This window comes from Motacilla alba, chromosome 5, assembly GCF_015832195.1.
Source record: "Motacilla alba alba isolate MOTALB_02 chromosome 5, Motacilla_alba_V1.0_pri, whole genome shotgun sequence".
Taxonomy (NCBI): Eukaryota; Metazoa; Chordata; class Aves; order Passeriformes; family Motacillidae; genus Motacilla; species Motacilla alba.
The window spans coordinates 40,499,264-40,635,341 of NC_052020.1; the positions used below are offsets into that span (position 1 = coordinate 40,499,264).

At 40.6% G+C, this 136,078-nt stretch overlaps 4 protein-coding genes across 5 annotated transcripts; 1 reads left to right on the forward strand and 3 right to left on the reverse strand.

Moving 5' to 3' along the window:
- Positions 1-629: 629 nt before the first annotated feature.
- On the reverse strand, positions 630-78,575 carry SPTLC2 (serine palmitoyltransferase long chain base subunit 2). The gene is made up of 12 exons (XM_038137540.1): positions 78,406-78,575; positions 68,219-68,413; positions 60,725-60,879; positions 59,532-59,680; positions 59,076-59,200; positions 54,355-54,448; positions 51,647-51,752; positions 50,596-50,815; positions 48,620-48,746; positions 13,866-14,001; positions 11,726-11,855; positions 630-6,707 (listed from the first exon to the last, which is right to left on the reverse strand). Exons 1-12 carry the CDS (start codon positions 78,493-78,495, stop codon positions 6,588-6,590), a joined length of 1,647 nt encoding a protein of 548 aa, XP_037993468.1. The 5' UTR covers positions 78,496-78,575; the 3' UTR covers positions 630-6,587.
- Positions 78,576-96,353: 17,778 nt separating this feature from the next.
- Positions 96,354-110,661, reverse strand: ALKBH1 (alkB homolog 1, histone H2A dioxygenase). 2 transcript variants are annotated; one of them, XM_038136837.1, is made up of 6 exons: positions 110,512-110,661; positions 107,707-107,815; positions 103,304-103,466; positions 99,703-99,793; positions 98,418-98,611; positions 96,354-97,888 (listed from the first exon to the last, which is right to left on the reverse strand). In XM_038136837.1, exons 1-6 carry the CDS (start codon positions 110,635-110,637, stop codon positions 97,468-97,470), a joined length of 1,104 nt encoding a protein of 367 aa, XP_037992765.1. In that variant the 5' UTR covers positions 110,638-110,661; the 3' UTR covers positions 96,354-97,467. The 2 variants fall into 2 exon arrangements, with proteins under 2 accessions (XP_037992765.1, XP_037992766.1); XM_038136838.1 differs by having other exon boundaries at positions 103,304-103,425; positions 110,512-110,648.
- LOC119701014 (SRA stem-loop interacting RNA binding protein) lies at positions 110,229-114,697 on the forward strand. The gene is made up of 4 exons (XM_038136839.1): positions 110,229-110,790; positions 110,946-111,004; positions 112,700-112,807; positions 114,573-114,697. Exons 1-4 carry the CDS (start codon positions 110,700-110,702, stop codon positions 114,630-114,632), a joined length of 318 nt encoding a protein of 105 aa, XP_037992767.1. The 5' UTR covers positions 110,229-110,699; the 3' UTR covers positions 114,633-114,697.
- On the reverse strand, positions 114,626-132,961 carry SNW1 (SNW domain containing 1). The gene is made up of 14 exons (XM_038136832.1): positions 132,858-132,961; positions 131,691-131,844; positions 129,120-129,281; positions 123,402-123,497; positions 123,206-123,312; positions 122,249-122,353; positions 122,080-122,149; positions 121,231-121,296; positions 119,849-119,965; positions 119,355-119,496; positions 117,568-117,664; positions 116,631-116,748; positions 115,469-115,632; positions 114,626-115,392 (listed from the first exon to the last, which is right to left on the reverse strand). Exons 1-14 carry the CDS (start codon positions 132,938-132,940, stop codon positions 115,188-115,190), a joined length of 1,686 nt encoding a protein of 561 aa, XP_037992760.1. The 5' UTR covers positions 132,941-132,961; the 3' UTR covers positions 114,626-115,187.
- Between the last annotated feature and the right edge of the window lie 3,117 nt (positions 132,962-136,078).

The following is a 136,078-nucleotide window of genomic DNA, read 5'->3' on the forward strand; positions in this document are numbered from 1 at the left end:
AACACCAACATCTGGTTTATGCAGACTTAGGGCTGAGATGAATGGAAGGAAATGTTTAAAACAAGACACAAACTGCAAGACAGATGTGAGGTCAAGAATCCCATGCGAGATGGATCAAGAAGCCCCTTCAAACTTCTCATTAGCAGCACAGCAGCGGAGAGCAGCCTGACACTCTTAACAGCACCCAAGGGTAGCAGCCTAGCTTTCAAGCACAGCAGCTTTTTGGGGCCAGCACCGAGCTAGAGCAGGCGCTCATAGTGGGAGTGCTGCACATCAGGAACAGCAGCTACGACTGCAGGCGTCTTTCCACAACAGAAGTGGCTTTTCTAGACTGCACATCAAAGCTCTTGCTGTACCATGGCCCAGAGACTGCCAAAAACCAGCTAAGCATCCATCTCTCATGCAAGGTTTCCTGGCTCTAGAGTACAAGGCTAGTGGGGAACAATGATCTGTCTGAGCTCTCAAACAGGCTCTGGTGTTACCCAGTCATTCCAATATAAAACTCATGTGTTGAATTCTTTTGAGGTTTTTATTGTGGGGGTGGGTGGGAAAGGGACTGGGAAAGAAGAGAGAGTTCAGACTCCTTAATAGGGAAAAGCCTCACTAAGAAAAATGTGCCAAACTCATGATATAGTGTTTTTTTAAAGTCTTTATTATGCAGAACATAGAATATATTTGAATGATTTTTTTTCCCCAAGCATTTTTTTTCTCCAGTGTTTTTTTTTAAACATGCATTGTTACCTTTTTAAAGCCAATGTACCATCCATGTATCTTTTTCCCTGCCCACAGAGCATCCATATTCATGTTAATCACAAGTGTAAAAAAAATTAGACATCTGGCATAAAATATTTGGGGGGGGGCCCATTTAAAAATTTTATCTAAAATGTCTTATCTACAAAAAAATCCAATATATATGTACATTATAGCAACACAGAGGCATAAGAATACAGTGCAATTAAAGATGAAGTGCTGTGACTTGGTAATTCTGCCCAGGGCTTGTGGAAATGTGGGCCACCATTGGCTTTGGGGCTGCTCGCCTAAAGCCTCAGGCTCCAGCATTTCTCAGTTCTCTCTCAAGTGGGTCTGAAGTTAATATTGGGAGGCTAGAGATGCATTAAGCTTAATAAACCATTAGGGGGTAGCAGAAATACTGTCTGAATAGGATAAGCTTTGGCAAAAAAAAAATAAGAAAGAATGTTCACAAAGGTCAAATGGCTTGGTGCATGTTTCACCTCACTGTGGGTATTTTTGGAACGGCACCAAGCCTTGGCATATTCACGTGAGACCTGTTCTCCTACCGTGAGGAAATGAATTTGCTAGCTGCCACTGGTTCTGAAGTCCCTGACTGTCTCAGTAAGTCTCCCACTTTCAGCAGCCCAGGAACAAGTTACCGATGGAAGTACACAGGAACTACCTAAGCTGCACAGGAACACTGGTGCAGAGAACTGCACTACTTTTGGCTCCCATGTACAGACATCTCCTTGTACAGCTGCTAGCCAGGATCACACACAAATCGAGTTTTGAACCTCTCCCTCCCGAGAGAACAGCAGTACATACTGCTTAACTAAGAGCACCGAGTATTCTTCTGTGGGTTAAAATCCACTGCATTCTTCAAGGTCAGTCTTAATTTTAATTCTTCATACCAAGAATCACAGTTTAAGGCCTTCAACACACACCAGTCATCATCTGCTTCACCCAGCCCCATTTGGGGATATAAGCTCAACAGCTCCAATGTCTGCAACAAATGCTTCTCTTTTCAGTGAAAGGTAAAGCACAGTACTTCACATAAACACTTTACGTTTGTGCTCTAGTATTACACCTGAATCCTTGAACAGGTGAACGACTGCAAGGTTGGGAATGTTTACAGGAATACAAAGCCATCAGAACGGCATTGGAGATTTTTTTTTCTTTTATGACCGCGTTCAGGTTATGCAGGTCAAATGACTCGTGCTTTTCCCAAATAGTGGTCCAATGCCACTTGGGTGTCAGGTCCAGCACCAAAGCCAACAATGCACCTGATGAGGGGTGATACTAAGTATTCCTGAACAGCTCAGCACTTCGCTAGTGCTAAAACAGAACAGACTGCAGGTGCCTCAAATCTCCATGCAGAAGGTGCCATCCACACAGATCCCAGCATGCTTGACACTTTCATAGGCTGAATATAAACTGTAAAAATAATATATTTAAACTGTATACATTCTGACTGAGCATTGTATATTGGGATACATTTCCACAAGTTTCCTTCTCTGTGATGCAGCAAGGGGGCGTGGGCATAGTGCTCCAGATCCAGTGCTGCAAGGTGTTCTCTTAGATGAAATGAAGAGTCATGCTCACACTTTCTTCCAACCTCTCCTATGATCTCCCTGAATACATAACATGGCTTCTGAACAAGCAAAAAGCTGTAGGCCAAATGCTTTTCAGAGGAAAACAAATCAAAATTTGCAAAGAAGGAGAAGTAGTACCTACTTGGTGTGGAAAAGTTTTAGAGGAGCGTCCATTCAGGCACTGAAAACTGCACTCCTGATTTAGGGATACTTGTTCAAGAACACATGAAAGATCCCTGCACAGCTGAAAATAAGCAATGATCGACTACCCCTTTTCTCCATCTCTGCAGTATCAGTCTTTCATCCACACAGCACAGAACTGCTGATTTTATGGGCACACTTGCCTGTTCTTTGTGAAGGTGCAGCTCTGATAGCGAGTACCATATCTGCACTCTTAGAGGAAACAGCAAGAGGAGGATGGGTAATGCAATTCATTCAGATGTTTGGTCAACTCACCTCTGAGTCTTTGCCTAAAGCAGAAGCATACTACACCCATAACTCAAGAACCAGAACTGTTCATTAAGGATGCTACTTAGAAGGGAAAAGATAGAGCAACTAGAGAGTTAAGTAAACCATATACATACTATACAAAACTTTGAGTCGTGTAAAAAACAAAAATGAAGGCCCTGAATATTCTGACACAAAAAAAATTGGTTTCTTCTCTGCCAAAGAACTAAAGGAACACTATGAATCAAGTTCCTTAAGACAAAGATCTACTTGGGAAAGCCAGTTTCTAACAAGAAGCAGATCTCCCACTCTTTGCTGATGCTCGGTAATAGGAGCTTCTCAATTTTCTTACGAGTGAAAGAATATGGCCATTAGCCTTGAAAACAGTAATGGTTCTAAACTCTTCACTCCGCTCAACAGAGGCAAAATCTTGCTTGCTTAGTTCTTCAGAGAGGTACTGGGAAGGTAACTATTGTATATTTATGAGTAAGTTTAGCCAATATACAGTACTGAGCAAAATGCTTTGTTCAAAAGCAGCCTTCATTTTCTTTTCAATTTTGCATCTCTTAAGAAATACCAGGAGTCATTTTCAATTAGAATGTCTCTGAAAAGTTGGCAGGGACTGAAGTTTTATTTCTTAAGCAGCTTTTCTTCCTTTGTGATCTCTCAAGATTGGTTCTTTCATTCATTTCTACTGCCAGGAGAAAAAGGAGACAGATTTCTGGTCAGTACATAAATATCAAAGCAGCAATCCATCCTACACATACTGTGACAGCATACATGCTGTAGGTTTGCCTAGCACAAACCTTTACTGGAGTTTTTTTAGTAGATGCAAAAAGGTTTTCTTGGCTTTCAAGCTCAGTGAATTACTGAATTAAAAGTGTGAAATCTTGGGCTTGTAACTCTTACTTTTTCAGAAGCAGTTTCAACAGGTTTCATAATTTTTACCAAACTTTGGCAAAACAGCTTCTCTTGAACAAAAGGCCTCAGAGAGGAGTGGGGGGATTTGCTTTCTGAAAAGGATATGGCAAAGCTGAAATGTAACCAAGTACTTTGCAAATGCTAAGTGCCAGAATTATTTCTGAAGTGCCTTTGCAACTCAAAATTCAAAGTTATATGAAGACAGCATGACACAGCAGACAGATACTAAAAGGCAGAAGCTTGAACACAATTTCCTCAACAAGTGCAACTAGAAACCAAATGGACACTAGTAATTTTTGAACACTATTTCAGAAGTATTACACAGTATTTATCTATACTATGAAGATTTTTCCAGATGCTTTTCTTCCTTCCAAAGACAAGCTGCTCTAAAACTGGTTCCCACAGACAAGGTTAGGATTCAACACTTGTAGAATCTATGATAACCCACTTCTAACTTAATACATCACAGTTTCCAAACTGAGTTGGCTAGGCAGCAGACAAACACACTGTGCATTACTGAATGCTTAAAAACAGCTGCCTACTGATCCAAGCCTTTAAATTGATCCCTTTTGTCTGCTCTTAAACCATTTCAAGATCAACTTAATAGGATCAGGGCTGATGACAGGGCTTCCTGCACTAACCTCCTCTTGTTCCCTAGTACAATCCAGAGAGAAAAAAAAATCAGTAAAGCTTCTTGAAGTCAGAAAGCAGGTAATCTGCTGGAATGTTAGAGCTAGTCCTGGGCAGAACATGGGTGAGAAAGTAAGCTCAGCTAACTGCTGTTTATTAACTCTGTCTGAACACATGAGACTATTTCATAGCTATCCAAGCTGCACACACAGACTTCTCAGACTCTGCACTCACTCAGCTTCAGAGGAAGAGCCAACCAACATTAATGGACTAAGACAGAAACAGTTAACTGGACCTATTTTCAAACAGTCAATTTCAGTTCTTCTCATATAATTAAATTTCTGAAATTCAATGGTAAAAAAATGAACCAGTGTTTTGAAGTTCCATTACATTAAAATGTAACAAGATCTATAAATGCATGAAGTTAGATAGTCTATAAAATAGAAGCCAATTCTGCTTTAACTCACCACATGTATTTGCAGAACTGCTTGGTTCTAGTGGCCAAAACACTCCCTCCCTGTTAGTTGCAGAGTGAACATTAAAGAACTGTAAATGAATTATTTTTTTTCAGCACCACACAAAGAGCTTTGAGTTGCTCTCTGCTTTAGTATTATGATGATCAGTTTGTTTCTAAAACCCCAGTAACCTGCAAAAAGTATTTTGCTAACCCAAACTGAAGAGCTGGCCCAACCCAATTGACACAATGTTAACATTTTACTATCTTTGCAGAAATTGTGTATGTCTAAATATAAAATACAGAAACAAAATAAACTGCAATTGACTGATATTTAAAACTTTTGGTACCTTTTTGTTGATCCATTCTGTTCACTGAAAGAATTCAAGATGTAAAGACTAAGTAGCAGACCAGTTCTAAGGTGTGTTAGAGCAAAGACATCTATTTGAAACAGAGGGACAGTGTGAAACTTGCAAATAAAGACTCGAAACAGCAACTGGCTCAGAGAACACTCATTTGAGCAGTGTTGATCAGTAAGTATCAGAAGTACAAAAGAATAAAAATATTAAACTAAATGCAATTGTGAGGAAATTCTTTCTCTTCAGGGAAGATCTACAGACATGTAGCTGCCAATGGGGACTTTGCTGGCCAGCCAAAATGTAATGTATGACTACAAGATTCAGGCTATCCATATGCATAACAGGGCCAGTGAAGAACACCTCACAGGTGACAAGAAACAGTGAGTTAGCACAGCAAAGGGCAGCAGTCTTTCACAGATCTGCATGAAGTAGATGGTTCTCCTAATTGTCACTCCTTGTATAGGCCTGCTTATTGAGGATGCTTAGTCTTAAGACTAAGCACGAGACTTGCTCTGGTTTGTTTAAACCCAAGGGCTCCCTTCTAGGACTTAGCGACTTGTTCATGACTTTATGATAATTCTAAAGCAAGAGAAAGTAACAAGAAAATGAGAAAGCAACACATATTCAACCCATATTTTTTCTTTTTTTTTAAACAGAAGTATTAAAAACAAAACAAAACAAACCCCTCTCCATCACTTACCCTCTATCAAAAGGACAATTAGTGTCAAAACCAGGACACAATCTGGTATCCATACTGGGAAGGGAAAGAGGCTACAGTTCCAGAAGTCCTTCTGCCTGTGGCTTACAAAACTAAATAATGTTTGGGAACAATGGTCCTGTCAGCGACATGTCAACAACACATTTATTTTAAAAAGGCTAAATTCAAGTTTTAAACATAAGTAACTGCAAATGAAAAAAAAAAAAAAACAACTTTGGTTGATTATCCATCTTGTTAAATATGTCAAAGTTAGCAATCAACAGTTTCTCTAGGAAGTCTCCAGAAACAGACAGGTCAGCTCATTCCTAATTGGGAAGATCAGACACCTAGCAGTGACACTGAAAATGCTGCCATGCCAGCGTCACACATGCTCACAACATCTCAGCCAGCATTTGGGAGGCTAATGGTGCACACAAAGTCTGAACTAATCAGCCACAGCCAACTTAGGTTGCTGTGAACTCACTGAGACAAATAAATAAAAAAAAAAGCAACAAGAAAAAAATAAAGCCAAGCACCTCTAGGGCCAGACCCTGAAGACACAGAAATCAAAGAATTTTTTTCTCCTCTCCCTATTTACAAAATGCCATTTAGAGCTGACGTGGCCACTTCAGTATTGTGAGGAAATGTCTCTTATACTAAGCAGTCATAAGTGTGTTGTTCACGGATGCTGTGGCCTGCGTGCCACGGAGTGTCCCATGGGGTGTGTCCCTCCCACTGAGGCACATGGAGGAAGTTCAGTCTTCTGTTTCTTCATATGTTGTCTCGTCAAACGGCCGGTCCAAGAGAGGTACCAAACGGCGACGGGAATATTTCAGTTGCAAAAGGTCCCCAACTTCATTGATTTCTTTTAAAGCCTGACAAAGAGACCACAGTAGATCAGCAGAGGAGATAGGTGCAAGTTATCCATACATCTTCCTTTATGCATGCCTGCAGACTACTCTGACAGCCATTTTACTTGAGATTTTACTGGGCTAGAAGCTGGCACCTTCAGAAGTGCATAGGATTTTTTTTTTTCATTTTAGTGTTCAGAAACTTTGAGACCACATAAACAGCACTGGTCACTTAACTGAGAGTGCCTATGCATCCACCTGACTACTCCAGTTCCAGAACAGGATTATAATATTCAGCAAACCCCATGACTATTCATAGACAGAAAAACAGAATAATGTTCTTCCCTTCCTGGAGGTAATGAAGCTGAAATAGAAAAAAAAATGTACATTTTGTTTGAGGTTTAACTCCTCCTTATGTATCATTCAGTTTGAAAACAACCTGTGTTACTAAACGTGATCTATTGTATTTTTTAAATTGCAAAATAGCAAAGACAAACTATAATAGTGAGCTAAAAGTTCTATAGATGCATTTGTTATATGTGCATTTGATTAATTTGCATTGTCTGTATACAACTACAGATGAAAGCTTTGTGTCATAAACAACATGGCACAGGAGATTTTTGCCAGACAATCCAAGGAAAGAAAAATAAAAAGTTATTCTGGGTAGGACCCTAAGCATTTTCTCCTTAGTAAGAAAGTCCCACTGAGGTTGCCACAAAGGCTGCACTCAAGCAACTGATGACCCAGAACATTCTACTGAATTAACACAGCCTTTCACCATTTTGACCTGAACTCAAATATTATGAAGTTTACCAGAGATCAAACATCTGCTTGCGTAAGAAATGAGGGAAGTCCCAGCTCAGTTAATCATACTTCCATTATGTTGCAATCTCTGATAAGACATTGGTCCACACACAATAGGGTCTGTTAAAAGCCAAATCCTAAACTTCATTTCTCTACAGAACACTCCTAGAGCAAAGTACAAAATAAATCAGTTGCTGCAGACAAATCTATGATAGCACACGATGCTAGTTACTTTATACAGGAAAGTGACAAAAATTAATTCAGAAGATAACTTTCAAGTCCAGTATGATTTTTTTTGAATTCAAACACTGGCATTCTTCGCTGCCCTGAATTGTAAATTTATTGAGATAGGTACATTCAGCATTGCTTCAGAATGTCACTAATTCAACACTGATGCTCCAATCTGCGTCAAATGCTTGTCTCTTGAGGACAGTTGGAAGATGGGGCTTAATAGCTCTATGTGTTTTTTCTTCCTAGATGGATAGTTTGAGTTTTTGTTTCTTTAAACAATGGCCCTTCACGCTTGTTGTATCTGGCAGCTAAAACCTCTGCACTCTAAAATCTGGGGGAATGACAAACCCAGAAGTTGGACCTCGGTAAAAACAAAACAAAACGAAAGTGTGGGCACAGTCTGCCAGAGCCTTAAGTAAAGACCCCATATGGAAGCAATTTAAAGTTGAATTTCTGTTGAAAGAGTATGTTAACTGTTATTCTTGAATGCAGATTTAGGATTTTATTAATTTAAAACAAAAAGGACCATGTGACCAGCAAAGACTACAAAGGAAATGGCATTGGTGTACTCTGACTTTAGGAGAGTGTAATATATTTTTCATCACTGAAAATAAAGCACAGCCCACAGCGATGCAGGTTATAAGGGACTTCACTCTGATCCTAAGCCAAATATTTTTAGGCAAGGAACTGTTTTATTTACATAAACCAGTTAAAATTTTAACTAAGAACTGTTCCTCATCATGTGGGTGTATTTAATAAGAACAAGGAAGCATTACAAATACAATTATTTGCAAGAGATTCCTCTCTTCCCTATGCTTCAAACCTGGTTACGTTTTGTTTAAAAAAATACCACAAGAGCCCTAGTTAGCATCCATGAATACACAGATGGGATACCAAGTTGTCTCCTCTGTCAGTGACTTGAAGAAGCTGTCTGCCAGCTCTCCCCAAGTCCATTCATTTTAGTTCCTCCTCCTCCTGGATATTGCTGCCACAGTTAGCAAGAGGGATTAGACCTGAGGTCTGCCTTAATGATTAGCTGCCTGAAATCAATCCCTTTTCACTGCATCACAAGAAAACACTGCAGAAAGTCACTGACACAAAGACTTGCTCCTTATTAACTCCTTTTGCCAATGTTCTGGGTTCTGAGCATGCAGCTATTTTGAACCATAAAGAGGGTTATGCTAACTTGGAAAAAAGCCTCCACATACTGAGCTAAATCAGGATTTCTTCATTCACTTCAAAATTCACACCTCATTTTGCCCTGGATTAATTTTCTTAGCAGACAAGCTCTAATATATTGAACAAGCATTTCCTCAATTTAGTACATTTAACACTTACAGAGGTACTCCAGCAATGAGTCTTATGTTAACTGCACAAAATTTGAAACATTTTTTGGAAAGTGCAGAAAGAATTGACAGGAAAAGAGGTTTTTAAAGCAGAGTAATAAAAGTTACAGATAGATTTTGGAAGAGCGCAAATGTGGTATTTATACAGACCCTACAAAAGCAGCTTATTATGGCAAAGGCCCTAGCTACTCACTAAAAGAGAAGACCAAGAAACTAACCAACTGTAAAATTGCACAATTGCTCAGGTAATGCCTGCACATCAAGTTTGTACAGTTTCAGTTTTAGCTCAATTTGCAGCAATATTCTTTCAGAGACTTCAGTTTTTCTGATTTTCCTTCCTCCCATCTTTAATCCATTCATCCCCACTCCATGCCCACCTGTCCCAGAAGTTACTGCTCCCTCATTTGTGTCAATGAACTCAGGTCTATTACCACACTCTGAGCCCAGTCTGATACTATTTATTCTATACAGGGTGAAAGGAAGCACAGGAGAGGGTCTTCTCTGAAAGTACTGCTTCCAAACCTTTATTTGGAACAGAAACAAGTAAATTGAGATATTTAAGGGAAGAGGAGCAGGAAAAGTAGCTGGGAAGGAATTCCTTAAGCAGTCTGTTGTTGGAGTGTTAGGGAATCTCTCACAGGCAGAAACAACTCAGGAGCAGCAAGTACAGCACTGCAGATACACGGCAGGGTGATACTGCTCACACCACACACTACCTTACTAATTTTTTAAACAGATATTAAATTTAAAAAGCTTGTCATTTTAAGCTCTGTAAGTTCTGTAGCAGTCAAGTATGAAAAGGTTGATTCTATTTTTTTGTAAGACATTAGATAAATATCTGTTAGGCATCCTATTTGCTGTTCACATATTGAAATGTTACCACTTGATCATATTTGGACATTGGGAATGATTTCCCCTTCCTAACTCTGTGACTACTCCCAATCACCTTGTCCACAAAATGTTCAAAAATAGTTTCAAGATTTTTTTTTCTCCACAATCTTCTCAAGATAAAGGCAAGGCTTTTCAACCTGCAGTTCCTTACACTTTTTTGCCCTTCTTCAACAAGAAGGTGACATTGGCTGTCTTTCAGTCCTCAGGAACCTCCCTCAACCACCATGAACTCTTCCTCCAAAGATGATAATCAAGAGCAGCCTTGAAGTGACAGCCAACTCCCTCTACGCTTGTGGATGCAGCTCATCAGGTGCCACGGACTTGTGCATGTTGATTTTGTTTAAATGTTCCCTTATTGGAGCCTCCTTCACACCAAAGGTAAGTCTTTACTGCTCCACGTTACTATACCGTTCCACTAATCTCATGGTCTCAGGATTCCTAAGTCTCACCAGTAGACTGAGACAACAAAGGCACTGAGTACCCTTGCCTCTTGCATTTCTCACCTAATTTCCCTGTGCCATTCAGCAGCAGTCCTCCACATTTTCTCTACTCTTTCTCTTCCTACTAGTACCCCATAAAAGCTCTGCCTGCTACATTTTATGTCCTTTGACAGACTGAGATCCAGATAGGCTTTGGTTTTCCTGACCCCATCCCTGCACGCTCTGGACTGTCTCTCTATTCTTCCTTGGTCACCTGTCTGTGCCTGGACCTCTTATACACTTTCATGATATATTTTTGTTGGTTTGTTCATCTATGCAGGCTTCCCACCACATTTCCTCTCCTTTAAGTCAGGACAGATTATTCTTCAGGGAAGGAGTGGGGAGGAAAAATCAATTAACTGTCCTGGACATCTCTGCTCTTTGAGACTGTGTCCTATGGGATTCTTTCAAGTAGGTCTCTGAATAGGACAGAGTCTACTCTCATGAAGTCCTAATTCATGACTCAACCTAATTTAAATTCTGAGTCACAGACCCTCAAAGTGGGGAAAAAAGTGCAATGCAGAACTTTGGCAGTGCCTAAGACAGCCCACGTACACATGCCCATCAAAAAAGATTATTCAGAAGACTCAAAATTGAATATAGCTACCACTAAGACATACTAAGAATAGTCAGACCTATTCATATAATCCTCTTTCGACTCTGTTAGTCAGAGAGTAATCACCACCCTTACTTTTTGAAGGCAGTATCTCCTAACTGTGATGCAGGCCTCCTTCGAGGGGACCTCCATTCCCCCTGCAAGTGCCAGTAGGAGTAAGGCATTGCATGTGGTACAGACTCATGAGGACAGAGTATTTTAAGATTCGGTGCTCTTTAAACAAGAACAGGAATAGTAATCTCCAGAATAAAAATTCTCACTAGTAATCATGTGCATCCTTTTGAGAGGAATATCAATGTTTTGGAGGTTCTCAGGCTTTTTTATTTTTTTTTCTTACCATTAACATCTAGGGTCAGAAGATGCAGGATGTTTCCTTCTAACCAGTTCAATGCAAGATATAGCCTTTAAAGAGGGTAAAAAGCATTGTCTCACAGGAATAAGACTATCTCCTTTTAAAATAGGACAAGAAAAGTCCTGAGATTTACTCTAAGCAGCCATTCCACAGTTAAGCACGGAAAGAGATGGAGTCATTGCCAGCTGTATTGCAAAGGGCTTTGAAGATTAGGTTCAACCATGCTGTGTATCAAACACTGAACCAATGTACAAAACCCAGACAACTGCTGTATCTGTTTATTAGCAGGCACGAGCAGAAGGAAGACAAGAGGAGACACTTACTGTATCAAGCATCTCTTTGGTATGAGCTGCAGACAAACAGAATCTGGCTCTGGACTCGATGATGGGGGTGGCAGGGAAGCCCACGACCACAACACCGATGTTCCGCTTCAGCATCTCACGCCCAAACGCGCTGCCAGAGAGGAGGAGACAGTCGCAGTTATTCCAGTGGTGGCAAAGCAGGAGAATAAGGACTCGGTAACCATACAAGCCTTTGTTGTGGCAAGGCTGTCACACCCCAGTTTGGAGTTTCCAGTGCTTTCTTTTTAGAGGCAGAAATGCCTGCTCACAAAAGCCTTTTTTAAATTCAATCCCAAGGTGGTCCTTCTCAAAAGGTTTCAGTGTATTAAGTTCTAACAAAGATGAAAGATTATATGTGGCAGAGACTGGTCTTTTAGCAGGCTGTTTCTAAATGGATTTGTAATGTAAGCTTGGAAATCTTTCCAAAAGGAAAGAGTGATTTTGGCTCAGCAGTTTGACTACACAAGGAACCCCTCATGCTGCAATGCCCCAAAGCGGATGTTTCTGCCATTTCAAGATATTTTGTTTTCATGAATTTAATTTTATTAAAGTACATTATTGCATCACAGAATTTACCACTTTTTAAGTATCACAGGAACCACTGAATCACCACAGTAAATTGAGATCATCTTATATTTTTAGGGAAGGTGCAAAAATATCATGCAAATGTCACTTACTCTCTTCAACAAAACAAATTCTTAAGGAGACTAAAAAAAGTAGTGGCCGTGTCGTATACAAAGATCTTGATCAGATCTGTAGTGGCAGTGCAGTTGGGGGTGTTTCTACATGCCACAGCAAATGGTTAATCCTTTTTGAACAGACCTTGTTGTGAGAAGTAGCAATGAACTTAAGAGGTTTATAAGGACATATAAAATAATATTCTTTCACTAGGTCTTTATATTTTCTGCCACAACTGTTTTCCTTACAAATAGGTGCATCCCGATACACTTCATTTTGTATCCATTTACTACTCTCAAATTGTTTTAAAAACAGGCTACAAGGGACAAAGAAAAGATCAAGTAAATCCAATGCAGATCCTAAGGGCCAACTCTCATGACAGCTCTCTGTTCTTGCTCATTTTAAGTAAGATACTGGCCCAACTGCTTAGCTAATAAATATTTCCATTAACATTTCCAAGGAAAAGATTGTATTGACTGGTAGAGAAGCTGGGCAGTGGAAACAGCTGCCTCTGTGTGCTGGACATGTAGTCTGCAGCACCCATAAAGGTAACATGCCTTTTAAAACTCTCTTACACCGAGAAGGGTGGAGAACGAGGGTATCTAGCTTCATAAAAAGTGCCAGACTGAAGCCTGAGCTAGTCAAGCACTAGAGATGTTCAGTGCAGTGTAAAATGAAATTATGTTTTCCAAATATGAAAGTGTTGATTGAGCACTGCATCATACAGACCCTGAAAAGCAGCAATCAAAGCCAAGCCATCCTTGAAATCAGATTTTTGTTTACATATACTTTATGTATCCTTCTTGCAGAATATATACTTTATGTATACAATATATACTTTATGTATCCTTCTTGCAGAATTTTAGCCTTAATTATCCACGCGGCACCCCACAAATCAGCAAGAATTTATAAACCTATGTGCTACAGTTGTTTTAGTATTTACCATACCAATGCCTGAGAGATTAGATCTAGATCTCTTAAAAACATGGAATTCATGAAATACATTTTGTCGTGTCCCATCATGTTCCATCCCCACTGTTTTTCCTTTTCTAATTTTCAAAGTTCATAAATGAAAATGTTGGCTCCTTCTGATCCAGGAGCTAGTTGAAAGACTTCCTCTAGTGACTTTTAATGTTCATTTCCATTCAGTTTCAGCTCCTCTTTAGCACATTTATACACTTTACATACAAATATAATGGAAACACAAAACCCAACCTTTAAAAGGTGACACATAGAGGCAAAATTGTTTCCCCGAAGTGCTTTCTTGATGCCCCAAGCTACAAGCCTCAATTTTCTCAAGATCACCTATAGAAGTTTCCATATTTTATAGGATTCAGTAATGATCATGAAAGCAAAAAATAAAACAAATATTTTCTTATATTTAGAAAACTCTTCATATTCTTATAGCAACCTGGCTTTAAAGAAGTTATGCTGTCAAACGTACCCAATTTTTGCGGGCATGTACAGCATCAGAGGCACTACAGGGGAATCTTCATTTCCATAGATGATAAAGCCCATCTCTTTCAGTCGTCTCCTGAAATATCTCGTGTTCTCTGCCAGCTGCTGCACACGTGCTCTCCCTAGAAAAGAATTGAAGGTGGGATTGAACTCAATTGTCATGTCACATCCATAATTGAGACCTCAAACTAAAGTACAAGACATTCATGTCCTGCTTGTGCTTACGGAAGCGTTAAAAATAAATGTAAATTGGGATTTGTACTTTCTTCTCCTTCATGTAACCAAGATTAATCATGCATTTTCTGACAAGTCTGAATGGACCAGGAAAGGCACAACTATTAAGTCCAAGCACTGCCTAGTTTTCCCATATCAGACTTTCTTTCAATCAAGAGGTACCCGGCAAAAAAAAAGGCAGTTACCCACTTTTAAATAAGATTCAAAGTTTTCTCAGAATTCACAAGTTAGTGCATCTTGAAGAAGACTTTGCTTACACTATGAATAATTAATGGAAAATCTATTGAATCAGCTGGTGTTGTTCACCATGTTTTATCCCGCTTGCCTGCATAATTGTAAATTACTACTTTCCTCTTTAGATCTCTTTGCTGAACTATGACGTGGCTGCTCCCTAACCTTTTTCAGTTAAAATGAGCTGGGTTTAAATTAAACTGATTACTTCTGATAATCCAGCTCACTTCAGTTAAGTGGCAGCAGCCAATTTATCATGTGTTCAGCCATTCCTGTAAGGATTCTTTGATATTTGTCAAAATTAGTGCACAGGACATTAGACAGCTAGTACAATTTAAATATTTTAAATGTTCAGAATATATGCATAGAACAACCTATTTATCAGTTAATTAAATTCTAGCCTAGCACACTATACTATGTTCCTGTATTGCCCAGAAAAAGGTTCACATCATCTCCCTTAAGCCGATCATAATACATTTCTGATCAACTCTAATGTGCTTATGAGATTAAGCACTATGCCTTTGATGAGGCTATAATAAGAAACACTTAACTTACTTGTCTCTGGTCCACAAAGTATATTTCTGGATAATTGATTACCCAAACACTGCCTTGCCCAGGCGGGTGATTGAAAAACTGACCCATTAAATGCACAGCATGCAGATCTATGCCACATAGTGAAGGTGGCTGCTAGACATTCATCATCTTCCTTTAAAGTTGTAGATAACATAAGGTGAGTAACTAACAGGAACATCAGGTCTCAAAGAAACATCCAACACCCACACAGCTCTGCTCCAGGCCAGAACAAATGTAATTTTAAGAACCTATATAGTATTTGTTGCCAAGAGCATCAGACATTCCACCCACAACCAGGCAATCAAAAGCAAAACCCCATCAAAGGCATAGCATAAGAAAAAAAGGTGAAACCTGTTAAGTTTGCAAAACTTGGCCTATCATTAGTGGGTAGAAGCTGATATTTTTAATAGCACTGACTGCGACTTAAGACATCTCTTCTTCTCCATTAACAGTATTATTTCTTAATCTTTTCTCTCCCAGAGTTTCTCTGGAAGCTTAGTTCCTCTTCCCCAAAAAGCAGTAAGATTTCAGTAAAACACAAAGGCTTCTTGAACTTATGAAACTACATTTTTAATTTATTCACATCAGATCAGATCCTCTGCTGCAAACCCAGCTTTCTCTTATGTTTTCAGACCAATTATTTGGTCATTTTAAATAACCCAGACTGCAAAACGAAGTTTAGAAGAAGAAACAAACTCAATAAAATTAAAAGAACCAAGCAAGATACTAAAAACAGTGAGCCAAAAGCCACTACTTGCATTTCTAATATTGAGGCAATCAATAAATACACAAGTGTCCACAGCAAACTACATGCAGAAAAAAGCTATTTTGGCATCTTCTGAGAAAGCTGCATCTGCACATCTCTACACAGAAGTGCAACAATTTCTGGTATGTCAGGTAAGTGACATACAATTGCATCAAAATACAAATCAGATTTCATGAGTAGTAAGGTAACATACACAGCTGCTGTGATCAGCCCCTCTCCCAGGACAAGGAATGCAGCTTTTACCATACATACATCTTCTCTGTGTTCCCATAAATCATGGAGTTTACAGAATTGAAGCAGAAGGAATTTCATCACCTGTATGGTTTTCCCCTCCAAACATTCACACCCTTATCCATGTTGTTGGGAGCCTTCCAGACTAAAGATTAAAGAGCAATCTTAATTTGTAGCTGGCAACTGCTTCACAGTCTTCCCTAAACTCCTACCAACAGAACCAGGTTATGATTCTAGATTTGTCCTTATAGATTGAAGAATGCTTTGCGATGTAAACAAGTCTCAAGAACAAGTCTTTCAGTCTCTACAGAGATGTAATCACCTATTAAAAGCAACTGAGATTTGGAAGATGCTGCCTTCTTTAGGTTTGTGGGTCTCAAAAGTCTATCAGCTTTTACTTCACTCTAGAGCCATCAAGTAATTTAATGAAATTATTACTCATTTAAAAACTTGTAGCTACAATATTACAAAGAACTTGAGAATATATTCAGTGGCATCTCTACTCAATGGCTCACTACCCATCACATGTCACTACCATTTGAAGAGAACTGTAGCTGTGGTGAAGCAAAGAACCAGGAATCAAACAAAAATTGAGCACAGGTTCCTTGTCCTCTGCTTGCCTTTCTCCTTGCATTCTGTGCAAGTACTCTTCTCTGTACTTCAACTTCTTTAGTCTCCTACTCCACTATAAAATCCTACACTTGGAAGAGTGATTCCACATGCTAATTGAATAGGGGTTGCTATAATATGCAACAAGCATTTATCCAGTATTCAGCTCTACCAACACTTACTGGTTCTGCTCCATTGGTATCCACAGGTGTAGCAGGCTGTTAACTGCTAGTACAGTTCCACCATGTTTTCTGGGACACAAAGACAAAGCAAGTGGTGCTGCAAACAGCAATGAGTAGGTATCATTGCTAATCCCACTTGCAACCCAAACAGTGCTTGAACACTCAAACAGGATCTCTAAATCCTTTCCCAGCCCAAGCATCTCCTGAAGGTTAGAGCTTTGTCCACAACTGCACAACTGTAGGCCTAGAAAAATTGTCAGGACTGCATAAACTCTCCAGTAACCAGGTTTTTTGGCAGTATGCAGCTGCATTTTTAAGACCACGCAAAAAAGGCCAGACCAGACACCACCCTGCCAATTGTTCTTGCATAGAAGTTGTGCAATGATTCTGGTAACGTCCTTTCATCTAGGAAACTGGAATGTGATGACCTTCAGCAAAGGAAGGAAAGGGGGGAAAAGGGGATGATTACTGGAACTGAGTTCTTCAAAAGGTTAAAAAACTAGAACTGTTTATCAGATCAACTCATCTCAAGTCCCTCTTGGGTCCTGTAGCTTCTGACAGAACACCACTGAAATTAGAGGATAACTAATAACTTTTCCTGTACTTCTATACCCTTTTGCAAATTAACTACAGTCATATCAAGATTGCTCTTACAATTTAGTAAAACACTTCCTTGCTTGTAGTAGCCCGGGCATCGTTTAGTCTCAAGTGCACATATATCTCCTACTAAAGAACATGCTGCCATTGTACCAGAAGTAAAGGTCACATGCCATCTAAAGGGGAGAAACACTCTCCTGTCACAAATAAACAACGTAAGAAGTATTCTTTAAAAAATGCAGCTAGCATGCACCTTAAGAAAAAAATAAATTCCAACACCCTAGAGAAAGTACTCCATTATGAATCTGAAAGCACATGAGATGCTTATTCCTTGCAACCATTGGAAGTAAATGAGTGTCTGCCAGAACAGGTTCCCACAGGCTAAAACAATGACCCTGAGATTAGCTCAGATGATTAGAGCATGGTGCCAATAACACCATGGTTGTGGGTCCATCCAATATCTGTACGGGCCATTCATGTAAGAGTTGGACTTCACAATCCTTGTGGGTCCCTTCCAACTTAGGATATACAGTGGTTCTGTGAATAATTCTTCATCACACACAGAGGGTGTCCACTTTAGAGGTCATAATGCTCAGAAAGTTTTCATTCTAACAGGAAGCAGAGAAGGCAGAGTTACTGAATGCCTTCTTCGCATCAGTCTTCACTGACAAGACCATTCCTCAGGAACTTCTGACCCTGGTCTGAAGACCAGGAATGGTGAAGGAGTATTGTAAAGATGACTCTTCCCCTGGTGAAGGAGGATTGGGTTCGAAAAAACCTAAGGAGACTTGACATCCACAAGTCCATGGGCCCTGACAGGATGCATCCACAACTGTTGAGAGAGCTGGTGGACACCACAGCAAGGCAGCTCATAATCATCTTTGAAAGGTCCTGGTGATCAGGAGAGGTGCCTGAAGACTGGAAGAAAGCAAATGCCACCTGGTCTTCAAAAAGGCAAGAAGGAGAGCCCAGGAAACTACCAGCTAGTCAGCCTCACCTCAATCCCAGGAAAGGTGAGGGAGCACCTCATTCTGGAGACCATCTCCATGTACACGGATGACAAGAAGGTGATCAGGAATAGTCAGCATGGATTCACTAAAGGTAAACCACGTTTGACGAACCTGATTGACTTCTGAGATGAATCAATCTCCTGGATGGATGTGGGGAGAGAAAGGATATTGTCTACCTAGACTTCAGCAAGACTGTTGACACCATCTCTCACAACATCCTCACAGGCAAATTCAGGAAGTGTGAAATGGATGAGTAGACAGTGGGGTGGATTGAGAACCGGCTGAATGGCAGACCCCAGAAGGCTGTAATAAGTGGCAGAAGTCTGGTTGGATATTTGTCACTAGTGGTGTCCTCCAAGGTCCAATAATGGGCACAGCATTGTTTAACTCATTCATCAATGATCTGGATGGAAGACACAAGACAGCTCCTCAGCAAGTTCACTGATGACATGAAAGAGTGGCCAATACCACAGAGGGCTGTGGAGCCCTTCAGAAGGACCTCAACATGTTGGAGAGATGGGCAGAGAAGAACTGTCTGAAAGGCAAATGCAGGGTCCTGCATCTGAGGAAGAATAACCCCAAGCACTGGTACAGACTGGGGCTGACCTGCTGGGCAGCAGCTCTGTGCAGAAGGACCTGGGGGTCCTGGTGGACAACAAGTTGTCCAGGAGCCAGCAGTGTGCCCTGGGAGCCAGGAGGGCCAGTGGTGTCCTGGGGTGCATTGGGAAGAGCATTGCCAGCAGGTCAAGGGAGGTGATCCTGCCCCTCTCCTCAGCCCTGGTGAGGCCACAGCTGGAATGCTGTGTCCAGCTCTGGGCTCCTCAGTCCAAGAGAGACTTGGAGCTCCTGACACAGGTCCCGTGGAGAGCAACAAAGATGATTAAGGGACTGGAGCATCTCTCTCATGAGGAAAGGCTGAAGGAGCTGGGTCTGTTCAGCCCTGAGAAGAGACAATTGAGAGGGGACCTTGTCAATGTACACAGGTATCTGAAGGGAGAGTGCCCAGAGGAAGGATCCAGGCTTTTCTTGGTGGTGCCAAGGAACAGGGAAAGGGGCAATGGGCAGAGACTGACGCACAGGAAGTTCCACCTGAATATGAGAAGAAATTCTTTATTGTGCAGATGTCTGAGCACTGTAACAGATTGCCCAGAGAGGTTGTAATGTCTCCCTCACTGGTATCACAGAAGGAACTAGGTTGGAAAAGACCTTTGAGACCTGACACCTCCCCATCAACTAAACTATGGCACTGAGTGCCATGTCCAGTCATATTTTGAACACATCCAGGGATGGTGGCTCCACCACCTCCCTGGGCAGATGATTCCAGTGCCTAATCACTCTTCCAGTGAAGATTTTTTTTTCTGACTTCTAACCTGAACTTCCTGTGGCGCAGCTCAAGACTGTATCCTTTTGCTCTGTCAGTGGTTGCCTGAGAGAAAAGACCAACCCCCATCTGCCTACAGCCACCCTTCAGGTAGTTGTAGAGAATGACAAGGTCTCACCTGAGCCTCCTTTTTTCCAGGCTAAACAACCCCAGCTCCCTCCGCTGCTCTTCACAGGGCTTATGTTCCAGACCCTTCACCAGCCTTGTTGCCCTCCTCTGGATGCATTTGAGCATCTCAACATTCTTCCTAAACTGAGGGGCCCAGATATTAAAGAAATGTCTGGATACAATCCTGTGCAAAGTGTTCAAGGGTAACCCTGATTGAGCAGGATGGTTGGACCGAATGACTCATGGTGGACCCTTCCAACCTTACCCAGTGTGTGATTCTGTTAGTACATAAGAGATATTTAAGCACGCTTCTTCTTGAAGTAGTGAGTTGATATTGGCTATAATTACCAGCAGGATAAAAAGGGAGCTGCACATTCCACCACAGTACATCTAAACTCCTTTGCAACAAGTTTACTAATAACACACATCAACAGAGAAAGTCACCTGCGTTTAACCTCACTCTCTCATAAAAGCTCATGCTTAAACAAACAGTCCAGATACTTAAAGATTCTCATACAACCCATATTTGCAAAATTATGTTTATTAATAAATAAACAACAATTCTTCAGCAATTAAAATTTTTTGCAAGGCCAGGGTGAACTTAGCCTTTGGAAAAAAAAAAAAGAAGACAGTTCTTAAAGCTAATGTCCATGTAACTTCTCAAGTCCATGTTTTAAAAAAATCATCTCTACTGAGAACCTCAAGAATTTGTGGAAGTTACTCTCTCACAAAAATCTAGTATTTATAACATTTCTGTCATCTATTAAGGTTGATAAATGAGCTATCAGAGATGGTATTGGACACAAAAGAAAATTCAGTTTAATCAGGATGTACTTGTTTCCATCCCACCCGCCTTGATCTCTATGCAGTAGTTGGAGAGCAATCACAAATCTGTTCTGAACAGTGCAACACTTCATCAGCATGGCTTCTTGAGAAATAAAAAGCATGTTGTATTATACACAGACAGACTGCCCTCTGACACTGAACTCAGAGGGGCAAACCAGCTTCAGACAGGCAAAACCACACACAGGCAGGATATTATCTGCTTGTCATCACACTAGGGATCACTGCCTCCTGGATCTAAAACAAAGACACTTACTGCAATATGAAGGAAGCTTTACATTTTTAATTAGTTCTTACAAACACTTCAAGGCAAAATTGTATGACACATCTTGAAAAATGACTCCTCATCAGTGAAACTGTAAGTTGTATGCAGAAACTGTTGTTTGGTCAACAAATACCAGTTCACATTAAGCAGCTATGATGAAGTTACTCTATATTCTTTCATTAACCAATCTTGTAGATGCTCAACACTAATATTAGAGTTTTATTATTGCAGTCTTAATTTAACTTATTTACTTTGTTGTCAACATGGAAAGAGAGGCTAAACTAAGCAATTTCATGCCTTTGTCTTACGTACTGATTGAAAACTAATATATTTGTTTTTAATGATGAAATGAAAAATGTAGAATTAAAAAACCACCCCTTGATACAAATAGATTGGAATTCAGTGCAGAATCATTCTACTTGTGATACATATTTACTGGCCCAATTACCGAGTCCCTCAATAACAGCTCATGCTGTAATGCAATCAAACACCTTCAGATTCAGTTTCCATTATGTGATCAAGGAAATTAAAATATTTATTTGCAGAGATTTGTAAGAATTCTGTAAGAACTTGTCAAGATGTAGTCTGACAGTAGCACACAGCCTCTGGTAAGACTCAGTATGTGTCTAAAAAGAAATAGGTTTTGTTAACAAGATTGTCAGGAGCATAATTAAGATGTTTTAAATCACTGTAAGCAAATTATAGCAAGTTAATATCAGATCCATAAGGCACCTTTAAGATGAAAATACTCTATTAATTCTTTGTGGAAAAGCTGCTTTCAGTCTCTATGGTAATTCACTTCACACTGTTTTTCAAGCTGGTTCCATCTTAAGAATTCTTGCCAGGTGTTGGAGGTGAGAAGCCTTATATTAACTACTGATAGATGTGCCATCCTTAATTTGTGGCAGAATCATTTACCTTAGTAAAGCTTATTTAAGTCAAGGAAGGGATGTATCTGGCAATCAGTCTACCCTGCCAAATACCACAACTCTACTGATGCTAGCATGACCCCTGCTAACATCAGTAGCTGATGCACTTTGCTAGGAGGGCTATGAATTTTATAGGACTGCTTATCTCAGCAGGTTTCTTGTCTTCTCCTCTCCTGATAGCCACAATCCAGGGAATATAATAAAACTTTTTCCTCCTTTGCACAAATGCTTTCCCGGAACTAAACAAGTTTTGGTCTTTCTTAGAACTAAAAATAAAAATCAAGCTAACTAAAAGAAGGTACTTGGCCAGCTAAATGCTTATGAGGATTACGGCAGCTCTGAGTGCATGTATACACAGAATGGGGAAGGAAGGGACCAAGGTGGGTCATTCTGTCAAACCATCCCTGCTCAAACAAGGTGAGCCTAGAGCACTCTGCACAGGAGTGTATTCAGACATTTCTGTATATCTCCAGTGAGGGAGATATTACAACCTCTCTGGGCAATCTGTTACAGTGCTCAGACATCTGCACAATAAAGAATTTCTTCTCATATTCAGGTGGAACTTCCTGTGCATCAGTCTCTGCCCATTGCCCCTTTCCCTGTTCCTTGGCACCCCCAAGAAAAGCCTGGATCCTTCCTCTGGGCACTCTCCCTTCAGATACCTGTGTACATTGACAAGGTCCCCTCTCAATTGTCTCTTCTCAGGGCTGAACAGACCCAGCTCCTTCAGCCTTTCCTCATGAGAGAGATGCTCCAGTCCCTTAATCATCTTTGTTGCTCTCCACGGGACCTGTGTCAGGAGCTCCAAGTCTCTCTTGGACTGAGGAGCCCAGAGATGGACACAGCATTCCAGCTGTGGCCTCACCAGGGCTGAGGAGAGGGGCAGGATCACCTCCCTTGACCTGCTGGCAATGCTCTTCCCAGTGCACCCCAGGACACCACTGGCTTTCCTGGCCCCCAGGGCACACTGCTGGCTCATGGACAACTTGTTGTCCACCAGGACCCCCAGGTCCTTCTGCACAGAGCTGCTGCCCAGCAGGTCAGCCCTGATGGAAAGCAGCATGCATATGGTGTGAAAGCAGATCAAAGCAGCAGATCTCAAACAACTTTTTCAGGAAATAATGCTGAAAGGCATTTTATAACCTAAGCATTAATGTTTACTGACTGTTGTGTGGAATAAGAAGAGCTTGTATAAAGGGTAGGTTCTCTAGCATCCACCATTGTTCCCAAACTAAATGACCAACCTATAACCCAATTTCTCAGAAATCCTGGACCATGTAAGCTTACTACAATTTTTAGCAGACATGTATACAATTAAAAATCCTCCATCACAGAAAACAAACAAACAAAGGAAAGAAAAGGAACATCACAATGCACTTCAATGGCACAGAGAACAATGTGATGCCATTGTGTCCTGGTTCCCCAAACAGACAATGGCTACATACAACCTGCACAGCAAGAATATGGACCTGGCTGCAATACTCTGTGGTTTCCCTTCTGAGAGCACCAGCATCAATGACAGAGAAGATAAAGCACAATTTCATTAACATGGATAGTGCTTTTTCTCCATATACTTTGCTATCTATGGGCCAAACAAAATAAAATAAAATAAAATTTCTTCTTCAAAAAGTCTGTATTTTCAGACATTGGGAAGTGCTTAAATCAAAGTAAACTGGCAAGGAAAACTTAGTTACATATATCATTCTCTACAAGCTTGTTTCTTCAAGTCAGAGCGATGCTATTATACAATCAAGCTTGTAAATTTTTCCACATTAAAACCCCCTTGTTTTTGCAAAGGCTTATGCTTTCATTCTGTTTATTATTCCTACATTTCCATCTTTTGGTTGGCTGTTTCAGTGAAAGACATAATTCAGCATATTCTGTTTTGGAAACAAGCATTTTTCAAATCTCAACCAGGAGTTCAATCTTCTTCTGCTGATTTAACAGATTCTCCACTAAGCTTTCAGAAGCTAAGTTGCCTCCCAAGGGCTTATGAAGATCTTTTGCAATGTTAACCTAATAAGACAAGCTGTTTTCTGGACATTATACTTGTAAATACCTCAATATTAAAAAAACCAACACAACAGTCAATGTCTTTTTTTTTTTTTGAGAAGACATAATAGCACTACTACTCTTTTACTGCCATAAACATGTTTTTCATAGAAGATATAGAAAACTCTCCTCTTGAAGGCTTCACCTGAAAAGCACAAGTCAAGCATTACTTCTAATAATATATGCATGATAAAAAAAAATAGGCAAAATGCTTTTGGATTTGCCAACTACCTGAAAGGACAAGCACAACTTATGAATATCTGACTGGAAGCAAGGGTCAGATTAGAAACAAAGTAGTACCTATTAGGGGCTACAACGAGTAACTTAAAACCAGAGAAAATAGAGTGAGATTTTAAACCAAGAAAGAACACTAAACAACATTCCACTTCAACAGTAATTAAATACCAAAACTTTTACCTTTTAAGGAAAAGTTGCACTAAGAGACAGGAAGAGCACAATGTTGTTAAAAATGCTGTAATGGATGTTTAAGGACCAAGCATGTGCAGATTTCAAGCTGATTTTAAGACACTTATCATCTGTCAGAAAGCAGACTTATGACACAAACTCACACCCCAAGGCAGAAAGAGGGATCAACAGTGATTCACCTGCACAACCCACCCAAAGGTATCACTCACTCACACAGTATGGGAGAGCTGACCTACAGCAGGTTCTTTAGGAGGTCAGCCAGCCTGAAAAAATTCTGCCAGCCTGAAAAAATTAATTTACAACAGCTCATAAACAAGATGGAGATATAAAGAAAAGTTTTGCTGGTTTCTTCTGAAAGATCCCTCTATAAAAGATAATAAATAAAATTTTATAATACATTACCTACAGATTTCTTATCTTTCAGAATACTTTTCCTATCTCATTGTTTAAGTTCCAGCAACAAGGTAACTCCACATGTTTTAGTTTGCTTCCTCCAAGCTTGCTTATGTGAACATTGCATCATTGCCAATATTTGCAGTAAGAATTTTACATCCTCCCTTTCTGACGCTGTCTGCAGATTTTCTTTATAGATCTTCAGAAAAGTATTATATACAACTACACAACGTAACCTGAGATTGCACAGAGAGATATTAAAATGTATGGGCCAGAATGCTGTATTCCCCCAGTTTTATATTAGAAAGAACCAGCTCACATCAGCAAATGCCAAGAGAACCTCCAAGCACAATGGGAAACCTTAAGAAAGTAATTAGAATAATTCCTTAACTCAGTGCTGTTATATTACTGTTTAATAGCTCTAACTGTATTATTCAGCAAACCAGGCTGAAGACAGAATCAACTGACTGGGATTTTTCACAGGGCTGACGGGGAACCAAGGTTTAAAGCAGATTTGGGAATGGGAAGAGCTTTTGGGCTGCATGTCTCAAGGCCGAGGTCACCAGAGGAAGCGGGCACATTCCACTAGAGGCTAGAGGCCAGCGCAGCATGCCAGCAGTCCCAGCTGTGGTACCTGCCCCCAGCTCCCCACAAAAGGCAGCACTGCAGCACGGGAAGGCTGTGCTTAATTCACCCAAGAGACCTAAGAGGACAGCTGAGTCAAGTTATTCATTCTTCTGACATACTTGCATGCTTCCTGAGCTCACCACTCAGGAGAGAAGCTACAAATAACATGGGGGGAGAAGACTGGTTTACGAGTCAGCGCACTTGAAAGCGTGGATGAGGAAATCAAAAGATGGCTGTGAGCTCATGTTCATTGGCCATACAGCAGCAGCACAAGCAACAATTTATTTTAGGAGAAGTGGTGAAGGGCTAGGCTCAAGACCATTCTGATTCAACTCTGGCTTTTAACAACACTGTATACAGGGAATTTGCCTGGATTATGTGGGTACTCAGTATGGAGCCACTGTAGAGGTGATGGTAAAAATACTCAGTGTTTTAAAGGAGAGAGGAAAACAGCTAAATCTGATTTTAAAAATTGGCAATGGTAAAGCCAAAAAAATCAGAAATGAAAAAAGGAGGAAAGAAAAATTATGGCTGAAATTTCTGGCATTAAAGCATCTCAGAGAAACAAAATTTATGCTAATATTAAGTATCCGTCATTGCATTTGCTATCAAATTAAATAGTTCCAGTGGACTCTAAAGGCATGCCAAAAAACAGCTGGGTGCATGTACTGTGTATTCTCTGAGTTTATATATACTGGTGAGATTGAAGTCTTTGGCATATTCCAGAGCCCAGAGGAGTATTTTTATATTTGCACTTTCTGATTTTGTTTGCAACTACCAGCTGCATTTAGAGAACTCCAAGGCAGCCTGCTCTCCCCATGAATTTCATAATAAAAAGATACAGCTCTCATCAAGAAGAGATCATGTTTCTTGATGTGACTGGAAAGATGCAATCTGTTAGAATCACAGAACAGTTTGGGTTGGAAGGGATCTTAAAGATCATCTAGTTCCACACACCTAGTTCCACAAGCAGGTACACCTAACACTAGACCAGGTTGCTCAGAGCCCCATTCAGCCTGGTCTGGAATGATTCCAGGGATGAGGCATCCACAACTTCTCTGGGGAACCTGAGCCTGTGTTCTACCACCCTTACAAAAAAAATTCTTTCTTATATCTAGTCAGAATTTACCTTCTTTTAATTTAAAAGCAGCTCTTGTCCTACTGCAACAGGCTCTACCAAAATGTTTGTCCCCATCTATCACATAAGCTCCCTTTAACTATAGAAAGACCACAATAGAGGCACTTTGCCAGAGGATCCTACTAATTGTTCAAAATAGCATGCAGTTTATTATTCTATTAACAGAATATCTGTGTTGGTGACCATGAAAGAACTTGAAGGATCTGGCTGCATATGCACTTCAAATATTACAGTAGTAGCATTGCCCAACCTTGCTGTAGCCAATGAAGGAGTATCTGCAATCCTGATTTCTTCATACTGCCCTGCTCTCTGTATCATTTAAACTTCTCTAGAGCAGTGACAATATGTGTACAGCAGTGAGAACAACCATCTTAGCTCATGTCAAAAGGTTTCTGCAGTATGGGGATTAAAGATGTAACAAAATGACATTGTAATAAAATCAGTTAAAATGGCCGATCTTCTGTGCACAGCCATGACAGTATTATAATTATTTGATTAGTCATAATTTGCCTCAAACAGCAGGCTTCATCAAGTGAGCAGAAAGACTTTGAAATAGGATACATGTGCTAAGGAGACCAGCATGAATAAACATCAAGGAGTTAGTAAAGGCAGTATTAAAACCAATTGATTTAAACTGAGCCAATGTTTATCGAACTGCAGGAGTCAGCTTTTCTGCAACAAAAACACTTTAAGATCCTGAAATTCAAGCTTTAAAGAGAAAGAGATTAAACCAGTAGAATTCTACTTATCCTACAGAAAAAAACCCACAAATGGGTAAACAGCTCATCCTGCCTCAAATCTGGCCAACCTTGGTTCCTAAAATGAACACACACCAAACATTTAGTAATAGCTGCAAATACATAAAATGAGTAAATTCCATTGGAAATACTGATAGCTGAAACTTAGAAATTATTAATCCATAGTCATTAAAGTAGAAAGAAAATTACGTCTTCAACATCCAATTCTTTAATTATCTTGTATGCAGGTAGGTTTAATCTTCCAGGTGCACATACACCATTAGTAATCACCTTCTATACTTTTTGCTTTTGCAGTTGGCACAATTGTATAGCAACCTGCATCTTCCCCCATGTGATTGAGACAAGGCTAATGCTCAGCCTTACATGTGTCTTTTGGAGTCTCTCAACTACAGAATTCAGTAACCTACTGAGGACTCAGAGGAAGGTTATTATGCATGAAAATAACATACCAAGTGTTAAGAAAGGTAAATCTAAAACTCAGGATAGAAGACTCCAATCAGTCCCTATCACTACAACAAGCCAACAATGGGTCCAAGTCTTTAAAACATATATGAATAGAGGGCTACTTTATCAAATGTAGCATCGCTATCACCGACTGTACCAGTGGCAGGAATTCTGATGAAGCCATGACTGAAATGTAAGATTGATGGATCTGCAAGTGTCTGAAAGACATTTTTATGTTATAATGGGCTATGTTAGAATATTTTAGCAGAGCATGTTTCCACTACTAGAGAAGATTTCTGTAACCAGTCCTAAGAGTTTGTGGAGTGACTGCAGCCACTGATAAACCGAAGCCTTTAACAAGACTCGATTGCTCTCTATAATTGAAAGTTTCAGTCCTGAAGTACAAAGCTTAAATAAATTGAAAATGCAAGAAGATTTGGATGAAAGTCAATTATTAGGAAGAAAGACAAAAACAACCCTAAAAGCTGTCAGTCATTCCTTCACAGCAAGATCACCAAAACAGTAATCCTCAGAGAAGAAAGAGAAACTGACTGTGACCCTCAACAGAAACTGACTGTGAGGTGTGTAAGTATAGTAGGAATGAAAATTGGCATTTGCCTTAGAGAAGTTTTTTATTGAAGGAAACACCTTTATTGGACTGCTTTAGTACTTCAGGACTACAGGGTGACTAAATAGAGAAAACGGCATCTCAAAGATGTATGTGGCCAACGCAGATGCAAGAAACCTATCTAAACAATGGGTAAATTTGAAAGACAGTAATCTAACAGCTACTCCAGAACTGCTGAGAAAGGGACATGTAACAGCTCATACATGATACAGAACAGCCTACTTGGCATGGTAAGAATGTCCCTTTGGGTCTTGACTGCTTACCAATTACCACATCCTTTCTCTAACTGTGACAGTGTTCTACACATGGGCATCATTCAACTCCAGACAGAGGTTCCAAATGCTTTGATGATTTCCTGATGTGATTCTGCTCAATCAGATCTAAAAGTATGTAATATACCTAGGGTCTGTCCAAGAAATGAGATGCTAGAATTATCCTCACCTGGCCAAGTCTAGTAGGACGGGCTAATTGACATGTTGAACTGGCTTGTCAAAGACCATCAGAAGGAATCCCACCAGAGGACAAGTCAGCTTCTCTGACCATAGGCTGGAACTGGCCATAAGCAAACAAACATAAATAACCTATGAAGCATCAGGAACTGATATAATTACAAGTGTCAATACAATGAGGTAATTTTAGGATGCATCTTGCACAGACAATGATTCTGAAAGGTGCACAGACAATGACTCTGAAAGGTACTCTACACCTTTCCTAAGGCCCTGAAAAAGGCTTTGGTGAAATGTAAAAGAAGCTCTGCAGATTTATTATTCTCTGGGTAAAAATATAAAATGTCCCAAGTGGTGAAAAAAGCAGTTACTGACATGGATAGTACCACTTTCACTTTTCACAAATTCTTTAGGCTGGAATAGATGTCTTGAAATCGGTCAATCCAATCTGTCTGCTAAAGAACAACCACCTAGAGCAGGATGTAGGTGTACAGGTTGTAGGAGGCAGGTTGAGAGAGCAGGGTGCCCAGAACTGTGTCTAGTTGGGGCTCTGACTGTCTTCACAGATGGACACTCTACAACCTCCATGAGCAGTGTGTTCCAATGCTTGAGCACCCTCATAGTTTGAATTTTCAGGACCTCTTTCCCTCTTTGGTAAATCCTAAAATTATCAAAGACTCACAATTTACCAGGTGCAGAAAACATTACACACATTAATTAATACAAACTACAGTTACATAGATTTAGTTCTACCTTGTACTTTAAACTGTCTTCCACAATAGAGGATAAAATTTCAAGTCTATTGGTTTGAGAGACTAATAATAATGAGCTCTTTGTAACTTTTGCTCATCCACAGACTGTGCATATTATATATGAGGCATTAGCCTAAATAGCTTGAAGCTGCTGAGGCATTTTGCCCACAAAAGGTGAAGGTCTAAGCTGCCAAACCCCAGAATAATACACATCCGCTTCTTATGTACCCTGGCAGCCAAACAGGGATTTAAACTTGCCAGGGCACTTTGCTCATTATACATAGAATTCTTGACTGAATTTTAGTAACAACCCAACGTGGCTTTAGAGTTATTTTAACCTGTAGCCAATCCCCGCATGCATGTCCAAACTGCCTAGCCACAGAAATAACAAGCATAGCAATGTCAGATTCAAAGTGTTTCCTCTTTATATCTAAATCTAAGATAAATGTTATTCATGCCATATTGTGGCAAATATAACTGCAAGAATCCAACTCCAAAACCAGCAGTAGTAGGAAAGGAAGAACTTGCAATGAGTGGTATTACTGCTACCTCAGCCCAAAAAAAAGAGACTGAAATGCTTTGCAGAGTAAGTTGATGACATTTTCCTCTGCAGCAAGTAGCCTCACAAAAGATACTAGAAGAACTTGTCAAGAATAAGCTTCATCATAGTGTGCTGTGATTATGTTTTCAAAACAAATAAAAACAACAAATTGTAGACATTTCTAAACCCTAAACAGTAATGTGTGGCAGGAGAATTTGAAATTCTGAAAATAAAGTCTGGAAGTAGGTACCAGCCAACATTCTCAACAAATCAGACACTATAGGAAGTCACATGCAGTACGTTTTACTCACAAACATTTAAACCTGTCTTACAGCTCTAATTCAGGCATTATGAGAATGAAAACTGCCTCTATCCTCCAAGATTCTTGCAGACATTTTTGTTTAATAATAGCCATTGGCTCAGATGTTTATTTTTGACAGGGCACAAGAACTGAGCCTAAATGTATCATATCATTAAATGGTCTCATAAAATTAAACATGTTAAAAGAAGAAAAAATACTTTGGCTAGGACAGCAAGAAAAGGAAGTAGCTGCCAGGAGAACAAATTCGCTAGCAAACTACCTAACAGCACTCTGAACTATTACTTATAGATGTGAACTGACTACTTGGCAAGCTTTCAAAAAAGAACCTACCTCCCTGAAGCTACAACAACAAACAAGTTTAAGTACAACCAGTTCTTGAGAAAAACCCTTTAATAATCTGCTCTGTTCTTACTGCTAGGTGAGAACTACACTAACAGTCCTTGGGTGGTAAAGTAAAATAAATGGTGCCAATTGCGTGTGAAATATTCAAGATTTCCATCATCATTTTTTCAAGTTCTCCCTCAAGAGATTAGTGGAATTTACCTTGCAGCAAGAATTAGTTCCTAAAAAATCCTATATACCACCTTGCTTTCTGAAACCTTCTTTAGAGATACATCTAAAAGACATTAAAAAACCCCTAAAACTTAGTGACTTATTGAAGGTTAAACCATGACACCAAACACAGAGAAGTGTGTCATCTATATAAACAATCTTTATTTCTTATTTTCTGCCATCTGGACATAAAGCTTTTACGTCACCCATTGGTGCCAAAAAGCTGCAGCCTTGCCAGGGCCATGTAATTTATCACAACCAGATGGTGTGCTGTCAATAAAGGAGGGGCTGCTATCATTCCAGGGCAGAATAATTACCTTTCCTTTGAACCAAGGACAATGTTTTCAATAAAAACCCAAAGCTGTTTAATGCAACTTCCAGTCTGTCAAGACTCCCACTGTGCAGCTCCAGGATTCATTAGACTCACAGAAGTGAAGGAGACCATTTGTTAAAAACACAGCACAAGTGTCTCAGAGGACATGGATGACACACAATTTAAAAATCCCCCAAACAGTAAAGATATTTTGAATCATCTTTAAAAGCTTTTTGCATAGACTCTTTCCATCACAAATTTTACAGCAAAAGTAGCTGTATTGCATTAAAATGCCACCTCTGTGCCAGGCCTTTTAGGTAAACTATGGAAGATATTCATTGCTCTGCTATGCACCTCTTCTGCTTTGCATTTTTGCATCTCAAAAGTTGGAGAAGCACCATTTATTCTGGGAGGAAAGGTTGTAAAACACAGGGAATTAAAATTAACTGGCAAGCAATGCTAAAGAACGGCTGTGTCTCACACACCAAAACACTACTAGGTTGACACTCCTCTGACATCTGGAAACACGTGGCAATCACACTGGAGTAATTCAGAAGACTGGACCTTGCAGGATAATTAAATAAGTTACAATGCAACCAAATGGTACCTTCACTTTGAGCAATGCAAGAAACTGTATGAATTTCACTGCACACTAAATCTCCCCTTAAGTTTCAATCCTCGCCAAATAAAAAGCAGTAATTATTTGAACACTCAAAGCATTTTCTGAGCCTACTTCCACGCCAAAAACTGACTTTGAACTGGTCCTTCTTTCAACAGTACATATTTAATGAAGTGGTTAAGAAACACATCCTTTTTTCATGACACCAGAACATTTTGTTCACCTCGAAAAAGTAGAATAACTGTCTAGCTTGGGAAATTAAACATGAGCTGGAAGCCCAAGTGTGACCATTTCCAGGAATTACATCTAACAGAATAGAACAGAAATATTCCTGCAGTTTCAGTTCCACAGTGGTAACAAATGTATTAAAAGATGTCTTAGCTCAGTATACTTTTGATTGACCCTCTCTCTAGCTAAGATAAAATCAGTATGTTCTTCTCTTCATGTAGCAGTTGCCTAAACAGTGCTATTATAGATTCTAATATATTTTACATGTGATTTACAGCCTTATAAGCAAAATACATTGAAGCAAAACATGATAGGAAACAAACTCAACAAACTACCACAAACTTTGAACACCTTTTAAGACCTTACAAAAATTTAAGCTGACAAATTTCTGCTCATCACCTCCAGAAGCTGCTGTAAGTAGCTGATGACTTGACATCCAGGAGACCACAACTCATTAAAAAAAGGTATAAGATAAAGCATGATTCTTTGGTTCTCCCAAGAAGCCCAGTTATATGCATCAACAAAAAGCTTCGCAGAGAAAGAATAAGTTGTCTGAATGAGCAAGGGTGGCTCTTACCTTAGGATACCAGGGTCCAGTCCCACCAGAACTTCAAGTATCACTGGAAAATCTCTTTGTTATTCACACTAAATAAGCACATATCGTGGGGGCATAACACAGTGGAGACAGCAACTGATAAACTTCCACAGACACGCAGATACAGATCTATTTTTACTAAGCATTTCTTGAACCTATGCAGGAGCCTTAAAGGAGATTTTGCAGGCTCTTCCAAAGCCCAGACACAGGTGTGCAGCAACTCATAGTCAGTGTGCAAAGACACACACACACAAAAAAAGCTCCATGTTCTTTCCAAGTTGGAGGCTTTTGTTTGTTTTTCAACACACAACAATTAGTTTCACCTTGAAAACAAAACATTTTTACAGTTGTTTTGTACAATACTGTTGTCTCCAACTCTGCCATATTACACAGAGAGTATAATACAAAATCATCTTTTTTGAGGTTCTCTGACAGCTATAAAACATTGATGTTGCCACTACTATTAAAGCAATATTAATGAAAAAGTAGAGCAAACAGAAACCAGTCAATCACAAATCAAGCTAAAGGCAACTGAAGGCATTCATCTTTATATGAAGAAAATACATTCAGAACCACCAATATCAACTGATGCACAGTACTTGGAAAAATAAAGCCAAAAAACAAAGGCTACCCCACAGCACAGATGATCAGCTGCTAACTATGTCAGCACTTACACCAAGGCAGAACCAGACTGCAGCATGTTCAGAATCTTGCTCTTTATCAACCTCCTGCTCCAGTAAGTGACTGAAGAAGTGATATCACCTTCTAATTAATACCATATTAAAAAAATGTAAAACAACTCTAAGGACAAACATGTCTGAACAGTTTTCAGGTAGGTTTTATTACAACTCTTCCTTCTAGTTTACAATTTAGATTTACTAATTAATCCACATTTTCTAGAGCCAGGAACAGAATTAACCTATTTTATTAACTGAAACACCTTAGTCCCTCTTGACACCCAGAATGAACTGATGAACTGGCATCTGCACTGAGACGTAATTAAATGAAACAGGGGGACACACCCTAGAAAACCCCACAAATAACAAAAAACACAGGGCACCAATGATCAATTTTGCTGAACTTTATGTGAGCTGTAATGAAGTGAATTTCAGTACAGTTCTGGGGAATACAGATTTTTAAAGGCTCCACTGGTATGCAACATCATGGCTTGCATACTGACGAGCATTTTTTAAAATACCAGATATTTTTAGCATTCTGATAAAAATGCAGCCAACAGAATACACCAACTATTTCAATGGATGGACTTTCAAATCCCTCTGTTTAAAATATTGCTCCACAACAGGAACAACACACAACTCTTGGGTACATCCAAAAGACAGGATTATTTGTAATTTAATATGGAAACATTTCAGCTGTCTTAATACCAGCATAATTCCTACGCAAGTCTGGCATTTGAAACATGCTACATATTTGTCACTGAAGTGTGTGAGGTTTTGTGCTGTTATGTGAAGTTCATCAGTTGATGCCTTGGCCATAAGAGTACCTTCTCCCACACATTCAGGTTGCTGAAATCAGCCCTGTGAACCTGGAGCTTTTTCATCTGATCATTTATTTGTTCTGTAAGGCACATCCAGCCCTTAATTCACAGCTAAAGGGATACCAACAGCCTCATCTGGCTGTAATTCAACAAAACGCATGTGTTTACATTTGTCAACCTTTAAAAGAGATCTTAAGAGCTACTGAGCTTGTAGCAGCAACCTTCACATGGTTTAACACTTGAGCTGCAGTGCTTTTTACCCCAATTTTAAAAACTGCCCTTTCCCTCTGTACAGATAAGAAAATGACACACAACAGGGATATGGAGTCATTACCATTTCAGACTCCCTGTGTGATAATCAGAGGAAATGATCTACTGACCTCAAGCAGTCTTTGAAGTCTGCACAAACACTACCTAAAGAAGAGGGAAGGACTATTGAGCAGGACATACATCCCCCTAGGCCTGCCTCTCCAAAAGCTCTACTGGACTAGTGGTTCTCTCTAAACCTAAAAAAAAAACCCCTGGGCTGTCAGAAAACTTGTGGTTATAGAGCATGTTCAAAGACTCCTGTGAAACAGACTTTGTATATCAGTGTTTTATTTAAGCCTAACATGCAAAAACTGTCGTGCAGCAGGAAGTGATTTCTTTAAGTCTCAATTACTAATAAGTTAGCATCAGGGAAAAAACAAAACAAACCAACCATAAAAAATCCAATCTCCTCCAAAAATAGGCCCCAAATACAACCACAGTTCCGATTTGCATTTATGCAGGCTTTTATCTTATGCAAGACAGCATACAAAGTAAAATGGAATTGCTCTCATTGTTTAGCTTCAGCAGTCCCTTGATTTTAAAGATACAGAAATTATAAAATAGTAGATCCACACAGTATAAATTATCTACTGGACTTATCCATGCAAAAGACAACCACGTCCTCAAACGTAATGCCAACTTGTAATTAATCATAATAACTCAGTTTCAAGAGATGGGAAGTCATAATACCATCTCTCTTGCCACTTCTCTTCAGTCAAAATACATTTTCAATTACAGAAACCTGCTTTTTTAACGCTTAAGGAAGTCTGAAAAACTGCTGGTTGCTGGTACCATTGGATTCCTTTATGACTAGTAGAATCACATGTATCTGGTAATTTGCTTTGAATTTTTTTCCCTCAGTACTAACCCAATGGTATACCAGACACTGCAGAAACAGCAACTGTTTCTACTTTAAAGTTCACACCACACAGAACAAAAGATCCCATGTTCTCCTTTTGTGTTCAGTGTGACTCTTCATAGAAAATCCACCCAGACAGAAGTAGGATTTGACATCTTTGATGAAGAGTGGATCTTGTCCAAGGCAACAACAACAAACAAAACCAAACCAAAACACTGCCTCCTGTCAGAAGGCTGTCAGAAACACACAAGCCGTTTCCACTTAAAGGAGAATTCAAGATAATGCCTGGTTGATTAAGTTGATAAAATTATCCATTACCTCTATTTTACTATTTAAAAAAAAAAAAGAACAAGAAAGCAATAGCATGTGCCTGTGTATCCAAATATTAGTAAGCCTGGCTGAACAGAAAATTATTTAATATGCAAAGAATTGCATAGGAACAACAGTTAAATTTCATGGTCAAATTTCACTCATCTCCTCTGATATGTTTCAAGCCCTGCTGCAGTGAGAGACTAAGCTCATGAGACTCAAAAGGCTTCCCTAACTCCAACGCTACATGTACCACTGTATTTTTTCACACAGAACTTTTCTAGAGGCTGAATTTCTACTGAAAGCAGTTTAAGTTCTCTCGAGTGTTATCACAGCTAAACAGGTTAGCCATACAAACAAAATCTACTGCGATACAAAGTGAGAACAAAAGCACCAATTACCAGCCAACTTCACTCTGACACTAGCTGAAGGATCTGCTGAAGAATAACAGTACTGCCTGCAAGAAATCCCCTCGTGTCCCCCCTGGGGAATCCAGAAAGCAATTTCTGAAATGTAACTCACAATAGCTGTTCCTGTTTGTTTATACCTTGCTCACTGTATCTGGTTGCACTGTTGTCATGTGACAATGACATGTCATTTAAAATGCCCTGCAGCCTAACAATTATTATTCACAGTCATTGAACTCATAAAGCATTGGTTCAGATCAACAGGTAATTTTAAAGAATGTGATTAGGGCTATCCCTCCAGAACAAAGACATTAAGTTTGTGTTGCCTGGGTAAATGTATTATCTAACTGTACATATTAATCACTGGGAGGATTTGTGGGATTGTATTAACACTACTTACACATTAGCTCATACAGATTTTGTAATATCACAAATGCAGTCATCATAATAGCATTCATAATCATCAAAAAGACAGCTGTACATATCCTGTTTGACAGCTATTCTTGTGTCTTGCTGAGAAGAAAGAAATGTGAGCTCGTCAAGCCATTCTTCTGAACTAGTTATGGCACCTTCACTATCAAGTCAGAACCATGAAAAAATTATACAGCTTCAATGAAACTTACCTTGCCAAGTTAATTGAATTGTTGAAAAAAGCAAGCATTTAAAACCGATGTTTTCTTTTTATTATGATACCACGGGCACTGAAATTTAAAAATCACATCTTGGCTCTTAAAAATCTCAAGAGAAAGCATCAGTGAAGAAGAGACAGAACAAAAAAAAAGATTCTAACCTTTGCATAGTACAGAAAAGTTGGCAGGCCTTTATGACAGATTGAAGCCACAGAGAGCAAAAACATCAGGAACATATACAAACACCACATTTCTTTAGAGGCTAAGGAATGTGCAAGCTTTGACAAAGCATATTATATTAAGGATGTTTATAATCTACTTCCATGGAGACAGTTCAGTAGCTTTACAACATAGCAACCAAGAGTGTGAACTATATTTTCCATCTGTTTTGTGCAGACTGGTTTTTTACAATGGAAGTCAATACCAAAGCTAATTGTTCCTAGGGATTCTAAACAGCAACACAAAGGGGTAAAGGAATCTTTCCCTAAGCAGTACAAGAGAAGATACAGGATATGAATGGCTATTAAATATATATACAAAAATATGTGATGAAGATCTCTTGTTTCAAGCAGGAAGTGTTACACATAGTGTAGCAGCCACCTAGTTTCAGCTAATATTACTGTATTTATTAATTTTAAAATATCATACAGATGTGAAAAACCTTACAGAACCAGACAGATTATCACCTCCAGCTGAACATGTGCAATAAGAACAACAAAGCAGCCCCTTTCCACATTTTAAGATAACTATAATCAAAAATGGAAAGATACGGTCACTATAAAAACATGAAATCAGCTTTAGGTCAAGCATGAGGAGAACAAAAAGGACAACACTGTAAGTACTTCTTCCAGAGGAAAACAAAAATACCAGCATTGGAAGTACTCCTTCCATTTCCAAACTTCATTTACAGTGATAACACAAAATTTCTTCTGAATCTATCCACATTAAAACAGATAAAACAAATAACAAAAAGCATCTATTGTACTCATACATTATTAGCTTTGCCAAGTTCTGCCATTCTGCCACTTTTAGTCTGTTGTTCATCTTATGTTACATGGCATAGCTGTTCTCTCCATGCACAGACCACAGAAAATAGTGCAGAAAACTGTATTTATTTTACCAGGACACAAAAAAGCTGCAGTGCACACCACCTTTTCCAAGAAAAAGCACAATGCTTAAGTTTAATAGGTGTGATCTATACAGACAACACTTTAAAAGAAAAGACACTCAAAACACTCCATGGTACATTATTACAATTGTGTTAGAAAAACAAATGTATGGTGTATGGAATATACAGCCCTTGTGGCCACATGACAGACTACCCTCAAATCTGAAGGGAAGTCATTGAACATTTATACCCTGCGTTAGAAAAAATCCTGCTGTGAAAAACATTCCTAAAGTCCCTCATGTGAGCCTTCAATCCCGCTGAATATATAAACCCCAAAACTTAAGGCATTTTATGAAGACCACCACATGGATCCAAGACCATGCCTGAGCAGCAGCAGTGTCTCCCACCACTCCAATAAATGCCATTACAACAGAACTATCAAAATCCCTTCCACATCTGCTTCCAGGAGCCCAGTGTAACTCCCCTTGGTTACCAGGTATCTACAGAGCTTGCATGAAGACACTGCTATGCAGATTCTTCACTTCATGATGAATTGTCAAAAGAACTAATCTCTACACAAGACAAGCACCTGTAGGGGATTTTTTTAAATGTACATAACACTTTCCAAAGGCTTCCCTTGGTACTGAATTTTCCAAGTTAATTAAATACCAAAATCTATGGACTCAACGAGGACATTAGGGTGCCATATCCAGAATCAGCAGGCTACAAGCTACTAACTCCTTCTTCCTAATGGAGAAAATCCCACCAAAAAAAACCCAACCAACCCCAAAAAAACCAACCAACCAAAAAAAAAAAAACCACCCCACACCAAGAGAAAAAATTCACCCCAAAATCAAACAAAAAAAAAAAAAAACCCCAACAAAAAAAATCCATTAAAACCACAAAACCAAGACAAACAACAAAAAAAAACCAAAACGACCTAATCAAAACCCCAAAAAGAGCCCAAAAAACACACCAAAAAAGCAAAAAAGACACCAACCAAATGCCCCAAAGTGGCTATGTAGCCTTCTTCTACCCCAAACTGTTCTTGTTTCTCTCAACATATAATGAAGAAAGAAGGTACAAGTATGAAGTACTATAAAAATGAAAAGTATTAAAATCCTAATAAAATGACTGCATAAAACACAGGTTTATAGCCAAAGCTATAGGGTTAGAAAAGATGAAGAGTCTGACAACCACACCTAATGTCACTGAATGACCTGTGTTTACAGGAAACTCTTCCCAAAACCAAACTTGGAAAAGAATTAGCTCTGCTGTGCTCAGGAAAAAAAGCAGAACAATTTTCCTCTAAAATTCTCAAATACAAGAATAGTGTTCAGGGAACTGTAGTGAAGTGTAGTCTGTGCAGTTTTATGGTAAAGTCATTATTCATTAACAGTACTAACATTTAGTTTGTCAGTATATTTGTCCTGCCATTAGGCACATCTCTAAGGAGTTCACAATAGAATCCGTAGACTGGACAAGATAACCAAGTACTCAGCTTTAGAGGAGTGATTCAGTAGCTCTTCTGACTGAGTTTTAATACACTAGCTTCCCTATTGAACTCTTGCTAGCTGGTCATAAAAATTGGAATTCTTTTTCCTGCATTGTTTTTTGAATTTTACATTAAACCAGTATAAAAGCACAAGGTTTTATAATATCCATAGGTCTTAATCTATTCTTCTAAAACTCAAAGCCAGTTCAGCGAAAGAGAGGGATTTGTATGTCACATAAATCACAGGCAATAAGGTAGACTAAGAAACAGTGCAAATTAACTGCAGATGACTAGCAACAGTCTTCTCCCTCATTCCCTGCAGCTGTGCAGGCATTAGCCACACACTGAAGTGTTGCTCTTAAATTTAAAATCAGATTGGAATGCTCAAAGTGCAAGAAACTGTATTCAGCAAAAGTCAGCTGATTGGTCACACTCCATGTCAACACCTTAAAAGCTTTTAACAGCATTGCTGCCAAAGCAGTCGGACTAATGCTCAAGTTCTAGCACAGCAAGGCTTGTCATCCACTGGAAAAGACACACCAGCCACCTATAAAGTGTCCCCCTTCATCTAGAAATAGCCAGCTTTGGTTAGAAATAATCAGCTTCCTCTAGAAAGCAACAAATAGAGCTAGGGCATCCATCCTCACCTGGATAGTGAGGTACCCCTGAGGGGTTACCACCTGAGGGATGGGATGTGTTTGACTACTGTACTCTTTGGCAAACTCCTTTGGGAGGTGGCAGCCATAAACACTGGGGTACCATCTTCTGGCCAAACTGAACACAAGCCAGCTCTATAAAGAAATGACGCCAATGAAACAGGCTCCATGAGCTCTAGATAATAATGAGATCCTACACAGAAGCATGCTTTGACCAGTAACTGATACTGTAAGGTACTATGAGAAGTATTTATCTCTGTGTTAGTCTGAAAATCCAGAAAAGCAGCCTGGCAGACAGACTACCTTCTACTATGTCTTTTCGTAGAAGAATCCTTTAAGGGCTAAAGAAAGTGAACTGAATAGTCCTCAATACTTACTTTCATCAGTGGTACTAATGGGACCTTATGGAATGGAGCACATTAAGTTCTGAAGTGCTTTCTGTCCTTCAACAGGACCTCCCAATATAATATTCCTACAGATTTCACCTAACACAAGGCACAATGGGAGAGACAGGATACTGCAAGTGTGTATGTGCTCTTTACTAATGTGTCCTAAAATTGAGAACTTTCACCAAATGAGTCGGTTTGGTTAATTTGGTTTTTTTTTTTTCAAAAGGAAGCTTTTGTATGAAATCATTGGGAAGGCAGCACCTGAATCTTTCACAGAACACATCTTCATACATCTTTCTGTGAAGACTTTGATCCATTCAATAAGAGGTCCTTTACAACATTTCAAGTTTCTCCTTTGACATCAAAGATGTTTCTAGCCAAGTTTAGCTTATGATAAAAACTATAGCCTGCATATTTCGCACCAAGTCAGAGCTGCCCACATCTGTCTGTATATCTGTTATATACCCATACTTGTCCTAAAGTGTGCTCTCAGATTTACCCTAAAACTCTGCAATAATTTCAACAGCAAGGGTATTGAGCTTTCCCAAGTCAGTAAGTTGTACTTGGCAAGAAGCTTCTGGTATCCTGCCACCTGGAACTGCAGTGAGGTGGAAGAGCAGGCTTTGTGCCTGAAAAGGCCCAAACCCTGGGGACCTTGTCTCTCCTTTGACATTTACAGACTTGTTTTTCCTGAATAGCTCTGTTTTCCAAGGATCCTGGAAAGATCAAAGCTGTGCATATAAAACCCACAATTGCTAAAAAACCCTCTATGCTGCCATGCTTTGAACAAAAAGATACTTGTCAGGAATACAGCTACAATCCTACAAAAGACAAGCTGTTTTCAAGATTAGAGGTACTAAACATTTTGCTTCCAGCTCCTGGTACAGTTACTCTATAGGAGTGACACATCTGTTTGTACAGAGTACTTAGTTCTAGAGATGCTAGTTGCAGGACAAATGAGTTCTCCACCGCCCATTTAGAGCCTCAGTTTGCCAACACACTTATATGATACAACATTAAGCTGACCAGCTGGAAGGCATGCTTGAAAGTCTTAAAAAGCTTCAGAAGTATTGTACTGGCGCCTTTTTTGTTCTTTTTTTTTTTTTTCTTTGCAATCCCAGTGTCCATGGACAAACAGTTAAGAAATCTTAGGAGCTGCTAGCCAACATGAATTTGAGAAGCATGCATACTCTGTAACACATTTTCCCCCATGTAGGCAGTATTGTAACCACAACTTTTCCACTATGCAACAATTAGGCAATAACCTGAGCATTAACAGAAGCTTAGCTTCTTGTGGCAGAAAGAAGCCCTACAGGTTGGTTTATCCTGTCCTTGACAAGTCAATTTGTCTTGAACTAAACCCCAATTCCAAAATTGAGAATCCGCTCCATCTTATTTAAAGTAATCTCAAATTTCTCCTCTGGCCATATGCTCTTAAAACACATTAATTGGCATGCAGGTTTTTCAGACAGCTTCTTCCTTTTAAAATTTGAATCTGTACTATCTAAGAAAGTTTATTAATTCTGAAACATTAACAAACATCTGCACTCTAGCAGGACAAAAGTACACACTGTAGATTGTCAAGATTGTCTGTGTTTGGGAATTTGTGGTAGGTCAACTGCATTGATGTGAAATAGCAGGAGCTGACCTTGTGCCAAACATATTTTCCATCAGAACCACTAAAGTAGGCATGGACAGTAGGTCAGCTGGCCTGCAAATCCCACATAGCCTAACACAGCCCACAGAAAGGCTTCATTACTGACTACTGCTCCCAAAGAAGATAGAAACAATTATACTATATAGTCTTCCTAGAAGTCTCTGTACTGCAGACACCATTGCAGTACTAGTATTATTTTTTCTATGCAGAAAATTGGTGCAGCTCCCAGGACTGATGACAGGAGGTAGTGCTTCTGTGGGTCATTCAGGTATTTTCCAGAAACTCTGCTCTAGTAAATCATGTACCACATCAGGAACCATGAACTCTATTTCACACCAATCCAGAGAAAGAGTGCACATCACCTCATGTGCGACTACTGCTGTTGAAATGCTTAACCTTAATGTTACTCATTTAGAAGCATTTTAGTTAAACTGTTGCTAACAGTATTTACTATATACTATATATGCTAGTAATCTGCTACCAGTATTTTCTCCTTTGGCTGTATGAGCAGCACTTCAGCATTCTGTAGAAACCTGGCATCTCATGCTATTGAGAATAAAAAGTGAGACACACATTTTAAATCAAATACAGCATAAGAAATTAAGAAAAATTACTTAAACAAAACAACATTTCTAGTATTCTAGAATTCTACATTTCTTGTATTTCTGCTATGACAGAACAGTGTTTAGTTGATGAAGACACTGGATGACAGCTCCTACCATAACAGAAAGAAGCAGAATGCTACAAGAACAAAGCAGGTGTACACTTATAAAGGTTTATAAGCTCTATACAAACACTACAATGTTGAATAAAGCCTAAAAGAAGAGGCACTGAAGAATTCTCATATTTCAATGTACAACACAAAGGGTACAACTCTGCTAATGTCTGTAAACACTCTTCAAAGCATCAAAGGCTGAAAGATTTCTCCTGAGCAGTCCAGGTTAAAGCAGTTTTTCTGGAAGCTTGCCATGCTCTGTGGGAGTGAGATAGGGGTGCAGCAACAAGCTGGATTTAAAAGATCCTCAGCTGGAAGTACAAATACAGAGAATGATGTTTAAAACTGTTAGACCCCTGGAGAGAAGCAGGAAACTCTCTTTATGACCCCCAGAGTATTTGTTTTTCCAACCGTTTCCCAGCTCAGCTTGAGATTCTCAAGGGCAGCAACAAAAAAAAAAATTCACTTTGCTCAAATTAGTTTTGACTGGTCCCCAGGTTCCCAAGGTGATAATTTAACACCTCATTAACAAGTGCATTATTGGAAGAAATTCAAATGAACAGATTTTAATGATAATTGAATGTTTTCAGCCTCAGCCTGCAGAAGGAGCGTTTCCCCCTTGGAGTTACAACAGCAGTCACTGCTTCCATTTGTGGATTGGCAATGAATGGCAAAGTATTGACTTTATTTACAAATATACCATAAGCTACTTAAAATTCAATTCCAGGTGCTGAAACATGGGCTATTCCTTCATTACTGCTTATTTTGTACTTGCATATAATTCTGGTTTGTCTTTGCAAAGAAAAAGGTAATGTTACAAAATGTCCAACTTCAAGAAACCTACTGATTAGCCAGATGATTGAACTACTGAGGTCCTATCTTCACTTGAGGGCCTGATTAACCACATGGAAGTTAAAATATTAATTGCAGTCTTTTCCCCTCCAGAATTTAAGCAGACCATCTAAGCTTAGTTTGGGTTTTTTTGTTGTTGTTGTTTTTTCCCCAAGCATGCTTCTCCCTGGGCATATTAACAGTATAACAATGGTCTCCTGAATTCTGAACAGCTCAGTTATGCTCAATTCTCTGCCAAGACAGCTGTACATTCTTATTATTCTGGTTATAATTGGTTTAACTGCCTTCTCTGATTTAACTCACTCAATATTGTTGCACATAGCAATGGCAAAAGTAGAAATTTGTAAAAAAATTTTAAAAATGTTTTCACTGACGAGATGGAATCAATGGAATCAATTACTGGCTCTTCACAACTGAGGTGCTGAGACAAATACCAATCTGACTCTGTGCTGCTAACTGACTGAGCAGCCTTCAAAAAGCAGTTATTCGTTTCCAATAGTTTAGCAGCTGGGATGGTCAATGCAATTGCTACCTCCACTGAACTAGGCTGGATAAAAATCCTTTATTTCTACACAGTGCTCAAGACAACATTCAGTCAAATTTAAGAGCCAACTTGGACAAGATTGATCCATGACTTATTCTATACATGCTATTTTTGGCTCTGTGATTAGGTGTGGGATATTTGCCTCCTACAACTCACATGGAAGTCAATCAAACTTGCTACAAATGTCAAGTTATAATTACTGTTACTGAGTTAAGGTTTATGGAAAGAAATAGCTCATCTCTTTTACAAGCCATTAGTACTGCCAGCTTTAGTTGAAACTTAAAACACACCTGGATTTGAGGCTCATCTTCAGTTTTCAATACATAGGAGAGCAAAATAAGTTTCACCTCTGAAGGTGGCTCACAGACCCTAGACTGATTTCACTTTGCACGTTTTGATTTGTCTGTATCTCACTTAGGTTACTTATGATTTTCTTCCACTTGCCCCCAGCAATGTTATGAGGGCAAGAAACAGGCTGGGTCCTGAACAGCTACAAGGCTAACAGAACTCCAATTGTACAGGATGCATCACTGGCTCTAACGTAAATAACAGAAAGGAGCCAGCTGGATTCCCAGTCCTAGTGAAATTGTAGCGGCAAAAAATCTAGCTTTCAACTCAAACCAAATCATTGATGCTGAAAAATTCACCAAGACAGGTCAAGTACTTAACATCATAAATCATAACAATGTCTCATTTACCATGACAAGAACCAAGCTGTCTCATTTTCCCTACAGTCAATTTAAATAAAAGCAAGAATCAAGTGGCTGTATGCTACAGCTTTCCAGAACTCCATTCCAAGAATCCATTTGTCATCTTTGTATGTATACTATGACCTTGAAAAGTCTGCTTATTGTGTCTTCTTATTATCACTGTTTTGAAAGCCCCTTTATCTACAAAAGTATCTGACATTCATTCATTTTGTGGCTGAATACAACAAGAGCAACATTCACCAAACTGCTGACAAGCATCTGCAACACTTTCTCATTGAAGTTTTCAACCATAGAGACTTTGAATTGGAAAACAGTTCCAAAAGTTTGTTTTTGTAGAAAGAAGACTTCTCCATCTCTCCTGCTCACCTTGCTCTACTATATATATTAAAGCAAAATGTGATGATATGCAAGATTTTCATGTACATTGTCACCTGAGTTCTCTGAAGTGAGTCTACATGCTCAAGGGGCTCAACACATTTGAGGATGACTGTTCCTTTGAAGCAATTCTCAAAGGGATCACGGATCAAGTATGTTTTGTTTAAGACCCCATGATGGTCTTCTACTCAATTACAGTACAAGACAAGTAATGCAAAGTAAATAGGACAGAGTATTGATCTGGTAATGTAGAGGAGCTGCAGTACTGGAAAAACCCATAGAAGAACCTACCACTACCAAGAACCCACAAGGTGGCTCTGCCACCTTATTGCTTTAGCTGTTAGCATAGTTTTTGCAATCTGGCTGAGGGAACAAGTAAAATATTAATATATAATTATACTGCTGTAACTGTCTTCAGGGTGACTGAAGTCTGCTAGCCACTTACATGCATACACCTTACAAAGAATTTGAGTAGAAATTAAGACACAAGAAAACTACTGTGCCAACTAAGGCAGCACATTTGCACATAAGCACATCTTACATTCTCTGTAGAGAAGCTTTTCATAGCATCTGTGTTTTGTCTCTGCTGCCTCTTACCAATAACCTAGTCACTAGCAACTTGCTGGAAAAATCTGAAAGGAGACATTCAAGTTTTTTAGTTATGCCAAGTTTTACTAATTACAACACCTTATATTGTAAGTTTGGAGTCTTCTGATGCTTCTTTAGATTTAGAAATAATCTAGACAATTAACATATTCTTGCAAAATTATTTACAAAAACCCTTTCATCTTCAAAAACTACTTAGTGCATAGCTGAGGAATAAGTAATAGGAACAATCTCAATCTGACATGACAATTTCCACAAGATTTGATGACACGGAGGACAGCAGGTTTTACAAATAGCATGTGGTAAACAGAAGCAGGCAGACAAAGAAGCCACAAAGGCTCTTTTCAAGAAAGCACTCTTGAAGCTATTAAAAGATTTAGCTGTGGTCCAAAGCAAAGCTGGGAGCTAGCCATCTACTGTTCGGATTCCAGCTCCAACTCCTGTGCTGTTGTAAAACCATTGCCCTATCTCAGTTTCCTTTACTGATTCATTCAGCTTGACTAACTTAAAAGCAATGAAATTTTTTAGTATACAGTCAATTCAGAGGTGCTTGCCAGTGACCCCGTTCAACACTATTTCTCCACTTGTCTTTCACAGTTAACAACTATTAGCAGCACCCATCTACTCCTTATTTATTCATAGTCAAACCAGCTGCAGGCAGTGGTCCTCCAGAGCCCCACTTGTAATTCCACAGAATTCAAACAAGTTTTTCAGCCAAAACCCTTAAACAAAGAAAAAATTTTGTCATGCTATCACTAATCGGCTGCTTAGTTCACCCAACTGAACTTTTGCCAACTTCATCCACAGAAAATGTCTACAAAGTAGTATTATCTCTTAAGCCTTAAGGCAATTTTAAAAATGCATGACTGGGAAACAGCACCCAGCAGAAAATAAATAGAAAAGCACTTTCATGCAGAAATCATCCTGTGAGGTGAGTATCTTAACTCAAAGTTGACTTAGATGCTTAAAAAGCCAGTAACACTTTCCTGAGACCTGCAGCTGAGAAATGCTTTGAGATTTGACAGGATTGGCTATCCAGCTGTTATACCCATCACTTACAAAAAGTGCTAAAGTGTACATAGAAAGTGGACATACAGAAACTTCTTGGAAATGAGACACCTATCAAACACCAAAACTACTCATTTTCTTGTTAGAATGCCTAGCAATTCTGGTACTTCTTGGCCAAATTAGCAGGATGTAGCTCAACATGCATTTTAAGCAACATGAGAACAGAAACAATCTTTTATTTTTTGGCCATATTGGTTCCTAATCTGGTTTGCCTTTCAGCTCGGATGGATCTTGCTGGCATAACGGCAGGAGAACAGTGTGGAATGGAAGTTACTTTCATTCCCCTGGCTTGAACAAATACCAACAGTAGCCTCAAAAAGAGACAAAAATGCCTGAGTTTAAATACTGCAAACAGAAATCAGTTACACATTCCTTGCTTCCTGCTTCATTAAGCAAAACAGATACTGGAAGAAACCCAAAACAAGCAATGCCTAAGCAGACCACAGATTGTTGGCAAATCATCAGCTATAAAAACCTCAAACAATTACTTTTAAGACTACAGCAAGACAACTTTTTGTGTAGTGTGAAGCTTGCTTAATACCTGTACTGGAGAGCAGGGAGTCAACTGCTCTATCTTGGTCCAGGTCTCTCCCATGGACCGCTCGGAAGCACTCAAAGCTAGCACAGACACAGGCTGCTGCCAGCTGTATGTGCCTCACTGATGATGTCTCTACTGAGCAACCACCTGCACCAACTGCTGGCATTTAACTCTCTTCTCAGATAATATAAGCAAACCAAATGAAAACTGTTATAACAGGAAAATTCTCAAGTCATATCTCCAGTGAGGTTTTCCACTGTAAGTTATCAAAGCAGGTTGGCTGGTCAGATGACACATGTTCAAAAGCCAATTCACTTCATCAGCATACACCACCACCACCACCTCGTGGCCAGATGCCTCAAGCTCCAAAAATTCAATACACACCGCAGTTAGAATTCTAAGAACCTCCAAACTAAATGCCACCAACAGATCCTCAATAAACTACATCAGCATCTTGTGTGAGCTGCTCACAACTTTTTAATTACCTGTGAAGAGGGGGGAGTAACCTACATGCAAACTGTACCATTTCAGCTTCAAGGCAGCTTAAAGGGCTACTTCATGCTGTAACTGAAGGGGGCTGCTACCCATAGGCAAATGAGACACAAGAATCTGTCATTATGACTTTGAATGCCCAGAGAGTAGTAAAAATTTTCCCTTTTTTACTTCTATAATGAAACAGGAAAACTAAGACAATATATTAAGACAAATATGCTGAATTTCTTCTCCTAGACCATTAAGTTCACTGATTTTGAAAAATGCCTCCAGCTCCCCAAGTTAAAAGGGATTTCAGAAACATTTCCACATTCACTTTGAGATGAAAATTGAAAGCACTGTCCCTGCAATAAACCAGCACACAACTATAAAAGACACAACAGCAAAATACTCTGAAAGCAATGTTTAAAGTGGGGCAAATAACAAAGGACAGACAATGGAAAGCAAAAGAAGGTAGCTAGAATAGCTTGACAGAAAACAAAAACCAGTACAAGAAAATAGTGTGTCTTAGACAAGACTAAGATGACTTACCTCTAGCTGAAAACTCTTTATGCTGTTAGTAGGCTGATCTGCCAAGCAGAACTGTAAACTGGTTTATTGACCCACAAATTTCAATTGCAGAAGTACTAATGGATAATTATGAAAGTGTCCACTGAATGTGCTATCTGTCAAAATGACAGAGGCTCTTTTTGGCTTCCCTTTTCTACCTGCTTACTGCTAGAAAGACTCACCAATGGTTGTACCATCTTCACCCATAATGCACTTCACGGAGGTGATGATTTGCTCCACGACAGGAGGCGACATTGATGTTGCATACGCAGCACTGTGAGAGTATGTCCTGAGGTAATCGATCAGTTCCTGGCAAAACACAAGAGGCATCAGATATAGCCCTCCCAGCACTCAGAGAAATGCTTCTTTCATACCTTCAATCACAATAAAACAGGGCACCACTAAAAACCTCTTTCAGAGAGAGGTTTGTTTCCCATAAGAGAACAAGTATCTCAAGGATTAATTTTACAGTACAAGAAACAGCAGGGACATGACAACTCATACTAATGTCACAGTGCAAGAATGTGTGTTGATCAGAGACAAATGTCTATGACAGACTTATTTAGCTAACACCATCAACAGTGGATTGCAACAAAGATTTGCATTATGCTTACATTACTTGAGCTGTGCCCAGGGCAAGTTTCCAAAGTGTTTATTATTACAGTGCGAATATAAAGAAAATGAAATAGTGGGGAGCAGGATCCACAGGTGTTTAAGGGTCATGCTCAATGTACTTTTTTCCCCACAAAAACCACCAAACAAGGGAACAGGTCCCAAAATCTCTCTCGTTCATCAGCACAATATAAATAAAGCAGTAGGTGTCATTTGAGAATGCACAAACCTCAGCCCAATCCTTCTGCATTTCCCACTTAAACACATCCTATTTCTCTCAGAGGGCAAAAGCAGCTTATATAGGAACAAAGGACCAACACACCTTACATCCAGGCTGCTTGTTAAGTGTAACAAAACCATGTTTAAAATATAAACATCAGTATGAATGCCAGGAGAGATTCTGTCTTTTGCTACCATAAAATGAACAATGACAGCTCTGTAGCTATCACAAGCTGCAAATGCATTATAAAAACCTCTGGAAGTGTTCTGCTGCTATCTGCCTAGGGTCAGAGTTGAAGGGAAGGAAGTCGTAAAGGGACTTTGAAATAAACTAGGTAAGAAGATTTAAGGCCTCTTACCTATGAAGCAATCCCTCAATCAGTAGCTAAAACAGTTACAAAGGCGTCTTAGCTGCTTTACCTTATGCCATGGAGTCAATCCCACTAGCTTGCTACCTTTGGAAAAAGATTTATATGATTTTTTTTTCTGGGGAAGTTGTTGAAGTAATTTTAATCTAACTGTAGTAAACACCCTACAAGGAATATCTCCAAGTTCCATCTCCATTTATGGGTGGAAGTAATTATCACAATTAATACATAAAAATTATTGTCCTGGTAGGAAAATGGTAGAATTTTACCCTCCAATACAGCTTAGAAGCCTGACCTGTGAGATCAAACATTTTATGATATGAGAAAGGTGATACAGAGAATTGTCTACACCACCCCTCTGAGAATTAGAGGTCTGGCAAGTACAACACTTTCTAGCTGTGCTTTACAATAGAAAGAGACAGTAGCCAAAAAAATACCCCCCAAAACCCTAAAAAAATAAAATGCCAAAACAAACAAACAAAACCCAAAACAATCAACCATCCAAAAAAGAAAAAGGGAAAAAGTGTCATTTCAGAAAGCAAACTGCTTGTGCCAAGGGGAGATCAATTCTACCAGACTAACCTAAGAGGATTTTCCTCCTTACGGGTTGAAAAACTTAAGCTTTTTGCATTTTTCCTTCAAGTCTCATTAAAAGTAACGTCAAGAAATCCCTGCTTCCTGGCTCCTAGCCCTTCCTAGAAAGGTATTGCATCACTACTGTACATTCTGCAAACTCAGATCATCACTGACCATGTGAGAAATACACAATTATGAGGTATTACCAGACTAGACTCTTCTGCACTGTAGTGTTCCACAGTATTAGACAGCATGTAAAATTATGAAACAGATGGACAGTAGGGTACTTGAGGAATAGATTAAATTTGAAATGCTTAATGAAGAATTCCACCACCTGCCTGAAATGGACTTTACCACCAGCCAGGAGATTCCCAACTTTTTACCTTCTTGCCCCCAATGTATCCTCCTGCAGCTCCAAAGCTTTTCGTGAATGTCCCCATCATAACATCCACATCTTCAGGATTGAGTCCAAAATAATCCACTACACCCCGGCCACTGGGACCCAGGGCACCTATACTATGAGCTTCATCAAGGTACAGATAGGATTTGTACTTCTTCTTAAGGGCAATCACTTCAGGCAAACGGACTATGGATCCCTCCATACTGTTGAGAAACAAAAATTCAGTATAAGTTGATTTAATTGTTGGGACCACCTCATAGAGACTAAAGTCACTAAGCCTTCATTTCTTCACTCTTTCAGTAATTACAAACACTTAAAATTTGCTAGACCCATCACAGTCTGCAGAGATGCATGTCTCCTCCTTGCACCTGGGGCCCAGATCTCTCCTCTCTACCTGTTCAGCATCTCTGGGATGCTGACACACAGAATAAACAGTAGCAGCAACAGGAAGTTAGGGCACAGGAATGTGTTCAGTGATAATTCATTTATAAAATTACCTCAGTTTTACTTCCACTCTAATGTCAGTATTCTGACTTGACATCTACTTACCTGATGTTTCTAAGAACTGAGTAGGCTTTCATTAGTAACACTCCAAAACACCACATTTTATACTGAAAGTCACTAGGATTTAAATGCCTAACACAGCTATGCCTACTGCTCCTACTCACTCTTAACAAAAACATTAAATTTGTGCAATTCCGTTCACACTAGCATAATCTAGTAAGCACAGAAAGAATGAAATGGACAAGCAACTTAAGACCTCAGCTCTGCTATAAGTAATCAGTTTTGATTAATTAATTTCTACAATATAATCAGGATGTGGGAAACATTGTGATAACACCAGGTGCAGCTACAGTTCTAGCAACAGAAAGCCCAGGATGTGAGACATACACAGTGGAATGTAATTAACAGATGAGACTAATGAAATAACTATGAAGTGACAATATTCATCGTCTGATTTGGCAAAGAAACCCAAACACTAAGCATTTAGATCTCACGTGGAGGGTCTTAGGAATATAAAGAATAGTTTGTACCTGTATATTCCTTCCACCAAGATAAGAATTTTTTTCCAGGGCCTCCGTGTACGAGGTTGCCCATGCACAATAGCATCTTTGAGCAGCTTCTCCAGGCTTTGCATATCTGCACCAGAAATTACTGTTAAATGGTACCAAAACAGCTACTAGCTTGAATTTTGACATGACTAAAGACAGCAATATTCCAAAAAGGCACAAATTGCTCCAGCATGGAGGACAGACCATATACAAGTCAATAAGCACAGGCTTCATCTACCTACAGGCCCATGGATGAGACTGAAGGTGACTGTATGAACTCCAAGGAAGAATTTCATCATTCTAAACTAAAAGCACAAGCTAGAGCATTAGGCACAAAGAAAGTGGGGGTGGAGGGGAATAAAAAGGAAGGTATCTCATTCTGATGAAAAGAGAAGGCAATTTAGTTAGCAAGAATGTCCTTACAGATAGAAATAATTCAGAATAGAACAAGTTCAAGGATAATGAATTAAAGATAAGTAGAAGATAGACCAAAGTGCAGGACAATAAGCAGGGCAAGTGTACTTTTTTATTTCTTTGTTTAAAATTGAAAGGATTGAAAGTGGAAACAGGAAGCCTCTAAACCAAAGGAGAAAAGGAAAAAAAAAAGAGAACCACCAGTGTAGGAAAAAGGACAATGTTCAACATATCAGAAACTAGACAGATGAAACTGTTAGTAGAAATGTATTCTGAAGTCTCACAAGCTTTGATTACAAACATTTGATGTGATCCTTAGAGACCCAACTAATGTGAACATATACATACATATGGAATCAGTCCTGAAAAAAAAAATTCAAGGAAAGGAGTGAAGATGGGATTAATCAAAGCATAAAAGCCAAGTGCTGAGCAAGAGATAGATATAAACACTAGGGCATGAAAAAGAGCACAAATTAATCATGGAAAGAGAACTGGCAGACTAGTGCAGTTGTAGCAGCAAGAGGAGCTTGTGAACTAGATCTAGACTAAAAACTAAACAGCACAATAGGTCACTTAATGTACTGCTAAAAGACAGCTAACTTTCAGAGAGACAGTGATGAAGAAATCAGCAGTGTAGTCCCTGACTCCAACAGGTCTCTCAATGAAGGAAAGACAAGGTTAGTGCAATTAGAGAGAACAGTGGAAAGTAAACTTCTACTCTAGTTTTTCAAGAAGGAGGAGAAGATGAGTCTGAGCTTAATGAAAAGGATAAACTACAGAATAAGGCAGAAAAAAATAAAAACATTGAACAAGGAATTTTAGGGGAAGCTTCCATTCCCCCCGCCAATTTCTAAAAATCTGATTATGAATGAAGCCATTAACATCTTAAGAAAATCACATTAAAAAGGCAGCATAGAGTATAACAAGAGTAGGACTGAGAACACATACAGAAATGTGAACTGAACATCATCTTGACAGGCCAAGACCATTGTTTGCATAATGCCTTGATTCTAATAGGCCACTACCTTCTCTTCCACAAAAACCCACCATCTAAAATGTTTCTAGAATATCCCACAATTTCACCAGGGGAAAGCACATTCCCACAAATCATCAATTTTTCATCACAGCAGCTTCTAAGTCCTTTTCCCTCATAATCAGAACTATGTTTGTCACCAATGTTATTTGAAATTCTGCAACTGATGCAATGTTCAGAAGTGTGTCCATACAAATGCAAGAAATTTAATGCGAAGCTTTTGTGGTCTTGCCCAGCAACCAAAATTTATGAAGACTTAAAAAGAAAAAATGCATGTTACCAAATGCTCTACTTTTTTTGTAAAACAAATTATTCAAATGACAGAAAACAAGAAAGAGCGAACACAAAAGAAACAGTAAGCAGAGCAGAGAGAATCCACACTATCAAGTAGGATAAAGAAAGAAAAATAATTGCAGTTACCCAAGTTTTGCTGTTACCACTACACACTTCAAAGAGAGCAAGAGTCATCATGATCTCAGATGACACTATAAAGAGTATTAGGAGTACCTGAAGAACGAAGGTAGTTCTTACTAATCAAGAACAACCACATGCCTCTTTCATCAAGACTAAGAGAAGGAAATCCTAGGTAGTTTTAACCTGAAAGTTATTATAAATACCTCCTTTGGAAGAAGATGAAACTAGGAAATTTAAAAATCTGTGTATTTTGGAAACATACTTAAAGCAAATAATTCATTGAACTTAATCTATGCTTCATGGCCCAAAAATTCTTTTAGTACTACATTGTGCCAATTCATGACTGTCTAGTTTAGCTAGGACATCTGCAATCATAAGCTTTTGTTACTGTAGGAGCATGTTAGCATCTAGTCCTAAAATTAAACTTTCTTATCCCCCAAACTGTAACCTAGACCACTACAAGATTGCATCATTACGTGACACACTGTTAGAATAGTCTAACCATGCTGAGCTACCCAAGCATGATAGAAACCATGTTAAAACACCGGTGTCCCTAGACTTGCCAAAGGGTAACATGTGCTCCTCCATATGCAGAAGATGTAGGCCACAACAGCTTCAGGATAAAAGTGTTATTAGTTGGGACTGAACACATTAAAAAAATCTGAGTCAGGATGATTCAACTTCCAGTAGCAGCAGTCTTCTGATCTTTTACATTACTAGCAATTGATTTCCTTGCATGAAATTGGATTTTCAGCTATTAGATGATAGAAAGTATTGCATCTCATCTATAGCATCTGCAGAAAAGCAGACTCCACCATCTGATACTTACTGTTGTGCTTAAAGATTCGAATAGTTGCTCCTGACAGTCTTGCTCCAAGCACTAGTGATGCATGATTCAGTTCATCACTCAGAATCAGACAGCCCTGAATTAGAAGAGGAAAGAGGAAGATATTGAAAAGGTTATGTTCCACAGCCAAGCATGTAACACCTTTCAGCTCTGAGGTGCTTCAAGATCATTTAAGAAAAAAAGTAACATAAACGCAAGTAGTCCAGGCTAGACTTGCTAAGATCCAATCTGCAGCCTTAGCATGGCAAATAAAAATACACAACTGCTCTTAACTGAAAGAAACACTCAAGTTTCACTTTTCCTGAAAGTCCTGCAGCTGAATCTGCCTGAATATCTCATGCTATTGATGAGTACTCATCCTCCTATGCAGTCAGGTAAAACAGGGAGCAGAGCAGCTTGCCACAGTTCACTCAGCAAGTGACAGTGCTGCTAAGAAACGGGACACCAAAGACCTAGGTTAAATGCCTTCTCAACATTGCACTATTACTTTCATTAGGAGGCAACCACTGACTAAACCCACATGTAGATGGAGGTAGTATACAAGAGACAGAAAGTGGAAAACAGAATTGCATACTGAACTGGAGAAGTTTTCTGAAGACATTAAACATGATACTGAATTAATTTGCTTTTTCAAAAAAAGCCCAGAAGATAAATCCTTGGACAAACATTAAGACAGGGTATGTATGTTTTGAGAGCAGTGATGATTACAGATCAATAACTGATATGCTGAACATTCAGTCAGAGCATTATCACTGTAGACTACAGAAATGTATGTATATTGGGGGATTAATATATAAGGAAGCAACAATATTTCTAAATAACCTTGGCCCACTCCAATTACTATGCAAACATGCTGCAACTTTAGAAGAGACTTTGCTCAGTTAAAAATCTAGAAAGGGTGTCAAGATGCTGAAGATCTAACATTGAAACATGCTCATTCCATGCTTCTCTATTAGCAGCTGATGGAGGGAGGAATCAAGAGGATTTCTCTGCAATGGGAATTACTAGAAAGGACTGTGAAAAGCATTGCCTATAGTTAGACCAGGAGTGTCACAGACAACAGGAGTACTTTGTTCTGGACAAAGGAGACTCTGCACTAGACTGCAATGCACCTAGAAACATTCTACATTCTGAGAAAGCTAGAGACTGGTTTTCCCCAGAAAACTGTGCCAGAAACTGCCACAAATGCCACGTGTTCATACTGCTGCTATAAAACATTCACATTACATGTTTCACAGAATTTTGCATATGAAGTATGGAAATCTCCAACTACACTGTTTGCTCTTCGGAACTATTATATCAGACAGAGTATGTATACATCAGAGGACATTGCTGTTAAACACTACTGTATCAAAAAAAGTGAATATAATAATCCAGTACTAGTATCCTTCTTGAACGGCAGAAAGCAGGAAAAGTGATAGTTTAAAAAATAAAAAATAAGAAGAAGAAGAAAAGAAGAGATTCATTGCCTAGTGCCTAGAAAAAGCTTTTCCATAAAAACAAGGACAAGTTTTTGGTGGAGAAAGTAGATTTAACAAATTGATGAGCAGCATCCTCTTTTCACCCTCTGCTAGCAGGACATTCAATTAAAAACAAATTAATTTGAAACGGAAGAAGTAGTAACTAGTCTAGTACTGTCTGCCACTAGAAAGAGGGCAATGGATCACATAAGGCACTGGCACAGAATAGCAATCACTGATGATTATATGTAAAACTGAGTGATGCTACTACAATGATAAGACTTCAGTTGCATTTATCGGCAAATTTACATTTGAGAAAGCATCCAGGACAAGGCTAACAGGAACTGGAGATAACACTACTTGGGCTCTAGAAAAATATGTCAGTGAAGATCAGGCTTACCATCACATCCTGCAAGGCCCACTGAAGTGAATGCCACATTTTCCTACAGAGTGCTATGTACATAAATTGTGTAATTCAGTCCTGAGCACTTAATTTTACAACTCATCTACATGTGGAAATTAATGTGATTTCTTACAACCAAAAAAATATCCTTCAAGCGTCATTGCTCTAACTCAATTGTGTAGTCTCTCTCCATCCAGAGCTATGATGAAAAGCTCTGTGCTAAAGGCAGTACAGAACAGTGTCGTTACCTAGTTATACTGACTATACTAATGATACTTAATCCAAAACAGGCAAGTTTGAGAGTCTAGCTTAGCCTCAAATGGTCTAACAACTTCTGACTAAGTCACCCTCAAATGTCCCATGATCTGTGGTCTAGACTCAGCATACTTGGCAGGGAGTGTATCAGGCACATGACAACCTGGCTGTGAACAGAGGGCCTCTACTGCTGAAAACCACAGATGCAGAAACACCTGATTTCAGTGATGCTTTAACAGTGCTGAAATACAGCTTTCAGTCTACACCAACTACACTTATTTTCAGCATCTGCTTAGTAGAGGCTGCTGTTAACAAGGCATAGTGAATAAAGATCAACTCAATAATGATGAAGCTTTTGAATTCCTTTTGCTGACTAACACTGATCAAATTACGGCATAGAGATGGATCTAGTCAGACTGTATATGTTGATATTAAAAGAGGATTCAGTAGGAACATAAACTAAGTGCTTCAGGATTCCACAGAGCAGAAAAAGAACAGGTGGTCCAGTATATGTGAGCAACTACACTCAGTAGCTTGTTTTCAGCTAATTAAGTAGTAATACAGGAGCCCAGATACCATTAGCTTGGAAGATATGTTGTGTTCCAAGCAGCTTTACAGTTGAAAATGTAAATAGGACATGCAAAAAGACACAGTCATTAAAAAAAGCCCAAGAGTTTAATCAAGCATGAGAATCTCTGAGCTTTACTGAGGACTATCAAAGCATTGCCAAACAGGTAGTGCACACGCAATTAATTGTGTACTGGGTGGTGCCAAAATTCAGGATTTATGTGTCCTTATTTGCAGACAATGAAGAAATCAAATATGCAGTGAGAAGCAACTTCAGGCAGCCAAAAAAAATATTTAGTGAACATCCTGAACTGCAAAATGGTTCATCTGACAAGAACTCTCTTCTTTACCAAAGCACAATTTCTGTTTGGAGTATTCACTTGAGTATAAGGGCACTTACATTGTTATGAGGCAAAAGCTTCTTACTACTTTATTTCAAGTGTACAAGAAACTAAGTATCCTCATGACTAACCCAGTAGGGATTGCTGTACCATTTATGACAAGAGTTGGTTTACTAAAGTGAGCTGCACAAAAAAAAAGCTATGTTACGTGCCTTGAAATTTACTGTTCAGATTCTCTCAATGGTTGTAACACCTGCTGAAGTTCAAAGGTGAAAACTGAGGATCTGAGTAAGGTGTCTCAAGGGTATTCTCCTAAGGTATTGAAGATATACAGTGGGCTCCACATAGAAAAAAAGATTGAGTAAGTTTGCAGGAATGACTAATTTGCAGTGACAACAACGAGCAATCTACTTAAATGTACCTGACAGTGTGTACTGAATCTGAAAGGTCTCACAGAAATCATGAATCATTTCGCTGTTGAACATAAAACTGGAGAGATGTGGAAAGACCAAGAGCCAAAAAATGCAGGTAAAAGATATTTCAGAAGTAACATATGTTGCTCAGATTCATAGCAATGCAGAAGTATTTGACCCAAAAAAGATTAGATTTGAAGCACTGAATTTCTCTCTAGCATCAGACTCAAAAAAGGTTTTTTTTTTTAATATGCAAAGCATTTGATATTTGAAAGAGACCAAAAGAAAAGGCACATTATGTAGACAGCTCTACTTCCTTGTTGAAAAAAAAAAAAGAAAGAAAAAAATAGCATGCAGGAAGACACTGCAGCTAATGTGAAAGAGAATCAATCACCAGGAGGACAAGTTGCCAGGAAGAACAAGGCAGTAAATTTATGATCTGTAGATATCACACATGGAAGATTTAGGACGTAATCTTAGGAAGTGAAAAAATAAATTAATTAGATAAAAGGAAAATAATTCACTACACAGGGGCAAAGAATTCCAATAGACTAGCAGTATTAGGCTGACAGTGAATCATTTGCCAAAAAAAACCAAAAAAAACCTGTTCCACTACTTGCACTATTTTACTCTAAGGAGGAGCTAAGAGAACATATATTTTGCATCAGAAGAGGCAAAGAAAAATTTCACTTTTATTTCATTTTCCAATGACTAAAATAGCACTGTTGGAGACACTGGACACTCAGACTAATTGTCTACTGTTTTATGGGGCACACAGTGAACATTACGAGTCTTTACAGTTAACCTTATTTCCCTCAAACAACCTTTCTACTTATTCCAAGGAAGGATTTTTAGCTGTCACACAAAGATAATAAATTCTCCATGTAACAATATGCAATTCAGCTTATCTGTGTAGTTGACACAGTCAGTTCTTAGTGTTTCAAAAGCACCAAACTACTTTCAGCCAATCAGTCTGTTAATCAGCCACCATTTCACACACCAAGGAGTAGCGTGAGGAAGCAAGCCTTAACACGCCAGGCTTTCTCCCAGAGAGAAAGTTCTAGGCTGCTACTGGTCCCATGGATGCTGTTCCCCAAAGAGATTTTTGCAATGGTTAGAGATACATTCTCTGACCTACAGTTTCCATAGAGAATATCTGCAGGGGCTGCCACTGAGGAAAAACAAAAGCAAACAAGTAGCTTTTAGAAAAATCATCCACTAGAATCTTTGCTAGGTGAGCTTTTGTCCATGACTTAAGCCATACCTTGCCAACTAAAGCAGGAATGTTCATAGAGTTGGTTGCAAATCCCATTCCATATGCCATTGCAGATTCCACACCCAGGAACCTGGCAACTAGCTTTTCCAGCTCCTCATGCTTGTCCAAGTTTCCTGCACATAAAACAAATGGGAAATTCAGAGTAAGGAGAAGCTTTTACTATTGCTAAATTCTACAAAGACAATTTCCACCAACCAAGCTGTGCTTTATTTAAAGGCCCATAAGGGAACACTGAAAAAAACCCATATATGAAAACATAAGTAAGACTACTGCTGTGCAACATTACCTAAATCCAGGAAGTCAATTTGTCTTCATTGAAGTAAAAGCCGCTTTATCAGTTAGACTAAAGTTCAGTGCTGAAACAATTAATGTTTTAAAGACCTGCAGTCAGATACAGACTTGGAAATAAACATTCAGGGAACATACTATCATCCTCCAACTTACCCATCTCCTGCCGAGTGCTGCACACCCCAGCTCCATACTGGGACAGAACTTTAGCAGCTGCTTCTTGGCAAGCCCCAGTCTTCTGTGCAAACCCAAGGTAGTTGTAGGAACCCATATTTATGATGTCTTTTATCACTCTCCCTGTGTATCTGTGTTTTAAAAACAGCACAAGTTAGAGTGCCCAAAATTTTAAAAATTATCTACACCAGAAGATTATTATTTCACTTTCCTAGACTATACACTGAAACGTTAAAATCAACACAACCAACCATTAAATTATTTCAGTACTGCCTCTCATTATCAAACTACAACAATCAGTTAAAATGAATCTCTCCCTATCTTACAATCTCAAATTAATTCCCAGAAGAGTTTACATTTACAGATGAATTTGCTATCACACATGAAATTGCTTGAGGCTTCTCAAACCATCTGTTGCTCTGACATGTTTCTCCCTCCATCCCAGAAACATACAACTTTTCTTTCAATTACAAAATAACATCTCTAGATCAATTAACTTGGCAGCCTCTCAAGCGGGATATCCTCTAACCACAGACAGGAAACACATCTGGCACTTCTGTGCTAACAATACGTGACAAGAGAATAAGGAAGAAGTTCAGCAGAAAAAAATCAATTTTGATTGTGTTACCCTTGAAAGCCAAGAAGAGACGTAACTAGTTTCACCAAGTACTGTGCTGCAAATCTCTTCACATCAAACCTGTGATATGTCACTTCCAATTTGTAAAAATCCTTTATTATATTTCTCATTTTGTTCCTACAGACTACTTCAGTTCTGACTCAAAACAATCATGTTAAATTCAGTTCAGACAGCAGCATTTACTTAAAGTGGCAGAACTTCTTCTCAGTCCACATAAAGTCACAAGCAGCAGTGCAATCCAATGTATCCACACCAGGCTCTTGTACCTTTGTATTGTTAATACCATACAAAGGTATTAATTTTATTACAGGTGTATGCCCAGGAAACCTTAATACAGTAAAGTAGCCAAAAGATTATGTATAAATAATCACCTTGGTGGCTAAATCTAATTCAAAAGACCAAAATTCATTTATTATTCAAACTTTCATAATAAAGATCATAATCCTTTGCTCCTTTAACCTCACAGCCTACAACTTGCTCTTAGAGACCCTACATTTTAAGACAGCTCTCGCAAGTGTTTTCTTCAATTTTGACTCACGTGAATGTCCAGTTATAGTCATGGGAAACTCTCTCCATCATGTCCACTTTGGCCCCTGGCACACTGCAGATCGGACGGTTCCAGCTGTCCCGAATGCGCATGTAGAGGTTTCTGTTGTAGAAATTTTCAAAGTCCTGGTACAATGGGACAAAGTCCTGAAACACATCAAAAGCACTCAAAGTAAAAGGAAAATATATATTACAGTAAGATAATAGTAGCAGGAATAATTCTTATCTGTCATTCTGACGTAATGAAAAAACTCAAGAAAACACAAAACATAAAATAACCCTCTTCATTAAATCGTGGGCATATAATCTTTGCAGGAGAGGTACAGTCAGCCTCTGAGTTAAGCAGAGCAAGGGAACATGCATTGGCTTTTTGGCACCAAACATTACTGTACTGAACACACAAAGACTTTGAAAACTAAGGTGCTCTACCATATTTTATTCTGTGGATAAGGAATGCCTTTGATATAGCACCACTAGCATTATTTTACACATTACCATTAGAACCTTCCACAATTTTTTGTTTTCAATAGAAGCTAATAAGCTGCATTATGGTACCTCTCTTCTGCACAGCTTATCAACACTGAAGTCCCACATGATTTTTATGAATGAGCCTTTCCTGAATTTTAGCTTCCTTTCCAATGTTTTCCAGGAAAAGTAAGTGATTGCCTTGAATGGATAACACAAGAATGTCAAACTAACTGTGGCAGCAAGGACATCTGAGCACTCAAGAACATTTTTTTCTTGCCCGAAAGTCACAAGATTTCCTTTTTACTATTTAATGAAAGAAAGTTTGACATTTAGTAGAGATAAGAATGCATAATTCATTTGCTTCTGTTGGGGGAAAAAAATCACCACCTTTTTAACCATCTACAGAAGGAAAAAGTAGAATTAATTACAAAGGTATGAGCCAGCTGAGCATTTCTTCCTGTTTTTCACAAGAAAAATGCAAACATTGTGATGGGAATTTTATTTTTGGTGATAGTATGAGATAGGCAGAGTATCTCACCAAGTACTATAGTGTCAGACATTTGTACCACTGAAGCTAAACTGAGAGCATTTATGGCAGATTTTTAATAAAAACACAAACGGGCACTTACAAGCTCTTACTTACAATGCTTGCCTGCAGGAGGAGTACTTTTTTCATTACCTTCCTATTTTAATGATTTAACAACTTTGTCCTTGCAGTTTGGAGTAAAGGAACATTTAGGTCTGCACTCTGCATCCTCCTACCAGCAGTTGCACAGAAAAGACCAAGCCCAAAAGTGCCAACTTCTAAGCAGATACAGCTGCACCTAAACCCATTTCTGATCTGCCTGTGTCAAAAAGGCACAAAGATATTAATTTCCATCATTTCGACTATGGAAAAACAACCCAAATTTAGCTACCAATCACTCTTTCAGAGGATCCCAAGTATGTCCTTTCTCAAAGACAGACAGTGGGAATAAAATTTCTAGGTCCTAAGATTCATAGAAGGGCAATTGTTTCTTCCATGTTCCTGTCCCATTTCATGGCACAAAATCAAAGTAATTACCTGCAATTGTTTCAAACCCTCTGCTACGTTACTTGTAGAGGGGTGGGGGAAGTGAGATCAAAAAGAAACGCTGGCACATTAGAAGATAAATACTTGAGAGATTAGTTAAATCTAATTATAACCTATTGAGATGCTTCTAAGTATTTTCAACTCCTCTTAACCATCCACGCACAAGAGTTCAGCTCTGCCACAGTTATCCAAGCACAGCAACTACATGAGCCAAGAAACAACTGGTATTTTAGCTAAGGTTCTTGGTTGGAAGGGGGAGGCTGGAAATGAGTCATCATACCAACTCAGGCAGGTATGCCTGGGTCGATACAGCCCAATCCCACTCCAGATTACTCATCAGATGAGCTTTCTTTTGAAACCCAAGCTGACAAAGCCAGAACAGTAACAAGCTCAACTGGTGACATAAGGACAATCATCCACAACAGGCTGGCACTACCAGTATATGTAACACAAGCATGATCTTAAAAGCCAGCATTAGAACTAAGTTTAAAGTTACTGTGAGGTAGAGAAGTTCTCTGAACCTACTGGATTATGATAAAGAAAAAATATGTTTTAAAAGTCAGCAAGAATTCAAGTAATAAATTATGGGTAAGGGAATTAAGGTTTAATATGGGACACTAGCTTTAATTTTTTTGAGTATCAAGTTGTAGGATTTAAGTGTAGGTATCAGCACACTGTCAACTCCTTTGTTATCTATACATGTACTGCTCCCTCCAACAAACCATCCTCAGATAGGCCCCATGAGCAAGTTCCTTGGAACAGGGCAAGCAGGAAGTGTTATTTTGGCATAATGCAAAAACGGATAGTCTATTTCCTCAGGGATCCTAACCCCACTGAGGGGTTCTCACAACCCACACATCTGAGAATGTAAAAAACCAAAGGGTAAGGATACGGTGCCTTTATAAACTGATACTAACTTTTGGAGTTTCAGAGACCTCTTTTGGAGCTGGCATACAGGAGCAGACGGTCTGCTGGTTGGTTTGGGGGTTGGTTTGTTTGTTTGTTTACCTCCTCCATCCTTCTACAGAGTGGCATTCCAGATGAAGAGTAGATAGTACAACAAAAAGACCACTTGAATTCCTCATGCTAATTTAATGTTTTCAATCTTTGAACCAAAAAAAAATAAACACCTGGGGAGGAAAGGAGGGATGAACTCTATCAATCTATACTTTTCATCCAGAGGGCGCTGGAAGAGGCTACCAAGGGGAAGTGGTCACAGCACCAAGCCTGACAGAGATCCAGAAGTTTGGAAACCCTCTCAGGCACATGGTGTGACTCTTTGGGATGTCCTGTGCGGGCCTAAGAGCTGGACTTCAGTGTCCTTGTGGGTGCCTTCCAACTTAGCATATTCCGTGATTTCAAATTTTTGACACATGCAACCACAGTGCTCTGCTGCAACAGCATCCTAGAGCTGGAAGCAACCACTATCACCTTTAAATCTTGTTATCTTCAGATCTTGTTATTTTTCTATCAGGTTCTCATCTTATTTCAGATTCAACACCCTTCCTAGCTGTAAGGGCCCCTAAGAATATCAGTCTGAGATTAAACAGCTCCATTCAGAGGAAAAATATTCTAGAAATTGCTTCTTTGAGCAATCTTCTGAGTAAACAGAGTGAAACTGCAACACTGGACCCAAAAGAGGGAGCAAAAGCAGAAAGTTCCTTCATTTATGGAGCTAAAAAAATCCTAAAGAGCTCTATTCCTGTCAATTTCAGCCTAGAACATGTCCCCTACTGAGGGGATGCCTGATGAAGAAACTGAAGTACTAGTGGTCTCCCAGAAGCCTGAAAAGCATAGCAATTTTAATGAAAAGCACAGCCAGTCAAGGGAAGAATAAAATTCTCCCTCGGGGTGCAACACCTCAGCATAGGTGATTTGGGAATCCATTATTTCATCACACTCTAAATGAATATTGCAACAAGTGAAGGTCATAATGAGAGCTTTGTAGCCTTTAGCTCAGGGCACAGGGACATGCAAAGGCAGTCATTATGCCACTTTCAGAGCCAAGTTTTCACAGCATTGCACCTAAGCTAACAAATGGTGCCATGAGCAACAGCAGGGCTTATCTGCAATTCACATAATGTGCTCTCTGATAATGCATAACTGACTCTGAACAGAAATCCAGCAGACAATTGCAACAAATTCCAGGCCTCTAAAAGGAAGCAGAAAGACTAGTTTCATCTCACTGTTACCGTGAGTCAAGAGAAGTGGAGCAATAACTGTGGGTAGCCTTTGTATCATCAGGAGGCCCCTGATGAGCTACACAGATGCTAAGACAACATTGAACAAACAACTCCAGTTACTGCCCCTGAAATATCCCTACAGCTGGACTCCTGTGAACATGTATTTGAAAACCCCAAATGCTAGAAACATGTTCTAGCTGGGCAAGCTACAGAGCATGAAGCCTTGTATTAGAGAGTTACCAGTCCCATTTAGAGTCACTCCCAAACACAAAACATGGAAGGTAATCAACAGGCAAATCAAGCTGGAGGAAAGGTTAAAGTGATTTTCATCCTGCCTGAAAAATTCTGGAAGCATTTTGCAGATTTAACTATATTTTATGACCAGATAGCACATTAAATTGGGTATGCATAAATGGATTCCAGGGTAATTGAGAATTGTTAATCTTGCCATTTACCCATGCCTAAAACAGACCAGTAATGCTTCAGAGAGGATGTGCTACACAACACTGGTTTCCAGGAAAAGCTCAGCTGGATGTATTTTCAACAAAGCCAAAACCCATGAAACTATTTCCTGGAAATCAGTACTAGTAAAGTCTGCCCCTTTTCACCCTTTTGTGTTTCAACAGTGAGTGAATATTCGGTTTTCTTGGAATCATTCATATCAATGCATGGCTCTAATAAATTCCAAGGAATTTACCTGCCATCAGAAACAGTTGTAATTCAAGCCTGTTCAAAATTCTGCCCTGCTCTTTAAATTTGTTTGGTTACTTGGCGTTTCCTAGTTATGATGCAGAGTAAGATTATATTATTAAGTGACAATTTAAGGAAGAACTTGCTCTGCTGAAATAAACTGCCCTCCATAACATAGAAAAACTGAGTCTTTTCCTTGTGTTTGGTTTTAATACTATTTTGGATCTAAGTTTATGTTATGCTTTTAAATGTAAGCACCTTCAGAAACACACCACAGAAAATACACATACTTCAATTCTGTGATTTTCAGAACAGGTTCATTCAGCCCTTTACAAAACTTCCTCACACTACATAACTTTGTAATTTTTCACCTGTGCAATTATGAATCATTCTAAAAAGGTAAGGCTAATCCTTTTGCTTGATACTTAAGAAAAACATAATGACCTAGCTGGCTCTTGAGAATTTCAGTAATAAAAAATGTTACTTTCCACACAGAGGAAAGATTCCCACAAATCTGCCAGAAAGTACCCCAGTGTAATCACAGGGGTTCTCTGATTTGCATATATTAATAACAACAAAAAGGTGAATTTTGAGCCTTTTCTACACACTAGTATCTCCATTGCCTTACCAAAAGGTGACTGGGCTGTCATCCAGCAGAGAGACTCAAATATTGGAGAAAATAATTTCAAAACAAGTAACTGAGCACACAGCTCCCCTTCCACCTCCTGCACCAAAATAACCCCTGGCTCCCACACTAGACGTGCTGCAACGTGCTCTCATCAATTCATTTGCAAGCAAACAAAGCTTAAAGCAGCAGGGGTGAGGATGAGTACTGTATGTTCTAGACCTCACGTGATCACTTTTCTATTTGTCTGATATCAGAAGCAGCTATTACAATCTAAGTGCTAAAGACATGATTTGGGGAAGTACACTAGGCTGAGATTTCTCCAACACCAAAACTTCTTTAAACAGGATTTCCTATTTTTCATTCTTACGCAATATTCACTGGCACTTCTTATTAGCTCCATCCCCAGACATCCTATGTACAAAACAAAACCAGAATACACGCATCTCCTCACGGAAGCCATAACCAACACAGAAACTGAAAGAGTTTCAATTCAGCTGTCCAGAACGTATACTTGTTAAGCAAACGTCTTTTGGGGTAAGATGCAACACTGAGTTAATTTATAAAAAAATTCAAGGCTACATTTCTTTTAGGACTAGGATAACCTGTTGCTAACAACCTCCATGCTTCAAGGTCCTCTGTGGTAATCTACTGAGAGCCTAATATCAATAATGTGTTTCTGAATTAGACCTACTGCCCCCTTTTTTCACTCACTCATGTAAGAGCAAGGACTGCTCCCACAGAAAAGGGCTGCTGTAAGCAGTTCTTACACAGTGATAACAGGACAAGCCTTTCACAACAACCGTGCAACAGAAATGTAATGATTACAGTACAGAGTAACTGTAATGATTACAGTACAGAGTAACCAACACTTCAGCTACTCCTTTATAATCCTCAACACCATGAATACATACCAATATTTAAACTTTTATTCTAATGTCTTAGTAGTTTTCTGAACTGTTTTGACTGTTCTCTGATGTATCAACTTCTGCTTTGTGTACAGAAAAATATAAGGGTGTCAAGTTCTCAAGTGTCATAAACCAAAGTAGCTCAAAAGGCATTAATGAATACATCAAATTTCAAGTTGAGATTTAACCAGCATTTTTAATCAGATATTTTAACTGTTAAAAGGGACCCAAGATTTTTACTTTCATATTCCAGAAGTCAGTTTTGGCAATAGTGTAAATTGAAACTCCTGTACTTTGAACCAATATGAAATGTGTTTCATTAAACTCCCATAAGAATGCTTCTGTTTTGGAATTTAGTGCCCTACTATGAATCTGCTTAATCCTACCTCACCATGTTCACAGAAAGAACCTACTGTGAGGTAATTTTAGGCACTGGTCCTTAGCTAATCTACTGTAAAAAGACATGCACTTTACTCCAGTGGTGTCTCCAAAAAAAGGCTCCAAAGGAGCCTTCCCTTTTCAGTTCCTCCCTGCCACCCTTGATTATTTGTTTGCCTTACTGAGATGTCCTTTCTGCCCCCTGCTATTTTCTGCTAGCCAACTGCTTGTGTGGCTGCACAGAGAACCAGAAACCAGCAACTGGAAAAGGAATTCCCTTAACATTTTATAAGCCACATTGGCTCTCCAAAGCAGTTGAGAAAAACAGTTTGAGAGAACCCAAATCAGCAAGAGTAAGACCTTTGGAGACAGCTCACTGGTAGTCACACTCTTCTAAGAGGGGTCACATTAAGAGTTAACAAGAAAATAACTTGTGAACTTCATGTTTCAGCAGTAGCTTCATAAAAGCAAATAACTCCTGTAGGGAATAAAGAGCTCTAAAAGTAATTTACAAGTACTGAAAATCAGAATTATCCATTCCAGGCTAACTGCTGAAGCAGGCAAGACCTTTCACCTGGTAACAGAAGCTTTTGTGAATAGGTCATAACATGAATTAATTCTTTCTAATCACTATCAGTGAGCCACAAGTCAGTACTTCAAATTACTCATCACCTAACCTGCTTGTGTTCTGGACTCCAAAAGAATTTATATAGCTTGTGCTCTGGATCTGACCCACAAGCTTCTCTTTGCAATTGCTTCAGATAAAGAGAATTAAGAACATTCCTAAATCAAAACTCAGCCACCAGATCAGCGTCAGAAAGCCTCCCATTGGTATGAAACCAAAACCAGAGCCTTTCTTTAAGTACTGAAGCTGGAATATGCAGTCTGTCTTCCCCAAACTTCTTTCTGCAGCTGGGGGATCTTTCAGTACATTGATGTAACTGTTGATGCAGCTTTGCACTGCACAGATGAGGAAACTACTCTGAGGAAAAATAACTCAAAAGAAATATTATTTTTTTATGACACAGCACTACTTGTATAGTAATTGGGGCATCCAGAAGACAAGTAAAACAGCAGAAAACTTTGAACACCACTTTTCCCCAAAGAAACACTCAAGCCTCAGCCACATCATTTCCCATGAACATCATTTCCAAATGGTTACCTTCTGCTCTTCTCTTTCTGTTGCATTTTGACACTTCTCAATCTTCCACTGCCGCATGAAATCTCGCAGATATCCAAAGAGAGTGAGAACACCATAGCCTACATAGGTCAGCACAGCAACCAGCATTGGTGTTTCTTCAAAAGCTTCATTGAAAGGCCTTTTGTATAATCCTCCATTGTGCACAATGTGATTTATCTATAGGAAAAATTTAAAGAGAGGCAGTTGAGGTATTAATTGAAAAAAAAAAGGCAGATAGACATTTCAGAAGAGTCCCCAGCCCCGTGGTCAGCTATAGGCTCTGCATCCCCCATCACTCAGCAAAAACTGCATCCAGCTAAGTTCATTACTGATAAACAATGCCAGCCTCCATATATGAAGTTGCCAAATTGCTGATACAACCCAAGTCACACTTACCAATCTAGGGTAGTTTAATTTAACATCTCATTAAAACTGTTTCATTTGCAAAGCTACATACAGAGCATTGCTTACATCTAGGCACACCAAAATGAAAAAGTGCCTTCACCAAGAGGGCACAAGTAACAGAACAGCAATGCATCCCAGGGTTACTACAGAGAAAAACAAAATAGAAAGTAATAGTTTTATTAATCTAAATAATATATTCTCAGATTTGGAAGCCTATATTAGTGTAACAAAACAATCATAATCCACACATCTCTGTAGCTGTTAGCCTAAAGATGCTGACATAAACATTGTACTCATCCATGAGGCGGACATGACACCACAGACAAAAAAGTCATTGTATACACAGTCTCAACAGGGCATATATGTCAGCATACAGAACAAAGAATGGCCTTCTGCATAAAATCCACAGTAAAAGCCATCTAGCTACTTACATGTCATCTGAAGGTAGGAGATTTACTAGCTGCCTAGTGCATACAGCAGGTCTGTCTCAAGTACAATTAGTAGAATGTGCAATATTTGCGACTGTTACAGAAAAGCTTCACAGCTACAGGGCAAATGCTAACCCAATATTAACACTGGGGGGAAAGATCATGGTTTTAACTAGACTACTTTTTCAAATTGTTCAGTTAAAGACCAGATCTCATAAGTTAATGAACAAAAACATAGAAATCTAGCCACTAGATGCAAATGGATATCTTGGCTAAGTTATAGAATGGCTGCACGATAATAGTATAGCTACATATGAAAGAACACTCTATAAGACATAAATGTCCTTTGTGTAGGATCAAATATTTATAAAAATAAGAAATGTATCCCTTAAAATGTACTAATCAAAAACCCCTCAACACCTAGGAAAGAGACTGAACCTAAATTAATCAAAAAAAGACAATGGCAAATAATTCCTATGGGGTGTGGGCCAGCAGACAGAAAAAAAACAGTTATTCACTTATGTCACTCATATTACCACATGGGAAAGTAAGGTAGAATTGTACTAACCTCTACAACAGTTGATGAATCAATAAGGCACACATACTTGCTGGTATCACCAGACACTGAATTATCTAGAAAGTGATACCTGCTCATCTCAGGTGCTGGAGCAAGTCTGTATTTTAAGTCTGTCATTAATATCGTGAAAGCAGTTTTTCAGAAGCAAGGGGCTGTTTTTAGCATAGCTATGCGTAGCTATGCAGTCACCAAGTATAAACCACAACAGCACCTTCACTCCTGACAGTCATTTCTACCTCCTCCCTTCCTCTGACACAGTTTTAAGCAAAGCAAATCCTTCATTTGGTCACAATAGTTGTGGGAACTTAAGAATAGGTCTATGTATGGAAACAAAATAGCAAAGACAGAGTAGGAACTTCTCTTTTAGCAGCAGCACTTAAAGACAGATGCAGGTAACTAGCTAGCAGTGCTTTGAGGCCAGGTTTAATACTGAAGTATTATTTTAAAAACACATTGCATACAGTGGGGACTTAAAGTAGAAAATTACCATGGCTTTGGCATAAGTGTAGGAACACTTGCTTACCACACTGCAGCTCAAATTTAAGGCTTTAATGCAGGCCAAAGGTTCATACACCATTCCATTCATGAACCACACCAGCCAAAGAAACTGCCCCTGCCCCACTCACTCCCACTTTGAGCCATCTGCACCAGCCTCCACAACTGAAGCAACTAAATCTGATCATCAGCATAGCATCCCTTCAACACTGAAATGATCCATGTTGGAAACGTAACTGTCTGCAGAAGTTTATTCATTATACCTTAATAGTCTTTACAGCACTGCGCCACAAAGTCATTCGACAGAGCTCAGCAAACAAGAGGCAGCAGCTTTTGGAGAGAGAGGAGGGGCAGCAGCATCATGATAATCCCAGAATCAGTGAGCCAACACTGCAAAGGGAAAACCGTCAGAGCCACCTGCCTCTTCTCTATTACTCTCAGAATTGCTGAACTGTATCACTATGGCTCCTGTACACAAAACTATAGAATTTTGTTGCATCCAGATACAAGAAAGATCACACACTGAAGCTCCAACCACCAGAGTTTCACAGCTTGGGGAATTACAAGCTGAAGTTTGCATCCTCACATTGTCAGATCAGGCTGTGAAGAGCAGCTGCTCAGGAGCAGGCACATCACATACCTGCCACCTGTGCCTGCCTACCAGCAGCTGATTTCTGGATAAGCAGACAGAAAACTGGTAGTGACTACTTCGCAAATTACCTAGTACTGAATAACTAGAGATCACATCAAAGCTTCTAATGTCTTTCCCAGGTAACTGGAAGTTCATCTGGAAGAGATGAAAGGCTACATCCTAAGGTAACAGATCTGAGGTTACCAAGCACCAAAAAGTAGTTACTGAAAAAAAAAAACAACTAAGAGACCCAAATCTATATGCAACCTTAATCACAATAAAAACATAGCAATTTTTTCCAGGTCTTTGGAGGTGCCTGTGCTTGTAACAAACGGTAAAACTAAAAAAAAATATTCAGTATGGTCAATCCCAACATTTCACTAAGAAAGGCTTTTTAGGAATACCTGTATTGATCCAGCCCTTACTACAATCAATTTCATCTCTCAGTTTTCTTCCACCAGTGTGCTAATACACCCTTAAATTTGCATATCAGCCATGATATCAGCAGAGAAGCTTGTGTTATCCTAGCTGAATCAAAAAAATTAAAGAAAAGACTGAATGCACTTCCACAAACTCTTCATGAAGCATATGACCATAAAAAACTCTAGAATTTGACTACAGAAGAGACATTTGTAGTCACATTAAATACAAGCCTATTTGTTTTCCAAGCATGTAAGCCTCCAAATGAAGGCTTACATGCTGCAAGCTCCAAAGCTGCTACAAAAGAACAGCAATCTCAGTTCCACAGACCAAGAAAAGGTGGCTACAGCTCAGTGCCTAATTTCCTTTTATCAAGAGGAGAAAAAAAGCGTGGAAGATTAAGACTCTTACGATTTCAACAAGCTTTATGATCATAAAGTGAGACATGACCTTTGAAGTAGAATACACAGCATATCCAAGTACGAAGAACAGTCAGAGTTCGCTTAAACACACGGATCAAAAAAATTACGTGCATGCTCACCTACAACTCTCTTTCCTGTACTCTGCAGAGAACATGCATGCAGAAGAGCACCATCATATTAAGGAACTCAGCTGCAGGAGAATCAGAGAGCACAACTCAGCTGATTACAGAAGGCAGCAAAGAACCAGCCACGGGTAATGCCTGCGTTGGGCCAAACTCTTGGCGAAACAAACCACACGAAACAGTAGTGTAGCAGTTACTGAGCTGCAGCAGCATCACACAGCTACTGCCAGAAAGGACTACACTGGTCTAAGCAGAACACATGAGAGTCTGATGATAATCACAGAATGTACTGAGTTGGACCCACAAGGACCATCGAGTCCAACATCTGGCCCTGCACAGCACAACTCCAAAAGTCACACCACCTATTGGAGGGAGCTGTCCAAGAGCTTCTTGAACTCTCTCAGGCTTGGTGCTGTGACCACTTCCCTGGGTCACTGTTACAGTGCCTAGGTAAAGAACATTTTCCTAATATCCCACCTAAACCTGCTCCAGAACACCTTCATGCCCTTCCCTTAGGTCCTGTCACTGGTCACTAGAATGAAGAGATCAGTGCCTGCCCCTCCTCTTCTCCTGGGGATGATGCTGTAACTGCAATGAGGCGTGCCCTCAGCCTCCTCTCCACCAGGCTGAACAGACCAAGTGACCTCAGTGACTCTTCACAAAGCTTTCCTTCTAGATCCTTTCACCACCTCTGTTGCCCTCCTTTGGATGCTCTCTGTATCCTTTGTGGGTGAGAAGACAAAAAGCCATGTGCAAACACAGGAACATTCTCAGATGCTGCTGTGGACAACACACAGGGTTTACCACAGGACTCTGGGTACACACCTTGCATGGCAGGCATGGGCTTTAGGGAAGGAAGATGCTACAAGTGCAACACACGCTGCACAAGCATGGGAGCAGAGCACAGTAATTGCTTATTGTGCTACCCTGGGAAAGGACCAGCACTCTATCAAAGAGGCCATTTCATTCCATGCTGACAGGAAGAACAAATTCAGACGAACCTGGCAGACTTAATGTAAACACAGTAAAAAGATTATTTATGCTGGAACACAACTTTGCTAAATTCTTATCAAAATTTAGTAGCTTCTCATTGCCACATACCACACATGCTGCAGAAATTTTACTAACAGGTTTGCTGCTTCTATTTTTAGAAACACACTGTGAAAGACCACATCCATGAGTGTGCCTCCGTATGCAAAAGTGGACACATTCATTACAAAGGATTGAGGAAATCAGCACTACAGAAATCACAGCAGTGAGAATTCCATGAAAGAAGCTGCTCTAAAATGTTAGATACCCTGTGGTAATTTTACTGTTGCCTCTAGTCCTTTTCCTTGCACCACTTTGCTTAGACTTCAAATCTCAGACAGTTGCACAGGTAAAAAGACAAGGTGTTTACTGTCAAAGTTAGAATTACCTGGTTTGAATCACATTTTAAGCTTTAAAAAACACCCACAGGAGATAAACCTGTTTTACAAAACAGACTTTAAGTGTATATTTCTAATTAAAGATTTGTCCTTCTTGACAGGTATTGTCAAATATTTTTATTTACAATTAGTTAGTCACAACAAATTTGACAGTCCTTGTTTAAGATGCACTTACCACATCTACAAAAACAGCATAAATTTCCGTGACATTTAAAAGTTGTTTGGGTTTGGATTCTCCCCTGTCCCCCCATGAGCAAGTAAAGGATGCAATTAAACTTGGGGTTTTTTGCTTACTACATATAGTAATTTGAATTCTACTGGGAATATACTATTTTTTCGTAATTTTTTTTAATTTATGAAAATATTTAAATTTTAAAAATTTTAATTTAAAATAACTTTTAAATTCTTTACCTTAAATTACCTTAAACCTTACATGTAACTTTACCTATTATGTTCAGCAGATTTCACACACACAGAATACTAAATATGATTTACAATAAAGATTTCCAAAGACAGACCAGGTGAGCAGTAATTCCCCAACAAGTCAATCTCCAGGCTCTCAGATAGCTCTGAAAGCATTTCATTTCTTAATGATGGCAAAACAAAAAACTGGAATCCTCATTAAAGATGGGCCAGTGCTTTATGTTCCACCTAGTGAAACTGAAGGCAATAGATAACTCAGATAAAGCTTTTGTCCCCCCAACAAACTGAACACATGAAATTTAGAAAAAACATTGTTTCTGTTGTACAATTAAGACAGAAAAATACATCACATTACTCAAGTAAATATAGTAAAAATAAATTAACTTGTATACATCTATAACAACTTCTTAAGAGCATTTAAGGCTTATCACCAGCTAAATTTGAAATGGCAGTCTCAATACAATCAACAGATTTTGACACTTCACCCAAACTAATTTCTCAGTAGCACATATTGGAATCTAAGAGAAGCCCATAATATCAGCAGCTGCCACGGGCATTGTTTTCATACCAGCACAGACACACACATTCTCAACAAGCACAACACTGGCACTACACCTACTAATTTAATACAATGACCTCAAATATTCATTTAGCCAGGGAAAATGTTGAATAGCTGTTCCTTCCACAAAGGCTTACAGTCTTTTATAACTGACTTTGGTAGTAGAAAAAGATGGTTATGCACAGGTACACTTTTTCAAAAATAGAGGAGTTTTGTCAATAAAGTATCTGAAACATGATTCGCCACTGCTACCACTAAACCACTTGTAGCAAGAAGAACTTGCAGTATCTGTTGCAGTCATCTTTAGTGTGCTCTCCAAAAGAAACTACACTAACCTGAATTCCAGCAAAAGCATCTTAGAAACCAGGATGAAGCCATTGTTCCCCTGCATCCTGAAGCAATCCTACAAGATGAACCTATAAGCAGTTTGTGCTGTTTAAGAAGAGCAAGCACAAATCACAAGACTACACAAACTGTTTTCTGTATATCCACAGACATAAAGAAAAACTTCCAGGAAAGAAATATCTATGCTGGCCATTTTAATAGCTGTTAGAATTCAGGACTTGTAACAGTCTTAAAGGAATGCAAATCCCACAGTCCTCCCACTTTTCTCAACCAAACTATTCCTTGTCTTCCTGAGGAAGCAGTACAAGAGGTTGTTTACAAAGGCATGTATGTTAGCTGGAAGTTGCTATAGGATGGAAGCTGCATTTGAAAACCTTCTAGAAACACCAGGGAAATTAAGATTGGTTTATATAATTCCAGCTCCTATCTAAATGACTTGGAGATACTGCACACAACAGAAATTAAGAACTTGATGTCTAAAACCTACATTCCATTTTTTTTTTTTTTTAGGTTGAGACTACTACTTCTTCTTTAACTTCTAGAAGCACAATAGAACCATTCTAATGTAAGAAGCTCAATTAAGGAGTTAAAAAAAATCACATTACTAAGAATTTGTTCACAATAATAGGTGGATTCAAATAAATTATCTTGGAAAATAAGGGCATCTTCTCCCATTAAACATGTCCCAATCTCCCTATTCTAAGCAAGAAAAATCTTTTCAGATGCAGAACTGGAAAACCATTAGTCATCTGCAAAACATTCCAATGGAGAAATACAATCCAGTTTAAAATTGCACTGCAGAAAGAAAAAGCAATTTACCCCCATTTATTATTCCCACAAGTGTCTTGATAGCTCCTAAACACCATTTTTATATTGAACTCAACACTCTCCCCAAAACAGCAGAAGGGCATAAAAAGCAGAATCATGCACAACTTGAAGAGGTAACTTCACATCTCTTTTACTAAGATTTGCTCCTTTTCTCCTATCTATGTTCAGCTTCTCACATCATGACAATACCCTTTGAGATATCAGGCTTTTATCTTACATACTGCAGTATTACACCAGAGTTCTAAATCAATTTTAAGTCCATCCATAAATTACTATACTTTCTAACCATTAACTCCCTTAACTGTATACAATTAGAAAAAAGTCCCTTTTCTCCAACATTCCATTTCTATATTCAGTTTTTCATTTCTATATGGTTCTACAACCTCTTTTAATTAAGGTGCTCATAATGAGGTTGAAATTCAGTGAATGCAACTATCTCTAAGCAGATTAACCTCAAGCAGGAGCCAAGTAATTTGAACACAGGATATCTCAGGAAAGCCAATAGCTGTTATTTCTCTTAGTACTTCAGCAGAATGTTTTTACTGTGCTCAAACCCTAACTTCAAATGGTCACTTTCCCAGGCACTGACAATATTCCATTAATCTCCAAGTAGCCAGAGTCTGTTATGGCACAGTTTCAGTAGGCAGCGAGTTTCTCCTCTCCTCTTACCAAAGAGGTTTAGCAGTTCAGAAGGAGACAAACACAACCTTTTCGAAAATTAAGGGAACAATTTCACCCTCTTCTGTGCATGTTGGAGTAACAGTAAAGAACCAACTCTAGCTCAAATACCACCCTTAGTGGAGGAAGTATTATAAGGAAACATTTGAATTTAAGCTTTATTTTTTTAGGATAAAAACCCCCAAGAAATCAAGGATTAAAAAACCCCAAACTTACATAGATAACCTGAGCAGAAACATCCTAGGTAGAAGAGGACTCCTTTTTTTTCACATAGTTAAAAGTGGGTAAAGCTTTCCTGCACTATCAAGCCCTATTGGGGGACACGGTAATGCACTACCCTGTCTCTAAGCTCTCCCCTCAGAAGCTCCATGGGTTTCCAGATAAATTGTCAATGACAGCAACATTTTTTTAAACTGATGGTTTTCCTTTCCCCTCCTGTTCCCATCATTTCAACTAGATCTCATTTTAACTCTTATTTCTCACACGAAACCCGTGAAAGGCCTTCTTGAAAAAGTTCTTTTCCTCATCCTTACTTTTCTGTTTGTTTTTTTTCCTACTAAGTAACAATCACATTCTTTTGTGCAAGCTGCCTCCTTTTTGGTACTTGCTTACAGTTGCAGATTCTCAAGTGCTCTATGTGGTAAATATGTAGTATACACATACACAGCAAATATATTCAACACAAAGTGAGCATTCACAGTGAGTTTCCCTTCTTCTGAAGAAGGGCCCAAAAAACAAAACTGAAAAGGCAAACGACCAATCAAGTAGCCAAATCAATGATATATCAGCAAACACATCCTTTGGCAGCTTACCACCACGGATGCTATCTGAGAAAGCTGGACATAATTAGTTCCCGTAAATAATTGCTTCTTCCAGTCCAGTTCTAACATTCAGACTCTCACTTTGAAAGTCAGCATAAAGCTAGCCCACATAAAATTATGGAGAAAAAATGTAATACTCCTAATTATAAATCTGTTTGACCAGCAAGCAGCTGCCAGGAAGATACCAAACTTTGCTACACTCTTATATCTCACACTGCTGCTACACTTTGGATTTTTGGTAAGATTTCTCATGACCACTTCTCCAGTGAACCCTGACCCACTTTAGAAATAGTTATCTCAAATGCCTCAGGTCTCCAAAGCATATCTGAGCATACTATAATGTGCAAGCCACTGAGTGAATAGAACATCTCATAAACCAGCAAGGTTTTTAAAGCTTCCTCAGTTCGAAATCTGTTTCTTCCCATTCACACGCTGCATCACCCATGCTTTCCAGATACACAGGTAAACAAAGCCCTTGAGTAAAATGCTTGCCTACCTCACTTTCTGTTCTTCTGAGGTAAAGAATATAACTGTATTCAGAGACGTTCTTCTTTAGAAAGCACAGAGTGAGGAAAAACTCTCACAGAAGAACACTCTCCAGCACCATACTTTGTCTTATTACAAAGATTTATACTAAGGCAAGGTTTTATAGCCAGCAGTGCTTGGTGTTTGCAAGGCAAGACTACCAAAGCCACAGCTCCCCAAACCAGTACAAGCTGACACTGCTGCCAAATGAAGGTACTGTATCCCCCTCCATTTGTGCTTCCAGTGTTGTGGTGTATCTCCCAAAGGCCAGGGCAAGACTATGAGCATGCATCCAGTCAAAGAAATACAGTAAGTATCCTCACTTAAATATAAATCGGGGGAAAAACAGTTTCGTTTTACCCTTCATCAGTTCTCAACCCCGTTCACACAGTGAGTGCACCAGCCTACACTGAAAAAATGGAAGGGACAGCAGAGGACAAAAAACAGAAGCAGCAGGAGAGATGACAGAAAGGCGTTTCTCAAGCAGCTTGAGGTGTTCAAGGAAACACAATCTATTGCTTTCTGCTGAGGCTGACTTCATGACCCTTAAGTTCTTTACACTATAACACAAAACTTGAGAGTTTTGCACAGAAACAAGTGAAGTGTGCAAGCACAAAAACACACTTGCATCACAGGGTGTTCGTACAGCCAGATGGGAAGCGCTGCATCAATCTCCAGCTCTGCTCCAGAGGCAAGTCCCTGCTCAAGGCTACCTGTACCCACAGCCCCGCGCGTCGCACCTGTGACAACCAAACAGGCTGCAGGACTGCTAAAGCCTTTTCTTCTAAACCACACACCTACTGGGCTACAGCGAGCTTTAAGTTCAAAGCTCTGGCAGCAGCAGAAGCCTTGCAGTAAAGTTTCAGCCGTGACCCGAGGGACAGTCATTTCCCCCGCCGCCACCAGCGCGGTGAGCGAGCACCCCCCGGGCGCTGCCCTCCCTCCCGAGGCGAGGGCCGACGACACAAACCGCTGGGTTCTGCCGACACCCCTCACAGCCACACCTCGCTGCCTTCCGGGGCCCCGCCGCCCGCCCGCCCCAGCGCCCCCCGTCCCCGCGCACCTGTGTTCCGGGCGGGCCGCGCACGAAGCCGTTGCGGAGCGCGCCGTGGGCGCCGCAGCCGTTGGCGCGGGGCCGCTCGGGCCGCTCCATCGCGCCGGCCCCGCCGCGCCCGCTCCGCCGCCCCCGCCCGGCCGGGCCGCGCCGCACCGGAAGCGCGGCCCGCGCTCCCCCAATGGCGGGCGCGGGCGTCACGCGCGGGGACAGACCCCGCCCGGGAGCGCCGACGCACGCGCGAGGCGGGCGGGAGGGGCCCAATGAGAGCCCGCGCAGCGCCCGGGTGGGAGGAGAGCAAGGAGAAGGGAGGGGCTCCCCCAATGGCGAAGCGGAACGCCTACAGGGAGGCGGAGACAGAGGGCGAGCATCGCCCAATCACTTGGCAGGGATAGGACGGGGCGCGGAGGGGAGGGGAATAGATAGCCAATCACAGCGCTAGGCCGAGGGAGGGGCGCGAGAGAGAAGCAGCGTCCGCCCAATGGCGGAGGGAGGAGTGAGGCGGGGCTGAGGCGGCAGCCAATGGGCGGAGGCGAGGCTGAGGCGGCAGCCAATGCGCGGGCAGGGAAAGGCGCGGGGCGCATGGCGCATGGCCGTAGCGGGACACTAAGAGCTCCGAGCTGCGGTTCTCGTTCCGCTCCGGAGCGCCTATGGGCGCGCTCCCGCCCGCGGTGGGAAAGGGGCCGGGGCCGGGGCGGCGCGGGTTGGTGCTGCTGCTGCCGCCGCCGCCGTCACCATCCCCATCCCCGCCGGGAAACCGGCAGCCGTGGCTCGGGCACGCTGGTGGCTGGAGAGGGAGAGGGCCGGGGTGGGTGAGGCAGCGGGCAGCCCCTCGCTGGTTCGTGCTGAGGGAGCTGATGAACCAAGCGGTTCCTCCGAGACCTGGAGGGCTGTCCCAGGACGCCTTGGGCTGTGTCCTAATGAAACCATCCATCGGAGAGCCCCGGGCGAGAGCTCCAGAGAGCGTTCAGGGCATCAGACGTAGTTCCTGGAATGCCTTTGCCACGGCTCGGGAGAGGTGTGTCTTGGCCGGAGCCCAGCGGGACACCGAAGGCCCTTGCTGGGCACCCTGCAGACCAGCCTCGGCAGAGCCAATTCGGTAGGATTTGCACTTGGGCTGAAGGCTACCGTGAGCCTGGCCGCCCTGCTGAGCTGGAGCTGCACGCCTGTTCGCTCTGCCCACGGCTCCGTTTAAAAACCGTACTTGTTTGTGTACAAACGTGTTTTCTGACAGGGTTTGGAAAGGGTTGCTTCGTTGAAAGACCAGGTAAACTAAATGCTAAACTAAATAAATATATTTAGTTCGGGAGTGCATGTTACCGACCTCAGTGCAGTTTGAGTGACCAAGCATCAGGCAGAGGAGGCCAGAAGGAAACCCCCAAGTGTCCGTATTTGTGCACTATTAAACACCTGCATGCGTCCTGGTGAGGGAGTAGGGAGCGGTTTCCGAGCTGCAGGAGTGTTAACTGGCAGAAAGTAAACAGCCTGACACGTTTAATCACACTGAAAAGATGGAGGAGTGTGACCTTTGTTTTCTCCAGTGTAATTTAGAGGGAAGGGCTGTGGTTTTTCTTTGCACTTAGCAACAGGGGGAAAACACAATGCAGGGTTATCAGGTTCAAGCATATGAATTCGAGAAAATGGTCTCATCCTTTCTCTCTGATTTGCTACTATTGATAGTTATTTTTATGTATTATAGTCACATCTTGGAGCCTTTGTCATGGATCTTATTGCAAATTTGGTATGAACATGCAGTGCCTAGCAAGTGAATTAGCTTCTGTGAAAGACAGTAATTTTTCTTCCCTCAGGAAGACAGGAAAGCTTCACAGCCTGGTTTCAGCCTATTTGTAGGCAGCAGTGCCTGTCCAGTCTGCTTCATGTCTCCATGTCCCCTTTGGACAAGAGGGCTTTTTGTAACGAGGGTGCAAACACAGCCTCAGTGGTAGCAGGTGCAGGTTGGCTGTTTGACCTTGTTCCTTTTCTTCTGTCTGTGGCCACTCCCATATCGGGACTGCCACTGAAGCAGGTATGCACTTGCCTCAGCAGTAAGCTTTCTTCACCTGCTTTTGACATGCAGTGAGGGAGAGCTACCAGCTAAGATGGGCTGGGCCGTGTCCCATCTCTTGTCTTGCAGGCTGGGACCATGGGGGAGACTGGTGTTACTGGGAAGGACCTTGGGATCAAAGCAGCAAACGCCCCTGCTTAGCACTTGAGTACTTGTGCAAGTGGACTGGCTTCGGTGGAGGTGCAGTGAGAAGCACTGGTGGGAAAGAGGCACAGGTGATTTATTTCTGGATGAGCAGGGGAGGGCTTTTGTAGAGTTGAAGTAATCTATGAGGAAGCTAATAAATATAACAAAAAAATGAGCAAGAAAGAGAAGTGTATTAGGGGACCACATACTGTAGACTTGTTGCAGTATTTTTCCCCTGTTGCCATAGTTGGCTATAAGCATTTTCCTCCTGCCTCCTCTCCCTTTGAACAGAACAGATTGAATTGCACTGACTAGTTTTTGCCATGGGGTGCAGATGGTCCATCAGCCTACACTCACAAGGGATATGTAGGGCAGCACCCTCCACTCCCCGCCTGCCCACCTGCGCAGGGATGAGTTTCACCTGCTAATGCCTTACTTCTAGAGAGGATAAACTGCCTTCCCTGCCAGGCACAGAATGTCACTGCTGTGTTATCTGTTAAAGCACAAACCCTTTTCACACGCAGGTACCTACAGACTGGTCACTTCATCTGTCCTTGAACCCAACTAACATGAACCCTTAGAATGTGATGGTTTCAGTTTTGGTTTAGGAAATGTAAATAGCATTAAAGGACCTACTGGTTAGCTCATGCAGGACTGTACAATCTTACACAGCAGCTGCAGTGCTCCCCTGCACAGAGTGACCTCACCCTGCCCTGAGCATGGGGTCAGCACAGCCTGGTGTTTTAGGGGCATCTGGTCCCTTCCAGCACAGTGCAGGGGACACAGAAGGCCATGCTCACACTGGGGCTGCAGTGACAGAAGAGTCCAGGATATCCATGGACACAAGTCACAGCACAAGGATGCCATCCCAGGGCACAGCTACTGCCACAGGCAGCACCAAACAAATCCCACACAGCTCCTGGAATCACACCTGCAGGCAACTCTGATATGGCTCTGTGCAGTGCACAAGACACCTGTGTACACAGGTGGTGGCAGCTTGTGCCTCTGGACTAGGCAGTTGCAAAATAGGGAAACCAAAAGAAATCTGAAGAGCAAATTCCAGTTTTAAATAGATTTTAAGTCTCAAGGATACTATTCCAGTGAACTGGCAGAGCAAACTGCCTTACTCTGCTAACTGAACAATATCAACATCGCCCAACATGGGTGTCAAAAAAAGCAGAGATCCTGATCATCGTTTACAACCATGGGACTGTTTTTTTGCTGTAGAGGTGGGGGACAAATGAGTCATCACTTGGCTCATAGAAGCCTCATCGTTATTTGAGGTCAAATTCCTGGCATGTTCATGTTTGAGTTTGAGATGGAAGCATTAGGAATGAATCACCAGGGAGCCCTGAACACCGGGCATGGATCGGAGAGGTGAATTGTGAACTTTGGAGATGGCAGAAGGGCAAGTTCCGGAAGGAGCAATTGGGCAGCAGACTTGAACATTTGTGAGCTCTGAGAGAGATCCCGCTCAGAGCAAGATTGCTGCTCACTGCAGTCCTGGAGAGCTCAAAGGGTCTCACTTAGGACTGCACTTTGTAGGGTCACAAGAGAGTTGGCTTTAGCTGTAGTAATTTTCCATCCTGGCTGCAATTCCAGTTGCTTTTGCTATCAAGCTTTCAAAGAAAAAAATTTGCTTGGGTTGTTATTCAGGCAAGAAAAGTAAGTTTCCAAAGCTGTTTGCTGAAAAGCAGGAGCTGATTAAACAGTTCCTGGGAGCAGACAGAGTTTCTGATAAGCTCAAGAGGAGCTGAGCCCAGGTGCTGTTCATCAAGGCTGAGGCCTGACAAGCATTTCTTACACTGCAGTGCATCCAGAGGCGGGGAGGAAGGGAGCATGCACCACCAGACCTTTTTTCAGACCATTTCAAAGAGCTGTTTTTCTCTAGGCTTTAGTCAGGGCTGACTACCAAGATTGTCCTGGCTTTGTTTGGAGCCTCCTATGCTTTACCTGCTTTTACTTATGTTCCCTGTCCCCAAGACTTCTGTATAAAACAGTACTTAGAAACTGTCATATGTATTGCCATCCCACCCTCGTCGGTTCAGTGTTCTGGATATTTGGCCCTCCTTTGGGCAGTGACTTGTGCAGTGTTTTGGAATGGAGATAGCTGTTTCTCTGCAATGGAACCATACTGTATCTTAGAGCCAGCTTAAGACCAGCAGTAACATCCATCCACTTTCACTGCATTTCACCAAGCTGTGGAAAGAAGACTGGGGGTAATATCAGAGGAAACGGAGAGGTTATATTCACAGCCTAATAGAGGTTATAACAGTACAGAAATTATAAAGTAAAACACAGCTGCTGCTCCCTGGATGGAATGTGGTTGGTGTGCTCAAAACCTATTCCACGATGGTTCCCCACACCCACAGTCTGCAACCACAGCACCTGCTAAGGGGGATGAAGCAGAGGGTGGAGTGGAGACACCTCATTTGGGCTCTGTTGAAATCCTTGCAGGGAGGGGAACTCAATAGCATTTTGCAGCTAAGAAACTGCATAAAACCTGTCAGCCAAGGGAGACAGAAGATGTCCTGCTGCTGTGCCAACAGCTATGGTGAAATCATGCTCCTTGGATGAAGTTGGTTCATTGTAGCCTAATTGTAACATTAACACACACCTCCACCCCAAAGTTACCCACCCCCAAGGTACAACCACCTCTCTTTGGGCATGTGTTCTGTATTTTTGACTGTATGTTTAAAACTAAAATGAGAGAATTTTACGCCAATCAGTAACAAAGGTATTGTATAACTGCAGTCACCCAAGCTCCACCTAAATGTAGAGAAGTAGTATAGAAGTTAGTTGAGAATGAGGGAAAAGTTAGGGAATTCTCCATTATAACTATCAGTTGATAGGCTGAACCTGTCTTCTCCCCTGTGGAGATACCTATTGGGTAAGAATCAAACTCTATGCATGCTGAATATTTTATTGGGGATTAGAGCTTGTCTGTGCATGGCTTTGAATATGTTTTTGCAGTCAGATACTATCATACTATCACCAGCACTCATCAAACTTTGGATTGTCACAGTTTTATATTAATAAAGCATTATTCCATAAACTGTGAGAGTCCTTCGTGGGCACTGGAAGTTGCCGGCAGCAGGTATTGTACTCAAATAAAGAGAAAGACCCACTGGGTGGTCTCCCTTATGCTGTTGGTGTGTGTCCCTGACTAAGTCAGTGGAACCACCCTATGATCCAGCAGGACTCTGACAGATTGCTCAGGCACAAGGATCTGGGCTTCCCTGGGGTGTTGACAAACAAATAAACACTGAGGGTCGTGTAAATCTCTCTACACTAAGGGCTGAGGAAATCTCCCCTTTTCACATGAAACTAACTCATTACACCACCTGCTTTTTCTGAAGCCTGACTTCTTGGTCTTTGTTTATGCAATCACCCCAGAACTCTATGGTTTTGTGTCTTTATAGGTTGCTTACTGGCACTATTGGGCCAACAAAGACTGTAGCTCCCAGGTCCTTGTATTTGGCACAAGTTAACCTTGCCAGCAAAAAATCATTAGTTTGGTCCTACCATGCAATTCACTTTGTATCAATGTCAGATACATAGTTTAGTACAGCAGCATTTGGGAATTGAGAGGCGTGTTTGAGTGGCTGAAATGTGATCAGTTATTTCATCACAAACACATTGGGAATTTGACCTCACGTAATAGTGAGGCTTCTATGAGCCAAGTGATGACTCACTTGTCTCCCCCTCTCTGCAGTAAAACAGTCCCACGGTTGTAAACGATGATCAGCATCTCTGCTTTTTTTGCCACCCATGTTGGCTGATACTGAACTAGTGAGTTCATTTTGTTTGTGCCTTGCTTTCTGAGTCCATAAAATGAGAGTAGTGAGACCATTACTGTCCCCGCCCCCCTCCCCATCCAGGATGAAGTGAAAGGCTGCATCTGTGCGGTATAAACAAAGCCCTAATTTACATGTAAATGTGTGTGATATCGCTGTAGCAGCAGAGTTGTAACAGTGAAGCCCTCCTTGTGTGCAGGCAGCTCATATCAGCAGAATGAGGTTCTTTTTTGAGCAGAACTATACTGAGCACCATCAGCTATATCAGCAAAACCACTGAATACCAATATAACTACATCCTCATTAGGACCTCAAGGCCCACAGTATTTTAATTCCTAACTGCTTTCTAGGTGCTTAAATACTTTTGAGAATCTGCACCTACCTCTTGGGTCTATGGAAGTTACCCTCTTTCCATCAGAACCCTGGCAGACAGGTTCAGAGCAGATGTAGTCTCACTTTACCAGTGGCTGTGGAGTGCTCTGAGAAACTCTGGTAAAGAGCCCAGAGCCCAGCAGAGCATGATCAAACTGCTGTGATTGACTTCAAGAGCAACACAACTGCTGCTGCTGCTGCTTCTGACAGTGCTGTTAGTACTGCAGGACACTGAACAGGTTCTTCCTTATTCACCTCTTCCTGGGAGAACAACAGAACTAAAAGTGGTGTTCCCTTGAAAATGTCTTTGTTGATAGTTTTCATTTCATGCTGTACTGATGCTATTACAAAGGTGGCATATGAGAAGACAGCATACTGTAGAGAAGAGAGGCAGTGAGGACAAGGCTCTAGTACCTGGGCAGTGGCCAAACCTTAGCTTGGAGAGGAAGGAAGGAGCAATTTGCCACCTTTCCAGTACCAAGCACAGTTTTGCAGGATTTATTTCCTCTCTTTAGGAAAAAAAAAAAAAAAAAAAAAAAAAAAAAAGTGAAGGAAGAACATGGACAAGTTGGCAAAATACATGGCAAAAGGAGCTTTTTTCTTTTTTTAGTGCTCAACTTTCTACATGTAGAGAGAGTCAGTTCAACACATCCAACAGAAAATTATCCCATGGAAAATTTTCTTCAGGCTTGTGAACTGAACTGACTTGGTAGCTAGAGGAAGGTGGCCATAGATTAGACATAAGGGGAAACTACCTCATCTGTGCAGCAAACTGCTTTTGAATTACAAAATCTGATATTAGGGGTGATGGGAGCACAGAAAGAACCTGAAGTTCAGTTCAGAGAAAAAGGTCAATACAGGAAAACAGAAGGCTGCTGTCTCTCCTTTTGGCAAGCATATTATTATAGATAGGAGAGACAAAGAGAGACTTTGTCATACAGTGAAATGGGGCAAGGAAGAAATTTAACAGAGCCCTTAACTACCCATTACTAGGTAGTGAAAAACTTTCCCGTCAAAGGTAGTAAAAGCCATACTTAACCTGAGGAGATGAAAAATGTTAGAGGCTGTGCACTACCAAGAGGGAAAATCTACCCCAGGACTAGGGACTGATACTTGGCCTTCAGAGAGCCAGCATGATGCTGCAGGCAGCACTGAGCACTCACTCTGCTCACAGTGTGTGCTGCTCAGCAGCAGCCAGCCAGGCTACAGAGCTCGCTCTGTGCTTGAGCCTCGATTGTAGGGGAGACATGTCTGTGTCCAACAAGTGTGAGAGGAAACCATGGGAAATGGTTCATAGGTATAAATTCATGGGAAATGCATAAATATTCATAGGAAAATCGCATCTCCAGTGAAGATGCTGGCTTGCGTGGTTGCTGTATCGGGCATGGCCATGAGAGGGAAGTGTGTGCTCAGGCATTAGGTGCTTTCTCTGGGCTGGAGCAGCCCCAGCTGTGTTGGCTGTGGGCTCTGCAAGCCCCATGGATCTGCCTGGGTCACGCCTCCTTTGCAGGGCTGAAAACAGGGCCGGCGCCTTCGGAGGCATGCGAGCTCAGCCACAGCCAAGTGCGCAGGTAGCGATGATAGGGATGGGGTGAGAGGGGAGCAGGGGTGGGAAAGTGAATTATCACTTCCTGGAGATAGGGGAGATGGAGATGTACAACCCTGAGCAGTCCTGAGAGAACTGGAGAGGTCTTGTCCAGAGATGATGCGCAGTCAGGTGGGGAAATCTCATTTCAGCTTTCTCCTCACACATATACAGATGTCTGGTTGTGTTAGCTGGATCATACTCAGATTAGAGCATTCAGGCTTGAGCATGGTGACATTGAGGTGCTTTTAGGAAGGGTAGGGGACCTCAGGAGAAAGAGAGCTGAAGTCAGCAAGCTTGAAAGATTTACAAAGAGGAATAACAGTCCAGAAGGATATGGGCAGGCAACCCTGCTAGCTCTCTAAGGGAGACATTTTGCCTGAAGCACTTCTCATAGCCCTTTGTTGGCCACATGAACAGAGCACACAAGCCGTGTAGCAGTAACAAATGGGTCTTGGTTGTTAGCAGCCCTCAGGTGCTACCCTCAGTCATGGGCCATCCCTGACTGCCTGCCTTTGCTACATGCTTGTTAAAACTCACCACTGCACAAGGCAGAAAAGGACACTTACACCATGTCATATGGGAACTGGAGGCTTTACCGAGTCTGTGCCTGCTGGCTGCCACGGACCCTGTTAGCTGGAGCTGCCATGTGTGTACGGCTGAGGAGTTTCTGCTTGCCTCCTGGAGATCCTGCAGGGACCCACAGGGTGCTTTGAGGAGAAACAGAACTAAGATTGATTTCCTGTAGTTACTTGCCAAGAAATGTGAGCAGCAGGGTCCAGTCAGGAGCACCAAATGACTGGATCACCAGCTTCCCATAAGCTGGCTCTGCAGAGAGGCATTCAGGCTTCTCCTTACAGATCTGCTTCTCTGGGACTTCCTTTTAACCTTTTTTTTTTCTTTTTTTTTCCTTTTTTTTTTTTTTTTTTTTCCTTTCCTGAGGCAGAAACAGAGGAAAATGAATGAGACAGAGCTGAATGATTTATTCTTTGTTCACACCACAGCGTGAATACAAAATGCATCTAAGAATTAACTGTACAAGAGCTGTGTGGTGGCAAGGCCAGGGGAGACGGTGTGTGCATCTTTAGGTGCCTGGCTGAGCATGTGCTGATCTTGTGCTCCCAGAGAGCTCCTGCACATCTTATGTCTGTGCAGGAGAGGGACCTATAGTTGTAGGAGCAGGGGTGGGATGGTTATCTAGAGGCACAGGTGATATGAGGGGGAGAGAGCTGAAGCAGTGTGAATTGCTGAGCACATACATGTTGTGCATTATCTATGGGCAGCTTGCTGCCCAGCAGGGATGTGTTGTGTAGCTGTGGGATGCGGGCAGGGGGTTGCTGTGCTGGGAATGGCTACAAGTAACCACACGAGGTCACTTGGCAGTTAAATGAGGCGAAGAATTGCCATGGCGACTGCGCTCCTCTCCCTGACAGATGCCAGGCTTCCAGGCAATAATATTTGTGCATTGCTCTAAAGCCCCCAAACTCTCTCTGCCTCTTTTCAGAGAGGTGAGGACCATGCTACCCTGTCTCCAGACTGGGAGAATGGTAAACACCAGGATATGGAGTGGTTTCTGCACATTTCAGTAGAAGAGGCCACTGTCTGGGTACCTCCTGCACTGGTCACTACTGCAGTGCATAGACGGAAGGGCTGTGGTTCCAATTGCAGTGACACAGTGTGGTTCTTGCACTGTGTGGCCACTTAGTGTCCTCAGGAGCAGCGAGGTCTGAGCCAGCTGCCAGCCCTTAGGCACAAACTGCACGTGAGCAGAGCTGTGTGTTGGAGGACATCACACCTGTGCTGCAAGAGGTGCTCCAGGGATAATCACAGAGAACAACTCCAATCCTGGTGCCACCAGGAGCTTGGAGCTCACCAGCAACAGGCACTGCAAGACTCCAAGGACAGACAAATTCAAATGTGCACCCGAACATTAGGCCTTTTTGCACCTAGTGTATTCACACTTGCTTTTAGTGCCCACATGGAACATGTTCTCTGTTCTTACCTGGATCAAATCATGTTCTATGCTGTCTTCCTGGCAAAGAAAGTACAGCTGCATCTTTCAGGTACCACAGGTGATAAGGTGTCTTCCTCAAAGACTTCTATATTTTATCTTCAGAGACCTTACTCCTTTCATCTTCAGAAGCCTTATTTCTTTCATCAGCTCTCTAGTTCTAAGTGGTCTGTGAGGCTATTATAAATCATATTTCTCCTATGTTCTCAGAGGTTTGGGGAGATGGTTACTTTGTGGTCTCTGAGGAAAACTTGAAGGAGGAAAGGCTTTGTGGACTAAAAATGTTTGGAGACACCTGCTTTGGGGAGCAACACTGATGCATCCTGCACAGCCCCATGTGAAAAAGCTGGAAAGAAGAAACCAAGTAGATGGTCATGCTGGTCCTGTAGGCTGAAGTACCACAGGAAACCAGGGAAGTGCCATCGACCAGCAAATAAGTCGTGTCACTTCTGCTGCACTGTATTTTGCAGACATGCAAAACACAGCTCAAGGCAAAGGTCCAGAGCTTCTCACTGATATGCCCATTGCAGCATCTCCCCTTGAGTACTCATCTTTCCCTTGTAAAGGTTTTGGTTTGAATCACGGAAAAGCATTCTAGACTCTGACAAACAGGTATTGTCATCTTGCAGAGGCTTGGCAAAAGAACAAATAGCTGCACTTCAGTGGAGGTTCAGCAGTCTTTCCACACAGCACAGACTTGCTAATTTGCATGGTCATGAGGTCTCATTGGAAAAATATTTTTAAATGAAAAAGCAAGGAAATGATGCAAAATAGATTTGAGCATATTCCAGGAGATAGCTAAATTTTTCATAGTGAAACCCAATAATAGATCAGTCTGTGTGCTATGAACCTCTCATCACAAAAATATAACACAGGAGGCTTCAGCTATCTATTCTGGGCTGAGCACTGACCTTGGCTATTAGATCTCAATTAAGCATGTATGTGACTAATGCTCCTTTCTCTTACACTTTTCTGCTGCAGAAAATAATTTCATGGAATCAAAACACGAAGTACTTGCACAGTCACTCTCCAGATGGGACCCATGGTTTCTCAGTAGGGTTCATGCACATTAAAAAAAAAAAAAAGAAAAAAACATTTCTAGAGTGAAATTCAGAGAAAGGAAGTATTAAACATCTGTGGAGCCAGAGATTGCAGCCTTCAGCACTGAGCCCCTCTGCTTTTCCAGAATGGTGTGCAGTGATGCTTGCAGCTGCAGGTAGGGTTGAGGAGGCCACAGGGCCTCCATATCTTCACTTCTTTATGCTTGCTCACCTGGCATCCTTCTTTCCTTTAATTTCTTCATTATCATTTTGATCTAGGAGAAGGGAAGAAGTGCTAGTGAATTTGACAATGGTAGTAACAAGACTATGCAAGACTTGCTTGGGTGTTTAAGACTCCTATGCAAGCCAGGACCTGTCTGCAGACTTGTTCCACTTTCAGCTCAGGTAAACGCTGAACCATCAGAACAGCATGCCAAACACAGATCTCTCCTGGAGCATAATTACACTGTTGGGCCAGGAAGGGCTTGGAGGCAATCATATCCCTACACTCATATTGGACAGGTCAGGTCTGGGGACTAGAGAACCGGTGAGCCTCACCTTTATGCCTGGGAAGATGATGGAGCAGATCCTCCCAGAAGATATGCTAAGGTACATGCTATGTCAAAAGCAAAAGGGATGCCAATTTTTCACCAGCCTTGTGATGAGGATTTGATGGACCAATGTCATTGTGAAGAATAGAAGTTCTCCTACAAGGTGGAACAAAAGCCTTGCTTTAAAGGGGCCTGAGGTGTGTTTTCAGCTATGTGACTGAAAGGAAGCTTTTTTGTGTGCAGCATTCAGCAGGGTTTAGAATGGCTGCAGATTATTTGCAGTAATGTGGCTAAAATCTTCCTGACCTGTCATAAACACCTGACAATCAGCAATTCTCCCAAGTCAAGTTTCATCATAGCAATGAGAACAAGCTGACAAACCAGTCATCACAAGATTGGTGCAGTTCTCTGACAGCCTTTCCAGGTGCTGGTTATATTTAACGAAAGATCCGGATAACATCTAACTCTAATCTTAGAGGAATGTTGTCTGAAAAGGGGGAAAATGAAAATGTACTGACTGGAGTGGCAGAAAGCTGTATCTCAGCTTAGTCTCAGCCACTGGAACCAGATAAGATGATGCCAAATCAATTCTCTCTGTTCTAGGAAACATGGGACATGCTAGTCAACACCTGGTAGTGACGGTATGTTTGATTTTAGTGCTTGTCTCATATTCAGTATCTGGTTTTTTTCCATTTCTCTGCCTGCCCAGGCCATGGTGAACAGTGACGCTTTGTCCTTAGAAGAAACTATTTCCAACCTTTTTTTTGTTACCACTGCTGCTAAAAATGTCTTGATGCTCGACTCAGATTTACTTTCATTCAGCTCCATTTCATGATTCCTAGCTCTCATAATCTCAGAATTTGTCTAAGAAGTTATCCCATTATGAACCAGTGAGTCTTTTCCAAAATTTAAATTCTGTCTGGAAACAAATCTAACTCCAAAGCTTTAGCATCAGCCAACAACTCTGCCTGGACTGATTGTTTTCAGCAAGAACAGTGCTTTGAAAGATGAGTCTCCTTTCCAGGCTCTGTGCTCTTTTTTGGCTACTCAATCATTTCCAAATCAATAGCTGTCTCTGATTGCCCCCCCTCCCCTCTAGATCCTGCTCTTTGCTACCTCATTTTGGTTTTAATTTGCCACAGCAAAATTGCAGTCATTTTTCCCCCACCCTAATTAAGAAACCTATCTGTTAAGGAGAAAGAAAACAAAACCAAAATCTTCTTATCTGAGCCCTCAGCACAGAACAGAGGAGGAATGATTGGTGAGATGATCACCTCTAGAAAGCCAAGGCCTTTATTGATTCTTCTGGCCTTCCTCAGTAAATACAGAGTGAGTTTTTTAAATTCACCTACAAGGAAGCTAAAAGTTAATGTAAAATACTGACTTCTCAACATCAGAGGAGAAAGAGACTGTATGTCTTCTAGGCTGACTCACTTTTTATTCTCTATACATAGTTCAACAAGAATATTTGGAGAGGGTTTCATTGTGCCTCATAGATTCATGAAGTCATTTGGGTTGGAAAATAATCTAAGATCATCAAGTCCAAGCATAAACCTAACACCTAAACCTAAATCTTGGGTGTAGTGGACAGCCAAGTCCACCACTAAACCATGTCCCTAAGCATCATTTCTACACATAAGTGTGAATGCCACCTCACGTTACCTCTATTTCAGTGTCCCACATTTTGTTATAAACTGGCCATGCTTCTGAACTTCCAGGGTCTCATGGTTCTGATCTGTGCTTTGGAAGAGCTTTGAGCTCATGGAGCAGATGAGAAAAGCTGTACTGTGGGCAGGTGGCAGCCGCACTCAGCTCTTGAGTGAAGGAAATAAGCATTGAGTGATGGTGAAGGAGGGCACAACCCCCGTGCTGAGATGCATGATTACATGGACAAAAAGGGTCAGGCTACACAGAGAAGCTCAGGGGAGAGTCCACTACACATGGGGATTCTGTGGAAGAGGACATTCAACAGCCCCACAGGAAAAGGTCAGAGACAGAATAATCTCTACCGACTTGGTAAAAACAAGATGGGAAGTGTCTCCACAAGGTCAAAGCTTTTGCTTCCTCATCCAGAGGAATAAACACCTCTATTCTGAAAAAGTAGAAAGCTGCTACAGGCTTTTCCAGACTTTATTCCCTCTCTCCTTCACCCCTGATCCAGTGAAAGTGGTACTTTCCATGATGCCTATCTGAATACAAGCCCTAGCTTCAAATAAAAATCAGGTCTGACTCCCTGCTGTACTCCAGAGACTTATTTACCACCTTGGAGAGATTAGCATTTCGCTGATTAACTTCAGTCTCTGTGCATTGTCAGCTTCTTCTAAGGGGGCTGGTGGGGAGTGATATAATTGTAGGAACCAGATGGGGATTGTGCCTGCTAGACTAAAATTGCTCTGATATTCCATTGCTTCTCTCCTCTCTGGGACATCAAGAGCAGAATCCTTCAGAGCAGGACCTGCTACAGAAGTCCAGATCAGCTTGCATTAAGAGCATGAAAGTATCCTTGAGACTGGTTTCCAACAGGAAGCAAGCATATGTTTTTATGGGTTGTGCATGTGTTAAACTTGGTGCGTCCTCCCATTCCTTTCCAGTAATTTTGAAACCTGTTGGTCTATTTTAATTAGATTTGATAAATTTCACAGCAAACAAAGTTCCTGCAGGTAGTAGGTGGCCAGTTAGAGGAGAGGGACCCTATAAATATCCTGATTCAGGAAAATGGTGCACTGTGCATGTGGTAAACTCTGGGGGCATCACATAAGAAAATATCCCATGTAAGTACTCATCTGAATGAAAAGCTTCTGTGAGAACTCAATTTTTCAGGAACAAAAATCCATAGGGGGCTATGGTTCATTCATTCTGCACCTCACAAAGCTACTGCTTTTATTTTGTTATTATGTAGATGGGAGGGAAAAAATAATTTAGGAAACACTGTAAAAAAGTGGATCTAGTGCATCTAGGAGGTTTAGGAACTAGAATTCAGAAACCAATTTGTTGTTGGCTTCCTGATTGTAACAAAAAACCAGCCCTAGCAGAGAGAGTGGTGTAGCACCTGCAATCAGACAAGGTTCTGAGCAGGGCTAAAGTGAAGAAAGGTGGAGGTTCAGGACACATAGCTATGGGGAAATGTGGTTCCTGGGGTTCTCCCATGCAGCTCAGAGTAGACTAGGGGGAGATGGTCTAATTGTAGACTTCAATTATTTGTAGGAGAGTCACAAAGAGAGTGGAAGCAAACTCCTGGTAGTAATAGATGGGCAGAAAAAGGCAGAGAGAATTGATAGAGGTTGTATCCTCGGAAACTCAGACAGGTGAAATTTCTTCACAAGGTATGACAGCACTGGCACAAGCTATTGAAAGAAATGGCAGAGTCTCCATCATAGAAGGTTTCTAAGTGTCATGTAGACAACAGCACTAATTCCTAGTGGGAGGTTGAACCAGACACCTCCAGAGATCCCTTCAATCACCACTTCTGTAGTCCTTCTGGCCAGATGAGGATGCACAAAAACAGCTTGTATGAGCAAAGCTGTTAGAGTGGCAACTTTTATCTCACCTCAACTTTACCAGAGGACATATGAACATATTCTTGGTCATTGTTCAATTCCTTGTATAGAAAAATGGTTTTATTAAGGTATTTGTGATTATTATTTGCTGAGTATAAATAATTAAACTTATTTTGTACTGTGCTAAACTTGTGTCAGACACATCTTGTGCCTCCTTGTACCATATCTAGAGCATTATGCTATAGACTGTTTTCAACCAGCTTTGGTCACTAGGATTTAGGAAGGCATCAGCAGACTGTGGATGACTGTCACTGGTTTTCTCTAAGTCTCTTTTTGCATAAAGATTATTAACAAAAAAAAAAAAGGCCTTTCTACATGGGTCTTTTGAGGCCTCTATCAACGTATTTTTCTGGATCATTAATGTCTGCAGGCCATGTATGTCTGTTAACTTTTTGAGGTAACGTGTTCAGACTCAGGCAAGTTTTACAATTTCATCAGAACTAAAGTATGCTTAGAGCACACTGAATAATTGCTCAATTAAATTGCATCCTAATTAAGTGGAAGACAATCTTATCCCTGACAAGTCTCTTTTCTGTGCTAAATCTATGTTGTTTCAGGTGTGATGCAGAGAGTAACTTATATGAATAGAACCAGGCAGATCTGAGCTGCTGTTGGCACTACATAAGATTCTGGGCAGCTTCAGCCCAGCCATGGCAGTGTGATGTTGCCACTGTCGTGGCAGTCCCTACTCAGCTCCCCTCTCCAGCCTTTTGCTTCTCTCTACCTACTAGCTCAGCAGAGCACACAGCAAAATAGAGGAGCTTAGGTGCACCTTACTACAATCTGCAGAAATATCTGCTGTGAAACAGTGACGCAAAAATGTCAACAAGCTCTCAAAGAAAGGAAAAATACCTATGATCAGAATCATTCCAGCAGCAGGCACAGCTTTAGGGACTACCTTGCCTGTAAGTTACTGCCTGGCAGCACAGAGCATGCAGTAACTCTGTCTTGGGCACTAGCCAGCAGTCCAGTTCTAACACTGAACTGTTCTAGCACAGCTCTCTCAAGAGGACTGAAAATTTTTAGCTTGTGCAGGCAGCTTTCTTCTCTGCTTCTAGTATTCATCCCACTGCACTTTCTCATTTAACTGGAGATTTATTTTCCCTTTATTCTTGATTTAAAAAAGCAGCAACTGTTGGACAGCTAGCTTTATCTATAGATCACATAATGAACAGTGTAAATGTGATAAACAATGTGCTTCATTTCCAGGTGGCTTTGAAAGAATCTCATGTTTACCTTCCTGTAATCAACTCATTACATAAATTTTCTTGCAGAATTGGTCCAGATGTCCTGTTCTTTCCCTTCTTTCCCTCAGAGGAATTACAAACTACAGAGATTATCTCAGCACACACCTATATGAACACAAGCAATTATTTGTGGTACCTATAGATAGGAAAATTTGATCAGTGCTATGGAGAAATCCTTTTATGCCATGACAAACCCCAGCAAATGCAGCGCCAGTGTCAGACTATGAAAGCTGTGTGCAATAGGTCAATGGGTCCTGAGTACTTTACTGGATGCAGCCCTACTCCCTTCCTTCTTCCCAGGACTTACTGACTCTTTGAAATTATATTCTGGAAGCACAGTTTGCAGAGCCTGCAGAAGTCCTGTGGTTTGCTTACTTGTACTCCCCTCTGCTCTGGTCACCAAACCAATGATCCTGCTGGGCTGCCAGCTCAGAAAATTCTCTCTTCTTATTGTTGTTTCTCATGGTACACACATGCTTTTTTTCCCTGGGTCATTTCCCGTGTGTCCATTTTGGGGTCATGGACTTCATTTTCTGGGTGTCTGATACAGAATTAGATCAGGGCTGTCTTACGATGGCATTAAGTAAAAAGCTTGACTGCAAGTAACTCAGCAAATTCTCAACTCAGTTACATCTAAACACAAGGCTTCAATGGACTGGATACTTCTCATGGCCCATTGCTATCAGCAGTTTGCAGCATTTACTACAATTGTTAACTGCAGAGGGTAAACAGTATGCTTTCTTGTCCTTGAATCACAGGAACAACTGAATGCTGGAATAAATGCTTGCTTGTCATATATATTTATAGGGAACAAAAGACGTGAAAACCATGGACTTACAATTCAGCCTGTGACATGAAGAAACCAGCTCCTGTTCACCACCGTTCACCAGAGTTTCACGACTCTGTCTTGTATCACCATCAGAGATGAGCAAGTTGGACAATCTTTGCTTCCTTCTCCAGAGTGAAGAACACTCAGTCCACTTTCTCAGATAGGAAAACAGATATTCCTCTCCATCCATCTCCATCTTCAGGTGCCACTTAAGGGAACTTTGCTGTTTTCTGAGCTTGACTCAGTCAACTTTCCTTTCTGGTCATGTTGTAACCCCTCTGCATAATATATTCACTCTCCTAGGGCTCAGCTGTAAATACACCATGCCCAGGTTACAGAAAGGACACACATCTAGCATAGAATAAGATATTAAAACTCATATCTGATTATTTTATACCTTAAGTTACTGGAACTCCTTGCAGTATTGTATAAGGAATTAATTGCATGCAAACACACATTCACCTCCTATGAAATAAACAGATCAGACACTTTACCCATGAGGAAAAGCTGCCACATATGTATTAAATTGGACTTTGATACTGCAGGCAACACCCCTCTGCAACTGCCCAACAAACCCTGACCTGCCCATTAGCAAAGCAGCCCTGCAGACATATGCAGTGCTCCTCCAGAGGAGCTGGCAGATTGCAGAGGGAGTAGATGCAAAAGAAGCCTGGAGGGAACTGCACAAGAGATACAGCAGCACTAACAATACACCGAAACAACTAACAGGGAGAAAAAGAAAAGAAGAAAATAGCCAGCCCAAAACTGATAGGGATCTTTAATTTAAAACCAAGAAAGTTTATTCATTGGGAAAGTGCAACAAAATACCCCAGGGACAGTGCATTCCACTCCAACAATTAAAATTGCATTAAAAAGTAGATAGGATGGTCTGAATCTTAAAAAGGACTAGCACAAAAGCTACTGCTTTTCTTTGTTTCAATATATTTATCTTTGGGTGACAGAGATAGTCACTGATTAATTTTTTAGGTACTTAATGTACAGCTTCATTGCTTTTATTTGCAAGTCATCCTGTTCCTTACAGATGCTAGCTTGGGACTGGAGAACTGTAACACACAGGCACTTAGAAGAGGGCAGTTTTGAAATAATGGTGATGTTTGGCTCAGTCACATACTCACTGCTGGGAGGAGACCCAATTGGGAGCTACTGGATATTCTAAGTAGATATTGCTTCCATCTGTTTCTCTCTAAAATCTGAGATAAGATGTCCAGTACCATTCATAAAAGCAGATTCTGCTGCAGCTGAAGGGATGCAAACAGGCAAAAGGAGAGCACAGGACTACAGAAAGCTTGCAGCAGGTGTTGCTTGAGGGAGCTGCCAGTTTCTGACCACTGAACCCATTTTTGCTGTAGAAGTAATTATCTTGAAAATGCTGCAGGTAAGTCTTACACCCATAGCAGCCTATTCTCATACATTCTCGTTACTTTGCTTCAGCTGAGCTTTACAAGCCCAAGGATTCTCTATCACATAGTAATTATGTACCTTCTGCTAACACTCTCTGCCCAATGATTTCAAAACACTAAGCATCACTCCTAAAGCTTAAACCAAGCTTCACCAAAAGCTTAAACCATTTAAGCTTAACCAAGCTTAAAGTTCTCTGACAGACAGGTATTTTAAAGGAAACAGAGTACAGTAAACATTTGCAACAAAATGCCAATAAAGTTAATCTCCTGAGTCCCAGTCCTGAACTTATCCTTCTTTTCCTTTTAAATTCTTTTTCTCCTCCTACCTATTTATTACAGCAAGAAGGACTACATTTATTCTGCACAAGTTTATTAACCGCAATACAGACAAGTGACTTCCAGTATTACACCAGTTCCCAGTTCCATACGGAGATTGCCTGTCTGGTCCGTGTCAGTATGATGGCCGGGTCTCAGCTGACTCTGTTTGGTTTATGTCTTTTGGCTTTGCTGTTCTCATGATAACTGTCTTCAGAGGGTGCTTGGCTCTTTCCGTTTGTCCCAGATTCCTCTGGAAATTTCTGACCCTCAGCCAACACCTGTCGAATAGTCATGTTGATGCGGGAGGACTGCAGGTACTTGGCACACACCTGCCAGTCCTCATCAGAACTGTGCTCAATGACTGAGCCAACAGGAAGGTCTGAAGGAAGAGCTTGGTCGAGGCAGGAAGGCAGAGCTGTCCCCTCAGGGTTGGGGAGCACCCGGGGCACAGCGTGGTACAGCAGGCGGCTGAAGCCAGACATCACCATGATATCTCCGCTGTGCATGAACATTGCCGTCGGCGCCTCCTCCCGCTTCAGGCCCCCAAGCAGAAATATCGAGGATTGCCCGAAGCTAGAGACGGTATAAAGATGGAGAGAGAAAAATTCAGGTAGAGAACAATTTTCTGTACAGGAAAAAAATATCAGTAGTTAAATTCGTTCATAAAAAACACCCCAAGCAATCACAAAAACCAGAGGGACTCCTAAGAACAACTTCTAGGTGGGAACATGGCAAACAGACTAAGATCTGGTTCAAGACAGGCACAGTGTGAGCAATTGCCCTGCTGGGTTAGCAGCTCTGCTGAGATACTTCTTCAGTACCCAGCTGGCACTCTGCTGCTTTAGAACAGACCTGTGCTCTCTGCAAAAAAGCTCTTCACTCCAGGCACTATATCCAGGCACTATATCCAGGCTATTCAAGCAGTCCTTAAAGAAAAACTATGTCCCTGACCTACAGCCTTCTGCTATTCAAATCTTCTGAGAGTGAAGATTATATACCCAATTAGCAAACTCCATCATACGGCCTTCCTATAACCATAAGCAACCCTAGAAAAATGCCATCAATCTTTCCATAACACTCAAGTGTGCTTTCCTTGACTCACCTGAATGATAACAGGGGCCGAGAATGGTCTAGTTCAGACTCATCCACATGAATTCCCAGTGAAGAGTCAAAATGATAGTAGTTCAAGATCCCTGCTTGGGCTTGGAAACCCCGAAACCCACAGGCTGCAGCCACTTGTTCTGATAGGAATGCAAGGTCTGAGGGGAAAGGAGTGTGGTGATTTGCTGAGTACTTCTGGAAGGAGAGGGGAGGAGGGAAAAAAAAAAAGAAAGCCACACCCAACACATCAGAGCAGCAAATACACTTGGAAACTAACATTGAAAACCAACTCAAAATCCTGGCTGATAGTCATGGAGAAGGACATCACATTTACCGAGAAAATAACTACAACACAGGCAGAACCACAGCAAATTTACCTCCTACCATTAAATTCGTGGCCTAGGCTGAGACTGCCAAAGATTTAATTCATTGTGGAGTTAATCATTATATCTAGATGTTAAATTTGAAATCAGTAAGATTAGTAGCAACATCCTGAGGATCTTCTCGGTCACAACCTGAAGCTGCCAATGGAAAGACAGTTTCGTAGCTCATCAACAGAGCTCCAAAACAAGCATCTTTACTCCTTCATTAATAAGCATAAATCAATTGCAAACCTACTTTTTCTCTCTCCCATAAGTCATTCTGAGAGGACTGGAAGATAATAACCAAACTTTTATTAAGGCCATCCAATAACAGTTTAATCTTGTAAATAAAAGGCTGTAAGCAGATTTGGTTATCTGCAATATACAGATAAGATGCATATTCACTCTGCCAGTGTTTATCAGCCTCCATCTATCTCAATCTCATGAAAAAAGTTTATTTTGATCAGGATCCTCAAAACAGCTGTTAGTTGGTAAGAATGCACTATAGTGGTTCAGATTCATTAAAGTTCAATCACATAAGCAGCAGTTTCTTCTTGTTCCTGCTCACCCCACCAAAGAGTAGCTTCCCAGAAGTCACACTCAGCTTAATAGTTAGCAATGCTTTTGTAATCATCCCTTTTGGTAGGTAAAAATGCCACTTACCCTGAAATAGTTGCAGGTTTAGAGCTGAGTGTATGCTATCACGTTAACTTTCAAAGGAAAGAATGCAGCAATAGACTTCTGCTGTTAAACCCTTCACAGTAAACCAATACAGATTAAAATGTTCTAAAAAGCAGTTTGTTAGTGCCTTTCCTCAAGACTGTCTTGCAGGATCATAAACATTTTATTCCATTATGTCCTTCTCTGTTTGCCATTCTGAGTGCTTATGGCTAAGAAAAATGCAGAAGAATTTAACCTCAATACCTTAGTATCCCAGTTATAATGGTAACCAAGGGTCACCCAGCGCAGCTTCTCCAATAGGCTCCTGGGCTCCCATTTACTGGAACCTTTCCTTCTACAAAGACAAAATATAAATATATAGGATATATGTTAATTTCTGAGGGGTCTTCTGCTACACACAGTGCAGCATACAGTAATGAGATTCACTCATCCATTTCACAGCCTATTAAAACCAGTCAATGCTATTAAAACCGATCAATGCTAAACTTTTATTTTCAGTCTCAATACTTTCTTCCTCCAAAGACCCTGAAAATTTAGTTCATGGAATGTGTGCAGGCTGTGGGGCCTACTGCCAACTGCTGTCTGTTTGAAAGCTTGTATTTTCAAATGGTACCTAAGAGATTATCGGATGGAAACACAATGAGTAGCACAGATTAAGAAATCAGAATTAAACATGTCCTATTTGAGCACCCAAAAGTGAAAGACCAGAATCTGAAGATCTGAAATCAGCAAACTCAAGGAAAAAATATTCTAGGCACTTAATGGAAAATTACAAGAGAGGAAAATGAGTTGCCTGACAGTGAAGCATAGCATGCTGCCTAATATTGCAAAGGATGGTTAGTTCTACTACTTGGTACTTTGTTAAAATGTCCTTAGGATGGGCTGACTTGCAGTAAGAAGCAAGACTTCTCTAGCGATCACCACAGCGTCAAGAAGTCTAGACTGCAGGTGTCCCCTTATCCAGACTGCTATGCAGGACAAAGAACTGTTCTTCTCACATGACAACCCTGAAGTAAAGGGACTGAGTGGTCTGAAACACCAATTTACCATTCTTACTAGTAGCTGATGAAAGCAAGAAGAGGCTTCAAGAAGAGGCTTCTAGGACAGACTATGGAAAAGCCTTTGAAAAGTTACAGAGTACAAATAACTAAATCAGATAGAAATACGTTAATGACAAATACAAAAAGGAAGGTACACATCTATCTTCTAGTGTACTCATTTCAGCAATTTCAGCATACTTTTCTCAAGCCAAGTCACGTGTTATGGCAAAAAAAGAAAAATATAGAAAATGGAAATATACTCAGAAGATAAACAATTGTACCAGACGCTGGCTCTCATTTATAGCCTCATTAGTTCAGCATGACATGCTCTCTTTTACAAAAAAAGATTGATATTTGTGCTGTCATGGTCAAGTCTCAGCCAAACATCTGCATTTAATGTGCATTTCTATCTGGATACACAGCTTGTTCCTGCCCTTCAACTATGCCATCTAATGGCTCATAAGATAAACCAGGAACGTGAGTAAAAGGCAAATTTCTTTACCTTCAGTAATTTTTCTTAGCTCACTGATTACTGAAAACAGTCTTTGTAATTTCCATCTGTCATAGGGTAACAGCAACTGCAATTACCATAAACACCAACACAGTAACTGTCAAATACATGCTGCTTAGAACAATTTGCATAGCCCACAAGCAGGCAACACAGCATTCAGAAAAGGGAGAGCCCACAGTTTGTTCTTGTACATCTTTCAACTGAGAAACAATGTTCATAATGAAACAATTCTAGCATGTGCCTTTCTAAAGTGTCCTTTTTTTGCTACAGTGCTAGAGTGATTGCACAACAGCAAGAGCCCAAATGCGTGTGGGAAGTTCTTATTCCCAGAACTGGGTATTTTACATGTGATTTCATATGTGATTGCTAAGAAGGGGAAAGTATGAGTGTTGTGTATCTGGAAACAATGAGGTCCCACAAGAAAGCGCAGAAAAGGTATAACTATGTTAGAAAAAGACTGAACAGCATGGGAGCTTTGGTCTGAAGATCCCTTGTTTCTTTATTTGCTGGTAATGATTGCATATGTAAAACCCCTCCAGCCTTTTCCTTATACACAAGGATGGACATACCTATGTATCTGTATATCTATATCTCCCTTGTGGCAATGCTCTGTTCCCTTTTATGCTTTTAATTGTCCCCAGTACCAGAGAAAATACTCAGGCTCCACTCTGTGAGGAAAGCATAGCATATATGTCTAGGAATTGTACAGATTCACCCTACCTTGTGATTCCTGCATCCTGAAAAGAGCAGATAAGCCATGGCCCAAGCACATGCATGCATTATCCTAAAGGCTTTAAATAGCATTAAAGGTGTGACCCATCTTGGAAGTAGACCTCTTTTCAGTTAAGTGCTGTTCTCTCACCTCCCTGAAACACTTTTACTCCAGATACTAGAGAGGCTGGCTAGGTCCATCTGCTGCCCCTAGGTATAAGCACAAATACAGTAGTTTGCTCACTTGAAGACTCAGGTAAGTACTTCATAAAATTGCCAGGGTTGCTGCCAGCCACCACTTTTCTAAACACTGTTTTCAACTGAATTGGATTCAGCTGCAAATTAAGCTTTGCTCTGACCATTCTCTGCACACAGGAGGTCCTGCTGGGAGAGGCCTGTCAAACTGGAACAGTACCCCACTTTTTTTAGCCATTGGGCACAACACACAATCCTTTCACAGAGCAATTTTTCATTCTCGATGGAACACAAAAATGGTGTCTCCATTTCTGTAACTAATTCTGACTGAGCCTGGAAAACTGAGGTGAGAGTACAACTTTTCTCCTAGGTGCAAACAGTTAGAAGTCCCAATCTTGCTTTTGCCATTCTATATCTTGTAGATGTCAAGAGGTTTTTGAAGAAACATCTCAGCATGTCAACCTCACTAAGAGACTGAGGTGGAGGATGAGCATTGTAGAGAACTCTGGTTGCACCATCACACAAAACAATCACCATGAAAAATAGGCAGTGAAATCAATAAGGTAACAATAAACATCCAAACAGCTAAAAAGATTGTGTATGGTAAACAGTCTGTCTCATATGTATTTTTACAGGTGACTTTATTAAAGTTCAAGCTTTTAAAGACTTCTCCTTTTTTTAAAGTTTGGACTTGACTTCCAAATTGGGACAAATGCTCCATTAAATTTCAGATCAGGTAGAGGAAAGGCAGCTACATCAGCCACAGAATTCTAAACCTGATGGAATCTTTCAGATTAAACATGACTGCTATTAAAATAGCACATTTAATACATTTAATTCAATGTCATACTGAATTAAGAAAAACCACAAACAAAACCAAACCAAAAGGAAAAACTTCACAAAATAAGAACACAGAAACTGTTAGATTTGAGAAGTTCAAGAAAGTACAGCTAACAGCATTTCAATTACATTGTACTGGGTCTAGGAGCTGACTGGGAAGAAGTGCTACTACTGGGGAGTTTTGGAAAGGATCTGTTTTGCCTCAGGAAAACTGAGGCCTCAAGGGACTTTACAGTTCCACTCACAGCTGAGCTTAGCAAGCTTCAAGCAGCACATCAGCCAGGCTCACTACGTACCAGTTCACAATGGCTTTAGAACAATATGCTACTAGAAAATCCCATTGAGAGTGAAAGCAGAGAATTAGCGAGGATGCACATGAAGCCATGAAATATCCATCTTTAACTTGGAATGTCTGACACCATCTGTATTCTGCCAGCATGTACACAATCTTCTTCAGCTTCCCTTCCCTGCTCAATTTTCTTAGACCTTCTCAAAGGTGAGATCTGGCTCCACCCGTTTTGACCACGAAAGGCGATAGTGGACTCACCTCAGCTGCTCCTTGCTCTGTCCCCACAGGTCAGTGGTCTTCTCAGGGGCCATGTGCAGGTCCAGGTTGCAGACATTGGGTTTCTCAGGGTACAGCTTGAGACACTGCTTCACCCAGTGACGCTGGCAGCCAGGAAGGAAAGGGTTTGGTATGAAAATAAACCCTGACCACAAAGAAAAAAGGAGAGGATGGAGACAAAGTAGGATTAAGCGTTTCCCTGGGTTTTTTTCTGAACCTAGAGCAAAGGATAGGAGCCAGAGGTAGTCAAAAAAACTCACAGACATACAACCATTGACTGTGCATATAAGCTGATGAAATCTGTTCTAGTCAAGTTAAAATTTACTGGCTTTTTTTCAGAAAAAAACAAATGGTGGCACAAGGTAGAAGGCAGAGAGGGCAGCCAACACTAGTCCAAACAAAAAATTACAATAAAGGACATATCTATGTAAGGCATATTGATTACAGGAGATAAAGGAGTAAGAACATGAAAATCCAATTATTTTGGAGTAAATTTTATTTTTTTAATTATTCAGCATGACTTTTCTCTAAAGCCCAGCAAAGTTAGAGCAATTCTGGTCTAGTTTTTCTGTGCTTTAAACTAACTTTATCCCTGGCTCTGAACTCATACTGTCTTCCTACTGCTACTTCAGAAAGAAGTCCCTGGGCTGAGCAAGTGTCTACTAATATAAAGTGTCCTCCCCTTTTGTTCACGCTTATTTCTAGGTAAGTCTGGTTGTATCCATTTTTGCATTTTGATATGGTAACGCTCAGAAATGGGCATGAAAGTCAAATGATATCCCAAACCGCTTGTTATTGACTGTGAATACTTTGCAGGCATTGTTAATTAACATCACAAAATAAACATGCAGCTATTCTGCACATTCATTTAGCCAGGCACCTCAGGCAGGGTTCAAGCAGCAGCCCATATGAGAGATGCTGTCAATCTGTACGGTACCTACTCTGAGAATCAAGGCAATCTCTCAAAGACTATCAATTCAATAAGACTCACTAACACAAAATCCACATGTAAAGACAGATAAGGTTATGAGAGGAACAAAGGAAAAGGAGGTTTTAGGGTTTTGGCTTAGTGTCTTTTTAAACTTCTCAGTCATATCAAGTTAACAGAGACAAAAATAGGTGAAAAAAGAAGGAGCAAAGCTAGGAGTCTCAGTAGGATACAAACTTGCCTTGTGGCCTTATGAAAGTGGTATTAAAAACACAAAAAGAGCTACCTGCCAGCATACCTCAGAGACTCAAGATTAAAGTAACTGGTTAGAAAAAAAGCCTTCAGTGTGTTAATAACATATGGTCATTCACTTCACTCTGTTCCCTGCACTTTCAGAATATGGCAGCCTTCTGATAGGTTTGGCTACAAGAAGTTGCTTTGGCAGAAGCATTATATTTACCTTCTGTTGGCATCTGCATAGAACAGAATAATAATATTGAACTTCTTATCTACAGCTTTTGATGTGGGGTTCTTGAAGTACTTCACTAAATTCATGAAATTACACCCTGCTGTGTATGTGTTATCCCCAGGTATTAATGAAGGCATTGAAGCCTGGAGAGCTAGTTACAAGCAGAGATGAGAACAAGAATCTAGATTTTACAGCTTTTATCTCACAAACTCAGAACATGCTCATGTCTCTCCAAATCTTTCCTTGACCTAGGTTTCTCTTAAGAAACTAGATTGGTCTAGATTTACAAAAGCAGTAACAACTAAAAAGTGAGTTACTACTATGCTTATTGTGTCAAGAAAGGCAGAAACTGAATTTCTAACAGTTGCAGAGTTTTACTATAAAATTCTGTGCAAACACAGAACAATGACTAATAGTGCTAGAAATCAGTGACTTGCACACATAGGAGGGAGAAGAGTAAGAAATAAATATTTCTGTAGCAATCTTTCTGAACTGACTGAAGAACACTACAGACAAACTTTGAAGACAACATAATTGAACCTCTTGCCCTTGAAAGATGTAGAGGGAAAGGGTAAAAGAATTATTCTTGGTGAATCTGGATACTAAAGGAAACTGTCCTGAGGAAGCAGATGCAATTCTCTTACTGCAGCACTATCTTGCTATGTACTACAAATTAAATTGCACCTAATGAAAGTGGTCTCCAACCTCAGCCAAAGGAAGGATAAGACATGCAGATGTCTAATAACAAGAAAACCACTTATAAAAAAAGTGTCAGTTGCAAAGACCCAAAGACATCACATGCTTCTCACAGAACTCAGGATACCACAATAGAATTTCACCCAGATTCCTTTGTCTTCTATTTCATTGCTTACTGTAGGGACAAAACCAAACTACTTCCTTTCCATTTGCTCACAGAAAAACTAAAGAAATTCTTACTTCACTTAGAAGGCTGTTGGGACAACTGGTTACACATCTCCTACTGCTTAAGGATGTCCAGATAAAGGTAGCTGAAAAATGATAAAATACTAGTCTCCTCAAATCCACACATGACTTGATTCTAAACAGGACAGATAATTTGTCAATGTATTTGCATTTCATTTTAGTAAAAGGTTTCCTTTGCCAAAGCAGAAGAGAAATGCAGTTAGGTGGAACACCTGTGATTCCCCACACCCCCTATGTAATTACTAGGAAAGACATTTAGACAGACAGTAAATGACAAGCAGACCAAGCGAGGGCAGCTATAATATGACAGATAAGTGGAACAAAACATTTACAGAGGCAAGAAAAGGCAGAAGCCTTTCTCCTGAAGTTATTCAATTCCCTGTGTATTAAACATGCCAGATGGGTAGCACGGCTGCTTCAGTTTCAGAAATGCTAGGCTGGCTTCAAAGCAACCAACTCAGAAACTGAGGTCACAATAATGGAAAGAAACATGAGAAAAAAATATAATTAATCAAACAAAAATTCCTGAAATAAGGAGGATCTGGGGAACTACAAACTCATCAGCCTTACCAAAACCCCTGATAAAATTACAAAGCAAATTTTCACAGCAGCAACTTCTGGACACATGGTGGTTGGGAACAGAGAGCATGGAAGGCAAATTTTGTCTAACCAGCCTTACTGCCTGCTAGAGTGAGATGTTCAGACAAGGGGAAAACAGGGGATTATGTTTACCTTGGCTTAAGAAAAGTTTTCCATTTGGTCTTCTACAGCACCACTGGAGCCAAACTGGGAGCCACAAATTTTTTGGGCAAATTGAAAAAGTAAGCAAAAGCTGGATGGATCACCAGGCTTAAAGAAGAGCGATTTGACGATTCACAGTCTAACCAGCAGCTGTTATGAGCTGCATTCTTTGATCCTGGGGCAAAGATAACTACAACTGCATCAACAACGTGGATGATGGGATGTTCATCCTCATTTCACTTACAGATTACACTAAATTGGGGCAACAGTGGATCTACTGGAGGCTAGTGCTGCCCCTGAAAAGGATTCTGACAAATGAAGAACGAGCTAAAGAGACCCTCAGAAGTTCAACAGTGGTAACTCTGCATTTGGGACAGAATAACACCATGCAACAGTATGGCCCAAGGGTCAAGAGCAGCGCCAAACCAAGGCCAGGCTGCCTTGAGGACAAACTATGAGCAGCAGTGAGGGCTAGTGACACATCCTGGTACTGGTGAGCACCACCCACAAGCATGAGAGAGGAGGGGAGCCTGATTTTTCTAGATGTGCCTGATTGTGAGAGACAACAGTCACAAGTAAAAGCAAGACAAATTTTATTAGATATGAGGTTTAGGAAAAAAACATGGCCAAACATTGGTACAGGTGCCCAGAGAGGGCGTGTAATCTCTCTCCTTGGAGATTTCAAGAATTTACCCATACAAGGCTCTCAACATCCTGACCCAACTTGCAACTTCATCCTGCTTTAAGCAGGGTCGTGGCCTAGACCTCTGGAGGTGCCTTCCAACCTAATACCTCTCTGTGACTATACCAGGTAAACTGCAAACCTAAAACACATTTCCACTTCTGTAATAATCTGCCTAATGAAATCACTCTGCATATTGAATAGGCCAAAAGGTTCTCTTATTCATTTACTGTACTCCATGTCCTACACTGATGAGTAGATGCCACACTTCAACTGCAAAACTACTGTATTTCAGGCATGTACCCAATGAGCATGATGTATATTGAGGAAAAACAGATTCTACAGAAATAAAGTCTCTGTCAAAGGCAACAGGAGTCCATTCTCATGAGCTGTGGTCTGGCTGATCTCACTGTGAAACAACTCGCTCTTCTCACCTTTATAAATATTGCTGGATCCCACCCTTTAGCTGATTTGTTTGTCCTCCTGTACTTACAACAACATTAAATTACACTTAGGCAAACCAAAATGCTTTTTCAGGCAGGACAAGAAAAATAAGATTGAAACTGCATACATTCAAAGCAATGAGGCTGTGTTTAATTTTTCTTGAAATCAGAGGTACGTACCTGGATACCCACTGAGGCCATAGGCTTTCCACTGGCTAACTGGCTGTAATCCTGCTCTGTAGGCATCTTGATCACTGACTGAAGAAATACTGAGCTGTGATCTGAACACCTGGAAAAATAAAACACATCTGGTTAAAAAAAGAGTGAGAAACACAAAACTCATCCAAAAATAGCATCTAAGAGTGCTACCATGCTTGAAGGTAACTCTTGTGAAAATGCCAAACGTACCACGAAACTACTGTCTAAACAGATGTGACCAGGACAGGGCAAACAGAGCCAGTACACATTGAACATAAGAATCAAAAGGTACTTACAGGTTTTATCTAGGGATGAGATGTCCCCCACTCATAAAAAACCCCCAATGAGAAAAAATTCATCATGATTTGTCTATTTCCACAGTACAGTGTCATCATTATAAAACATTCTGGTAACAACCCCCATTAGAGAGCAACATACTCATAACACTTTATACTTTCCAAATACAGCTTGCCCATGATCCTAGAGGGTAGATGACTATTCTCATCTCTAATTTACAGAAGGATAAGCAGTACAGCAATGAAGTAGCCAAAGCTGTCGGATATGAAGGACTACAGAAACTCTGTCAATTCTGAATGCCACCGTGCCAATTCTATTCCAAACAGCAGGATCAACAGCTCAAGGCTTGGCAAGATGTATTTACTTGGCATGCTCCCTTGTTACAACAACACATGTATTGAAGCTAACATTTGCTGGAAAAAACCCACCAAACTCATTCTACTGTGTTCCCACTCCCTTCTTCCCTTAGGACAGGGAACTGTCTTGAGGAGGGCAAGGCAGAAGCAAGTTGGTTTTGTTCTGGCTTAGCTCCCCAGTCCAGCTCTCCATGCAGCAGTGGAAAAGTACAGGCTCATATAACGAAAGAGATGGCCAGGCACAGAAGGAATAAACAGGCAGAGACTGCAAGATTTTGTCTATGACAACTTAAAATGTATATCAAATTAAGGCCTTTGCACATAGCCTCCGTAGTGGTGCATGTGTAAATCAGTCTCTCTGCAGCTGACAGCTCTGGTTAACATTTTCTGAGCAACAGTACTAAATTACATACATAGAATTTCTAAGAACTTCTGAACTATTGCCAGACAGCATCTTTTGGCAATATAGTCAATTTTACCAAATTTTCACCTTTTTGTCAAAAGTAGCTTTGTAAATGCCAGCCTTGAGCTTACTTCACAGTCCTGTCCACAGAGCATCCCCAGGAAGTCTCATCCTCTGACCAAAACTCTGCCACCTCACTGCCTGTTCACCGTGCTTCCACACCAGCTATTGCCTGGGCTTGCAGAGAACAGGAGGTGTTTCTGTGCTGAAGAATTACATGTGCTGAATCAGTTAAATAAGCCTGGCAACAGGGCAGATGGGGTATGTCACACTTCACTGAAGAGCTCAACTGCATGAAGCAGTTTTCTGGGAAAAAAAGAAGCAATATTATCTAGGCCAATCGGCCAGGCCTGTAGGTCTTAAAGAGAAACAGCAGATGTTTTAAACCTGGTGGAAAGAGGAATAAAGGATGTTTTCACTAGTAAGCTGTTACCTGATCTTAGAAGGTAACAGGCACAAAAAAGAGTCATATTGAAAGAAGACAGATACTTGTGATGTTCTCAAACTGAATTCAAAATGAATTTCCCAGAAGAGCCATAACGCTGCAATCCTTTACCAAATACAGGATTCCTGCAAGCTCAAGAAAGGCTGAGATGTTAACAGCTTCCTTAGTTAAGTCTAATGCTTCTAACAATTTCATATGGGTCAGGTTTTGTGTTTCATTAGCAATAGCAAAATTATAATCCAAAAAGACAAAAAATAAATAGCTTAATAGAACACTAAAAAGAAAAGACTAAGCATTGAAACAATGAAAAATTAGGCAAAGTCTCATTTTAATTATACTCGTCACTCCTTTTTTTGACATAAGGTCATAAGTAGAAAATCCCCGGATAACAACACTTTAGCAAATCTGTGTCATTCTTTTGTGAGGTGACAAAACAGAAGACAAATTTTAAGGATAATTTCTTCATCACTGAAGACATGGTAAACTACTATGATGGCTACTACTTTCAGCTGTGCTGATGACTGTATTCCCCAACCCCCTGTAACAGCCGAGCTCATTCTGATGACTAAGCCAAGCATTTATTACACATACGCGAGAAAGGAGAAGAAACTTAACTAGGGGGAAGGCAGTACAGCGAGGTATTTCAGGGCCAAGACAAGGGCTAGCAGGCCCAGCAAAGTGTCAGTTCTGAGAGTGAAACTCGGCCTTTTTTACGTCCATACGTTCTGCAGCCTAAGCATCACGTGGTTCTAATAGATGCTTTGAAGATCCCCTGCTGCAGTGTAGGTAGCTAATTAAACATTATGAAAGTATATTTAAGGAAAAGTAGTAAATCTGTGACTAGGCATCGCGCTGGCCAGGGGCGGCTGCGCGGCACCCCGTGCCCGCGGGCAGCGTCCCTCGGCTCAGGGACATGCCGGGCGGAGCCGGCTCTGGGGCGGCGAGCAGAGGCGCCCCGGGCCCTTCCCAGCTGCCCCGTTCGGCTCACGCTCTCACTTTTAAACCAGCACAAGGACCCGTAAGAAACTCCGCGTTCGAATGCAGCGTCCTCTAGACAGAAAGGAGGCGGCACCAGGGATTCGGCGTCGGGCACGAAAGGAAACGGCAGGTGGAGAGACCAGGCTGCAGCGACAGCGCCACGGCCCCGCACTGACACACCGCGCCGAGGCCGGAACGCGCTCCGAGCCGCTCGCCGCGGGGCACGGGCAGAAGCAGCCCAACATTACCTGGCCCCCCGGCGCAGAGAAGTCCACCACGCCCCGCAGGTCGGACGCGTCGCGCTGCCGATAGAAGCGAAAGAGCCGGCGGAACGCATCCTCCCCACCCTCACGGGTCAGGGCCGCCGCCGCCATTTCGGGCCGGGGCGGGACCGCCCCTCCCTCTCTCCATCCCTCCCTCTCACCGCAGTCCCGACATGGCGGCGGCCAGTGCCGTGCGGGCCGGGCGCCGTTCCCGGCGGCTCTTCGACATCTTCGTGGCTGAGATTCCCTGGACGGTGTCGAGCAGTGAGTCTGCGCCCCCCTTCCCATCCCTCGCCGCTGCTGGGGCTGGCGGGGTTGGGCGGCCTCGCCGCGTGTGCCGGCACAGGCCGGGGTCGGGCCAGGGCGGCGCGGCTGCGCGGAGGCGCCGGGCCCGGCTAACGTGGTGCGTTTTCCCACAGAGGAGCTGAAGGAGTACTTCTCCCAGTTCGGGTCGGTGCAGAGGTGCCAGCTGCCTTTTGTGAGTACCTGCGCGTCCTCCGGGCCGCGCTTCGTGTCTTCTCGGCGAAGCGGGGAAGAGCCGCCGGCTGCTCCTGCAGCTGAGGCCTTACCCCGAAGCAGCTACCCCGCTTCCTTGGAGCTGCAGTCTGGACCCCTCATCTTGAACTCTAGTGAGGTTTTCAGCACTCTCTGCCCTTAGCTCCTTCTTCCAGGAGCGCCACTACTTGTCTGCCAGCGCTCGGCCTTATTGAAGCTTAGTGGTTTGCGTTGGCTTTCAAAGAGCTTTACAAAGTACATCCTTCAGCATCCTGTTGATGCTGCCATTTCTGAATAATTAATCTAAGTGCTTTGAGGTTCTCTATCATCGTGTTTACGTTCTTCTGACAGGGAATAAAGTTTTTGGGTGCCTGGTCTCAGTGGCCAAAAACTAAAGATGTGGGTGTGAACCTACTGTCTTTTCCTGCTGTGGATTAGGACCCCATCCACAGTGCAGAGCTAGCACAAACCCCATAACCTCTGCAGGGTGCTGCCAATGCCTCTGTCATTTAGGTTGTTTATCTTCTGAGTGTATAGATCGGGGATTGTAGTATCTAGTGCAGTTTTTAAAAGATGAACAGTCAAAAAAACCCCTATTCCTTTGCAGGTAAATTGGAGGCCGTTGCTCAAAGTGTAAAGGTTCTGTCTTTTTATTTCTCCACTTGCAGTAATCCTGTTAAATTAAGCTCAGTATGTAGTGAACTTCAGTTAGTGAGCTGATGGGTTCACTCTCTGTTGAGGATTAGTTTGGCAATGGAGGTAGTTTGAAACAGGCTGGTTGTTTTGAACACTTGAAGCTTAGGTGCCTGCCTCTCGCATTTTTCCTCAAGCCCAAGTCAGACTGCATTGTTTTGTTGCAAAGTCTGGTAGCTTACCACAAACCCAGCTCTATCACTGATTCAAGAGATGCATGTGTGTACATTCAGATTCAGTGATTACTTGAGGAGTTTCATTACTGCTTAAAACCCAGAGGTACAAAAATCACCAGTGTAGGACAGCCTAATTTAGACATCACTGTGGTACTGAAACCAGGCAGTATCTTGTAGGTGGTTTGGAATTGTTGCCAGTTATGCCTGATTATGAAAGTGGCTGAGCTGTTGTGAGCTCTGAGTGGGATCAGAGTAGGGACAGAAGGCACTTGGATACACTTGGCTTTTCCTCATTTATCACCTGCTTATTGACAACTGTCTTTTCTGACTGGCAAATTATTTCTAAAAATAACGTTTTTGTTTTCAGTGCAGTTAGTGCTTGTCATGCTGAATGGCACTCTGCTTTCTTAGTCTCTAAAGCATCTGCTTTATCTTGCTGAATGTTGTTCCAAGTACTGTGGCCATTTAAATGTCAGTTTTGTTGTGACTGGCTTATTAGTAGATAAATACAGCAGTTTGAAACTACTGTCTATACATTATTCCAGGCTTCAACTTATCTTAAGATTGTGATTTTTTTGTTATTATTGCTAGATTCAAATTGAAAGGGATGTAGAACAGCCTTTGCTAGACTCCTCATGCTGTCACTGACACCAAATGTCTTAGTGTGAAAAAGGCTCCTGAAACAGCAAGTGTGCCAGTTCCTCTGATAATTTCTGAATCTTTAAACTCAATATCTGTAGAAAGCTTTTAACAGCCTATATGAATATTTCCTATAGTAACTGCGTTTTGTTTTTTAAACTGGTAATTAGAACAGAGATACAGGCTTTCACAGACGTTATTGCTGGATTAAATTCTCAACTCCAGAAGAAGTTCAGAATGTGTTACAGAAGGACTCCCACATTCTTGAAGGTTCCAAGGTAATGTGCTAATTCCTTTATTGCCATATTCTTTCAAAGTGTGGTTAAGAATTTTGTCACCCGGTGTGCTTTTAATGTTTTTTAAGTCATTACCACTTCTGTTTATTCCCTCCTCTCTACTTGGGTTGTTAGCGGTCAAGATCCTAGAGATACCAGAGAGATCACACTCAAGAGACCAAAAACTCCTGCTATGCTAAAGTAATGTGAATGCAGTAAAACTGGTTGGGATGTGCTGTGCAACTAGTTTGCAGTTTGTAATGCAGGTTTCTGCAGTTGGGTTCCAACATCTGATCTGGATGTTGAGTGGCAGGGGGAACACAGTAAAGAAAGTGATGCTAAGCTTCAAGTTTCAGTGAAATTTGTTTTCTCCAGCTGTCATTTCGTACAGGAGAAGTCAGCTGCTTGCTTTCATGTGTTCAAGACAACTCTAAAATCGCTTTAGTGTAGGGTCTTGCTCTTTCCATCTTTAACATTTTAAATGTTAGTAAAGCAAAAATAAAACACTTTGGCAATTTCAGTGTCAGTGCATTAATGTATGGCATCGAGACAGTGTAATGGTCTACTACACAAAGTGTCTGTCCTTGACTGGTCAGCTGGAGCCAGACAACTGTATCCTCCAGCTCCACTCCAGCATAGAAACACAGCGAAGCCATCTCACCACTTTCCCAACATTTAGTGTGCAGTGGTATTGACAGATAAGGAATAAAGGACAGTGAGTCAATGGCTGCCCAAAGCCATTTTATTAACAGCTCTCATATCACAATAATTAGAAACTCACATCTGGTATGTTCCCTAAATAGGGGATTTTCTTACAGACTTACATGTGCTTCATATGCTACTCAGATGGCGTAGTAGAGTGAAACCATGAGCAACAGGCAGGCTGGTGAATCAGACACAATCAGTTCAAGCCTCTGATAAATTAATAAGAATTCTTCAATATCCTCTTGACAACTAATTTCTTATTTTGAAACTTTAAATGCTAGGAGATAGTAAAAGGAAATGATTATAGACTTCAGTGATGCAGTATTTTGATTGTGGTAAAGTATTTCACTTGCCATGGTTTATATTACTGCCGAAATTATCATTGGTTGTGGTTACTTCAGTACCTGTTCCCAAGACGAACCAACCTGCGCGTTCCAACTGGTACAAAAACGGGAGCAGAAATTAAGACCCCTTAAATTGTGATTAGATTGGCAGTAGATTGGTCCTTCATAAATTGTGTTGAACTAGGATGTTATCTGTATGCAATTATCAAATTAGGTACTAGAAATAACACAGTACTTAGTGACAAGTTCCTGGAAATTTTTGCTGCTTTTTGTTCTTGAATCTGTAAGGACAGCCACGTGCACTTACCTGCCAAGGCTTCAAAGACTATACTCTCACAAGAGGTGCATGCTAGGAGGCTTCTTTATAGTGAAATAAAAAGCAGAAGGCAAGCAGTAGTTATTTTCATTTCTTAAAAAATGAAGGCTTCTCTAGATTACATGAGCACTTTTCCCAGTTTTTCTAGGCTAGGTCTAGACAGTTACTTTATAAATTCCAATTGAAAGCACAAGCTTTTAAGATGCGTTTTGCTGGTACAACTAGCAATTGCTGTGGATATATATTCAACTTTCCTGTCAGGAAAGCCCTGGCTTGGGGCTTATGAAACTGAATTGGTTATAAATGTATCTTTTGATTTCCGTATCAATGTTCTGGGTGATCAGAAATTAAAAATAACAAACTTTCCTGCCTTGCTAATTTCAATAATTTCCATTGTTTTCAGCTCGCTCTCAGACAGCAGATCCGTAGAAGACACAGTCAAAGAAAGAGTCCAAGTGAGTGAGTGGTGGAAGGAGGCTTTATTTCACTAAATGTAAAGAAACTAAAATAAAGATTACTGAGAAACTATGAATGAGTACTTGTTTTAAAACAGAATCCAGCTGTTTCCCCTCCCTTGTTCAAATAAACTGTATAGCCACACTAAAACACTGAATTATTAACACCCCAGCATCTGTTACAGCATAAGATGATCACTATATACAGCAGGAGAGCTCTTAACAGATCAAGTCAAAGCTTCAGCTACCTACAAAAAACTAAAGCTGTAGGAAGGGCGCTATGTTCTTACCCTGAGGTGCTGGGCAATGGGGAATCAGCAAAGTCAGAACTTGCTAAAGAATAATTAATTCCCTTATGAAATGTTTCAAAGCGGTCTCCGTGTCTTCTCTCTCTTCAGGTAGCTGTCCTATGTAGAAGAGTTAGTGTGTGTATGTATCCACACGCCAGAGTTGTGAACTGATGTGTTACAACGCCATCCTCTTGTACGCTCAGTATTAAAAATCCTTTTGCATGAAGTCCAAGCTTGCAGTCCATTTCCCTACCTCTCAAGGAGCAGAGGCATTCAGTCCTTCCTCCTCTTCTTGCTCTCATGCTCATGTTCCTTAGGGCGACTGCTGTCTGATGGCCGTTTAGAACCACCGTGTTGCTTAGCTTCCTCCAGAAACTTGTCCAAACCAAATGGATCCTCCTCAAATTGAACTGGTCCATCTCTGCCCCTGCCTCTGGTGTTACGGTCCGAGTTAGAAAACTCTTTGTCAGGAACAAACCTGCAGGAAAAGATGATACTCAGTTGACTATCCTCAAAGTACTAATTAAGAATATTCCTTAACTTTATTTCCTTACCTGTTGGTCTTTATTCGAGCCTCTAGATCATCACCATACATGTCCTTATCCAGATTTTTACTTGGCCTGTAGATGTTTTGGGCCATATCCTTGCCACTTCTCCAAGGCTGGTCATAAACATTATAAATTTCATCCTCTCCTCCAGCAAAGCCACTATCCATACCCTGTGAAGAACAGCAGAACAGCACAGGTTAATCGACAAAATGTCAGCTAACTTATTTTATCAACAAAATACATTCATGGTGTTACACAGTTACACAAAGATGACATGGTGCGATGTATGATTGATTTCAAATGAGTCCAAGCACTTAATGAGGATGTGAGTGGGTTTGGGTCTGGGATAAAGTCCAGAGAACATCACATTACAAGCCTCAGTCCTACTCTTCCAGATAGCAACAGGAAGGATTACAGGCCATCCGCATTTCAGAATAATGGATCATTTCAGTCTGCCCTGCAAGTACAGCTGTCTGTAATAGCTAAGTACAACCATACAGAAATGTGTATTATTCAGAATTTCTGGAAAACATGATTTAAGCTGACTGATCCAAATCACACAGAGGCTTATATAAACTCTGAAAGTGTAAGTATCTGCTTGTTCATTTTTGGTTCATCAGCTTTCCCTCCTTGCCTGCAAGTCTTTCACTGGAGACATGAAGAAGAGTGATTGACAAACTGCAGGTCTATTGAGGGATTTGCTGAAGCCCAATCTATTTTGTCATCTCTGAATAGTACAAAATTCAGGGAAAATAAATGTTGCTGTTAACTCTTTGTATCTTCAGAAGTATTAACACAAGCAGTAATAGGAATAGAAAGTATTTACTTGCTTCTCTCTGAAAGCAGATTTCCTATTCAGTCAGTACACTTGTACAAGAAAAGAAAATGAGGTCACTGCAGCTTGAAGGCAAAATAGTTTTTCTCCCCACTCCCCAGTGAGAAAAATCACAACAAAAACACTTTAATACACTTAAATTTTTTTTTTTCCTGCACAGACTCTGGATAAAGGAAATCAATAGTTTCCTAAACACTTATGTAAAGAATTTTCTTCTGAATCTATCCACACCAACCATGAGAACAGCCTCTCTTTAGCATTCTGTCTGTACCCACAAGGGAATGATGAGCATGTTCTCATAGAAAGCTACACAGCTGTTAAAAGGTATTTTACCTTGCTCTGGTTGAACAGCCTCTGGTCATACTGGATTTCATTGGATGGCCTGGGGTTTGGTACCCCCAGGGCAATAACTTCACTGATATCTCTGTTCTCATTTCTTTGCAGCTTTGACCTGAATTAAAAATTTGAAAGTTTTATGAGGTCAGTAAACCATACTTGTTGACACGCTCAATTGCAGCCCGATCCTATATTCCTCACTAACGATTTGCCTCAGGAGCCAGATTTTGACTGTTGTTCTTCCTTACTAGGTAACATTTAAAATTTGTCTCCTGGCAAAGGAAACATTTGGAAAAGTTATGTTCAGCTGGGCATGACATTTAAATTTGCTTTCCACTATCTCCAATTCACATCAAGCTGACTTGGTCTAAAATGTCATATTTATTTTTTGCAAGAATTAGTTACATTCTAGAAAGGCCGAGCAATCCAATTTCCACATACTAGAAATTTTAAGCATACAGAAACCATTTGCACTCAGAAATCTCAGCGTCTTCAGCTAATAAGATACTTCAGCCTACCTTCATAAATCTGAGCTTACTTAAAATGAACAGCTTCAAGAAACAAAGCCACTATTGATAACTCTGGTCTCACCCAAATTAAAAGATTCAGGTTTCAATCTTTGCTGTCAACATGTTAATTAAATCTGAACATAAACATTAAACCTGAAATCCCACTGAAGAAAAACCCACCCAAAACCAACACAGCACACCCCTCTTTCCCATTCATGTGGAAAATTCTACATTTTGAATACTACAGTATTTTAACACAGTAATGCCTTTTCATACAATGAGCAAACTGTGCTTCATACCAGTAACTATCTCCACAAGATACAACTCAGGCACTTATATCAAAAAAAGGAAAGCCCAGTAGTAGGTTCCCTAGTGGGGAAGTCAGTGCCACTACCAGAATAAACCAGCTTTTTTTTGTGACTCACCTTTTATCAGGGGCTGCCCGGGAAAGATTTCTGTCATGCTGCCTCTCTTTGCGCCTGTCATGTCTGATTTCATCTCTTTCTCTAGCTTCTCCATCCTCTGAACAAGTAAAGATTGCTCATTATAGACAAATATTTGAAGTTTGAATTAATTATGCCACAGACATTGGCACAGTAATTCAATTCAGTATTATTTTACAGAAGAGTAGTGACCCTTAGCACTATTTAAAATGTTATGCTTTAAATAAACTGAACACATGAACACCATGGCTTTCTTATGCCCCAAGCAAGTGACTGTTCTTGGTAAGTCAAAGCAGATATCCTAACTATATTCTTCCATCTTTCAAGAGCTTAGAATAATTGTCTGTCTAGGAATTAATATCCTAAAACATGTACAGATCATTATATCACAATTCTAAGCATAAAAGTATCACTGAAACATGCAGGGATTTAAGTGTTTTGAAGAACATTATGTGATACAATATCAGAAAATCACTCAGGTTGGAAGGGAGTCTAATTCAAAACCTGCTATCAATGCTGAATTCAAACCAGGTTGGTAAGGGCTTTTTCCCACTGATGTGAGGAAAACCTGCAAGGATAGAGACTGACAGATTTCCTAGGCAACCTGTTCCACTGCTGTTTGTCCTCATGGTGAAAATTCTTCTCCTAACACGTAGCTGAAACCTCCTGCTTCAGCTCTTCACCACTGTCTCATTCTTCCACTGTGTGACTTGGTGAAGCGCTCTGGTAATCATTTAGCGATCACTGTGATATGATCTTCTGGGTAACCTTCCCGTTATCTGGCCCCAATGGCACATTGTCTCCTAGCAGAACAAGCCTAATTCTCTCAGCATCTCCTGAACAGGCAGTTACTTGAGCTCCATGACCATTCTGATGCCCTTTCACTGAACGGACTCCCATTTATCAATGTCTTTCTTGTACCTGGAGGCCCATAACTGCACAAAGTACTCCAGATGATGTCTAAGAGGTCACCAATAAAAGGAAATTATTACTTCCCTTGACTTACTGGTTACACTCCTGCAGATGCAGCTTTGTATGCCCTTAGCATTACTGCTGCCAGGGCACACTGCTGGCTTATATTTAGCATATTGTCCACTACAACTCCTGGGTCCTTTCCAACAGAGTGGCTCTCCAGCTGGCCAGCCCCCAGCCTGTTGGTAAGAGGTTAGTACATCCCAGCTGCAGGATTTGGCATTATATTACCATATCCCTCCATCTTCTGAAGAGACTGTAACTGCTTTTTAAGTTCATCATCTTGGTCTTTGAAGTGTAATTTCCATCAGAATAGAAGACTTAGCACAATGGAGACAATTTAGTTAGATTGGCAGCAGGGTTTTTTGGGGCCTACTGGCCAACAAAATTGCAGCTCTGCAAGATCAGTTATAACAGTGCAAGAGCCAGAATATTGCATTTATCACCTCTGATGTCTAGAAGAAGTAAACCATCTTTAAGTTAAATCTCCCCTTCATCTGCAATAAGCTTAAAAAAATTAGTTTAGAACTGTCCATGAAAGCCATCACTTGCACTGATGCATTATTAACTTCAAAATTCTCAGTGTCCTAAACCTGTATACACCGACATACTGATGTGAGGTTCAAACCTGCATCCCATCAAACCAGCCAGTGAATTAACCAATAAAGACACAAACTGATGTCATACTTAGAAATTTCAGCTGGTATTTAGATATTTTAAGTTCTCAAATTATTACTCCAAACCCACAATTATGAGTATTAAAAAAGCCATAGTGTCTTAATGACAAAGAAATGTACCTTTTTCAACATGGGTTTTGATCCCTGCTCTTCTCTCTCTGGCTTTCTGAGCCATTTCTCGGAGCTTTTCCTCATGTTTCTCCTTTTCTTTCTGAGCCATCTTCCTCTCCACCTGGGCACGCATCTCTACTGCCTCACGAGCCTGCACAAAAAAGACATGGTTAAAAACACAGAAAGCATAGCACCTGGGATACACGCAGATCTGTCACAGAGTAAGAGTTAGCAGGACAGAAATGAAGCCAAAATTAGGAAGCTTAAAGCCCATCACCCACAGCAGTTAGAGCTGAGAGACAAGACCCATGACTTCCAATAACTGAACCCACGCTGAGCCCACGATTCAGAGATAGTGGGGATAAGGCCTTAAGTCTTATGTTAGCAAAGAAGCAGGACAAATCAAAAAGCTATAGCCTATTCACAGCTGATTTTCTGAAGGAAATTACCATACAAAGATGGTAAAACTATACGGAACAAAACAGTGTGAAGAACTACCTGACCTTTCTGTCAGCAATGTAGAGCGCCTCAGCAAGTTTGGCAAAGTTTTCATTAATATGAACGGTCTGCAATCCTCTGCCATCCGCAGCCAGACGTTTATCTAATGGAATGGTGTAACCCTACAGTGGGAACAGAGAGGCAGTTAATCACAGAAATAGTATTTGTAATAACAAGCATTATTATATTCGTTGTGTAAGAAAACAAAAATACATACAAAATTCAGCCCATCATTATTATGCCTCAATGGATCTCCTTTTCATATGTACTTCAAATTCTTGCCAGGTAATACAAAGCTTCACTCCAATTCCACCCGCCCACCAAATCCAAATCACAGCTTCCCTTCAAGGTTCATCTTAGGACAAAAGACAGTTTTCAAGTGATAAGGTCTGCTTTTTGCTTTGTGTTAAGAACTACAGGTAATAGCTTCTCCAGTCTCTGAGCTGTTTTACAATTTTTTGCTTAAGAATTGTTTTACCTAAACTGTTTTCATACCTGTTAAGAGATTAGCTGATTCAAAATGAGAAAGTAAGTGACAAGGCATCTAGCAGAAGACACACTAAATGCCAATTTTGTTTTCCAAAGCTGAAACTCAAAATTATTTATAGATTACATTTAAAGATTTTTTTTAGTGAGCTCTACAGAATTTTTGCTTTGGTTTTAGCATCTGTAACCTAAAATTTGATCTCCTAATTAGCGTCAGTCCCAGTTAGACAGCTGTGTTGGGGTAGGAAAAAAAGTGACATCCAAACATACAGCTTTTCCTTCCTCCATTTGAAGAGGCTGTCTCAGGACAACAGTTTAGTACATTTCAGAATGATCAGACCAGTTACTGCAGCAAATAAATTCTCCCCTCTCCAGGAACATAAAATTAATAACTGATAAAAATCAAAGGGACAGGACATACCTACTCAAATAAGGAACAAAAATAGCTAGCTGACCAGTGATAAAAATTAATTAATGAAGGAATGCAACGAGGAAAACTTTCCAGAAATATGGACTGCAGTATTAAAAAGAAACATGCTTGGGTCTCCGATAGTCTGCTGTTTTACAGTTTAGATGGCTTTACTTTGTGACCTTGAGAGATTTTGATTTTGGACTGCACTGTCATGGAGATTTTAACTAATATAAATTTTTCCTCTCAAAATTTATAATCTCTGGCATGAAGTAACATAGTCACCCTCAGTTCTATACTCTCAATTAGACAGCCTTTATATGCCAAACTGAAGAAAAACGAACTGTATCATCATGTGTTCTCCATGCTGGAAGCAGCCGGTTTACCTAACTCTAGGTGTTTAACATCAGTATTATTCAAGCTTAAATCATTCACTTAAGTTTCCCATCAGGGTGCAGCATTAGAAAAATAAATATATGACAACTTAATTACCTTCGCATTTTTCCAGTTTGAAATGCATGGAGGAATTTTCCACTCTTGCTGCTCTTTCACAGTCATCTGATTTAAGAGAATAAGCAAAGTCATCTTCAGATTTATAGTAAAAGGAAATACTGTTTTCTTTCAAAAAGAGAGCTATGAAACTAATAAAATAAGTTAGAGTAGAAAGTTCAGGACTCCACAACAAAACCCCAGCTCTTCTTAGCAGCAGTAAGACTACAGAATCAAGGAATGGTGTGATTGGATTGGACCTCAGAGATCAGCTGGCTCCAAACCCTCTGCCATGGGATTTATTTTTGCACTGTATTCTTTGCCAGCACTGAATAAAGTCCTGACAGCTCTTCAGCATCCTCTTAAGCTTTCATCATACAGGCTGTAACTCACAGCCAGCTTGTTAACATCCACACATTTAGCAGCTATTCAAGTTGTACTAACTGATGAACCACCACTACACTCATCTCTCAGAAGGAGCTGATCCTTAATGACACAAGTCAGTGTTATTAAGGATTAGCTTAACAGTGTTGTCTAAAAGCCACATAAGAGTACCCAGGCTAAAGCCGTGGTCAATTCATTCATGCCATGAACAAATTCAGCAATGCATCCCTGCATAAAATATATGAGACATCTACTCAACCTTTGACAAGACAAATGAAAAGACAGCTACTTTCAGAACTGCCCAAAGAAAAAAAGAAAAAAGCAAACAAAAAGACTGCACTGGGCACCAAGTTTATCACTTCTCATCAGAAGATCAGTAATGAGAAGGTACACAGAAATGAACTAGATTGAAGAATTTGTGGACCCACCTAAGCATTCAAAACTGAGAACAGCTATGGCATTTCATACCTTTCTACTTGGAGAGTGCATTACAGGTGCTGGAGGAGATGGTGGTCCTCGTGGAATCTTCTTGTTAATTCTGAGCAATTAAGAAAGCAATTACAATTACAGTCAGCATGTTGCACAGAAATACACTTCAGAATCCTCTATTTGCCCTGAGCAAGCCATGAATACTTACTTGAATCTTGGAGGCTCCATAGGATCCTTCTGCATTTCCACCATCCGAATAACTCTCTGTTTTGCTCCAGAGTTGAATGCAACTCCTTGCTGAGATGGTGTGTACCTGAACAAAACAGAGTGGTCAGCTCTCTGCAGACAGCTAGATATTCCTTTCCCACCTCCATTTTCACTCAGTTCACAGCTCTAGCTGTAGTTTCATTTTATCCACAACAGTACAACAGTTTAAGACTACCCCACTATGAATGTCAGCAGCAGGTAGCTGCACAGATGATACTGCACTGAGTGCAGACTCAGTTACACCAGACAGAATGTAACTTCTCTTCAGGGCTATATTCTCCTGTTTCAACCGAGAGTCCGAAACAGAAGAAAGACAAACACAGTACACACAGCTTGTCACAATACTCCCTACCTATGTCTGTGAAGCCCTGGTGTTTTCTTACAGTTCATTAAGAACCTATTCACATACGTTTTTTTCAGAATTAACTTCAAGCCAAGTGTAACCCTGCCATGAAATTTTTCCGTGTTTGAAACAGAATGACATCATAAGTAAGTACTGGCCCCCTAATAATTCCAGTTGTTTCCAACTACTCATTTTCTGTGAAGGAAGAACTTTGTTACATGTCTTGTTGTGGCTTGAAACTTGCAGTAAATACTTTGCTTTCAGGGCAGCATCATTAACAGTGATCCCTAGCAAATGTGTGGTTTTTTGCTAAAACAATAACACCTCCAATGTGCCATAACTCATGACATGATAAAGACATATTTCTACACACTTCAAACTAGGTGATCATTAGTGGGTTAATTCCAAATACAGAAGTTTCAAAACACAGTTTCCTATTCCTTACAGAAGAATAGCATTACAAGAGGAATTTCTGTTCTCAGAAATTCAACAAATATACCCATTTAAATCCACTTTGTATATCACACCATTTACAGAAACACCAGCACTGCTTACCGAATGTACTGTGCAGGAGCTAGTTTGTCAGCAGCTCGAACTGGCATGGCTGCTGCAACTTTTTGGGAGACCGATTTCTCCAAGGCTGCTCTTGTCTTCTCTGTTATCTGAAGAAAAAAACCACAGTGTACATCTCATCCCATTACAAGACATAAAGCATACCACTGCTAACTAGGCACATCAGTGCACACCATACCTCTCTAATTGCCTCCTCATCTGGTCTTTGCAGTTCAGGATCATCCACATTCATGACCTCTTTTGGCACAAGATCTGTGTACTTGCTGTAAATAACCTGGAAGACATTAGATTCTACTAGTGCTGGTGAACAGGAATAAATGTACATATATCAAAGGAAATGTTTCAGGCTTAGACTATACTCTGTGTACTAATTAAAATTAAAATACAACTATAAATGCATTACAATTACATATTGTTCAATTAGAAGACCTGTTTACATATATACTCTGGACCCCATTTTACAGATGGAGTAATTGAAGAAACAAAGAAATCTGATAAATATAATTGTATAAGGTGCTTTCAGAGGTGGCCTTAGACAGCAGTTTTCTGCTTCCCATTCCTTGTATTTTCCTTTTTTAGGGACCCCAAACTGATAAAACCCCACACAATTTCACTTCTGTTTTTAAGGATTACTCAAGAATTTGATACAACTATTTCCCTCAATCTGTATTTTTTCATTTCATTATGTTTACTGTTCTCTTGAAATACAAATACTTGAGAAATCTGGTCTTGACACTTTCCCTTATATAAGTACTTGAGTTTTCACACAACATGCAGCTAGCTCCTGGCAGCTCTAAGTCCCAGTTTTAATACAGGGAAAGAACGCTATTAGATGGCTTCGGGGAAAAATGTATTGTATTACATTAATCCTTCACATGTATCAAATCAAATAGGAAGTTTTAGTTCAAAGGGTTAAAAGTCAAGAACTATTATTTCAAGTTCATTATGCAGTACATGTCCAACTACAAAATTAACCTTTAGCCTCAGCGTTAATTAACCACACAAGACCCATTTTCTACTTTTCAGCCTTCACTCCTAAAATTTAATCTTTTGAATTAGTATCAGTAATATTCTAGCTTATCAGATCCTGAATGAAGGACATTTGAAGAGAAATGTTCCTCTAAGGTAATTAACTTGTAAGTCCAAGTGTCTTGCTGAAGAAGAATATGAAAAACCAAGTATGCTGAAGGAGCTTTAGAACATCCCAGAAAAACAAAAAAAGAAAATTAAAAAAGCTACTCCTTGTGGTAGTCCAAGAGTGACCCAAAAACTACTTGACACTGAGGTACAAATGATCTATATGAACTATTTAAACTCTGAAGTACTGTATGGAAATGGCAAGAAGCTTTATTATGGAAGAAATATATAATATAAAGTATTCTGAAAATACAAATATTTCTGTTGCCATCAAGAACTTCAAACACTTGCATGTTTTCATTGTAGTCCTTTTCTGAACTGATAAAAAGAGGCAGATAATGAATTTGCATTTATTTTTGTTGTTTTTCTAGACATTTATCTTGTTTTATGAGTAATGTTGAGATATTTCATTCATCTAAGCTAAAGAAGAGACTGGGATTGTTTGATATTGTACTGTGCCCATCCACTACCATTTTTCAATCTACAAAATTTGAAAGGAAGCATGAGCCTGAGCAATCACTCTGATTGCTACTGAAAAGCAGAATCTCCTTCTAGGCAGAAAGAAAAACCTCAAGTTTTGCTACAATTACGTGATTCCCTGGCTGGGGCAGCCTTAACAGGCAGCAACTAGAAATCCACATGCCACTACAGTCAGAAAGAGAATAATATTACCTAACTGGCTAAGATACTGTACCACATGGCAGGATTTAGACATCAATCACATTCAGAGTCTCACAAGGCACTTGACAGATGCAAGTGTCTTGACAGAAATTTCTTAATTTGCTACACAGAAATCCTCAACATATTTTGTTCTCTATATCTCAACCAGTCCTGTACAGTGCTCATCAATCCTATATGTAAATCAAGAATTTACTATCAAGCAATGCAGCACCAATACCTTCCTTGTCAAAAAATGGTTTTTCCATATGAAGTACATAAAATTTAAGAAGTCATTAAGATTACCTGGTTGTAAGCCTGGTACACGCAGCAGAAAACAAACTGGTACCAAACTTTCAAACCAAGTTCTGCCACAAAGGCAAATAAGTTGTGAGTAAGTAAAACTTTTGATTATTTGAGTTAGATTCATGTCCTCTAGACCTGTCCCACACCTGTGACAGGACTTCCTTCAACAATGGAACTATTCTCTTGTAAATGTTTTGATTGAACTTACAATCTTGGGAATAAAACCTGTAAATAAGCTTCATGATTGTTTTTTTTTCCTCCTTTAAAAAATAAGGCACAGCCTTAGGTCATGAAGAAGAAATCAAACTCCAGCATATAAAGTTATTCTTGCTGGAAAAAAAGTAAGGGACCTAACATTGCCAGTCCTTGATTTCACTCCTTCTTCTATCGTCATAAAAACAGAGGATGCAATTACATGTTCTTATTTTCCTAATAAAGGGACAGCAGCAGTCTCATCAAAATACATCACTATTGATGCATTATTTTAGCCTGGCTTTTAGTAATGTAGAGAAAGTATTGAAAGAATTTACAACAGCACAAGAACTAACCACAGTGCTAGGCTAGAAATCTTTCATCTGGACAACCAGATGGAACTCCATCCGCAGATCCATAAGGTCATGCATCCAGGCCTGTCAACGTTATCCAGCACTTCACGTCTAGCAGACTTTCTGCCAACCCCAAACAGGAAGCTTGTCAGACTATCACAATGATGTCAGTATTTTTCAAGGAAAATACTCTGAAGCCACTATTTTGTAAATACCTAAGGGAACAGATGCAAGGCAGATGAACCACTGCAGCAGTAGAAACTGCTGACAAGTCATCTCAAGATAGGGGCTGGCTGATGGAACTGCTGCCTCTACAAGAAGGAAGAATACTAAATTCAACTTCCAAAAATCCATAAGCTGTAGCAAGAACAAAATTTGCTTCCTAACTCAGACCAAACAAGTAGCTCCTTGAATAGGTTCATAAACTCCATTTCATTTCTGGCAGGCTGCTAAGTATCTGTTTCTTTTAGCTCTAAGTATTAAGATTGAAGAAATATTGAATTATGGCTGCAGCTCTCCAGAAAAAGAAACTTCTGCATCTAATCCTACTGACACTGTACTATCAGAAGCTCTTAAGAGAAAATATTCCATATTATTCAACTCAACACAGATCACTGAAGAACTGCTCCCTATGACATCTCTGGCAACACTTTCTCCTGCAAAGTAAATCAACAAACCAAGCAATAGTAGTTCTGCTGTTTCCAGTGAAATTGTTTCAAATATCTGTTGCAGCACAGAAAGTTAATTTTATCCTGAGCTACATCAAAAGCAGTGCAGCCAGCAGATTGAGGGAGGTGATTCTGGCCCTCTTCTTTGCTCTGGTGAGACCTGAGCTGGTGTGATGCATCCATCTCTGAGACCTCAAACACAAAGACAACCTTGACCTGTTGGAATGAGTCCAGATGAGGCCACTAAGTTGACCACAGGGTTCTAGCACCTCTACTATGAAGATGGGCTGAGAGAGTTGGTGGTGTTTTAGCCTGGAGAAGAGAAGGCTCCAGAGAGACCTTACAGCACCTAAAGGAACCTACAAGCTGGAGAAGGACTTCTTTTAATGCCATGCAATGACAAGATAAGGGGGAAGCACTTTAAGTTGAAGGAAGGCAGGTTTAGATCAGGATTAGGAAGAAATTCTTTACTATGAGGGTGGTGAAGCACTGGAACAGGCTGCCCAGAGAAGCTGTGGACAGTCCATCCCTGGAAATGTTCCCAGCCAGAATGAATGAGGCTCTGACCAACCCGGTCTGGCAGAGGGTCTCCCAACCCAAATCATTCCATGAATCTGTGATCTAGTCTTCCCTCAATTTTACTCCCCTTTGACTCACAATGCTTAATCTTTATTCTCAGCTTTTACATCCAGATGGATGTAATCAAGATCAACCTGACATAGAAGGCAGAGCTCAGGATTTAGGAAACCCAGCTCTACAGAGCCTGGTTTTAGAAAATTTCCACATCTCTTCCATCTTGGTGAATCAGAAAGAATATTACTGCCTTCATTGTAGACAACATATGGAAAGTTAATGAAAGTACAGATCTTCATGAATCAAGTATGATAAACATTAACAGCTTAAATTTAACTCTACCTGTTAAGAAGCATTTTCTTAACTTTAAATCAAATAAGACCCAGTGAAACATTATGTTTGTTTTGGCCTCAAGCCTACTATCATATCTAATTATTTTACAAACATACTAAGATTCCAATCTGAACAGTTCTATTACATACAAATTAAAAATAATCTGACAGGTAAGTAAAGATGTATTTGACAAGTGGTAAAAATGAGGGTTTAACAGTAATTTTTTCTTATAATTTGGCCCACAGCTTCCCCAAAATTGGTATGATTACTTCTTGTCTAATTATCTGCTTGAAGTTATTTTGTATATTTTTGACAAAGTGGCATTTCTATTTAGCATGAAGTATCAAATATTTAGTAAAACATTTATTTGAACAGAATTATTATTTTAACACCTTCCTCTTGAAAAATACTTCCAGGCAGTAGATACAGCCTGATGGAACTTCAAGACAAGTCCCCTCAATAAAAATATTGCCACTGCTGTTTTTTTTCTGTTTAGTCTAACTACTTTCTTCCACATGACGGCATGCAGTCCAGTTTGCACTCATCTTTGTCAAAGGTACTGCAGTAACATGTGAGGCATAGGATGAGGATATGCTTTGACACTCAGATATTAGTTAAATATAAAATCCTACTGGCTGTAGAATCTATTTAAAGCAATAAATTTATCTGTTAAATGTATTTTCCCTGATGTTCTTAGAATGCCCATCCTATTTTTTTGATTAAGAGGTAAAGTTTGTATTTTGGTTCCCTCCCTTTCTCCAATGTAGTAAGACATGGGGCATATTACATATCTTAAGCTTTTCAAGACACCCTAATTTAAAGCTCAAGAAGGGCTTTTTATTGTCAAATTATTTTGACAATAACTATTCATATTTATTAGCTAAAACACTCTTTGTAGTTAACACTCTTTAGACTTTCTTTACAGAAGAAGCAGCTGGTCACACACTTCATCAGGCCTCAGCAATTTTCCAGCCCCCAACACCTGCTTTAGAGAAATGAAGTCCACGGAGCCCACTTGGTTGAAAAGGCAGGTGTAAATACTCCATAAAGTAGACTTAGGAGACCCAAGTACCTGATCTCCTCAAAACTATTTAGGACTTCAAGTGTCATCTCTTGGTTTTAGAAAGATACTACTGGATACAGGAAGTTGAAGTTTCCCCTAAAAAACTCCATAAAAATCTTGCTATCTCTGAACTCAGCACAAAACTTTTGTAGTATAACCACTGGCAATACTTTCTGCTGCAATTAAATAACAATAGCAAAAACAGAGCACCAAAACCACTGAAAACAACCAGAAGGGTCAAATGTTGGATCAGTAACACACAAGGTACAGTATTCTGAAGGCTGACCTGTGTTTTCTGACCATTTTTTGCCCCCTCTCTCTACATGCTAAAATGAGGCTGCAGAACTGTTTTCCCCTTCTTGCTTTCATTGGAAAATGAAACTGCTAAGCCATCAAGTAAGTTCTGTGTAGAGATTTTTCCCCATTTTTGGGTTATCTTTTAATTAGATTACAGAGAAGATCACAATTTCTCTGACATTATTTTAATTCTTGAATAAGAAAAGAGGACACAATCCATGTGGCTAATGCCACACCAACGAGTTCAAGGATATGCAATGTGTACATACAACTTTTCCAAGTATATATGCCAGCTGACATATTGGAAGAAATATTACCTTGTCCTTTGACTGTCCTTGTCGAGCGATTGCATCGTATTTTATTTTTCCTTCTGCATCCACCTGAACAGCCAAAGCATTGGACATTTTCTTCTTTCGGCCCATATCCAATGGATATTGGGCCACGTGAATTTCTGGGAAAGCACCCCCATCTCCAAAATCCTACAGAAAAGAAAAAGTAGTGAATGTCCAAAAGACAAAAAAAAGTGAAATAGAATGGAAAAGCAGATTGCTTTCAACAACAACTAACTTGGTAAGAATGTTCCAGTAACATCATTCTTTCACTGGTAAGAAAGCAATTAAAGAGAGAACTTAGAGTTATTAAAAGACACTGAAATGGAGAGATATCTTGCAGTAATTACTTCCTGCACAAAGCAGGAACAGATATTACTGACTTGAATGTGCAGGCAATACTATGCTACAGACAATACAAAATTAAGTATTTCATTCTCATGTCAGTTATTAATTAGAACTTCAAAAATTGACCTTCTGAAATAAAGCAACTGTGTCTACTAAAATTACAAGAGCAGTATTTTTATGAAGACTTCTACTGGTTGTTGCTTTTCACACCATAATAAAGATAAAAAACCCCTTCCATTCTTTTCAAAGCCTGTACCTCACAGCTTTACAATGCTACATGTGTCAAACATTCCCTTACTTTGATGTGTAAACACACTGAAAATTGGGCCAGCACCCAACAGCCCAATATTCTTACAGTTTATTCCTCTCTCCTACAGTGTGTTGGTACAAAAGCATTTATTAAACAAAATAAAAAGCATTTAATAAATAAAATAAAAGGCATTTAATAAACAAAAGACTTCTTAAAGCAGATCATCCTGGCTCAGTACCACAGAGGATGCAATGGTACCATTCATAAACAAGTTCAGGCTACAGTTTCAAATGCAACACCTTGGAGGAAGCATTTGCTCAAAGCAGCATGAGCATCTATCCCCTTCTCTGTGGCAATGGCATGGCTTATGTGGAATCTGGTAACAAAACAGATCAAAAAATAAGAATGGGTGTCTTGAGCATATCAATCTCCCTCATGCTCGCCATGTGACCAAGTAGTCACCATCACTGTGATGGAGTGGAATGAGACTGGAAATGACCAAATAGAACACTTCCAAACAAGGACAGTGTGCTTATCCCATCTGCAAATGCTCCTTGACACACAGTTTCCATTATCTGAAGTTTTCCACTGCTTGTCCCACATTCATCAATTAGTTGTTAAAGTATCAGCCAGAACGAAATTCAGTCATTCTTCAATTTTTTTTTGGGGGGGGGGGATAACTCTTAACATATTAAGAACAGCAACAGCAGTCCAGGACACTGGACAAAGGTTATGCTTTGAAAGCATTTACTGCAATTTGCACTTGTTTATGAAGCAGAAGGGAGCCCTTAACAGGCTTTTTGGGATGTGTATTAATTTGTGGTCAAGTGCTGCTGGAAAAACTTCGCAAACCTTCAGCACCTGGCTTCTTAAAAAATTTGTTTATTAACATTAAGAAAGAATGAGCACTAAAATATTAACTTTAATACTCAACAGTGTAGAAGGGAAACCTGCACTGGGTACAATGAAAGTATAATTTTTGACATCATACATTTGCAGCATATGACTAAATGCTGAACCCACGTAAGAGTGTTTTCTTTCAGTGAACCACTAGAACTACTATTTGAAGTACATGGATCACCACAGAACAGTGCTGGATTTACAAAAATGGCACTCAAACATACATGAGGGCAATGTTGTTACAAGCTGATGAAATTATGGTATTTGGAAACAATGTAGGATCATACATGAACTACTGTAATAAAACTTCAACAGCACGCTTGTTCCAAGAGCACTGGCTTGTGACTTATCAGAACAGGTCTCAGAAGTTATTGTCAAGGATTGCTTCAAGCTGCAAGGTTTTTCTGGCTCACAGTGAGAGACTCTACTAAAACAGTTTTGTAATCAGACCACATCTGTATTTTCTTCCTACCTTTAGCAGTTGAGTTTAGATTTCATTAAACTGGCAAGGGTTACAACTAATAACACACAACATTGCCCAAAACCCTTTAGCCAGTAACATAGTTAAACAACAAATATTTGACTCATTTTTAAGTTTCCTTCCAACTATAATAATTTTGTCCCCCAACAGCAGCTATATTTTTGAACAGAACACATGAATGCTCTCTTCTCTGACACACACACACATTCACTTATTTCAGCTATAATCCACCATGTGTATTTAACACTATCAGAGGAACAATACGGATGTCTTTCCCAGGGGAACCTTGTGTTCACAGACTGTAAACCCAAAGGACCACAGACGTATTTCCACATTACAACACAACAATCTCTGAACAGAAGTAGACATAGACCATCCTGCTTACCATCAAATGTTTTAAGGAATCTTGTAGACTAGAACCTCTCTCAACACAAAAATAAATCAAGCAGTCTGGGTGATGTATGTTGTAAGGTTTTGCACAATTCTCAGCAACATTCAAGGTGATCAGAGTTTATTTCTAACCCAGAATTTTTTTCCCCTTTAGCAGACACATTACTACTGTATCAATTTAAATATTTACCTCTAGCACGCGTGGTATCCATCCTTTCCGGTAACCATATGGAGGGGGTTCCCTTCTGGATGAGACCAGAGCAGCCTGCCTGGATCTCTGAGCTCTTGCTCTTTCTTCTAGTTCTAGCTGATCTTGGGATAGCTGGGTCGGAGCTGGCAAAAAACTGGACATCCAAGGAGAGCAGCCAAAAGAGAATGAAATAAAAACTTCACTCCAGTAACTTCACTCATGGACACTCAACTATGCTTGAGTCAACTTCTTGCTAAGTCAATACTTTCTCAACAATCACTCTCTATTAAGATTAAGAAACAATTTATGAACTTGAGCATTGCACTCATAAATGTGAGAGCAGCTTCTGAGATTTAGTAACTTCTGAGACTAGAGTTGCAATGTGTGCTTTCTCAGCATTCTGAAAGATTCCTACAAAAACAAAACTAAATTCACACACATTCACATCTCTCTTGAACAGAAGAGTGGCAATGTCCGTTTTCCAACAGGAATGTCACATATCACTGGTATTCTTTACACTACTATGAATAAGAAGGAAATATTGTGTTCCTATGTCTCCACTCCCAACGATTTTCTCTTGCTTCCTCTCAAGGCAAACATCCACGGACAGACCTGACAATGACCTCCCCTCTCAACGCCTGACACCTCCCTGCCAAGGGCAAGTCGAACCCAAATTTCTTCACTTCCCCTTTTTCAGCTCTTCTTGTCTGCACACCCCTTTTATGCATTTACTAAGAAAGTACCCAGAGAAACTCGGGATTCCGGGGCAGGCACCGGAACTGCACTCCCATGCCCCGCGAGAGAACTACAACTCGTAACAAAGACCGCTCGCCCTCTCTGACGGTGAGGAAACCTCAACAGAACCCCACGGATCCAACCGAGGCGGAGGAGCTCCTTCCACCCGCAGTGAACAGGCGAAAGAAGCAGAGCCCTGACCAGGGGCCCAACATCGCTCCCGCCAGGGCTCCCCAGGCCCCACCGCCTCGCCGCACTCTGCGGCCGCGGCCCGGCCGGCGGGCCCACTGCCCAGGAGAGGCCGCGGCCCCTCAGCGCACTCCCTAACCGCGGCCGCTCCCGTCGGCGGAGCCCCGCAGCGCGACGGGAAACCCCCGGGCCGGCCGGGAGCGTCGCATCGCCCTCACGGCCCGGGGGGCCCGCCCGACCCACCTGGTGAGCGCCATCTTGACCGCGTAGGCCGTGAGCTCGGCAGCGGGCCGCCGAGGAGGGGGAGGGCGGTGACAGCTGCACATGCGCAGTACCCGCAGCGTGCCCTGGGAGTTGTAGTCTCCATAGGGTCACTCGCGGCGCGGCGGCGCACGCCGAGGCCGCAGGGCATCCTGGGAGGTGTAGTTTTACAATACCCCAGATCATTTCTTCGGCCATCCTGTTCCGCTCCCCCGCACTATTCACACAGTCTCCAACAAGTTCAGTAACTTCACAGTTCATCCCGCTGACTATGTCCAAGTAAAAAGCAGAAAATATAGAGCAAACGGATCGGAATAAAATTTATTCTGATACCTGCTGCTTAGAAATCACTGAACAGGGACATGGGAGTGAAGGGAAGAAAAGAGACTTAAAGTGGTGCAAAAATATTGATTTAAAATAGAACATCTGCATTAAAAACGAGTTGTGCTGTCTATGTTAAATTGGCATCCATATGTTACACAGGAGTTCTTTAAATCAAATCAAGAGATGCACTCTTTAGAATACAATAAAGTTTGGAATACGGAAAAATACTTCTCAGGGAGTTGTAATACATGGGAAGTAGGTGGAGCTTTACATGGAAGAATCACTATTTGAGTTAAAATGGCAATATATAGCACCATATATAATCAGAGATGGTTATTAATTAATAGTTGCTATTGTTATGTCACATCTAGTGAATCAAAGGCAGAAGAGTCTCACTGAGCCAGGGACGCTTCATCCAGAAGAGAAACAGAAGCCAGACAGAGAAGAAAAGGGTAAAATTACTCAAGAAACAAACATGGTCTATCAGAGATTAAAAAAATCAGACCATAAGAGGCAGGAATACGATACGGCAGAGTAAATGTCTTGCAGTCTTCTAGTTATTTTGTCTGCCTTATCATCTCCTAATCTGAAGGATAATTACTCCTTCAGGCTAAATTAATGCTACAACTTCTAGGACTGGGGAAGGATTTGGAGGAAGGTAAGGGCAATCCTGTGCAGTCTCTCTATGCCCGAACTCGTCATCTCCAGTGGGAATCAGCTTTTGGCCTGACTTTGTGGTGACAGCAGCTCTGTCACCACCTCCATGAATGACAGATACTTCCCCTTCTCTCTGAGATAGCTGGTGTCTTATGAGCAATTCATACAAAGGTAAAGATACAAGACTTTGTCACCCCCCATTTATCAATTATTTTCCTAAGCAAAACTCATCTGTCATCCCTTCTACCCAATTCTGTCACTCATTTAGTAACAGCATTGCTGTTGTCATATCTGGCAATATTGCCACCTGATTCAGGAGCCTTCTTTCCCCCTCAGAAGTTGCCAAGGCTTCTGTGCCCAGCTGTTATACTAGTTTCAGTGAAAAAATGGTTTTATCCCTCCTGCTTTGACATTTCTCCTTCTTTCTTTGTTGTTGAGTATTATTTAATGCTGTGTGGGGGAATGCATCAGCACACCATTCCTTCTATCTTCTGCTTATGATGATGTTTTGAGTAAAGAATTAGCACTGTGCAACACCTGAAGAGGTGTGCCACTGGGGTTGGAAGTGGCTGGCATTTCAAAGTACAAAGGAATCATCAGCAGTGGACCAATGCTGCGTAAAGTATTTCTGAGGAAGTTCCAGAGGAAGGCACACACCATGATTTATACCAGTCACCATTTTCATCAGCTTGCCATCAGTATGAAACTGCTATTCATAAAGTCTGTATGTTTCAAGATGAGTGGCAAAATGTTCGGGATACTGGGAGGAGAGTCCTGCAGTGTGAGCTGGACGGCTTGGTAAGTGGAACCCATTTAAATGAGCTGTGTTCCAGCATCACATTGTGCAAACATTTATCTGTTACTAAGAAATGTGGGGTTAAGCACATGCTGTGCTGGGAACCAGTGACTTTGAAAAGGACCCATGAGGGTTATGAGAGACAAGCAGCTTAGAAGAGATTTCTTGTGCTATGAAGTAACAAAAGGTCTCATGTAGAAGCAGTGATATGGTGAACTCTTGTCCTGGTCTTCAAGTTTCTAAAACAATTCTGGAAGGTAGAAGAGGGTTAAAAGACTACAAAAGTATTATAAGGCTACCAATAATTGGAAGTGTAGGGGAAATACAATAAGTAAATTTGTTTTGTGGTGAAGTTTAAGAGGTAAATTGCCAGATTAGAATGAGGTTAACTCCATTCATCTGCTCTTTGACAATTAGATTACAAGGAAAAATTACCTGAGTGAGCAAATGAAAACATTTAGTATATTTTGCTCATTACAAAAAATTGAGAGGAGATTTGACCATCTTGTATATGATCAAATTAGAAATGCAAAATATTAGCCACTCCTTAATCTCATAGAGGAAGGCAAAACCATAACCAGTGACTGGAAGTGGAAATTAGGGAAATTCAAATGAGAAATTAGGTTGAAATATTTAACAATGAGAGTGTTTAACCTTTGAAAAACTGTGGGAGATGCTCAATTTTCTATCCCTTATTATCTTCTAATCAAAGCTGAAATCCTCTGGGAAGAGACAGTTTCATTATTACCAGATCTGCTTTGGGCAAGCCTGAGCAACCAGGGCCCACACAGGAACAGTCAGAAGTGGTCACAGCACCAAACCTGACCGAGGACCGAGTTCAAGAAGCATCAGGACAGTGCTCTCAGGCACAGGGTGTGATTCTTGGGCTGTCCTGTGCAGGGCCAGGTGTTTGACTCCATGATCCTTGTGTGTCCCTTCCAACTTAGCTTATTCTGTGCTTCTCACAAAAGAAACATTAGGCAAGGAATGATTCTGAGAATCTGAAACGTATTTTCCCCAAATATAAATCTCTCTCAAAGACAAAAAGGATTAATTCCTTTCTGCTTTTATCAGGATATTTTGGACAATATCTTTCTGGGCAATAATGATATCAGGTTTCCACATGCATCTCTATTCACAAAATGGTTGTGCCAAAATGATCCCCAGTATGGTGAGTAAAGAGTTCAGGCCCTGTGGAGGGCTTGGCATGGTTGGGAACAGGGACATTTTTAGTTTGATGAGAATATCACAGCTGGTTTTAAGAACATATTTATGATACATTCTGAGAAGTTTTTTTTGGGTAGGTTTAGGCTGTTAAATCCTCTGTACCTTTTTTATCTACTTCAGCATTTTTCCCATTTGCAAATCTAGAATTAAATGGTTCATGAAATATCTTGTAACAAATGAAGATGATGATACAAAGCGA

Bases quoted from the DNA above. Each gene is read 5' to 3' on its own strand.
- SPTLC2 (XM_038137540.1), bottom strand. From the start codon at position 78,495: ATGGAGCGGCCCGAGCGGCCCCGCGCCAACGGCTGCGGCGCCCACGGC. The intron at 68,414-78,405 runs GTGCGCGGGGAC...TTTTTCCTATAG, and splicing joins GCGGCCCGCCCGGAACACAG to ATAAATCACATTGTGCACAA. The intron at 50,816-51,646 runs GTACAAACTATT...GTTTCTCAACAG, and splicing joins TTGGTGGAAGGAATATACAG to TATGGAGGGATCCATAGTCC.
- ALKBH1 (XM_038136837.1), bottom strand. From the start codon at position 110,637: ATGGCGGCGGCGGCCCTGACCCGTGAGGGTGGGGAGGATGCGTTCCGC. The intron at 99,794-103,303 runs GTGAGTCCACTA...TTGTCTTTGTAG, and splicing joins CAGAGCAAGGAGCAGCTGAG to AAGGAAAGGTTCCAGTAAAT. The intron at 98,612-99,702 runs GTATTGAGGTTA...CTCTCCTTCCAG, and splicing joins ATTATAACTGGGATACTAAG to AAGTACTCAGCAAATCACCA.
- LOC119701014 (XM_038136839.1), top strand. From the start codon at position 110,700: ATGGCGGCGGCCAGTGCCGTGCGGGCCGGGCGCCGTTCCCGGCGGCTC. The intron at 111,005-112,699 runs GTGAGTACCTGC...ACTGGTAATTAG, and splicing joins AGAGGTGCCAGCTGCCTTTT to AACAGAGATACAGGCTTTCA. The intron at 112,808-114,572 runs GTAATGTGCTAA...CATTGTTTTCAG, and splicing joins ACATTCTTGAAGGTTCCAAG to CTCGCTCTCAGACAGCAGAT.
- SNW1 (XM_038136832.1), bottom strand. From the start codon at position 132,940: ATGTGCAGCTGTCACCGCCCTCCCCCTCCTCGGCGGCCCGCTGCCGAG. The intron at 123,313-123,401 runs GTATGGTGTGCA...TTTTTTCTTCAG, and splicing joins ATGAGGAGGCAATTAGAGAG to ATAACAGAGAAGACAAGAGC. The intron at 121,297-122,079 runs GTATGAAATGCC...CTCTTAAATCAG, and splicing joins TGCACTCTCCAAGTAGAAAG to ATGACTGTGAAAGAGCAGCA.